Here is a 118,488-nt window from a genome sequence, read left to right as displayed (position 1 = left end):
TCTGGGCACGTGGTTGCCTGCACAAGCTGTAGTTATTGCCCTACACATGGTCCAGCTTTTGGGTTGGAATATCCAGGGCTTGTCAGAAAGGTCCTCCTCCAGAAGTAGTTTAGACTTGTCTGCCTCAATTACTGCTGCCAGCAGCCATAATTTTTGGGTTTGGAACCCTTTTCCTCCACCTCTTTGCCTCTTTCCTCCAACAACTTGAGGGTGAGACAAAATAGCTGTATGCAAACCGCAATTAAAGAGCTTTTTCCCCCTCATAATTTGGGATTCTTACTGCCCAAGATGTGCTTGTGCTGTCAGCCAGTTAGTTCTGTGGTTAGTTGTTACAGGTTCTGCACAGCTTAGAGAATTGCTGGGGGGAGCAGTTGGCTAGCATGGAGGCTGGCAGGGTCTAAGGATCACTGCAGCTCCCCAGTGCAGGTGTCCCAAAGGAGCTTCTCTGAGTGCTGAGAGCAGGACAGCACTGCTGAGCATGGCACTTCTCCATGGATGCCAGGGGCAGACACACAGGTCTTGCTGGCAGATGGCAAGCAGTGTTTCATAGTTCAGACTTGAGAAACCAGGGGTGTAAAATTTTTAGGTTAAACTTTGGGTCTATTTCTATGCCTTTTACTGCAAACATTGTACTTTCCCATTTCTTGAAGAGGGATATTGTAATACTGAAAGTCGAGCAACTAACTTGCTCCAGTATCTTGCTTGCAGCATTGTGGTATCCAGTGTTTGAGAAGACTATCCAGAATGGGATGTCTTACTCTCCCATTACAGATTCACACAGATTTGTGAAGGAAAAGGATGTACCCTCAACAATGTTTGCATGCCGTGCCACTCATGGAAATGTTGGACCCTTCTCCAGATCAATTTAAGATCCTGTTTTTCTTTCAAGTATCCTGCAGCAGTAAGCTGTCAGGGTTTAATTAGAAATTTTGCTAAAAAAAGTCCCTAGGCTTTGCTGCTTCTTCTGAAATTCTTCAAGAACAGGTTTTGCCAATCTGCCTTTGCAGCTTTGTTTGTCCAGTGGATGCTCCTCTTTTGTCACCCTGATCCATTTCCTCTCAGAGATGAACAATGCCCAACGTGTCCATCTCTTGACAGTGAAGATTGCTCCTCATCCTGGGGTACTTAATATTCTCTTGTTGTGTAACCTCATTTCTGATGGAGAAGCACAGGTTTTTGTGTCTCAGCTTCCCCAAGATCCCTGGGCTTAGACTTTCCTGCTGTTTGGCTTTGGGCCTCAGGAGCTCTGGCACACATAAAATACAGGGTGTGGGGTCTGGGGATGCACCCATGCACCTGCAGAATGGGAGACATTTCTGACCCTCGGGCTTGGGGCACTGCCTGCTTTTGCCTCTGTGTCTGCCCAGAAGGGGGACTTGCAGTAGCAGTTCCTAGCATGAGAGGAGAGGGAGGATGGAGCAGATGGAGGATGCAGGCCACTTGCTCCCTCTCCAGCCTTCTGCATTCTCCACATATTTGTAAAACAACTTTTGTTTTAAATTGAATTGATTTCTAAGAGAGCCATTAAAATACAGAAATGCTTCTCACTGACCTAGTACTCTGCATTCATGTTGGTAAAATTTTGGATGTGTTTCTATAGTCCTCCCGCCAGTTCTTTGTCAGGGTGAAGGGTTTAGTTGGCTCTGTTAATCTACTCTCTAGCTGAAATTGTTCATTTAAATAGTTATAAAAATCCACTCTTTTCCAATGCGAATCCTATATTCCCAGATTTGAGTACTGCTGCCAGAGCAAAGACTTCAAATTCTCTGAGTGCAACCACACTATGTCAGTCCAAAGCCAAATTGCAAACACTTATCCACAATTCCCCTTACTCAGCTTTAAGCTAATTTTTCCAGCAGGCAACAATAGCCATAAAAGCATAGGGGAAGATTATTACAAGAGCTTAAGAAATGGTTAACTCATTTCTTCACAAGCTGTGGGATAATTCTACCACATTCTCTTATTGCAAGAAGTTACTTAATGTATTTTCAGCACAGAGTTCTTCAGTGTCACAGTAATAAAGAGCAATCACAGCCACTGAAAAATGAAGCATGGAACAAAAGATCAAGTGAGTGTTTAAGCTGAAGTCAATGAAACCAGGAAAAGTAAGCTCACCAACATGAAGAAAAAACCTTTGAGTGCTCTGGTTTTTTACAATTAGCAAAGGCAAACACACTTGTGTAACTTTTTCTACATGCAGTGATGGATAATGTTGAGGTCACAAGAGGCTGTGTTGGGTGGGGAGGTTTGTTCCTGCAGGATTCTTAAGAGCATCACTCATGTCAGGTCTTTCCTGTAGTCGAGGTATGATGTGCCCAGCAACACTTCCCTGCTAATCAAGGTTCACACGCTTTAAACAGGTAACAGAGTTCCTCAGGGGGCAGGGGGAGCAAAGCTGGTTGGAAACACAGGCAGAGGACCAGTCTCCTCCAGTTGCAGTTGATGTCTCCCAAAAAGTAACATTTCAGAGGCCAGTGGAGAGAGGAGCAATTACTGTCCAGCAAAATTACAATCTGAATGGGCTGCCATTTCCAGTGCTTCACTAGGATGACTGTGATTGCTATAGAAACTTCTGAAAGTGAGACAGAGAGGTTTTCCAGCACTGGAAACTGCGAATGGAGAAGGTTAGACTGGGTGCAAAGCCCATTCAGTCAGGCAGCTGCCAATCCAGCCTCTTTTCCAAGTAGATTGTAGGAAATGCTGATTAAAATGTCCACGGAATGCACCAGGCAAATTAAATTTCAGTCACAGCCGCCTGGGCAGTTTCGGTGGGCAGACAGCTCCAGCCTGTGGTGCACCTGGGCTTGCTCTCCCACTGTGGCCTCTCCCACGGCCACCAGTCCCTTGCACACGGGTACTGCAGTGATGCTGCAGCCATGGCAGCCTAAGGAATACAAGTGAGATGAGGCTTGTGGGGAAGGTGGTAATGACTGGTCTGGTAAAGGATGTCTGGGGGGGGAAAAAAGCCAGTCATCATTCCAGGTAAGGGAGCAGTGTCCCTCCCCACTCCAGCTTTGACATTTCTCCCAGGGCACAAGCCCAGGAGATGAGGCCTGTTGCCATGTTCACCGCCCTGTGACTGGCTGGCACCCCCTGCCTGTCTCGCCTACCCTACTCCCTGTGTTGGCATTTAAACAGGACTGCTGTCTTTGAAAATTGCCTGCCAATCTCTTCCCCTCCAAACAGCCTGCAGTGGACAGCTGAAACTCTCCCTTTGGGGCAGAACAGCTGGCAGTACAGCCACAAGCCTGCCACAAGCCAGGAGACAAGCCTAAGTCTGAGGGAAGTGTTGGTGCTTGGAACTTCCCCTTTTCCACCTTTTCAGCTGCATGGACAAGCCCCTGAAATCCCCTCCCACAGCCCATCGTCCCCATCTTTGGTGGGACACCCAGGTGCAGCTGCAAGTCCAGTAATGTTTCTTCTTGAGAAGCTGCTCTGATCTCCTTTCCATACCCCCAGTCTCCAGCCCTTTCATCTGTGCTGGGGGAGGGTTTAATATATTTTTGTGTTCATTGTCACCCTTCTGGCAGCAGGCTGGCAGTAGTTATTCCAGTGCCTCGCTCCCCATCGATCCCCTAAAGGAATGCTGGTATTAGGAGGCTTTATCACCACCATAGTTTCATTTCCTTCTCTTTGCTGTCTCTCCTCAGCCTCCTTTGGTTTAACTCCAGGCAGCCAGCCAGAAGAGTGTGAGGCAGGTAAGTGCAGACACAGGTAACGCTGTGGTGCAGTCACACAGCCATTCCCTCCTCCTCCAGGAGCTGGGTGCAGCCGCTGTGCCAGGCTCAGGCAGCCTCAGCACTGTGCCCCCCTGTGTCCCTTCACAACAGCTCCACTCAGGACAGCTGCTTTTTTGCTCTTGGCTTTGAGGCAAAACAATAAAACTACTTTGTGAAGCAAAGGCATTTCTCACCTACCTGTATTGCAGTTTCCAAAGGTTCTTCATAGGCTGTACTTGGAAAAAAGTGTTTGCATTTAGGTACACAAAATTATATGGCCTGCATAAATAAAAGCAATGAGATTTGTCTTGCCACATAAGGGTGAACAATGTAAAAAGTCACACTTATCAAATCCATTAAATGTTTGCTGTATGGATTGTTTTCTCCCCAGGAAAAAAAAAGAAAAATGCCCTTCTTGTAGTGAGTATAATGGATATTTTGGTTTAGTTGATTCTGCTAATTTACAATTCCTCAATACACAGTTCTTTAAAAGTCAGAGTGACTTCATCCTGTGCTCTCAGAGCACCTGAGGACAAACACTGAGACATCTGCTCAAGCCAGTGCCTGTCACTGCCTGCCCAGCCTTTTTACATACCTTGGTTATTTGTTTTACTAACACCAAGCTGCTGCAGTACTGTCTGTGTGTATACATTACATGTGCTCAAGGAGTTACAAATGGGTTCTGCAGTCCTTGTGGCCTGTAACTGCTCCCACAGCCATGAGTTAAGACTTCGTTAATGGATGCTAATCTGTCAATTCTTGAACAATTCAGGAAATTAGTTATTGACATAATGGAGAAATTATCTGAGTGTATCACAGCAGCCCATACTTGAGGACACCTCTGTCTGCTAGGGTTGACCTTAATAATTAACAGCTTTACCCACTGCCCCAGAGGTGCTTTATAAGGCAAGAGGCTGAAGGTTAAATAGCTTCTGTGCATCAGATGTCCTCATTACACCAGTTTGTCTATAATGGCTTTTCTGAAGCCACAGCAGCTTGTTAATTGATTGTTCTCATTTCACGATCTTTCCAGGGGTCCCCTGTACCACTACAAAGCCGTGCCCTTGTCCTTGCCAGATTCCCTTTTCCTGTTCAGACTAACCAGTGTTCCCTCTCTGAACAGGGACTGCCTTCCATCCCTTTGCTTGCCCTTGGTGGGCTGTATGGTGTATGGTGCTGCTTGGGCACCCTCTATCCCACTCCTCCACCTCAGCTCCTCCTGCCACACTCACAGGCTTGACTGCCAGCTGCCTGCAATTCAACGACCCACCTCCACAGCACAGCATCCAGGCAGCCCTGCAGTTCTCCTGGTTTGTCCAGCATTTATTTCAGTTTTCCAAAATGAGGCAGCAAGGATGAATCAGAAGCGAAGTGTCATAAGTGACTTGGTGTGGAAGAGGAACAAGGTTTGCAAGGAAACTACGACTGAGCAGGAAACCACCATTCATCGGTCACAGCCAGCATGGCTTCCTGAGGGCAAGGTCCTTCTTGTCAAACTTCATTTTACAACAAGGGAACCCACCTAGCTGACCAAGGGAAGCCAGTTGATGTAATCTTTTTGAATTTCAGTAAAGCTTTCAGTACTTTCTCACAGTATCCTGCTGGACAAAATGTCCAGCACAGAGCTGAATAAACACATCATGCCATGAGTGAACAACTGGCTCACCACTCAGGCATAAGGGAATGGGGTGACATTGGACTGCTGGCCTGACGACTGTGGTTCCACAGGGCTCCATCTTAGGCCCTGTGCTCCTCAACATCTCCATAAATGACTTGGATGCAGAATCTGAAGGGATCCTGGATAAGTTTGCTGATGATACTAAATTGGGAGGAGCTGCTGAAGCCCTCAAGGGCAGGGAGGCCCAGCAGAGAGACCTTGACAAATCAGAGGACTAGGCAATCACCAACTATATGAATTTCAATGAGGGAAAGTATTGGATTTTGCACCTGGGATGGGGCAACCCTGGATGCATGGACAGACTGGAGAACAAGAGGCTGGAAAGCACTGCTGTGAAAAGGGGAAGAGGAGGGGTAGACACTGCTTCTCTGATCAACTACTACAGCTGGAAATAGAAAAACTTTCTGGGCTGAGAACATCTTTGCCAGCTCATTTGGAGCTGAAGCCACTGAGCTGTTAATGCCACAAGCTCCTGCCTATGTCCCAAATAAGAAATGAGCTTCACAAGTCTCAGCCTTTGGGCAAAAATGCTCCAATGTATTTAGGTACTTGACTAGGGTGGAAGATGGGTCCCTACAAAAGACAAGCTGGATTTTAGTACCTCCTGTCTTTCAAACAGAAAGATGATTGAATTTTTTTTTGCATATTAACAGGGTAAACAGACAGCAAAAGCAGGGCAAACTGAGTTTTAGCAGAGCTTCCCATTTCTTGGCTTAAAACAGACACAAGCTCCCATCTTCCTATTCTCTTCACAGCTCTCCCATGGAAGGGGAGATCCCCCCCTTGCATGGAGGGGAGTGTACAAAGCCCTGTTGTGCTACAGGTTCTGGGGAGATTTTATTGTTTCACGTTGCCTGAGATGCTCCTGTTGAAAGGAAATGTTAGGGAAGCTGTCAGGATTTGTGGATCCCTCTCCTCTGACTTTGGTGCATCTACCATCAGTGACAACAGACAAGTTCAATGCTGTATTTTAAGTGAACTGAGGCACCACTGTTCCATTATCCAGGCAAAACAGAGGGTCTGGGCTAAGGCAGGATAAACAGTAAATTATCATGAAAGACTGACAGAGAAGGGAAAGCTAGCCCCTAGTTCTGTAGGAATACTTTTGTACTTGGGCACATCACACGCCATCATCTGGCACCACTCTGTGTTGGGATCTCTTCTCTTGCCTCAAGGAAGGCAAAATTTTGTTCCTTGCCCTTTCCTAGAGGAGTGTGCATGCACTTGCATCACTCCCTCTTCAGCAGGCTGTTGTAGTAGTGCCAAGCAGGCAATTTCTCATCAACCACGCTCATTTGCTTCTGCGATTCAGTGGCACTTCCAGTCAAAATGCATTCCCTGTTCTTTGCTCCTCTTCTCCAGAATCTGCACACGCTGGCCTCTCTGATGGTAAAAAATTAGCAGGCTGGGGCTATTCAATCCTAGACTGGCAAAGATTTGTGGGGATATCTGTCTTTAGGATAACAGGAGTCATCCACATAGCCCAGGTTCCCCACAAGACTAGCTCCTGCCGGGGCTCTGGAAACACATCCACTCACTCTACAATCAGCCACTTCGAGTGATAAAAGGGAATGCCTGTCTTAGGACACTGCTTTCATCTTTCTCCTACCCTTGCAAAAATCACAGAATCAGAATCGTAGAATAGCTTGGGATAGAAGGGACCTTAAAGTTCGCACGCTCCCTCCATTAGACCAGGTTGTTTAAAGCCCCTACCCAACCTGGCCTTGAACACTTCCAGGGATGAGGCATTCGCAACTTCTCTGAGCAATCCGTTCCAGTCCCAGTTATCTTCCATATTTTAAATCTGCTCGGGAAATCTCCCGTCGAAGCCCCGAGCGCCGCCGGGGCTGGGCTGAGGGCGGCCTGCAAGGCGGGCAGGGCCCACAAGATGGCGGGCGCGCTCCGCGGCCGGGCGGCGGCGGCGGCGCTGGGCGGGGGGCGGCCTGGCAAGGAGAGGGTAAAAATACACCCAAGAGTGTCACCGCCAGGCTGAGAACAACGTCAGGCAAATACACCGTACTAGCCTGGGATCACATCCCTTCCAGAAAGTCCCGTTTGGAGTAGAGAAGACTGAGAGGGGATCCCATTAATGCATAGGTATCTGTCTCAAAAGCAAGAGGATGGTGCCGGACTACTGTCGGTGCTGCCCCGTGACAGGATGAGGAGCAATGGACGTGAACTAAAACACAGTAAGTTCCACCACAACATGAGGTAGAACTTCTTTATGTTACTGGAATAGGCTGCCCGTCGACTTTGTGGAGAGTCCTTCTCAGGAGAGACTCCGAATCCACCTGGACACAGTCCTGCGTCCCCTGCTCTAGGTGACCCTGCTCTGGCAGAGTTGGCAGAGAGTTCAGACTGGACGACTTCCAGAGGCCCCCTCCAACCCAAAAATGTCTGTGAAGTACTAAAAAAAAAAAAAGGCGGGGGGGAGATATCAAACACCCACACACCCAGTATGGAATACAGCCCTGTGTCCCACGTCAGGCACGCTGGACACAAAAATGGGGGCAGAGGAGTCGTGAGGGGCTGCAGGGTGGCTGCTGGACAGGGAAGTGTGGGGCAGGTGGGCAGCAGAGCCTTCCACAGGACAGGGATGACCCAACCTTCACCATGATATATGTTTTTAAACAGATGTGGTTTTAATATACAACCGGTCAATTATAATGATTTTGGGAAGAAGGGCTTCCATGAAATTGGGGCTGCCTTATATCACAGAATAATCTAAGTTGGAAGGGGCCCACAGGGATCATCGAGTCCAGCTCCTGGTCCTGCACAGGACCATCCCCAAGAGTCCCACCATGTGTCTGAGAGTACTGTCCAAACTTCCTGAACTCTCTTGGTGCTGTGACCCCTTTCATGTTGCTTGATCCTGTCCCAGCCTTCTCCCCATGGTGATGCTGCCTTGCAGTGGCTCAAGCTGAAGCCTCCCTGCCCCAGCACCAGCAGCATCCTTTGGTGCAGGGTACAGGGCATGTGTGCTCCTGAGCAAAGACACAGGCAGGCCCCCAAAAAACCTTTGGAAAGCTTCTGCATGGCTACCTTGTGATCCAGGTGGATCTCTGTCTCCAGCTCATCATTTTTAGCATATATTTGGCAGCGTGTTGCCTGGGTGATGGAAGGCTGTCTCCACCCTGGAGGGCAGAAGTTCTTGGGGGGGGTCATTGCTGCCCCTGCATGTGGGGACCTTTTGGCAAATTGAGCTGGGATTCTATTCTGGGATTGAAGCAATTCTGGGATGTTTGTTGCACATACAGGTGGTCTTATGAGAAATGGTGACTCGCACAACTTCAGGGGCAGCTGTGCTGATGAGTCGTATCTCTGCATTTCAGTGAAGAAATCTCTCTATTGTAGTTGTCTTCTGCTGGGATCCCGTTCTCAAAAAATCACAGTATCTGGAACAGACTTAGAGGAGTCTGGCTTTTGAACCTGCCTGAAACCCCAATGCTGTGAAACCTGGAGCACTTGTAGGATTTAGCTTATGACAGGCTCCTCAAAAATACTCCCAGGACCATGCCTTTGTAAAAAAAGACAGCCCTTGGGCTTACTATGGTTAAGAGCTTCAATAAGCTCCCTTAGTCCTATTCTTCCACCCCTTCATCAGCTGTGTCTCCACTTCTCCTCCTCCTCCTCCCACAGGGTTCAGCTTGCAGAAATCCTATCCACTGACAACATCCTAGGAGAATGTACAGACTGTATCCTCTCCAAAAACATGAGCAAGGAAACTAGAAGGTACTAGAGGGGATGGGTCAACCTCTGTTTAACATTTCATGGCTTTTTGTTTGGTTTGGGTTTTTAAAAATTATTTTGTTGTTTGTTTTTTATCATGAGAGCAGCTCTTGTCTGCTTGGTCTTCCCCATGTGATTTCCCCTTCCAGGCTCATACCTCTGTTGATTGGTGCAAGCGGCTCCTTGTGCGTTCAGGTTCCGTTCTTCTGAGGCACCAAACTTTCCCCTCATAAAGTGCAAGCACTCCATGTGGCACTCAGGGAGTCAGGCATTTCAATGCTCGGTGTTCCTGCATACTTAAGTACCTTTTAGGCTCTATTACTTAATCTCAAGTGTTAATAAAATGCTAAATGCAAGTGGAAAATATAGACGAACTTGTTAAACATTGGTCCCTCTGTGGCTTGCCTAAAGGAAGAAATTATATTGAGATTTTTTCAAGTCAAACTATTGCACAAACACATTGAAGGGAGGTACATACTTCTGGAACAGAAGTCTGATGATATGCAGAAAAATTACCTCAGTATTTCAAGATTATTGGTCCATGTAGACTGAAGGAGAAACAAGGAAAAAAATCAGCTCAAATCAAGCATGCTAGAGCATAACCCCCTCTGCAGATCTCTCCTCACAACAGTCCAAACCCATGAAAGGACTGGCATCAATAGCCAGTCCTGTCCTGAAGCCTACTGAAGGCCTTTAATGTAGCAAGTCAATGAACTTTGATGGAGCTGGCTTTTCTGGAAAGTCAGCTGGATTGCCAGGGTAACCACATCACAAAAGGATGCAGGATGGAAGGATGCAGACATTTGCTGAAAAGTTCTATGGGCTTGACAAAATTAAATGAAACTGGATGTCCTAGAAAACAGTTTCACATTCATCATGTCTCTTGGCTGGATTCCACAGCATTACAGAAACATTTCTTCAAGAATTGATTAATTTTCACATTCTGGGCCCTGGAGAGTTTCCCATGCTGTTCGGAATAGGTAGGTTTTTTTGAGTACAGGCCTAGAGGTGAGATCTAAGCCAGCTGGGCAGGGCCAACATCCTTCAGTTACACATTACCATGCATATGACTGAATCCTGCATCAACAAGCTGAAAGGACAGGGAGTAAAAGGACTACCTGCTAATTTTATCCACATTTAGCAGCAGGATATGCAGATAAAAGCAGATGAACTGTGGGGACAACAGTAAGCTAATCTGAGACAGAGAGCAAAGGCAAATCTTTTCTCTGAGACAAAGAATAACCTTCATCTGGGCAATGACTAAACAAATGGATCCAAGCTACAAGGGTAAGGTTAAAAGCAACATTCATCCAGAGTTTAAAGAAGTTTTAGACTCATGGGTTCAGTTCAGAGTAAAACATGGGTTCTTAAGTTCTAAAACTAATGTTTCCTAAAGTCTGGGTCAGCTCCTGCCTGGCTCTGTTTTGCAACTGCAGTCTTTGCAGAAAAGCCAACCAGTGGCTGCAGGACTTCATCACTTCCATCTCTCCAGCCAAATCCTTATTCTTACATCCTCTGTACTTTCCTGTGCTGGAGCTCTTTGCTCATGCAGATACTTCTGCTGCTTTCCAGAGGTATAAGGGATTCAGGAAAACTGGTTGAAAACTTCTTGGGTGTCCTCCAAAAACCCCAAATCTAAAACAAACACAACCACCCTTGCCCTCCAACATTTCTTATTCTTCAAAAGGTTTTTTTTCCCCACATATAAGTAAGTTCAGGACTCTCACTATCTGGAGATGTCACTTCAAAACCCTGCTCTGCCTCTAACTTCCGTGTTCTAGAGAGTCCATGAACCAGGTTAATGGTTTGTGGAAATTGACAACAATAGCATGACAACTGGATGACAACTCCACCCCTTCATTCATAGAATCATAGACTGGTTTGGGTTGGAAGAGACATTAAAGCTCAACTAGTTCGTACACCCCTGCCAGGGGCAGGGACACCTTCCACTAGATCAGGTTGCTTCAAGCTCCATCCAGCCTGACCTTGAACACTTCCAGAGATGGGGCATCCTCAGCTTCTCTGAGCAACTTGTTCCAGTGTCTAACCACCCTCACAGTAAAGAATTTCTCCCTAACATCTAATCTAGACCTATCCTCTTTAAACTTAAAACCGTTCCCCCTTGTCTTATCACTACAAGTAAAAAGCCTCTCTCCCTCTTTTTATAAGCCACTTTAAGTACGGGAAGTCTGTAATGAGGTCTTCCTGTAGCCTCCTCTTCTCCATCAAGAGAAGAGCAATCCCAGCTCACTCAGCCTGTCTGAGCAGGAGAGGTGCTCCATCCCTCTAATCATCTTCATGGCCTCCTCTGGACTCCCTCTAACAGGTTCACATCTTGTGCTGGGAACCTGAGCTGGATGCAACACTCCAGGTGGGGACTGAGAGCAGAGCAGAGCAGAGGGGCAGAATCACCTCCCTTGCTGACAACACTTCTTGATGCAGCCCAGGATGTGTTTGGCTTTCTGGGCTGCAAGTGTTCACTGTTGGCTCCTGTCCAGCTTTTCATCCACGAGAACCCAAAAGTCCTTCTCCAGAGGGCTGATCTCCATGAGTTCTTCTGCCAGTCTGTACTGTCTGGGATTGCCCTGACCCAGCTGCAGCACCTGGCCTTGTTGAACCTCAGGAGGTTCTCATGCTCCCACTTCTCCAGTTTGTCCAGGTTCCTCTAGGTGGCATCCCTTCCCTCTGTTGTGCCAACTGCACCGCTCAGCTTTATGGCATCTGCAAACTTGCTGAGGATGCGCTTGGTTCTTCTGTCATGAATAAAGATAGTAAAGAGACAGAGCCTCAAGGGACACCACTCAGCACCAGCCTGTACCTAGGCATAGAATCTTTGGCCACAACTCTCTGGCTGCATCCATCTAGTCAATGCCTTATCTATCAAACAGTCCACCTTTCAGATCCATGTCTCTCCAACTTGAAGATAGGGATGCTGTGTGGAAATCACTTGCCTTGTTTCAGCTCTGACTTTGTACCTTGCCCTTTGGAACCAGGAAAAGTGAGCAAACTTGTCTTAGGGCTTGAGAGTGTAAAATACTTGCATCATCCCTGGCAGATGGGCAATAAGCATGAAAGCACTGGGACCCCAGAAAAGGCAACAGGAGATAAGAAATTCCTGATTTCCACCACCAACTGGTTTTCTGGAAAAGGAGCCTTGTTTTTAAAATTAGATTAGGGCACTTCTTGAGATACAGACTGCAGGTATTTTGCAAAGATACCTTAGTGTGTTTCCATCAATAGCTACAGCAGATACAAACTTGTACTTCTGGATGAAAGGTACTTTATCAAAAAGTTCCTGACAAGCTCTTATCTACACAGCACATCACTGACATACCCATCCCGTGTGAAATCTGTGCAAGAAAGACAGCGTTTATTTTGTCAAATTATAGGTAGGAAGCACCCTCCAAGACATCCTGCACCACACATTATCAATGCAGGAAAATACACTGAGCCTGGTGGCAAAGGCAATACAAGGAAATGGATACTAGGGAAACTAGGAGGTGTGAAGAACAGGCAAAACCAAAGTTTATGAAGATGGAATTAAAAAAATAAAAAAAAAAAAAAGAAAAAGGAAACTACTTATCCTAGCTACCACTGAGCATCACAAATTTTTATTCATGCTCTCCTAAAATGAAGGGTGCTGATGCCAATCTGTACAGAGAGCTTGTGGACTGGAGAAAGGTTGTTCTTGTGTTGGCAGTAGAGCAAACATTAGTAAAGCCCCAAGCAGGTGAAAGACACAGTCCTTCCAGAAACAGAGGTCACAGGAGTGTGCCAGCAATGAGCCTGTCATTCTGATTCCTCCCTTCTACTTTCTGCTAAGTGCTGTTTTTCTCAGTCTCTGGGAGGTTATGGACAGATGGGAACCATTAGATCTTCACAGCTCCTTTGGGAGCTGTTAGTCAAACCTGTCACACATCACAGTCCTTCAAACCTCACCTGTTTACCTTGCCTGAGACTTGACTGCAGTGTCCCTTTTGCTTTTAACTGTGCTTAGTGCACGCCCTTCAGAAACAGGCCTGTCTTGGCTTGGGCACATCTGGAAAATGTTCCAACTACCCTGACAGCTTGTTATGGTGATTAACCACCTTCATTCCAATAAATTTGTGCCCAGTTTTTCATATGAATATATCTGATTTCAGCTTGCTGAAACACATTCCCATAATTTACTAGATTAAAGAGCCTTTCAGTACCTGGTATTTTTCTTCCAAGGAAGTTCCTTCACCATCATAATCAATTCTCTGCTCAGCCTTTTTTGATAAACTAAAGAGACAAAGTGCTTCATGTCTTCCATTGCGAAGCATTTTCTTCAGGCTCTGAATCATTTTGTGTGGCTCTAATGTTCCAGCACCCATTTTTCAACATCAATTTATAACATGTAGGCCATCCCAGGGCTGGTCTCACAAATACAGTACATGCTTATATCCATTTGCTTCTCCCTTAGGACTCTTAAAAAAAAAAAAAAAAAAATAAATCTATTCAGAGTCTGAGGCAGATGCAAGCCTGCTTCCTTCTGTCTGGCATTTGGAGCAACCAAAAAAGAGCCATCAGTCACTTCTGCTGCTGCTGCTGCCATCTCAGCAGGTAAAGGGGAAGCATGACAAGGCTGTCTTCCTTCTTCCCCATGACATAATTCAACACCAGAGAGCAAGGCTGCCCCTGTTCAGGGTTCTGCTCTGAGCACAGATCACCCCAGGCACACCCAGACCACATCCATAGGGATAAACGAGCCAGTGGGCTCAGATTAGCTGTGTACAGGCTGTTAAACCCTCTTACCCATCGAAGTGTAGTGACTGCAGACTTTTTATGCCCATACTTGGGAATTGTTTGGGAAAATGCTAACATCCTGAGGCCAACACTCTGCCAGGGACCAGTCTCTCTATGGACTCAGCTGAGCTCCACTATCTGGGAGTACTCCCCACCTCTGCCACCTCCTTTATCAAGAGAGGTAAATGCCATCTGAACACAGAACCAGTCTCCAAGGAGGGAGAAGGATGAAATGGCTCCCTCATCTTCTTCTCTGCCACCTCTTTCTTCCAAACAGGTCAGCAGCATTTTTAAGACCAGGGAGGCAGCAACAGGCTGGGGCATCTGGCAGTAGCATCAAACCTCTCAATGCAACCTCATGCCTCTCAACAAGGGAAAGGGCACAGGGTGAAAAGGCAAGAAGGAAAATCAGGCAGTGAAGGCACTTTTGCATAAGCTCAGAGAGGAGAGCTTGTGTCTAGGGCTTGCATCACCATGCAGCTGGGATCCAACCCAGGCTGGCAACCTCACCCAAGCTGATGCTTTAGCCCTGGGGGGACCCTGACCTGCCTGTCCTGCACCAAACATCCACTGGGCACCAGCACCCTGGAGCTTCCTCATCACAGGCCTGTCCTGCAGTTGCTTGTCAGAGCTGAAACAGCAGTCACCCCGGAATCCAATGCCAACAAAGCTGGAGGCACTTCACACAGATTATATATAGAAAAGGTGCCCAGGCTGTGCCTAAATAAAACTTTGTCTTCAGTTCCAGGGTTCTCAGATCAGGAGGCTGAGGGGAGAGTGATTTTGGGAAAATATAATCTCAAACCCAGCTCATCAGAAGGGAACAAAATACCTGATGGCTAATATTTTATTAGGTTTTGATTAGAACAATAGGGACTTTCTTTTTTTGCTACAGAATTTTCCCCTTTCTTGTATCTCTCAGTGGCAGAAAATGCTGAATCACAAACCTGGAGCTTTAAAAAAAAAGTATTTCATATGCAGAAGAAACATATCTTACATTATTTCATGCTTCCTGCTCTGCTCTCTGGTGCCACGTTCCTCATTTTCAGGCTGTTTTAAAGGTCAGCTTCACAGAACAAATCCTGACCTCAGACATGGGAAATATGCTGCCTCATCACTCCAGGATCTTTTCTCACATGATTAGTCCCAACATTCCTGCAAGTAGAACAGTCCCCATTGCCACTGCTGCAGACATTAAACAAACAAACAAACAAACCAAACAAACAAACAGAAAAGAAAAAGGCAGGATTTTTTTTTTCTCTTCATTCTCAAAGTTAATGCTCACCAGCATCACAGCCTTATTTTACAGGCTGGGGGCTACTTCAGCACTGTAATGCTATTGCCATCTACAGACAAGCAATAGTCTTAACAAACATACATACAAGTTAAAGTAGGAATATATGCCTAAACTGACAACTGTTTTTGAAAAAACAGCTTGAGAGGATGTAAAATAGGATTTTATTTAAGGTTTTTCAGTGGCTAAGATATAGTCTCTGAGCAAAAGTTAATTGCAGACAGCAATTAGTCCTCATGGTATTGGTTTTAATATTGATGATGTATTCATTCAACTGGCTCAATTTTTCTGAAGATTTTTATTTTGATACTATAATTTGAGCAGACAGGAGAGGTCACATTAAGGGGCTGATCCAGAAGACACATGTATACTCTGTTTATTTTGAACAAAAGATCTGAACTTATTTGAAATTACTAATATCAATTACCAAAGAATGATGGAAGGCACAGCCATGACGAACAAGCTCCAGTGCTACAGGAAAGCTGAATATTAATCTGCTTGCTTAATAAAGCTGAAAATATAAAATTTCAAAATTAGTAGAAAAAAACCAGTTAATTATTCTATTGGTTATAAATGACAAATATATACTGAAAAATATTTTGATTGAAGTATTAAAGTTACTGCAAACTCTTTTTAGTGTGCTTAGGCCTCTAAGAAGGAATATGGCTCTTATTCAGTAACCTGTTGGACTAGTTTTTGTCAGTATCTGTAAGAAATACAAAGTAAAACTGAAGCTCCCACTGACTGGGAGACTCTACAGATGACATTTAAAAGAAAGCATACCACCACAGCGAGATGAAAAATGGGGTTTCTGTTAAATTATAACTAACCAGACAGTTATACTGCTCTCAGGTTCGTGATAAAAGCAGAAAGGTTGCCTCCCGTGCCTGCAGAGTTCATTGCCAGGTGGCTCAAACCATGCATGGTTTACTTGTCAGACTTGGCCTCTTCTTGTTGATCCCCGCTGAACCAGTGAAAGGAAATGCCCAGGCCCTGAGAGCAAAAATTGCCCCACAGCTTGTCATTCTGGAGGAGGAAAGAAGGCAAAAAAAAAAAAGCAGTGAAGGCATCGGACCCATCTCAGTCCCTTGCCAGAGGAAAGACGTTGTAAGACTGAACCCTGAACAAGTCATATGAAAAGAACCAAAGCACAAAGTCCTCTAACGAAGCCAGAACAAAAACGTTTGGATAGGGTTTCTGGAAGAAGGAGCCAGAGGTGTTTGTGAATAAGCACAAGAATAGGCACTTCTAGTGACCACAGAACTAAAACAAAAGCACTTTTGTGCACTCCCGGATTACTTGCTCTTATTTTCTCTTACAGTCACATGCTTATGTAGGCCTGTACTGTTTGAAAACATGATTTATTAAGACGCCTTCAATTGCAACCAAGTATTGTACTGTTAACAGCGACTTTAACTTTCCTGTTCTTAATATAAATTTACATAATTTTAATCTCTTATGCAGCCAAATCCCCAGTGAATCCTTTAGAAGTTTTTCTTGATACGTGCACTATATTTCCAAAGTGTTTCAGATTTATGGGCCTCCCCCCGCCTTTCCCATCATTGTTTCATTGGTTCAGGGACAACTCCTTCTTTTCAGCAGATTGAAACATCCAGTAATGTGAAACAGATCTGGTGACCCTATAGCATTAAATCATGCTTTGTGGTGCTTTATTCCTGCTCCAAAAGACTTTATGCATTAGCGAGTACATAAAATTGCACCAGAGACTGAATACATATTGAAAAGCAATAAATGATTCCATATGATCTTAATTTTTCAAAGCAGTCCACCACTGTTTTAAAGAAATAGTGTTTAATTTTCCAATTAAAGGAAGTTTTTAAAATAGCCCTTCTAACCCACAGATATAGGAACACTCTCACTTTGGATATTCTCTCCAGCTGAGGGATTTGGGTACACCAACAATTTTCACAGTCAAATGGTGTCCTTGGTTAGCAAGCTAGCAAGGGTGCAATTAGCCACGGCAGTTAATTTCTTCCTTTTATTCAAAAAAGCTTGTGTCATCATTACTGCGAAGACACAGGTCACAAAGGCTCCGTGAGCAAACTGAATAGCACACGTTCCTCTTTAAGCTTCACATACTTGAACATCTGTCAGACCTCAGCCAGAGTTCCTCCCCCAGTTTTCCCTGTTTACTTCCAAGGAAAGATGTCCATTTTGGCTAAACAAGGTTTATAATACCTCTGCCTATATTTTAAACTAGACATGCCTATCATGAAGAGTAGCTACTGTGTTTAGAAGCAGCACACTCTTAGCAGATTGGCGTGTATTCAATTAGATGGGCTCAAAAAATACAATTACCCCCAAAAAATACATTTAAAAACCAACAAAATCAGGTCTCACTCTTGCTGTCATTGCCTCTCCATAGATAAACTGGCAGTGAATGACTTTAGTTGAAGTTTTGGTTTGCTAAACTGAAGGAAATGATTTTGCAAGGCAGGCAAGGGTGTGTGCAAATGGAAGAATTCAACTTTTCAGATTCCAGGAAGAGTTTGCAGGGCAGTTGCTATAACTGCATGCCCTGAGCTTGTTTGAGTCACGTTCACATGAGCTGCAAGGAATGTAAAGTCTTTAAGAGCAGAACAGTACCGGGGCAGAACCGAGGCATTAAAGTTCAGAACTGCCCTCCCAAAATCTCCGGCTCCCAATTAGATGCCTAATCCTGGAGGAAATAAAATCCTATTTTTAGGTTGTCAGCATCTCAAGATACAGGATATTCTGCCTCTCACACACACACAACCACCCCATGTTGGGCAGCTCTGTGTCTGTCTTCCCCCGGGCCCAGTGTTGGAATTCGTAGCTCGGACACGTTTCCATGCAAGACAAGACCCACGGCCCCGGCTGTGTAGCCTGCTCAGAGCACATCCAGCACATACCAACAGGCTCTGGCTTCTTAGAGTACGCTGCTGGGATCGCTTTTCCAGGACGGGACAGCAGGTAGGAGGTGCCCGGCGCTGTCCCATCGCTCTGCGCCTGTACAGGCGCTCGGGAAACACAAGCTCCTTCCCATTCCTCCGACTTGATGCAGCTCCTGAGTCAGCAGTTACCCAGTTCCTCCGAGGTAGGAGAGAGAGAACCAGCTGCAAATGCTCATAATCGACTTCTCCACCATGTGCTAAGCCGCTGACTGCTTTTGCTTAACACTTCAGGCAGCCCCTTTGAACCCTTCCTCAACTCCCCAAGGAACATTTCCTTCCCCCTGTGTGCCTTGCAGTGCCCCTCACACACACCAGGAGACACGAGGTCATTTTCTCCTTCTCTGCCCGCCGAGGTTCAGATGCCTGGCTCTGACCTTCCCGAGGAGTGTTTTACCAGGGAGGCAGGCCAGCCTGACACGCACTCCATTTCCAAGCAGCCTGTTGAACCCGTACTGCTGCTTGGGGGAGAGGGTGGGGCTTCGGGATTCACGGGAGCAATCAAGGAGAGGCCATGACCTAGCAATAATAACATCGCCATGGGGAAGGGAGGGGAGCAGCATTGGATTTCAGTCCCCTTTTGAAAGTGTGCTCTATGTACTTTACATCAAACATCTGTCCAAGAAAACACAACGTCCTGGGAAGAGGACCAGGAGCCACATCTTCAGCTCCTGAACAAGTGCTCTGATCACTGTAAATACAGGATGACAGCATGAGGGAGGTGCTTAGACTTTTTCCTCCAGGGGCCACGTACGGGAGAAAATAATTAATTCTTTGGAGGAAGCGAAATAGGCCGCATTGGGCACCTGCTGTCAAAAGGAGAGGCCAGGCTGCAAGCCTGAGAAAAGGTAAATCCTTTCCCGCAGCCCTCATTCTCGTCACCTGATCCCCGATTAAATCCCCTGCTGTACAAGCGCGCCTTCTGTTTGCAGGTAGAGGGAAGCAGGGCTGTGAGAGGTAATTTTAAGGCTGTGCTGTGTGAGCACCACCACAACGAAGCAAGGATCGAGGCTGCATCTCTGCACAGCACGTTGCGGACAGGACAGTCACCTCGGGGCCGTTTTTTGTCCCGCGAAGACATCCGACACTGACATTGTTTCAGAGGTGTGGCTTCCAGGTCTCCCTGTCGGTGCCCTACCTCCAGGCATTTGGCACACTGGAATGGCACACCTGGCTGCCAGACACGTACCCACCCAGTCCCTTCCCCTCCCACCGCACACAGCTCTCCAGTGCCTCCAACCCACATCTGGAGGGCACCTGCAGCCTGGCACAACTTAGCTTTGAGACAAGGGGATCGGGGAAAGCCGAGAGATGGCTTTGCTTGGTCCTCAGTGTAGCAGTACCTTCTGGCTGAAGGCAATTTCCGTGCGAGCGCCGCGGCACCTTCAGGAAAGGCTTTTCTGGCGGCAGGGCTGCAGGAAGGACCCGGAGCGAGGGGCAGATCGGGGGAAAGGGCGCAGAGCCCTCCCGGACCCCCGCCCCGCGCCGCATTTTACTCGATTGTTTATTATTTTCCGAGGGGCGGCGGCGGGGCGGAGGCGCCGGCCAATGGGAGGCGTCGCTGGCCTGACGGGCGACAGGCGGCGGCCAATGGGCGGCGAGGGCGGGCCCCGGCGGTCACGCGCGGCCCCGGAGCATGACATCATTCAGTTCGCGCGGCGCAGCCTAGCTTGATGAGGGCGGGGCCAGCTCGGGGGCGGGGCCGGGGCCGCGGCGGGGGGGGGCCGCGGCGGGGGCGGGGCCGCGGCGGGGGCGGGGCCGCGGCGGGGGCGGGGCCGCGGCGGGGGCGGGGCCAGCGCCGCCGCTCCCCCTCCCCGCGCTGTGTGGGAGCAGGAAGGTGTTAAGTTATAATGATGGAGCAATTAAGCGATAAGTGGGTCTAATTAACCCCACGTGGGGTAACCGAGACGGGCTTAAGGGGAAACGGCCGCGTTGCACAACGAGTCAGTGGCAGGGCAGAACGGCGTTTGGTCACTCGGAGCAGCCCAAGCTAAGGGAGAGAGCTGTCTATCTTCACAAGTCAAAATTCTTTCATATAATCCAAGATTAATAATAATAAAGTGGAATTTTTTGCTGTATCTCAGCAATTGGACTGCACCCTAACAGTATAAACTCAAGAACTGCACGTACCCCCAAGTATTTAAAAATTACGAAGCAAGCCCTTGAGCAATGTCAGCCTAAAGAGCAGGTTTTTAAAAGGGTTTAAAAGATGCAATTAGTTTTTGCTTTTCCCCCACCTCTTACCTTTGTTCCTGGCCCTCAAAGCATATTTGGGTCACATCCATGGCACATCAAGAACTTGGCTACTGGTTTAAAATAGAAGCTCTTAAAAGAGATGCTCCTTCAATGGGACATTAAGAAGAGGGATATCAGGGAAATACCAGTATTGCAGGCCTCATAAATAATGCTGAGTCCAACTTGAAGCTAACTTGAAGTGATCTTTAAATTGCTGTTCATCACTTCAGGGAAAATTTTATAGTTAGAAATCTGTGGCCATCTTTGGCAAACCATCAATTTCCATGGCACAATTTGGACCCTTGTTCTGTGTCTGCCAGACAGCCAATCTTTCCGTAACAACGCTGAAACCCATTAGCCAGTTTTAGCCGAACTGGGCCAAAAAGTTAAAGTCTCAGGGTATGAATTTGGCTGGTTTATAAATGACATTTCTTTCTAATCATCAGCATCCAGGTTTCTCTGAACCAGCCACAAAGCCTATTGCCTGATGCCCAGTCTGTATTTAAAGGACACAGTAGGGAACTGTGGGAAGAACAAAAACACATTAAGGGAGCCACTCTTTGATGGTGTGACTGGGAGGGGTACACAGGGTTATTGCCGGGGACAAACTGCTCAGAGACCAGGCTGCAGGTGCCTCACAGCACAACCCATGATATGCTTGTTTGTGTGAGGTCCACGCAGACAATGCAGCCGTTGTTCAACGTAAGTGCAATATAACGTTCATTTACTGAGCGGCAGTACACTTCACAGGAGATGTCCATAATGCTGTACTGACAAGAAATTCCGGGTCTCCCACCCCCCCCATGTGACTTTATCTCCAGCCCTGATTCTGCAGTTAAGATATTTGTGTGAGAGGTGAAGCCAGAAATGTCACCTGCACTTCTCTAGCTGCCATGTGACTGTGACCCTGCCAGATCCATATAATCCAGACACCGTGATAGGCACAGGTTCCCCACATCAGCTTGAGCGGCCATAGTACATAAATGGAGAGGGAGATGCAGCCCTGCCCTAAAACACTCGCAGTCTAAGTAGGCAAAGTAAGTGAGCTGGCTTTCAGATGGCCTGAGGGCTGGCCTAACTTTATTCCTGTTGAAGTCAGTGATAAAACTCCCATAAATGGAGCCTTTTGGAAAATCCCACCCTTGGGGCATGAAAGTACTTAAAGGAAGAGACTGAAAATTGTGCAAGCTTTAGATTCAATTTTGATCGGTTTTTATGTGTATTTCAGAGGGCCCAGCCATGGAATCACAATAAGCAGAGCTCCTGTGTCTTTCTGGTTTGCTCATGCACTTTTCATAAGCAAAATGTGTAGGAAAAATTATACTGTGGTTTTAACTACGCTCCTAAACTGCATTATCATGGACACACATGTGCTGCATGGAGCTGTGAAGAACTGGTACCATGACGTGTGATAAAGGTTGTGCAGCTGATATACCAGTGAATTCTGAAGAGGACAGATAATCTTGCTCAAGGCTGGCACTCCGGTGATCCAGTTTTATTTCTCAGTTCTGGCATGGGCTTCCTGTATGACCTCAGTACAGTCATGTAATTGTTCAGGGCCTCAGTCCATCATCTTTTTAATAGGGCTACTACTTACTTATTTCCTTTCTCCCGCCCTCTCCTGCCTCACTTAGACTGCAATTCTGCCAGGGAGTGGAGCATTTCTTACCACGTGCAGGGCCTTCATCCAGTACAGTGAGACCTAATAGCAGTGCCTGTAGAGTAATGCAATGCCAATTAAATAAATAAATGAAGATGATAATATCATTTAGGACTAGATTTGCTGCTTGCAACCCAGCCCAAGGTCAAAGTGTTATGCTTCCCTGGAACCTCAGAATGTGCTCCATGTGGAGGTTTCTGCAGTGGTCAAAATCACCCCCAAGCAGTAGCTAGTTTTGGGAAAGGGCTGAGCACCAGTCACGGTTCACAGGCGGCCTTCTATGGCTAACTGCTGAAAGCCACAAGGAAAGCCTCCTTGGAGATGTGGTGTTGGACCAAGCGTCTTCTCACCACGTCTTTTTGTCTGAACTTGGTTTCTGGCTCTTCAATACCACTGTGGTTTTCCTCCCTACCAACTGCTAAATCATATACATGAATGCCAGTGTCACAATTGCAGAGTGGCTAGTGTCTTTTTGAGCTGCCTTGCATTCCTGTAGGGGCCATGTTGCAATGAAAGCCATGGCAAGGCATTCAACATTGTGACCCAAAATGGAGTTGCAGTGAAAATTATTTCCATTACTCAAACCTGCATTCATTCTGATTAATTCAGCGTCTCCTGGTACATTAAGATAACCAGGGGTTAATTGTATGCATACTGAAATGCTGTCCCTTGCAATAAAATCACACTAAAGTATTCCTAACTTCAGTGGCGTTTGAATTCAAAACCTAACTAGACCCTTAGGCCCTACTTAGCAGCAGTGTAAGGCATGTAGGATCAGGGCCTTGATGTTTTCTAATAAAACAGAATGGTTTTCAAATCTCTCTACTTGTCTATAATGCAATACATCAGGAATAGTTTGATTTGTCTGCTAATTCTATCCAGCAAAGCTTCAGAAGCACACTGCTTCTCAGTCCATGCTATTGTCTGTGTCTTGTCTCAGAGACAATGCTACTGTTGGACTAAATCTAGTCCACAGTCTAGGTCAATATCAAGCCAGGTGAGAACTCATACATAGAAGTTGCCATGTGAAGTATTTATAACTACATCCGTGTTAATAGCTTTTATGTTCCTTGGTTTTGTGGGTCATCCCTTTATTCAACCCACAATTAACATCTTCAAGCGAGCTACCTTGGAGGGCTTTCTGCTAGGGCATGGACTCCAAGGAAGAGGTACAGTGGCACTGTATTCACGTGTGGACATGTCTGAACATGTTCCTGCCATCACCCACAGGCAGAGTGAAAGTTTTCAAAGAATAACTAAATTAGACTCTATATTTTGAAGTTTACCAGAATAGCTCGTGCACCAATAATTTATGACCAGTGAAAACATGTACAGAAAAGAAACAGCCCTAATACAACCCTTGGAAAGATCTACCGGGTACTTGGAGAGGCCTGAGCGCTTTCCCCTGGGCCGGCCGGACAGGGCTGTGCAGCCGCAGGCAGGCCGAGCGGAGAGGCGCTGCCCTCGCCGGGTGCCGGCAGCTTCTCCGGCCCGCCCAGCTCCGGCGGCTCCCCCCACCCCGGAGCTCCCGCCCCGTTGGGGCGGCTCCTGCGCGGCACCGCCCGCCCGTGGGCGGACCGTGCCGAGCCGTGCGGTTTGGTTGAGCCTCCCTGCGTGTGTCTATAACTTTGTGTTGCTGCCGGTGGTTGTTAGGAGGAGGGATGTGGAAGTCGGCGGCGAGCAGGGTGACAGGCTGCTCGGGCGGGCTGCGGCGGCGGACGGGCTGGGCGCGGGCGGATCGCTTGCCTCTCGCCGGCTGCTCGCAGGGGGAGCGGGCGCTCTGCCGTTTTCCCATCCTTCGCCTTTAAAGGGAAGGCTCTCTGGAGCTGAAGGCGCAGGAGCAGCAGGAACCATGCAGCAGCGCTGCTTCTTCCTCCCGTGAATTCGGATCTCGATTGCTGCCGGTTGTGGAGGTGGCTCTCGATTCAGCACCCCCCCCGCCGCCTCCCGCCCCTCCCGATGTGGCTTTCCCTGCCTCGTCTGCCTGCGCTTTTTAAATGACTTAAGTGAAGGGGGAAAAACTGTCAAGATGGCAGCAGCAGGAGCGAGAAGGTTATGAATGTGGTGTTGATGCTGGAACAAAACCTATTCTCTTTGGCAGCCCTAGGGAGGGCTTAAAGCTACTGGACCTGTTGGAAGACTGGCGATTTGATTTGTTCCCGTTGTGTTTGCTTTTTCACTGCAAGAAGGAGGATTTATTACTATTTTTTTTTAACAGACCAGCTCCCGGGGTGGCCTTCTCCTGCCCCCTGCTCCGCCGGCTGTGAGATTTTGGGGGGTTGCTTGTGCGTGGCTTGGGGGCACCGCAAAGTGACAGGTTTACGCTAGTGTGCAGTTGGACGTATGCTAAGACTTCGGCTCCCTTTAGGGCGTTTTGAAGAAGGAAAAAGTCTTCGGCGTAACCTGAAGGACCGCTCTCCTTGCCCTCCTGCCGACGGAGGGCGCGAAGGACCACCCCCCCAAAAGGCAAGATATCTGCGGAAGCGACGAGGAGCGAGCTCGGGGGCGTGAGGGGGTCCTCTCCCGGCTGGATACAGCGCGGTTCCCGCCGGAGCTACTTCTGCATCCGAATGGAGTGAAACATAAACAAACGCACACACGCACCGCGGGAGCGGCCGCCGCTCTGCCGGCGCGGAGGGCAGCGCCGCGGGCACCTCCGGCACCGCCCGGCCCGTGCTGCCGCCCTGCGCGGCCGCTCCGGCTCCTAATCTGATTTTTTTTTTTTTTCCCTCCCTCCCTCCCTCCCCTTCTCCCCCCGCCTCCCAGCTCCGGCGTGCGCATCGCCCGTGGGGAGCGGAGCTCGGGGCGCAGCGGAGAGCCGGCCAGCCCTTAGCGGAGCGCGGCATGCCCGCCCCGCAGCCCCCCGCCTGCTAGGCTCCCGTCGGCACCGAGGAGGCGGCGGAGGAGGAGCGGGGTCGGCGGCCGCCCGCCCGCCCCGTCGCAGCGCCCCGCAGCCGCCCGCGGGGGAGGCCAAGATGGCAGAGGCGTCGTCCCCTGCCCCGCTCTCGCCCCTGGACGTGGAGCTGGACCCCGAGTTCGAACCGCAGAGCCGCCCCCGCTCCTGCACCTGGCCCCTGCAGAGGCCCGAGCTGCAGGCCAGCCCAGCCAAGCCCGCCGGCGAGTCGACCGCCGACGCCGCCTCCATGATCCCCGAGGAGGAGGACGACGAAGAGGAGGGGGGCGGCTCGGCCATGACCGTCGGCAGCGCGGCCCCCGCGGCCGGAGAGGCGGCGGCGGCGACGACCACCGCCGTGCCGGAGGAGGCGGCGCGGCTGCTGGCCCCGCTGCCCGGCGGCGGCCCGGAGGGACCGAGCCTCTCGCCGGGGGAGCGGCGGCGACGGCAGGCGGCGGGGGGCTGAGCGGGGCCGGCGGCGGCGCCGAGGAAGTGCTCGTCGCGGCGCAACGCGTGGGGCAACCTCTCCTACGCCGACCTCATCACCCGCGCCATCGAGAGCTCCCCGGAGAAGCGCCTCACTCTCTCCCAGATCTACGACTGGATGGTCCGCTGCGTGCCCTACTTCAAGGACAAGGGCGACAGCAACAGCTCGGCCGGGTGGAAGGTGAGGCGAGATCCCGGGGCCGCGGCGCTCCCGCCGCGCCGCCCCGACGGACGGGCGGGCTGCCCGCGGAAGATGCGGCCACGGAGCGGGGTGCTGGCGGCTCGCCCCGGCAGCAGCCCGCCGGGCGCGGGTGCTGGTCGTGCTGATAGTGGTCGTCCTGTCGGCTTTGGTTTTTTTTAAGAGAGAGATTAAGGAAAGTTTTGTCTCTTTCCTGTTGCTGTGTACGGGCGGTGAGGGCTGTTGACTCTGGGGGCAGAGTACACGCTGGAGCGGAGTTGAGTTTGTGATGCACGAGCACATAAACAGGGAAAGAGAGAGGGAGAGAGAGAAAGAAAAATGAAAAATATTTATAAGGTGTGTGGGATTTGTTTTGCCTTTTTTTTTTTTAGTTATGGTAACACCAGAGGTAACTCATGCTGGAAACGAGCAGAATTGCTTTTATCTATGGTCAGTCTGCGTCTCAAAGCTCAAATACAGAACGACTTTATTCTTTTTGTCAAGGAAACCCGCAGTTTTTTGCCCATGTGTTCCTCAAAGGCAGTAGAGGGAAATTCGGGTTTTGACATTTCATCATAAAGTTAATCAAAGCATGGAGTTATTGGCTGTTCAGCCCCTGGAATGCTTGGTTTGCGATTCCTGCCTTGCCAGTGTATGAGAGCACCGTCTACTAATAGCCCAGCATTGTCTGTCCAGCACTGCGACAGTGAGCAGCTAAGAGTACTACTGTTTTAATAAGTGAGGGGGAAAAAAAAATCTGGTTTTGTGGCTTGTTTACTCAGTGCGTGCAAAAGCACGTTGCAGGCAGGCAGGGTTTTACCCTCAAGAAAGAGTCTTACAAGGCCTACCAGGAGCCAGAACTGCACGTAAAGCACATTTGAAGTGATTTCCAGAGCTGCTTTTTTTTTTCTTCTCGTTTTCCTGTTCATCTGTCAGCGTCTCTTGGATGCCAAAATGTCACGTACTTGCAGCTGTACAGAAATGCAGGTGCTGCTTGACGCCGGTACTGTTTGCAGAAGGAAATCCCGACAAGGTTCAGTTGCTGCTGAGGGCCGATACTAGTGGCATCTGACACTGAGTTTTTGTGTGGATGGCTGAAGGTGAATTTGCCAGCAAGTTCAATGCTTTTACAGAGAAATTAAATTTTGTCTTTGAATCTACCTAGATTGGATCAGGTGATAACTTTCAGTATACAAATTGGTCAGAAATACTGTACAGATGAAACATTTCTGGCAGTTTCTGTACTAGCAGCCCTGTCTTGTATTTTGGTGCCTGAGTAGGACTTGCTGCTAGGAATTGAAGTGTGGCTGCGTGATTTTTACCTTCCAAATGAAACACAGGAGAGGAAATATTTAGTTGACAGACTTGTCTCAGGCTGGGGAAAATACAAACACAAAGTTTATCTCTGGCATAGCTAGTTGAAGACAAGGCTTTTAAAACCACACATTCTATTTACAGCTTTCGTGTCTGTATTAGGTGTTGAATTTTGATCTGACTTTACAAGTGTGATGCAGAGTGTGATAAAGGGTTACATCTTCCAATGACAGCCTGTGCCTTCATAAGTTGTTTGGTTCCACACAGAAGCAGTGGCTTTAGATGTCAGCTGTGATGACAAATCCAGCATTTTTATCTGCTACTTTGAATTTTCAGTAAATTCTCAGTATCTGATTCAAACGAAGATTTACCTAACAGTGGGGCTGACACTGTTTTGAATTTGGTGGCAAAACTCCTTTTCACTTTCGCAGAAGTAGAATCTGGGCCATAATATGAAGTGCTTACATTGATTAGTATCCTTAATACCGTCACAATTTTTCTGACAATTTATACTGTTAATTTGATATTGATTCCTTTGCTAAGCAGCATTAACTGGTACTTGGAGCTAATTAAAATATTAAAAACTTGGATCCCTTGAGATTCTTCTGTTATAATTTAGTTCAGAAGTTTCTCACAAGCCTTTGGGATGACCTTTCTCAGGAGATGCAGGCACACTGGTAGCAGCAAATTCTGTCTCTGATGATTGTGAGCCGTCTCTGAAGTTAGAGTAAGGCATTCGGTCACGTTAACGGTGGGTGCAGTTGTGTGTGGGTGGTAGGGGCATACTGGAAGGGGCAAAGGGGAGATGAGGAGCTAATAATAATAATTTGCCAGACATCTAAAACTGGAAAATGTAATTCCTTAGCAAGGCTAGATTTCTTTTTCAAGTGCGTATATGTTCAGAAGAGGACTACTTCAGTTTCTTGGCTGGAGAGTAGCTTAATTTGCGCAGGGGCAACACTCTTATACGGGGACTCCATCTTAGTCTCCTGATGTTAAAACACATTATATCTTAATTATCATTTTTGTTTCCTTCACAGGTAATGAATACAACTCTTCAGGAACTAATGTCAGCTTTTCACATTAGACTTCTTCAGATCACTAGTTACACCGAGACTTTAAATGAACAGAAGATAGTTCCGTGCTAGTAGGCTTTCATCTTAATTTAGAATATTTTTATGCAGCTAAATTAATTGTTGAAGGCAGTAAGCCCATTTAACAATATTCTGCTCTGCCACTGAGTGGGAAAATTGTTATTTTAAACAAAGGGAAAAAGATAACTTGGTCTTATTACCTTATGTATTATTATATACGAAATATTAATACTGTTTCCAGTGAGATGTGCCGACCGCCATAATCCGTAAACATAGCCAGGATTATTTTCTTCAAACAATTATTTTAAGAGCTGTAAATTAAAGTTGCAACTATCACTTTTTTTTCTTTTTTTTTTTTTTCCCTGCCTAGGGCATTAAAGCAGAAGTGAATATTTCAGATGTGGTTAGGAAGGCATATATTACGTTTCCGGTAATTCGGATAAGGTTTGCCCAATACACTCCCCCCCCCCAACAATCTCCTTTGCTTCTCCCTCCCCCTGGCCCCAGAGGGACATTGGCTAAGCTGACAGTGCCTGAAGCTGACTGGGGCAGTAGAGTATGGTGCAGTGCTGCAGAGGTGCCGCACTCCAACACTCCTGTGTGCCACGGCTGCCCTGGTTGGTGCAATCCCATACACTTCCAAACCACTGGAGACGGTTTCCTTGTGTGTTCCGGTATTGGCTTCTGTCTTGAATACTTAGGGAAAGTCAGTGTTTATGTTCGTCATCACCAGAGGGGGGAACAGATCCGAGGGTGAGCTGGTTTCACCCTTGTGAAATTAACTGTGCCAGGTGACTGTTCCAGGTACTTCACAGAGCTCCTTGATGACTAGATCTTTCCTTGTTCAGGTATCTGTTACCCAATCGAAGTCCTGTAGTCACAAAACTAGTGTGCTGACTTAAAAACCAAGTTTTATCTTGCAGGTATTTAAGGTGAAGCACTCACATCCCTCAGTAATCTTGAAATAAGAAACTGGAAAACCTTTTGGTTCACGTACGTAGTAGAGATGCCCAGTTTCACTAGAGCTTAAGTAATTCCATACCTCTTCCCACAATGTTATTTTGTAATTTCTTGAGCACTATCTTGTGAAACAGTCTTTTCTACATGGAGAGTACACTAGGGGGACCATTTTCTTCTTTGTTAAGCGATATGGCAAGATTATGAATCGCATCCTTTGTACAGCAATACCCAAATTTAAATGTAGCTGATTTGCTTTGAATTGTTTTTCATATCAGAAGCCTATTCTGTTTTCCACCTGTTGTATTCATCTTCCCCATAGAAGATAAACACTAGCTGCTGGGGTATTTACTTTGAAGGGGAGGTTTTTGTAAACTTTGTACATTTCTTACCATGTTTTATTGGCCAGTATGTACCAAAGGGCTGCAGTCCCTTTGGTGTACCAAATACATGAGTCTCTTCTCTAATTACTGAGACTTGAAAAGGCTTGAGAAATTTGCCAGTGATGTAGACTGATGTCTAAATCTGTTAACCATATGCTGATATGCAAGATGTGTCGGACTCTTTTTATCATCTTCTTGCAAAGATGTGAGAAGGAAGAAACACCACTCTCTTTCTTCTTACTTCTCCTTCCTCGGACTGACACACAGTGTCTTCATCAGGAGGGGCAACATAAAACTGGAGTCTGTGTCAGTTTCTTTTTTTCCTCTATTGACTTCTGTACTTCTTTTTTATTTATTTAAACATTCTGTTTCCCAATTAACTGCTAGCAGGAATATTTTTTCGGCCTTCTATTATTTTTAATATATTTTTGTGTTGCCTTATTCATCTGTGCAGAAGGGTTTGAGTTACAAGCTGTAGCCTGATTATTTTAAGTTTTGACCTACCAAGAAGAGCATGGATTTAAGCACATGAATGGATCCTTGGGACTTCACTGGGATTACTTGTGTGCTTAAACTTGCTGCTTAAGCATCTGACCTGATCAAAGCCTTACTATGTTGTGCTTTAACAAAATACTTAGAAACATTTGTAAGTGACTTTTGTGCTGAGCAGTGTAAAGAGATGTGTGGTTCCAGCGGTTGAAACCACCAGATAACAAATGTCTTGCATCAAAGAGGAGTATACTGTAGTAGCACAGTAACAAATGACTTTTTAAACTTTCCAGTAGAAACCATATGTAGGTATTAGTACATGTTGTTATTTCATATCTGTACATCAGAGATCTCACTTTTCCCCAGCTCATGCAGGCAGGTGACAGCTATTAGAGCAGTGAGAGAGAGACCAAGTAAGTAGCTTTCCCAGAATCACTCACATTGTTTGGTCCACAGTGTGACAGTGAGGAGCACCTCTGCTGAAGGACTTGTAAAATGCAGACATCACCTTGGTGAATGTCTTCAGCTGGTAAGAATCATAGGCTCTGATAAACTCAACTTTTGATGTGAATGGGAAACTTCCAATCAATGATAATGTGGTATTGCTGGATAGTTATCACTGCCAGGTAGACCTACATGATAAATGCTGGAATTGATGTCCGTCCATTGTTCAGAGACAGAAGGTTACCTAAAACAATCATGCAGCAATTGATGTCTATAATAGATGTATTAGTGTCAATATTTGTACATATTTAAAATTTGAGCATATTTAAAATAGGAAGCTTGAGAGTCAGAGGTTGGCTTCTCCTCTTACCTGTGTGTTTGAAAGTACACAGTTGATGCCAGTAAAAATTAAATTACCTTAGTGGCAGCTATATCTGATATATTGTACTGGCTTGAACAAACTGTCCAAGACTGAGGCTGAGGAGGAGAAATGTCCTGGCACTCCTGCTCTGGGACATCCTGCCTCTGCTTGGTGTTGTCCTGGTGAAGCCAGCAGTGTCTTACTCTCGAGGCCATTTTGTATTCGGGTCATTTTGGTGGTGCTACACTACTTTGCTGTAATCCTGGGAGATTAGGGGAGGCTGGGCACGTGCTGGTGCATTTAGAAAGGCGAGTGATTAGGGTTAGCTGTGTGGTTTTGTGAAAGCTCTTTGTGCTGATGTGGACAAAGTAGCAGCCCAGAGTGGAAGGTAGGCAGCTCTGGGGCAGCCCCCCTGCACCCTCCTGCAGCGGCTGGGTGGGTTTCAGCCAGTTCGCCTGGGGTGCACGGGATGAACAAGTGTGAAACCACCCCAGAAAACTACAGTGGGTGTGCTGGCTTCAAAGGGAGGCCGAAGAGATTGCCTTGGAGATAGGGAAAACTGACGATAAGCAGCCAAAGCATTTCTCTAGGTGGCAGCCTCCTAAAGGTGCCCTGCTAGATTTTTGGCAGCCAGCTATTTTGCGTGGAAGTATGGAAAATCTTTTGTGAGGATTGTTTCTTATTTGCAATGCAATTAAAGTCGGTCTTGGTGTAGTGGCAAATTGCCAGAGGAGAAACTGAAAGTGTTTACTAATGCAAGTTGCTACTTAGACTAAAGTCTTTGCATGTTCTTGTTTCTCTCTCACTTTTTAAAAAAGCCTTACTTTACCGCTCTGTTACAGAAAATGTACCCAAGGGCAGAGTTACAAAATGACAATATTAGGTTGCTTTAGAGGCAAGGAGCCCTCCTCTTTTGGAGGTACTCTGTCTGGAGAAGGGCAAGCTCTGAGCATCCTCCCGTTGCTGATCCGTTCCCTTTGCCATGGAAAACTGCTGTTCTTCAATTGGCTCTGGAAAGGGGCACAGCTTGGCCAGGCCCTGGAACATAAAGTGCATCCAGGTCCTGCACACAGTGACGATCCTGATAAAGGCCTGGCCGATAGCAGCACTCAGGGAGTGCAGGGATTTTTTGATGTGGCTTTTCTTGGGACTGACAATATGTGCATAGCGCAGCGGTTCAGGAGCAAAATGAAGTGTTCGAGTAATGTGCATGGTCATGCAGTTTTCTGTACTGCTGGCTCAGCACACCATGAGTTAAGTGAAGATTATGCTTAACCTTTTATTTGCTCTTCTTTTTGTGCTTCTACAAACTTAGGCTGCTCTGTTACAATTTCCTGAGCATTGCCACACACCAAGCTTGGAAAATGAGGTGCATTTAGCCAATTTATGGCCTGACATATGTTAATTAACATTAATTACCTGCTTGAATAGTCCATTTAGCACTTATTATTAAAAAGTGGCTTGTCTACAGAAGGGGATTTTCCTTCAGAGTGAGATGTTTTGTTCTAACTTGCTTCAGATGAAGTCAGGTTGGGGTATCCCATGCTTCTCTGCATGACTGTGCCAGTTTCCTGATGTTCTAGTTGTGCGTGTGGGATACAGTTGTACCACTGATAGGCACCAACTCCTTACCCATGTGTATTTGGCATTTATTTGACAACAGCTTCGCTTCCCAAGCAAACTAGCATGTTTCCAAGCATATTCTGCTAGTGGTGAGTACAGCTCTTGCTCATCTGGTTGAGGCAGCACAGAAAAAGCCATGCTACTCAGCCTGCCAGGAACTGCAGGGGCATCTGGAGTCCTGTGGTGATGTGACCCCAGCATCTTTGGGGTGAAGGAGTAGGAAAAGCTCAGCTATGCAAGGCTGGAGAGGGTACGTAGGAGTTGCTGGGGCACACTCTGGTGCCTTGCAGGGAGGTCATCTTCTGCTCTGTGTGGAGGAGGATGATGGACCTTAGGGGCTCCTGCAGCCATTGAGAACCGGTTGCTGCTGTAGTGGAGCGTGATCTCCAACAACAGCAGGAGTCTTGCTGTATTCATCAACTACATTACCCAAGTTATCTCCTGGGCAGTGTGTTGAGTAAAGGTTGTCACAAATCATTGGTCTAAAACCTATGAGGTAGTAAGAACCAGAGAGGACATGTTAGATTTCCAAACACCAATATTAAAAAAAAATAATAATCTGTGCCTCAATTCCCCATATCCCAGTTTCTCATTCCTGTCTTGAGAGACCCCAGGGATGTTATGTTCTACTTCACCTTCTCCATCCTTCCCAGTTGTAACACCAGTGGGAGGGTTGCATGTTCCACTTCGATGGGAGGTAGAGGGCTGGCTCGTAGCTGGCAGCTTTGGTTGGGGAATACAGTGAGGAGATGATTAGTCCACAGGACTAATGGGAAGCAATGCCAGTACAGTGTGAGGAGTTGGAAACAAGTGAGTGATTGCATCCATGCTCTGCCTCATCCCTGGGGTGAAATAGCAAGGGAGCTGCCTTCTAGTAGGACTAGAGAAGAATATTGCTTTTTGCCAGAGTGCAAAAAGCAGAGTTCTCCTGGTGGTGTGCTTGGCTGTGAAGTCCAGGAGGAGCCCCTCTTGCCCTGCAAAGCCAGAGTCCTTTCTTTGGGCCACCCACCTTGCACATTTGCTCAAGGATTGATATGCTTATAATGCTGTTTTGCAGGGAATTTGAGGGAGGTTAGGAATTAGTAGCAATGATGTGTTCTTAATAACTCCGTATGTGTGTGTCCTACCTGGACTTTGCTTACAGGGGCAATGTTCTGTATCTGTATGCTGATACCTATTAAAAATAAAGGCTATTTAAATACTTTTTCAAATACCTTCTTAAGATTTCACAGACAGAGAAATGCCCTTCTGTGGATTTGTACTAGTAAAGAAATGCCTTGTGAAAATTAGCTCTTATAACAGATTTGTGCTAACAAATTAAATGGATTGCTTGCTCTATCACAACATGCTACATACTTTAGAGCTGAATTATGGAATACTGTGTTCTCACTTGAACATGTTTATTTGGCAGGGTATTATTTTGTTTTTCCTTATTATTTTTCCCTTGATGGTGAAGTTTCTACTTGCTGCATGTAAAGAGAAGTGTGAGGATGGTGCATGCTGGTACAGAAGGATAGAGGCAGCCCACGGACCATTGTTGGAGGAACTGGTGGAGGAAGGACCACTTGAAGCAAGGACAACACTGTGTGGCACTGACAGCTTGTTGTCAGGGCCCTTGCAGTGTGTGCCTCCAGTTTTGGGGGTCAGGAGGCCGTGGGTGCAGGGCTGTGCCTGTGCAGCCTGGGGCTGCTGTACACCTGAGTGCTGCCCTGGTCAGGTGCGTTTCCGTGGGGTGAGTCACTGGATCACGCCACTCCTGCGTCCCTTCACCCCCTGCCTGTGCCAGGGTGAAGGGTGGGTCCCTGCTGTCGTCTCCACGCCAAAACACAGTTGAGAGCTCTGGAATGAGGGCAGGAGGGAGGAGTGCTGCCAAAGAAGCCATTTTTCTCCTTTGACACCTACCTCTCAGGCTGCCTTCACACTCTATGTTGGGCTGTGGTCTGCCTGGGGCTCCTGGCAAACCAGCTCTCAGCCTTGCAGTGTCTTCAGGCCAGCCTGACTCCCCATCCCTGGCCTTCCAGTTCTTTGTCTCTCTCTAGGGAGCAGCGGAGGCCACGGCACTCCCGGGACTGTGATCAGTGGGTGGGACTCAGTGCTAGGAAAGAGTTTTCAGCAGGTTTGCTGGCTCCTGAGTCATGTGAGCAGAAAAGGGCAGGTCTGGCTGCTTGCCAGGACTTGAACAGGGAGGTAACATCTGCTTATCCCGGCCCTAGAGGAGTGGGAGACCACAGATAAGTCAGAAGACTGATGAGGACAGAGTGCTGTGGGAGGACAGATAGAAGAACACCCAAAAACATCAGGATGTGTCTGCTGGGGCTTCTCTCTGCGTCCTGGGTGCTGCGACTGCTCAGCTGGGAGTGGGAATGAAGAAGAGTTGGCATGGATGTGGGTTTATGACAGTGCAGCTTTCATGGGTAGATGAAGTAAAGAGGGCGGGTCTGAGTCTCATCCCTGCTAAAGGCCGTGTCAAGGCAGGAGCATGCATTTGCATTAGTACTAGACAGACTCAAGCCAGCAGTGCCAAAAATCATGGTTGCAGCTCAGCCTGGGCCCCGTGTGAGGACTGAATGTGACCAGGGAGCGTTTGTAACAGTGTCATGCTTAAGTTAACAAAGCCTTGTTTAAAAATGTATTAATTTCCTAGTAACATCTAATACAAGCTGCTTTCCTAGTCTAGACAGTCAGCACCTCTGACTCTGGAGACCATTTACCCTTATAACTTAGTGTTTTCTCATGCTGTATCATGTTAGTTTCTATGCTTTTTCCAAAATAGGTTGCAGAAGAATAAATGTATTATTCTAAAGAAATAATTTTAGGACATGGGCTGAACTCCAGACCATATTTGTTTTGTCTAGAATGTGGACTGAATTGTCTTGATATGTACTCACATAGCAGTTCTTTTAAATCCTGCTGTATCTGGGGTTTTTTCTCTCCACACTATCTCTTCAAACACCTATTGCAGCTCTCCAAAGACACGTTGTGACCAAGGTTAACCCCACTTTCTTACTTGAAATTTGCAGGGTAAACATACCTGTAAATGTGAGACTTAATCCAGATCAAAAGTTTCCAACTTTGTGTGAACCCCAATCTTGTGTAAATATATTTGCTAATACTTCATGGAGGATTTATCAGTTTCACGTATTAAGTTCTAGATATGCTTTAGTAAATAAAATTTGGCATCTGACAAGTGAGAACAGTGCTCAAGAAAGAATGTTTTATTGTGAGTGTTTCACAAGCTCTCATATTATCACCACTTTTGCTGACTGGTTTTGTGCAGACAGCAGTGATGTGGTTTCCTGAAAGCCTATAACTTACTGTTTGTTCTGCACAACTGCTCTGGACCTTGACTAATTTTCAGAGAATGTTTTTTGTCAGGAATTTGTACAAGAAGGTGACGCCAGTTCAAGTCGTGTCCTGAGATGCTTGTAAGCTGAGACATGTGGAGCTGCTGTCCCTGTTTTTGTGCAACATGATCTATTGTACCTGAGAGTTTCACTGTATGGGGGAACTCAAAACCGTTTGTGTGAGATGTCAGGTTTCAGAGTGAATGGTGCTTCTTTAAGTATGCATCAAGACCTACAATGGGAGGCTGCTGACCCTTCTATGCCTTTGTAGGACAAGAACATTGGCACTGATAATGATGCTGCCACTGAGGAGCTGTAAAAACTCTGAAGCATTTTTTGAATTCGAAGCCTCAGCCCAGTGTAAGTGGGCTTCATCTAAAATCTTCGATTTGCAAATGGAAGTCGTGTCAGAGCACTGCATGAATTGGGCCAGAGATTTCCAGCCTAGTTTGTGCAGCAGCCAAAAGCTCTGACCTAGTATTATGTTCATCATGATGTTGACAGTGTGATTTTCACTTCCCATGGCATGTTGAGATTTATTTCTTGCCCCAGTGCTCTTGCATCCTGATTCATGCACAGCAAAAATACTTCTGATTAAAATGTGCTAGAAGGTTTGCATGCTTGGGGTAGGAGAGAAATCTTTTATGAGGAACTGTACTATATAAAGCTATGGGGAGGGGAGCTGTGGTGCTTAGGAAGGGATTTGAAAATCAACAATGAGGCCATTTTCCATACAAAGAAGAGGGGAAGTGTGTAGTCCATAAGGTAGTGGCATACGGGACTGGGAGGAGGAAGGATTCTCTGAGCTAGCAGTAGGGTGTAAATCAACCTGATGTATGTTCATAGACATCTGATGTCTACTGGGCCTAGTGGGATAGCTCAAAGCAGGTGCAAGAAGCATATTGTTTACCTAATTAGAAACATAAATAAAATCTTTCCAACATTCTTCTAAATTAAAATGCATTTGAGGCATATGTCAGACTTCTCACATCCAGGAAAGATCTCTTAAAACCCCACTGTTCCTCACAGAGGCTGTTTCTAGCCCACTTTCTGCAGGGCTCTGCCAGGTAACAAGTGTTCTTGGTTGGAAGATGGAATGGGATGTGCATTAGCAGCTGGAGAATGCTGGGATTCTTCCTGAGTACACCTGTACTCCTTTTTAATCAGAGGGAAAAGGCCTATTGTTTGAGATGATAGACCAGGAAATTGGAATAACAAAAGAAAATTGTCATTGTTGAAATAATTGAAGACAGGATTTCACCTTTGTATTTATTGAGGAGTCAGTGATGGTGGGAAGCAGGGCCTGGGCTGCAGTACAGTCAGAGCAGCTTCATATCTCCAGTGTATTTTAGATACCAGGGAGACAAAGATGATACTAATTGCGAGAGAAACTACTTAACTGCTTTGTATTATGTGTGAAATGAAGGGGGAATAAAGCTGATTGAGTGACCTATTTTGACTTTCTCAGTATAAAATGTTTAATGTTTCAGTCTTTTTCCGGACAGTGAATTATAATTTTATCAAATCCTGCTGGAAATTAATATGTTGCTGGGCAAAGTTATTTTATCCTCACAGTTTTAACTGCAAAGTTATATCTTGCCACTTAAGTCGGTGGCAGGAGTTTTGTCTTTCAGCTGGGAAGGGCTTTTGCCGTGCAATACAGTGACAGTAGTACTTTTTGTTTTATACAAAATAGGGACCTGTCAGGAGGAATATAAAATAGGGCACTGAAGTAGTCTAATTTAGAAGGAGAAAGGGCATAAATCTCCACCTCTCTCTGATGACAGAAGGCCAAAGTACAGCAGAAATGTTTCCCTGCTTGTAAAATGCCAGATGCCAAATGTAAAATACCAGAGAGGTTGTGCTGTTAAAGGCACAGCTGTATCTAGCGTTCTTACTAGTTTTTCAGCCTTATTTTGAGTATGTAAGGGGGTTCTTAGACAATGAAGCAGCTCTGTTAGGGTCTTGTCAGCTTATTATGCAGTTACAGAAATTATTTGCTGTCTTGGACCAGTGTCAGGCAGAATAATACTGAATAAGTCCCAGATGAATGTGGGTGGTGAAAGGAGAAAAATAATTTCAAATAAAGAGGGGCATTATCAGCTGAGCAGCCAGTGTTGATCCTATGGTGCTGAAAAATGAAAGCAGGAAAAAGGCACTTTCTTATGAAGAATGGAAATCTTCGCTGAAAAGTCTGCTCTGACCAGAGTTTGGTATTCTACTTAAACTTGCAGCAAATTAGCATTGGTGCTGCAGTGCTGTGAAGCACTGAGAGGGAGAACAGAAGTAGGAACTCCAAAAGTAGAAGCCTCCAAAACTTGAGAGAATCTTCAGGTTCCCTGTCCATTTTGGACAACATGACCTGTAGTGTCACTTGCAGCTGCTGGGTCCAAGAGTATAAATAGTGAAAAGAACACTGATTTGACCGGGATAAAATGTTCATTTTGGGTTTTTCCAACAGCTGTGTCGGGACTTAACCCTGGCAAAAGCTTCTCACCTGTCATTTCTATTCAGGCTTGTACTAAGCATGTCGAATGACAATGTTCTCTAATTGAAAGTAAGAAAAGAGGAAAAAAGTAGTAAATTGAGAAGTAGTGTGTATTTGGTATCTTCTCAGCCTGAAGGAAGAACACTGCTTGAATTGTATGATAGCAGTTGTTTGAGAAATTGAGTATGGATTTCCTTCAATTGTAGTTGAATCATGACATCTTACTAAATTTATCCAGCTTTGAGTGCCTGCTTTCTGGTTTTACATTTTTGTTGGTGGCTGTTGGTTGTGTTTAGTTTAAAAACTAAAAAAAAAAAAAAAAAAACAACAACAACAAAACTTTTCATTGCCACAGAGGTGGTATTTTCCTTATTTTTTGCAGGAAATTGTATCAGGTATCAGACCACAAATTTTTCTAGGCGATTACAGACTTGTGGGGCTCAGCAGCTTTCTCCCTAGAAGTACCATGAGGCAGTGGGTGGGTTTGAGCAATGCCGGTGATGGGCTCTCCTCATTTTCTAGGAACTGCCCGGGAGATTTTGCATGGTTTGACTACAAACTGTAGATCACTGGAGTATCTCTGTGGATAGTTCTCACTGTTCAGTGAAGGGCCAAGCAGAAGTACCAAATAAGAGCATCCAAATCTGCATGGAAAAAAAGTAACAACATAAAAGTCAAGTGCTTGGGAAGTACAAAATGTCAGAATAAAGTTGCCTCTAACACTTGAAATTACTTCCTATGTCAGCTATGACGCTGTTATTAGTAAGGAGCTCACAGGCTCCATCCACCCCTGCTCTCCTTGGTGGGCTGGATCCTTCAAGGGGTGCTCAGGATTTCAGCTCATCCCCTGTGCTCTCTGTGTGGGCCCTGTGCCACGGCTGTTGCACTTGGCTCTGAGTAAAGAAATACGCCCTTCCGGGTGTGCTTGTCTGTGTCTTTTGCCTCCTCAGTGTCCATAGGCTTCCCTGATGAGCACTGTCCCAGCACCAGGTATTCTCCCCTCCCCAAGCTCCTTACTATGTTCTCTCATCCCAGTCTCTTTCTCTGTGATTCCCCGTCTTGCTCCATGCATCCCTCCTTCCTTTTCCTGTGACCTTCCCCACCTCTGCCCAATACCACTGGTTTTCATATCTGTTCTGCTTGTCCATCTTGTCTGTGTTTTTTTTTTCTCAGCTCCCCATTCCACATTTCCCCCCTGCCCCAGGACTGTGTATTTCCTGTGTCTTGCTTGCCTGTCCTGGACCACTTATCCTGTTTCTAATCCTAGTTTCAGTTCAGGTTTGCAAAGTTATTAATGCTGAGGAACAAACATGGTTTTGTAGTAGGAAGTGTTGGACAATACAAGGTGTAGGTGGGGCTCACAGCACCACCTATAATTTAGAACACTGTTTATATTTTTAACTGATCCACCCTTAGGTAAGCAGTCCTGGTGCTGTCAATGTGCAAATCCTTAGTCATTGGGATAATCCTGTTCCTTCCGCCAATACTGGGTACTGAGAGGTTGCTCATTTGTGTAAGAGACGGAGGGTCCTGTCTCAGAGAGACTTGGATGTCTTACTTCTCTGTGGCCTGACCTAGACCCCAAACAGCATGTGAGATTCTACCCATGGGGCTACTGAGCTGTCCCTGAAGTATTTAATGGTATAGGTAGTAAGTGCTCTTATTTCCATGGTGAGGGGCTGTTCCTTTTTCCTTCCTTATCTGTGAAAAGAGAGGAGACATTCAAGTACCTCACTAAAAATAGAAAAGATAGAAGGCATAGAAGTGCATGAAAGTGTACAGTCCATAGTCATAGCATATTCTGTGTCCTCCAGTAAGGACCCTCTGACTTGATGAATAGATTTAGACTTGAAAATATAATGATGCAGCTGACCTTTTCTGATATTGCTTCATGTTTCTTGTACCTTCTGCCTCTGATGCTAACTTCATGCCTGGTCTTTAATGGTTCTGGTAAAATGCCTTCTCATCTAGGGAAGCTGATGGCAATGGTTTTGTTATCAGAATTAGATTGAGAAACCCATTCTGAATTGTGGTGCTAGCTAGACCAAGTCATTTGTTGGTGTGAATAATCCTGTATTGACCTATTAAAGAGCTTGGGCATAGAGTGTGTCATCCATGAGACTCTTGTTCCTTCAAGATAAAAGTTCAAAACTTTAATCAGGTTAACAGGGTGTCCTGTCCTTTTTCCATTGCAATAAAGTGTATGCAAACACACATTGCAACAAATAGTGCAAAGGCAAATCTAGCACACCCTGCTTTTTCTCCTGCAGTTTGTTCTCTGCCACTGCTCTCCCAGCCACTCTGGCAGGGTAGTTGGCTGAGGGATTTACTTGCGGTGGCTGTTGCCTTTCAGGTGCAGTGCTTCAGTTTCTCAGGCTATTGATAATGGCTGTTTAGACACAGCTCTCTGGGTCACGATGTATGGGGATTTTCTGATGGTTGTGGTGACCTTGGGGGGAGAATTAGAGTGGATGTAATGTTCCCAAGAACTGGAGACGCCTGTGCCATTGCGCTGGTGCACATTGCTGAATCAATTACTAGCATTGGTAGGATTTTGCTTTAGGGGAACCTCACAGCTATATCACAGTCTTGTTATTAGTAGCATATTGTTAATTTGTTTTAATGCAGAGCCAGATATATGCAGGGAGAAGGAACCTCAGTAGCTGGTTTCTGTGAAGTATTTTCCCTAAATGCAGCACTGTTGCAGTGCATACTCCAGCATTCTTTCTCACTTTAGTTTTTTTGTAATTTTTATTAGCTCCTGTGTGGAAGTAAATTTGGTATAAGACCATCATCCTCAGGTGAGGAATTGCAGCATGGTGTCCCTACCTCTTCCAAAGCCATTGATGACAACTAAAACTCTCAGCATGAAGATTTTCTAACTTTTTTTGTAATGTGTGTTACTTTGGTGACTCAGTCTACTGAGGCATAGGCCCCTGGTGAGCTTTTGCAGAAAGCTTTCCCAACAAACCTGTGCAGCCCTTGAACTAAATCCATATCACCAGCCTCTCCTGCACTCATTGCTGTAAGTTTCCTGTGTTTGTAATTGATTGTCTAAGTGTTGCATTTAATTCAAGGGCTGGTAGCGTTTTCCTCGAAATGCCTGTGTAGTGTTAAGCCAGTTTGGAGTTACAAATGTAAATATGTTTACAGAGAAAAGAGTAATGCATGAAAGCTGGCATTGCCTAAACAGCCAAAAGCAGTGTGATTTTATGCTAGAGGGACACTGGATATGTAGGTTGGGGCAGTGTGCTTCCAGAAGTAAATCCCAACCAGAAGCACTTGCAGTCCCTGCCTTCAAATGCACTGCCCATGTGCTGGAGCTGCTGAGGTGACATGGGGGAGAGGGCTCAGGAGTCTGTGGGCATTCTTGAGGAGTTTTGTAGGGAAGCTTGAAATGCCAGAGGGAAGCATCGGCTGTGTCTGAAGGGCTCCTTGTTTGAGACTTTCCCAGGCAGGAGCAGTACAGCTGGTAGTGAAGTGACTCCTGATGCCGGTGTTTCATAACTGAAAGTTCAGCATTTTTCACAAGCTGTCTTCTTTGGGGTTGTGAGCGTGGGCACACGCACACCCCTCGCACACCCCCCACACGCCCCCCCAGCACATTGTTTACTTCCTCTCTAAGTTCTGGGACATTCAGTACTAAGGAGCATGATACGCTTGCATAAACACCCCAGCCAGATTTATCTCTCAAGCCTATCTTTCCTTTCCCGTCTTGGAAAGTGATTAATCTGCAGCACACATTTTGTTCTTTGATTGCAGGGCATTATTCTGTAATCATTTACAGTTTTGCAGAGCCGTAGCTCTGGCTTGATGGAGCATTTCTGTCATGTAGCCCCTGCTGTCGGCTGAAGCTTTAGCTGTGTAATGCAGGGGGAGCATTACCTTGGGTCTCTGTGTCATGTTAAAACTGTTTTCTATTTACATTGCCTGGTTTCTGCACATTCAGAAACATTCAAATGTACACATTTAAAGTGCAGATAAGTGTTTGCAGCAACACATGCTGAGGACTGGTTTGCAGGTTTAGGAACAGCGTCAGTACTGCAGCGTGCTGGCTGCCAGCTGAGGTTTTCCTTTGCGTTTATGGAGAGTGGAGGAGTTTAAGTAACTTTTGTTTTCCATGCTGCTGGTCATCTACTGAAGCCTGCACCAGTTAGAAGTGGGCAATTTATGTAGATACAAGAATTTTACATATTTCTTAGTGTCTGTGAAAAACAAGAAAGGGAAGAGATTGAAATTGAATCAGAAAATCTGTCCTGTCTTTACTGCACTGAGGCTTCTCCATGTGCCCTTTGTGTATTTTGTTTGTTTGCTAGTGTGCAAGGAAAGGAGATGGAAGAGGTAACAACCTTGAAGTAACATGTTGTGGTTTTGAGATAAGGCTGTTGAGCAGAGTTTTGTTTGATGCAACTCTCCATGCTCTAAACCTCTTGTTTCAGTAGAAAGATATGAAAAGTAGGTAGAAAAAATTCAAAGAAAACCATGTTACTTTGGGTTCTGACATTGTGGTAATTTTCTTTTTTGCAAAAGAAATGCGCACCTTTTTGGCCTACAAAGGCCCTGAAGTGGATGGGCCTGATCTAGTCACCTGTGCCAATGATCATCTTTTTCCAAAGTGTCTCAGAAATCTGGCCCACAGCACATCAGATAAAGCATTTTTCTGTCACCTTATGGCAAACCAAAGTCCTGTAATTACAAGACAGAGACCAGAACAGCGATGTATTGCATGCAGATACCAGGAAAAATGGAAGGCCTTGCAGGTGCAGCATATCTGTTAAATAAAATATCCAGAGGATCCCATTAAGATCCCAGGAAAGTTTTATGTATTTTGTTGCTGAGAAGTCAAGACAAAAAAAATCTTCCAACAGCCTTCCTTGTCAGTCTGATTTTGAGGGCAGGACAAAGAAGGGGGATTTTCTCTGACTGCAAATCCAGCAGTTGTTTTAAATGGGCAGGTGTCAAGAAGAGTACCCTCCTCTGCCTTGGGGATCTGACAGTGCTGGACCAGGGAGAGCAGCTGCTTCACTCCTCCAGCAGTGGGCTGTGGAGCAGGAAGAAGAGGCAGCGCAGACCAGTAGTAGTGTGGTATTTTAATTTAAGCTCCTGTCCCCTGATTTCTGATATATAACGGTGTCTTGAACGTCTGGTCACAAATGTACTTTTCCCATCCTAGAAATGTAAATTGCTGAATTCTGAATGAAAGGGAATTTAAAAGCAAGGAGAAGGAGGGCTAAGGATCTTTGGAAGCAGCAGCTGTTATGGGAAACTACCAAATTGTGTAAGGAAGGGACAGATTCAGAGTGTGTGCATGTATGAAGGTATCCAACTGCTTGGATTGTGCTAAAACCCGGGATTAAGGTCCAGTTGGTGCGGCCAGCTTTAGGCACTGGTAAGTGAGGGGAGGTGACTCCAAGCAGGAGGCAGGATGGAGTGCAGTGCTGCTGAAGTGCAGCCTGGCAGCACCAGTGCTGTGCCTGTCTGGCATGGCTTGCAGGACCACTGAGAGCTTCCTCTTACTGCACTTGGATACATGTCCCAGGGTCATGGAGTCAGGGTTCAGCTTTGCTCACCCAAATTCCCTTATCACCTCAAAATGATTTGTAACAGTTGTATTTGTTTGTCTTTAACAGCGGGAGACAAACCCCTTTAATCTCTGTTGTTTATGTTACTGTTTATACAGAGTACAGCTGCCCACAGAAAGATTTCTGGGACATACTGGGTTCAGTACAAAGGAGCTTCACACTGAAAACTTGAGGCCCCATTCCATAAGGCAGAAAGGAGCCTCTGCCTCAGTGTGGGTTAATTATTTAATAGTTGGCTGAGTAGGCAGGATGATCATGGACAAGGAATGAGGCTGATCAACTATGTCCAGCCTAATATTTCATGGAGTAGGAGGGGTTTTGCTTGGCCCTCCAGAAGCATCAGAGCTAATGTCATGCTGAAGTTACGAATCATATAAAAGCTTTGGGAGGTAAAGAAACTTTGGGCTTCAACACATTCAGTTATGGAAGAATACATGCACTGAAAGCAAGGTCCTCTTGAGTGGAACACATGCCTCTAAGGGAGGGTTTGGATAAGAGCCAGGTGCTGAGAACATCTGTTGGAACACCTCAACTACTTACAGAGCTTCTGCTTGGAGCTCAGTAAAACCTTAGTCTGCTCCTGCGTACAGCCTCCTCTGCACTGTAACTGTGGTGCTGATGCTTTACCTCCCCTCTTGCCTGGTGCAAGGGTGGGTGAAAACAAGCTGTGTTTGCTTTTCCAGTCCGTATGGGTGAGTTTAGGGGGTGATGCTCTGGGTTTCAATGCAGAGAGGCCATCTTCCAGATGCAGAGGAGCCACTGGCTCTTTTTTTTGCATCACATCATAGAGAACCCCTGAACCATGGACGTGTCCCATAAGGGTGGAAAAGTGTGCTAAATTGCATGCCACCATTTTATCTTATTTCAGTGCAACTGAAAAGCATGTGTGGTGTTCTTCACCCAAGAAGTTTGTTTCTAGACAGACTAAGATCCACCATTGCTAAGTGCTGTTGTTGTGCACCTGCACAATTTTTGACAGTGATGACTGCAGTTGGGGTAGATCTTTAGAGAGGACTTGGGCTGTGCAAGCCCTAATAACATATGTAACAAACCCAGCAGAGACTGGAATGGGCAGTGGTGGTACCTGAGGGACCAGCAGATGATAGGCAACTCCTCTTTACCACCACCCCCTAGCTAATTGCTGACTTTCAGTCCTTTCTTTTCCCTAAACTGTGAGACATCAGAGATAAGTCCTGCTTATAGGTCACCCACAAGGGAAACTGGACATTAAATTCTAAACTTCTAACCAGGCTAACATTTTACTTCTTCATTTCATGCTAGAGGCTAGTTCTGGTCTTGAAAGCACCTCCTGTGCAATGTAAAACAGGGTCCAGGGAAAGGAAATGAAATCAGAAATGGAGAAAAGTTATTTTAATCATAAATAGCTGTGGTAGGAAGGTAGATGTTTGTATGCGCAATAGTACAGTACCTACTGTGTGTATTTTAGGAGAACCTGAGAATAGCAGCTGTGCTGAAATACTTGGCAGGGAAGTCAAATATGGTTTAGGTTAAAAAAAAAAAAAGAGGCTGGGGAGGGTGGATTTGCAGGGTGAAGCCTGTCGGTGCTTTCTCTGCCGCATGGCACAGAACAGCCTGTGACTCTGGCACTTGTTTGTGGACGCGCAATTCCCGTAACAGGATCCGTCCCGCTCCTATCAGTGTGGTATTGTGCCTGGTGAATGCCCCCCACCTCCCAAACTTCCCCAAGAGCCACAGTGGGATGGATGACAGCTCTGTTTCTCCAAAGGCTGCCTTTTCTGAAGTGTTGCTGGTTTTGCAGCCAGTGGACCTGTTGAGCTTTAAATCTATAGAGCTCAGAAGAAGCAAAGCTGCAGGCACTAAATCTAGAGCTCTTGCTAATGTGCCAAGGTCAAAAGGATCAAAACCTAAATTAAACTTGTCCCTGAAATTTGACTGTGAATCACAAATTCAGGAAGTTGTACATGAAAATCGGTCTGGGCACTATTTCTTCCTTAAGAGTCCTTTAGCTAAAAATAATGTATTGCGCTATGGTTATAAATAATACGGGCTTTTTTTTTTCTTCCCCTGTCTAATTAAATTGTTACTCTTGCCACAACGAAAGGAAAGGGAAAAGATAATAACATGAATCTGGTTGAACAAGTACGTAGCTTGCAGGTTTCAGCTAGAGTGTTTGCAGCTGCAAACGATGCTGAACTCTATGCTCACGCGTTTAATTGTCAAAATGAAAAGAGGGCGCTCTGGAGGGATCAGCGGTGTTTTCTATGTGTCTGTCGTTTGGGAACCCTTTTGAAAGCTCACACAAAGTGGGTTTTTCCTGCACTGTCAAAATACTGAAAAAAGGAATTTTTATTTTATGGTGGTGGGGTGTTTTTTTGGTATTTTTAAATTTTTTTTTGCTGGTAACAGAGTGGATTTTGTAAAATTGTGGTTGAACTATATGGTAGGGTGTTTTGATGGACTATGGTGTCCTGCTTAAATGACAAGTAGTGGCTACAGACAGCTCCGCTATTACACAGTGTGACACTTGGGCAGGTTTGCTGTGGGTAAGTAGTGGATAAAGCTGGATAAATGAACTTTTCTGCATATTGGTTATGGCACTGAGGTGCTCTTTGAAAGCCATGCGGGCAACCTTGCCATGGCCTCCTGCCTGCTGAACAGTAGTGAAGGCCAGCAGCCTGGTGAGAGTACTTACCACACCTATTGCTGCTGCTGTGTTTACTCCAGGAAAGTTTTGTCTATCTTGCTGCTGAGATTTGTCAGTGACTTCTGGGGCCCTTTAGCAGTGTTCAGGTTTGTGGTGGATTGTAGATGTTATCGGAGAGACTAACTCACTTGCTTCAGGGAGGGCAATGAAAATGGCCAGTGAAAGCAGTAATCCCAGGAGCCTAAGGGACAACGACAGGCAATAATGTGACTGCCAAACTTTAAGCTTAATCATGACATCTTTCAGGTGGTGAGAATGTTATTTTCCTCAAATGAGGCCATGCTGAGGGAGAAAGAAGGATCCTACAAAGCAGAGAAGCTGGCCTGTGTGAGCAGTAGAGCTGGACACAGGCTCAGAGATTTATTGCACTGAAATTTGCTGTCACTTTAAAAAAAGGGGAAAAAAAAGCAGTGAGGCAGCTGCGTTATTTCACTAGCAGTGATGCAATGCCGGTGACACACCAGGACGGGAGAGACCAGCACGTTCTGTGACAGCACAGCATGTACATGGTGTCACCCGAGAGTGCCCCACCAGCCCACAGACCCAGCCAAGTGCCAGCATGTCAGCTAGGCCTTCATTTTCAAGCCAATATTTATACATAACAGCTGGAAGTATGTTTTTGGAAGTAACCCATCATGACTGCACGTGTACAATTTCCAAAACACCCCCTTTTGCCCCTCCAGTATTCTCTGCTTTAGGGGGTTTTAGACTTTTTTTCCTAAATTTATTTTATTGCAGTGCACTCAAGGCATTTACTAATTTTTTATTCACTTGTCACCTGCACTAAAAGACTGAAAATCTTACACGAAAACACCATGCTCTGATAAGGTTATAAACAGCAGAAATCTTGGTATTAATGTTTACTGCATTGCCCTGAAGATTTCTGCTGCCCCCAAATTTTGTGATGTCACAGTCAAAAAAGAATATTGTAATATTGAAAAGAAAGATCCAAAAAGAAGAAACTTAAGCATTTTTTGAACAAAAAATGCAAATGGGTAAGGAAGAAAGCTGCTGGTATATTAAGTGTGTGTGTTTGGTTAAGGAATTGAATGGGTAGCAAATACTTTTCCATGTGTGTGGAAAATATGAGCTGGCTTTTGCAATAGCATTTTATGGGAAGAAAGATCAAGGGTTCAGGAGCTGAAATACTTATTCATAAAATGTAGGGAGCAAAGACAAGCTACTTGTTGTGCTTCTGCCCGTTTGCTGTAAGTCCAATCTAGCTGAATCATTTCTAGGAATGGAGTGGGTAACTGGATTTCCAGCCTCCTCTCTGTCCTTGGCTCCTCTCCTGCATGGCTGCTCCTGATTAGTACTTGTTGTACTGAGCTTTATGTGAAGGGTATATTCCTGTCCACTGCATTGCTAAAGCTTTTACCACCTTGGGATCTACACACAGTCCACTTGAAACTGGATTAAAATAGCCAACTTGTTTCACAGAGGTTTTTTAACAGCTGTCAGACAGACGCTGACCCGGGTAGGATTTTGGTCTGATGCTGGGGAAACAAAAGGCCCTTCCCCATCGCTGGTTCATTGCTACACTTTCTGACAAAATCAAACCCAACCCAAGCATTTCCCCTGGTGTTTGAGGTCTTCCAAAAGGCTGAAGACGGATGATCTGCCACATGAAGCTAAGCTTGCTGCAGATGTAGCTTTTATTTGTTTGGTGAAAGTGATTTTTTATTTGTGTATCTGAAGAAATTTGGTGTTAAGCTGCAGAGACTGCTTGCCTGAAGGTGTTTGCTGTCTACTCCCTGCACAAAGCCCAGATGATCTGAGCCCCACTCAGCTGCCAGGGTGTGCAGATAGGTGTGTGCCAGGTCAGCACAGCAACCTGGGCTCGGCCCCTGGACAGTCCCGTGCTTGCCTTTGTTTAATCTGGCACCTTCCCAGCTCACCTGAGACATGGCTGTGTGCCTCAGGGTGCCGTGGCTCCGCAAGGCTGTGCTGCACAGGGTGGTGGTTTTCCCCTCTTTCCAGTAAGTGTAATGGGAGGGGGAATTCAAACAGCTGTTCACAACATTTTTAAGAACTTTTGAGAGTCTCTGTGTTTTCCATGGGTTTCAGGACAGGTTGATGCTGCATATGAAGGCTGAAGTTTGTCTGCCTGTCACGAGGCAAAGGGGCTGAGCTGGTGCCACACAGGGTGAATTTAGATTGCTTTGGTTAGGAAAAGCAGCTGTGGTTATCTTGGTGATGAATATAAACCCTTCTGGTTGTTAACTAGCGAGTTTTAGTATTCTATATTTTTAAACTTCAGTTCTGAAACAGGTACAATTTGGAGCTTCTGATCTTTTCATCCTGAAAGAAGGAAGTGTTTTTAGTGGTCGTCTTGATCCAAGGTGCAAATTGTTTTTAGCAGCAGTGAAGTAGCTTCCTAGACAAAAAAGGTTCTAGGTAAGACTGTCACCTCTGCATCCTGCAGTTGCTGTGCATTTAATGAATGTCTTGTGAGGGCTAAAAAAATTAAAAGCAGTTTGTTTACCTAAAGATAATCTGTGTGAAAATGCCATGTCTGGAGGAATTCAAAGCCCCCTGATGATTTCGTAGGAAGGAAGGAAAGTTTCTTTCATTTTTGTTGATGGTTTTAATCTTAAGCACGATTCCCTTTCACCCCTGGCTTTTCTAGCTGTGCACCCATTTGTGTGTGTGCACTTGTGTGGTTATCAGCACATGCGTGGTTCCAGGTCCCTCGGGGCAGCAGCCTTTCCCTGCCTAATGGCTCTGAAAGGGCTCTGCAGAGCCAGAAAGATCCTGAGGATTTGCAGTTACCACCCTGTTTTTAATACAAGGCTCTCACAGGCCCCGCTGCCGAGGCAGGGCTGTGCCAGGTGGGAGACTGCTCTGCTGCTTTGGAGCAGCTGTGGCAGCTTGGGAGTGACCCTGCTGCCCGAGGCTGGTGGGGAAGATGCTGCCAGGCCAGGCAGAGCAGCTTTAGTCAGGGGGCTGCCGACTTTCCATCTCCTCTGGTGGGGTCTCCCCACTTCAGCTAGGGAGAACCAAAAGAAAAGGATCTGTACTCCCCAGCATGCTGCTGCAAACACAAATAGGGGCACAGAGAGGGCCAGCTCGCTCCTCTATGTAGTGCTCCAATTTGGTGGTATATGAAATATCCACTTCCATTACCAGTTCCACAGGCACTTCCTTCCCTTGCTGGCTGCCTTCTGCCTAACCCTCTCATAGAGGTGTTTTGGCTGCCACAGGTTCAGCAAAGTTAGAGGAGCACTCACTCAGGCTGAGGGTCTGGCTGTCTCTTGCTACAGAGGGGGTTGAATTGTAAGGAGGAGATGATGGTCAGCCTTTAGGGTGTGAGGAGAGAGACATCTTGAGCTGGCACACTCCCCATGCAGTTCTTGTGAGGTTTCTTCTTTAAAGACAAGAAAATACTTCTAACTGCTCACCATGGTGAATTTGAGTCCTTCCCTGTTTAAAACATGCATTAATATTAAAATTGGCCAAATCAGTGGCAGAATGTTTAAGATGGCAAAACGATAATTGGTGTCTGCTCTTTCCTTTTCATGGGCAGAGATCCCCCACCCTGAGCTGCCGGGAGAGCCTGGTCTCACTGTGTGAAATATACCAGTGCTATGCTAGAGTTAGGGTGGTTTCTTAGGATACCATGACTTCTGTAGGCATTTGGGGGATCCATTGGTGGGGACTTGGCCATCTACCTCAGGACTCCCATTATCCTGTGAGGAGATGTCTGAGTCAGGAACTAGAGAGCCAGGAAAGGAAGAGTGTAAATGCATGTAATATTTCAATCTGATAGCATGTCTGTGTTTAAATACCTTTTGGCTGCAAGAACTTGTCTTTCATACCTCATGCTGTCATTTAAAGAAATAAATAGCAAGAGATGGGACTGAATTGTTTTTTAAGTATCTTAAAGCTAGCCAAGATATAGATGTTTCCAAGACCTCTGGCAAAAAGAAATGAAATAGTTTTAACCTAGTGTATTAAGAGGATCACAGGGAACCTGTCTTTAGGAACCTTCTGCCTCTTCTTCCCCAACCACCTGGGGAAAGCAAGCCTCTTTCTTTAGGAATAAATAGTTCTTTACAGTGCTGGGACACAGTTGTCCAGCCTTCCTATCTTTGCCGCCTCCAGTCAGTACTTTACTGAGGGAGTTGTGTTTATTCTTTTCAGCCCCAGTGTTCATTTCAAATTAGTGCTGTGTTTCCACATAGAGTCAACTCAGATCCTTTGTTATTATCTCTAATATGTGAAGCAATTAAGGTTGTTGAGTATTTTGCAAGATGAGCAAAATCCAGAGATGTTCCCCTCTCTTCCAGCCTCTTCCACATTGTGCAAGTGGTTTCGCTCAGAAGAGGCTGCGCGTTTCGGGAGCTTTTCTGTCTTCCTTGCAGGTTGGGCCACCAAAATTTTAATCCTAAAGGTTGTGAGGCAACTGCCTATGTTCTGCTGGAAGTGTTGCCAGATATGGGATGATCCTACCAGGCTGTTTGAAGGTGGAGGATGTTGACATGGTCTGGTGGGGTGTGATTTACAGCTGTCCTCCCTCAGGTGGGAAGTACCAGGGACGATCAAAGCCATGGGACTCAAAGGCTCTGTTCAGAGCAGAGTGCAGGCAGATAACTCAAAAACCTGAATGTTTCCTTTGCAAGATCTTAAAAATTTCATTCTGTTGCAGGCAGTTAGGTGTATTCAGAGCAAACAATCAACAGACTGAGTGTTTTCTGCATTGTTTTCCTGTAGCAAATATTAGAGGGTTACAGTTATCATGGGATCACTGTTTTTGTCAGGATACTTGTCAGCCGCTTCTCTGTACCAGGATGAAGATGTATTGATAATTATATTGGTGCATAATATGCTAGGTGAACTAATTCCTGCTCAACAGAAATAATTCAAAATTCATATTTAATGGAATGGTTTTGAGAACACTTTTGAAATCCTTTACTTATTTTAGGTACTTCTCAGTGGTCAGGTTTTTTACCTTCCAGTAGCCTCTCTCTTTTCTTTGTCTCCAGAGATTATTTTTCTGGGAGGTTGTTTCATTAGCCCAATGTGTGTGGTGGTCATAGTTGTCTACCCAGCAGCAGTTACTTGAATTCTCAGCAGGAAAAAAAGAAAATTAATTTGAAATTTCATAGTTGTCATTTTTATTTTATCTAAATACAGCTGGAGGATTATGCCAGAAGTCTTATATGAAGCTAATATTCCATATATTTTTGGTTTAGTGCAAGATGTACTTCTGTGTCTTCTGACTCAGAAAGGAGGGAATGAAAGTTGATTTAATGTCATAATGTGACATCAGTTTTGGGCTACATCTCTGTTTTTTCACAGAAGAGTGAAAAGTTCTTAAGGAACAGTATGAACAACTTTCCCAGGCAATAAAAGTACATACTGAGATTTTTCATTTACCGCATTTAGGCATCATTTTACAAACTCTTGCTTTAGATGATGATTGCTCCTTCAGAGTCAATGTGGCATGGGGAGTGATTTAGGCTGTGCTTTCAGGATGTTAAACACCTTCCCAAAAGCATCCTCTTCTTGAGACAGGAAGGGGCAAGATGAGAGGACATCACTGGGACATGGGGCAGTTTTGCACCTCAGACAGACACGTCTGCCTTTGGCCAGTGTTTGTGTTAAGGCAACACAAAAGCTGACTTACTTGGTGTCAAAAGGCTCTGCTGCCTGCCACTCAGTGTTGGGAGCCTCTGGGCTCAAAAAGAATGTCACTTGGGAGTTGGTCTTCTATTATTGTAGTTCTCAGTCTGGCTTGGCGGGCTGCTGAAAAGTGGCTCAGACCTTCAGTGAGTTATGACAAGCCGACTGAAATTAGTACCATATTTTACATTGTTTTAGAGAGTGACCTTTCCTCACTTGGGAAACATAAAGGAGCTCATCTTATTTCCCCAGCACTTCTTTCTGAGTCTGTGTTAATTTCCCCTTGGTTAGGCTGAATTTATAATGCTGGAAACAAAGACAAATGCAGAAGATTTAAAAGCGCTTGTTCTTGAACTTTAAAAGTTCCCTTGAATAGACTGGGCACTTCTAAATGTCTCCTTATTTGCAGTTGGTTTCTCTTTTCTTCTTCTTCTTCTTTTTTTTTTTTTCACTTTTGCTTTTTGGAATTCCTGACTCAGATGAAGGAGATTTCCAGTATTACTGTGCTAGAAAATGCTGGAAATTTATCTGTGCTTTCCACAATACTTTAAACAGAAAGGATCGCAAAAAAGCACCCTGTGTCAAAGCTGTATTTCTTTCCTATTGCATTGTCAATCTAGTTACTCAGGTGTAATCTTAAAACACCTGATAATCAGATAGAATACACAAACTCACTTTGTTGGATTTTTTAAATTGCATTGCATTTCTCAATCACTGGCACCTGAATGAGGACAAAAGGGCAGACACCAGAGCAGTCACCTTCTGTCTTCCTTTGCGTGAAGGATGGGTGGCAGCTTTAACCTTGTAGGCTGAATCTTCTGCTCTAGGGACTTGTTACGATAGATTTGCAAGGTGCTCTTTATTTTCTAAGGGTTTTTTTAGAAATTGCAAGCAGGGAAGTAGAACTGAGTCTAAGATCTCATATATTTTATCAGAGTTACTGATAAATTTAAATCTGTGAATTTAAATGTGTTAAACAGTGATGAAGGAGGTTCTTTTGTTCACCACTCAGTTGCCTCTCTCAGAGCTTTGATAAAAAGTTTTATGGAGCAAGTTAGTAGTTTTTTCTTAAGGAAAGCACGTATCCTTCACATGTAACCTGTTATCTTTTCTCATCAGCAGTTTTTCTCAGAATTTGTGGTGGATTGGACATTGCATTTGCTTCTCTAGCAACATTGACACAGTGGAGATGACAACTTGGAGGTTTTTTTCCCAGAGGAGTCCAAGCCTTTGGATGCAAATCATCTTGATATGGATGTACTTCCTGGGAATCAAAGAGTGCTGTGAGGCTTTCAGGATCCCTGACAGCTGCTGGAGACCTCAGCTGTCTTTGTGATGTACCTATGCAGTGTGTTGTGCCCATATTTGCAGGTTTGTAAGCACTGTGAGACCCAGCTCTGATGGACAGAAAGGTGAACTCTTGACTGATTGTGTAAGCCAGCTTTAGCTGTGTTCTTCAAGGGAAGTGTTCTGTGGAGGGTTGAGATCTCCATGTAGCTGGTCTAGCAGCTTTTTGAACATAGTCAACCTTTGCCTTTATTAGCAGGTTAGTAGTTATCTCCTTATTGGTACCTTTCACGTTGTGTTTTGTAATTCACTTTTGATAGAAGGACCTGTTAGGCACGACCCAGCTCTGTCATTGTCTCTCTGTACCCTTTGCATCTAGCTGGAGAGGATAGCCCCAGCCTGAACCACGTACTCCAAACCACATTCCTTCTAGCTCCAAGGTCTTCTCCAGGTACTTTGAATGACTGGACTTCTTACTGTTTTACTTTTTTCTGATGTTCTCAAGATTTCCTGGCTTCCAGGGCTTTTATTTTTTCCCCCATCTTTCATTAATCCATATTAGAGGTAAGAGAGCAGTGGTTGTTGTGGACTGTGGAGCCAGGCTCCTAGTCTCAAAAGATTCCTATTTGTCAAAGAAAACAAAAGCTGTGCTTTTCTTGCAGGACAGCAAATGGCTGAGCTGAGCAATTCTGCTCATTAGGTCTGTGACTTGCTTCATCTCCCTCCCATACAATTATTTGCAGAGAGAAAAACTCCCATTGCATATTTTTGTTCAAATCAGCCAAGCTTGAGGACTTGGTCTAGAAAGATTAAACTCGTGTTCTGTGTTTCCTGCCAAGATGCTGCAATCCACTGGAGATAAAATTAATTCCTTTTTGCTGAGTGAGAATCCAAAGCTATTTATTAATAAGGAAACGAAGTGCCAGATCTTTCTTCTTCTCATCTTGTATGTGTGGGCATGGGAAGGGTACTCATCCTGCTTTTGACCCTCCATTCCCCCTTTCCACAGGACATTTTGTGCAAATCAGCATCAGAATCATCAAGTTTCTGAAACCAGGTGTGACAGAAAAGACTTTAGTTTAAATGCATTTTAATTTAAAGTCATTCATGCTTTCCAGTTTTCAATTTGACGAATAATGAGGAGATTTTCAGGTGTACCAGGAGAATTAGTCTCTCAATTCCTGTTGGCTTTTACTGGTGGGATATGAAGAGAAAGCTGAGCTGTTGTCCTTGAAAGATCTCTTTGTGAATTGTCTAGCATTTTGTGATGAGTTGGTGTTTCTCTCCAGGAGTCTTTGAAGCTAGTATTTTCCTGGATCCTTCTTACCAGAATTACCAAGCAAAGCTTTATATTCAAATCTTTAAAAGATTGTAATTGCTTTAATTAAAAAAAAAACATGCACCTACTTGCATTTGATTTATATTACAAATACCTGTATTATCAGGTTGTATTTGCCAGAGTAAATACCTGAAAGGTTTTAAGAACCTCATTACATTGAAGCTCATGGACTGAGCTGGCCTGTTTCACAGGTTTCACAAGGTTTTGTCCTATCTCCCTGTGTGTGTGCATGTGTAGATGGGTGTATATATGTCCTTGTGTTTACCCTACCAAAAAGCTAGCAGCCTGAAGAGCCAAAGTCATCTGTGGTGAGGAGAAATACCCATTGCCAGGTTTTCTGAAACTCCTGAAAACACTGCCTTGCATTGCAGGAAAAGATCTGCTCTGCTCATATGGATACAATCTCAGTCTCTTCTGTGCAAACTAAAGCAAAGTGGAAAACTTCACTGCAAGCGAGAGCCAGGCTTGGAGTCACCATCCATTTCTGCCCAGGTGTCTGTGTTCCCCTGGTAGTGTCACAGCTGTCACCTGAGGATCACTGGCAGGACTGAGTGATGTGCACGTGGATCTTCTACCTTGAGATTTAATTTTATTTTTTTTCCCCTGTATAGGGTTATATTGGTTTCTGACACTCCCACTTAAAAATACTCGTTGGGAGAAAACACTAAGAAGGTCATAGCATTTTCTAACCTGTTCTGCAAGGGATTTTATGCACACTATTCTGTAGGAGTTGTAATGCACACTCGCACAATGTATTGTACCACATAAACACTTTGGCATTTATTTAGTGGTTCATCAAAATGCATCGTGCTGGGGGGAATTTCTGCTTGTGCTGCCAGGTGAGTTGGGGACCAGTGTGAGCCAAACTTATTTTAGGAGCCAAGGTCAAGGCAGGCACTTTTGAACTAAGCCTAACTTCAGAAAATCTCAGGAATTCAGAAGTTAAATTTCACTGAGAAGTAAGTTAAGTAAATTTAATAAAGGGCAAATACTTTTTTTCCCCAGAGCAATACAACAGTCCAGCTGTATATGCTTTAAATGTAAAAATAGTAGGGGAGGCTCCAAATAGGAAGGGTGACAGATAAAGCAGGCAGGAGAGGAAAGGGAGTGGGAAGGTGGGAGCCTGTTTCTCCTCACCTTTGTCCAAGGAATGGTGCAGTAGTAGAGGGTCTCACTGGATGTGTGATGGGGGGTTGAAGGTACATGTGTAAAATCTGGAAAGAGCCTTCGGCTTTGAGCTCAAAAAAGCCACCTTTGTTTGAAAGTGGTCTTGGGAAGAAGCAGAGCAAACAACACTATCATAATGCATCTTCTCTTGGCGTGCAGTTGTCACGAGAGATTTGTAACTCTTTTCTTGGTTCATTGTTCCCCAGCTACTGTGTATTCTCCATTCAGTAGTGCCAGAATTAAGATGAAGCCTGCCCGTTTCAATAAGGCGGCTTTGTTGTCCAAATGGCAGCACTTGTATAGAAATTGGATTGACTCCAGCAGAGCTTGCACGATACACTGCAAAACTGTTGTCATATGATCCTTTTTATTACTAAGAAAAAGCCTGTTCTCAAAAAAAATGGACTAGACATATTTTTTTTTCTGTTTTGTTAGGGAGGGGAAAAAATCACCATAAAGTTCTTTCCATTAATAATAAAATGCAAATTTGAAAGCTATGCCTAATGTTTGAGTGAAATAGATTGGATTAAGTAAAGTGGCATTAATGTAGAAATATGATAGAGCCCCATCTACTTCATTTAATATATCAGGAGCTGTGATTAATCTACTCACAGGTCTAAGTAAGAATGTACTGTTCAACCTTAGTAAGACGGGATGGGAGTTGATGGCACAGCAGGGAAGAGGGAGGTGTTGGAGTGATACAAAGTACAGCTGCAGTTTCCAAAAAGTACAGCTTTCTCACCTACCTTCTGCATTTCCTTGAGATGTGGGGAAAGGCAGCTTGCTCTAAACAAGCTGCTTGAAAGAGCAGACATTCCTTGGTACTCTGTGTTCAGGTAGCACCCAGCACTGTGAGTCTCTCATCCAGGCCAGCCACGAGGGAGGATGCAGCCTTATGAGAAAGACATTAACTGCTAATGTGTTCTAGTGCTAATAATGGAAATTACTGTTCCAACTAAAAGTATTTTTATTCTCTTAAGTTTTTTTTCTCCATTCTGGAATGAAGTGTCTGTAAAGAGAGCACTTCTTATCAACTAGGGTCCAGGTGTTGGATTTGAAAAGAGACTTTTCCTCCCCTTTAGCCTTGTTTTTGGGTGTTTTTTTTTCCAGTCAAGCAGCAGAAAATAGGTGAATGCATTTTGTTATGATTATTGATACTATTTGTTAACCATGAAATTTTACTAAAAAATTGTGTTTTAACAATGGGGTAGCATGAGGAGGAATTGGCATAGGTCTAGATGAGTTTTATAAAGCACCTTTTTTTAAAAAAAATTGATTTATTAACACAGTTTCGTCATGATAAGAAGCCTCATTTTGCAGTGCTTTGTGATTTATGAACTGTTTCTTCTTTAGCTTGTCTTTTGCAGCAATGTGATAATATTTGTGTAGGTTTTGATGGTTGCAAAATGTAATTGAGTTCCTAGCACATACAGAATAGAATTAAGAGATTTTAAAGCTGGAGGGACCAATTATGCTCATGATCTGATGTCTGTGTGACATACAGGACATCAAATTTCATCTAATACTTCCTGCATAAAGGATGTGAATTCTGGCTGAGCTTGAGGTTACTCTTAAGGCATCCAGTTCTGATTTGAAGACTTAAGATGATGAAGCTTTTGGAATTCTTTTTCCCAGTGGTTAATTACCTTAATTTTTTTTTCTTTTGTAATAAGAAGTTTGATACTTCTTTTCTTCTCTGAACTTGTCAAGCCACTGTTTGAGTTTTTTGGTATTCCATTTTTGTGTGCTAATAATCAGCTTATGTCTGATATCAGAGAACTTTGCACAGGGGAGGTACAATTGACCAGGTGTTCTCTTAGATAACCTGAATCCTTGGACTCCTCCTGTTCCTCCTGAAAGTTGTATCTTTTAGGGATTTACTCTGGTAGTCCGTTTCTTAATAAAATTTATGTAAGTATTGCTACTTCAGTGCATCCTGAAATGTGCTTGCAAACACACTTCATAGTATATGAGTCTCTTCACTTGCTCCACAGCATCTAGCTGGAGTCTCCATTAAAGTTCAGTTCTATTAGAAACTTTCTTCTACTAATAAATTTTTTAGTCAATATCAGGGTTTGTGGGGGTTTTGATTATTTTTTTCTTTTTTTAATTAAATTTAGTTTGTGGATTTTTGTTTGTTTAGCATTGTAATTGAATATATTTCTGATGCTAGCGTTCCAAAATCCACTTCCCTCCCTAGACCTCTGTGTTGGGAAAGATAGCTTTCTTTACCTACCCAAATAAGTTAAGTGTTTTGTTTTAAGCAGAAATGATGTGGGTCTTCCATTCTGTATTCTTGATCCATTTCCCTATTTTGTTCTGCATGTGATGAAGAATTTGGACTTTCATAGATGCAGGAGCTGCAGCTCTTCTGAAGCTGCTGGAGCTCCAATCTCCGTTTTCTTCTGCTTTTTGTTTGCCTCTTACCTTGCACAGCAGTTTGCAGGGAGAAGCAGCACTGAAGCTGCTACTTCTTGAAAGGAAGAAAGGAAACTGTGAGTTCCAGCATCTCAGAGCCACTTGCAGGAGGCTAAATGCCCTTTTACCACAGAGGTCAGCAGCATTTTGGGAAGCTTTTCTGCCTGCATGAGGGTGTATAAAAAGTGTCATGTGATTTTTTTTTAAATTTTTTTTTCAGACCTTAAAAGGGAGCTGATACATGGCTTCTGTTCCTTGAAAGTTAGCCATGGAGAGGGAGGTGCTTGTATCCACAAATGGTTACAAAAAAAAAAAGCACTGTCTCCATGCAGGGAAGGTCACAGATGTCTTCTCTCAAAGGCGGGCTGCTGGAAGCTCCATGACAATTTTGGTTTGCTTCTGTGTAAATCCAAATCCACAGCTTTCCAAGTACGTGGCACAGGGGAGGTTACTACGGGTCATTTAGCAGTTTCCAAGTTTGGTGAAGCTGCTGTGTAGTGCTTATTAAGGGGATGGGAATATAACAGGTAAGCCAAGTAAATGGATTAGCTGTAAGCAGTCCTATTGTTGGCACTGCCTGGAGATAGGTTGTGAACCAGGCAGGCATGTCTTGCAAGCGATATTCTTTCATCCCCCGATTACAGAAGAGCAACATAAATAGAGTGGCCTACATTGAAATGATTCCTGGAGGAAGGAGGCATTTAAAGCCAAGAATGGCTACAGTTACTCAGAGCAAACTGTTCAAACAGAATACCATTTCCAAGAAGGAGGGGAGGGGGGAAAGAGTATTAAGCCAAGTGTCTCTCTGTCCATCTCTGTCTGAATGCCTGAAATGTTAGGGGACAAATGTTTCCTTCGAGGCATGCAGCACTGCTGTTGTCTTTAGAACCTTCATGGAGCAGCTTTTACCTTTATTTTTAGTGGTTGGCTACTGTTGGCTTGAGGGGGAGTTAAAAGAGGAAGGTCGCTAAAGATGGTGCCTTTGTGTTTTATCAACAAGAATGGTAGGGAGGGGTAGAAGCATTGTCCACTTCCAATGGTGCACATCGACATGTTTAGAGAAAGCATTTGCTCCAGCACAGGGATTGCTGATAAAAGTCATGGCTTGTGCTTTTGTGCCTGTAGTCCCTGTCCAAGAAGGTATTTGACTTTTAAGTCTGCTTACCCCAAGCACAAGAGAGCATGGCTTTCCCATGCCTGCTGGGCAGGCAGGATGCCCACCCACACTGTGCAGTGGCAGCTGGGGGGTGCATGGAATGGGAATGCCAGCTGCTGTTTGTCCCCTGGCTGTGGAGGGCGTGCTCTCCTTTCCCCTGCTCTGTGGCTTCCTTTTCAGCAGAGCAGACAGCACTGATCAGTTCTCAGAGGCGTGCTATTCTTGGTGGTGCATTTTTGGTATCTCCCCCACCATCCTGGCAAGGTTTACAGCATTGCAAGTGCTTGACAGCATGGTTTGTTGAGATCAAAGGAGTTCAGGAGGCTTAAGGTTGTATATTTATGTGGTTTTTTATTACCTACTATTATCACTCATATTATCTAAGATTACTCAAACTGAAAAGCTCAGGCAAAACAGTTGCCTCCACAGTGTTTCTTACTGTGCCTGCCGCACTCCAGGCTTCTTTCAGGGTGAAGCAGTGTTACCTGGGGCTGCCTTGCCCCATCAGCTCCTGCAGGTGCTACTGCAGTGGCTGTGTGTGTGTCCAAGGTGCTCTCTGCAGGCAAGGAGAGCTCACAACACAGCTCACACCTGCTGTGTTGAATCGTTCTCTTTAGGAAACCTGCTCTACTCCCCATATTTCCATTATAGCACTTAGGTACCACAGCTGTCTACATTTGGTCTATTTAGGTCAGAAAAAGACACTTTCCCAATCCTAGCATCAGTCTAGGCTTTCTACCTAGGTATAAACAAGCCCTTCCAGGTGGGCTGAAGGGGACTTCAGATACAAAAGAGGTTCTGGGCAGTTCTGTCCTCTCCTTGTTCTCGCCAACCTCACACTTTTTTTCCCCCTCCTTTTCTCCTCCTTTTATTTTATGAAGTTAATTGGAGTTTGAGCTGATAGCAAGTTCTGATGAAGATAGAAGGGCATTTTCTATTGTGTGCATTAAAAGTCACCTGTAAGGTAAACGTCTTACATGCAGACTACATTGTTTAAAGTGTCCTGCTGTTTCTGCCAGGTGGAGTTGCAGGAATTAACAGTTTTATCACTTAGAAGCAATTTTTCACTATCTGCAGGCAGAAAAAATACACTGGGAGATAGAATGAAAAATCAGGTGATTTTTAGCTGGAGAATAGGGCTGTTGATTGAACATTCTTCTTCTGTACTTGGCACTGGTGAGGCCACACCTCAGATCCTGTGTTTGGTTCTGGATTCCTCAGTGCAAGAATGACATTGAGGGGCTGGAGTGAGTCCCGAGAAGGGCAATGAAGCTGGTGAAGGGTCTGGAGCACAAGTCCTGTGAGGAGCAGCTGAGGGAGCTGGGGGTGTTCAGCCTGGAGGAAAGGAGGCTCAGGGCTGACCTTATTGCTCTCTCTAACTGCCTGAAAGGAGGTTTCAGCCAGGTGGGGTTGGTCTCTTCTTCCAGGCAGCCAGTGACAGGATGAGAGGAAATGGCCTCAAGCTGTGCCAGGAGAGGATTAGTTTGGACACCAGGAGGAATTTCTTCACAGAAATGGTGGTTGGATATTGGAATGGGCTGCCCAAGGAGGTGATGGAGTCACCACTCCTGGAAGTGTTCAGGGAAAGACTGATGTGGCACTTAGTGCCATGGTCTGGTTAACAAGGGGTGGTGTCAGGTCATAGGTTGGCCTCAGTGATCTTAAAAGTCTTTTACAACCTAATAGATTTTGTGATTCTGTGTAACATGTTAAATATTAAAGGATTGCAGGGACAGCTTCCCTCTGGGACTTGTCATCTACCCGCTGTAAACCTGCTATATCAGATGTGTATGTGTTGGAAATACTGCAATTTTATAGAAAAAAAATGACTTTAAGCAATTGGTCTAAATAGGAATACTCATTTTCTGATGAAAATGCTGTTTGATTTTAAATCTTTGTATATCTCCACATGGATCATTTCCCCCTCAAAAGTAATGGGTTTTTTTCTATGTGAAGCAGTCTACAGTTATATGAAAGAGCATTAATATTTAGCATAGCATGGAAATCATGCAATTTGAGTGTGTCCAATTTTCACTTGTGTTGTTTATTTAAAGGATTTCTATTAATGCAGCTCTACAAATATCATGCAACACTGTCTGCAAATTGAGGCATGAAATCACTGTGATGCAGAGATCCCTGCAATTCTCCAGTGAGGCTGAAGAGCTTTCTCGGTGCCTTGCAGCAGGCCAGAGGAAACTACTTCAGCTGGATTCTTCCACTGCCATTTCTGTGATTGCTTCCACTGTAGACTGATAAAGTGATATTTCACATAACTTTGTTCTTTTGGCAATTTTTCACAGAGAACTTTGCAAAGCAGCAATGATCCATTTGAGCTCCACTCCAAGCACTGAGGGTGTCAGAGTGGGTACATGCCATCACTTTTGGCCTCACTTCATGTGAAGAATCAATGAGTTTCATTTCAGGAATGTTAATTGAGCCATTTGAGTTCAGGTATGAACGCTTTGCATAACTGCCTTCCATCGAGGGAGTGAATTCACGTGACTCTTGCCTGTCCCTCCTGCCTTGTGTTGTTTCATTTTTTCACCACAGCCCTGCACCAAGTGTATTCCATAATCTAGATTATGGCCAAGGGCAAGACCTACATAAGCATATGGTGCACATTGCACGTTGCATTATCTGAAGTCATGAGGGTGTGATTAATGGGCTTAGGGTTTTAATTTGGCCTATCTTACTCTCGTGTCTCTTCCCAGTGAGGTTGCAAAGCCTGACCAGTCACTGTGACTGTGGGGTGTGTGCACAAAGTGGTGAAGTGACATTTATTTCCTTGAAGTGCTGGGCAGCTGCTGGAGGTAAACCTCTGCTGCCAGGAGCGGCGGTGAGCCTGCTTCAAACTGGCTGACCTGGTTTGGATGGCACGGCTTTGCTAGATGCGAGTGTCTCGGGGCAGCTTGGGCTCAGCTGTCTGAGTGCTGCTGGGAAGAGTGGCTGATCTCATTCATGGCTCCCATCAGTGGTGATTCAGGTGTTACTTGGCCTTGTGCAGCAGCAGAGATGCCTCAGGTTTGTAGTGGGAAGCCGCTTCTGGTGCACTGTCTGTGATGGGGTTCAACAGATGTGCAGTCCTGTCAGAGAGGAGCTCATACAAGCTGGATCAGAACTCTGATCTGCCTTGTGAATTTCTGATATGGAGTGTGAAGGTTGTACCTTCATCCTCGCATTTAGAGCATAAAATGGTTTGTTAGTGCAATACTTGGCTGTCCACAAAAAATATGTTGGGTATCTGTCCTGCACACATGGCAAGAGGCACTGGCTGGCCTGTCAGCTCGCCATGCTAGACAGACAGGGGCTTTACCTGCTGTGTGGCACAGTGGGAGAGGATGAGTAGATCAAAGCAGCAGCAGGTACAGAGGCTCCTGTATCTACACTATATTCAGACTGAACATTGTATTCCAGACTAGATTTTGTCTGGTCCTTTGGACTACGTGTCCCCACTACATGTGTGGGTTGAATCTGCCCAAAGCACTACTTGTTTCATACACTTCAATCTTAATTCAAAGATGTGAAGGCATTTGGTATGTCCTGGAGCTGAAATTCCTTTTTCGTTTTTTCTGAAAAGAAGTTAATTTTGACCCAGCAGAGCCACCCTGTGAAGAAAGCCAGCTTGCAATGGGAGGGATGGCTAGGGGGGTTGCTTCAGAACTGCTTTGGACCACCCACGTGTGTGGACACAGCCAGGGTGATCCTAGCTGGAGGTTTAAGAAACCCAGATTTCCTTTGCATCTGTGGTAGCAAAGGGAGCCATGTTGCTTATGGGAAGCCACTGCACCTCAGGCTGCCCCATCTGCTTCAGGAAGGGTGATGTGAGCTCTCCAGGTGAAACCTGCTTCATCCCAGAGGAACAGACACATCCTGCCTGCTGGGGTTCTCATAAACGCTGCATGTGCCTTGTGCTGGGAGCTGGGGACCTTGCGCTGCATTCACCTTGCATGTTGTTGACTTTGCTACTTCTGCAATGAACCCCACACTTCATTCATAAAATAATCTTGAATGTGTAGCAATGGAGCGTGGTTGTCACCTTGATGATAATTCAAAGACTTGTATTTACTTGTAATAAGACATCTTGGAAGGAAAATGAGGCGAAGCTTCAGTTTACAGCCAGCTTGCTTAATGTAGTGAAATTAACTTAGAAATACAGAAATTGAAGTTGTATCTCTTTTATCCATGGTGTTGTGTTCAAACAAACTAAATTAGAAGCTTTGTTTGTGGACTGATAGTCAGAATTCTAAGTTTTTATTTATCTTGGAAAGATGTAATAGTTTGTTTTTAGTAATAACAGTTCTGCTAATTTTTATGTTAGACAGTCAAATGTTGTTGGCTTAGATATCCATATCCTTCAGAACTGCTGTTTTTAATTTTTGGATTTGGAACAAACCCAATATCCTAAGTTAAAAGCAAAAGTTTTCTCAGCAGGTTGAGACAAAAAATAAAGCGATTTTATCACAGAATATATGCACTTAACAGCCAAGGTTTTTGGTTCTATGGTTACAACAACAAAACAAAAAAGCCTCACACATATAGCCAGTTGGTGATTTTATTGTTCGAGTCAGGTGGCCTTTCTTTAAATTAATTTTAATGGACAAGAAAGAAAGAATGTATTCCTGTACTTGTGCAACTGAAGTTTATGAAATAGGATTGGAAAAATACACAGAATAATTGGGCACATCCTGTACTTAGTGAATCACCAAGCTAGTGCAATAAACATTGCTGCGTTTGGGAATTTAGATCTATACCCTGCTCTTGCCAAGAACAATGGGAATTGCTTGGGATCACAGGCTACCTGCACTATTTCTTGTGCAAAGTTGTTCTTTTCTTTGGGCATTCTGTGTTCTGAGGTAATTTCTGGTTTCATAAAATAGTTGTTAGTCCAGTTCTATGACACCTTAGGCTGACTCAGTGAAGCCTAGGAGACAAACTAGGAACTGTACATGGCAGGACCTCTGCAGACATTGGTATTGGTAAAGGAAAAAGATTCCTGAGCAGGAAACTATGCAGTCTAACCAACATCTTCCTTCAGAGAAACAGTCTTTTGTCTTCAAAAGCAAAAACAAAAGCTACAGACATTTGATAATTTCAATCTTGTTTGCCAGATAAGAGGGATAAACTTGTGAACATATTTAAGAAATTACTAAGTTTCCAGAAAACAGACTGTTACTTAAGGGGCATGAGAACCATCACGAAGCCAGAAACAAACACGACATCCAAATCTGCTCTTTAATACACACGTGGCTCTTGCAAATTATAAGAGCTGCACATGCACAGGCTTAATGGAATCCTGATGGAAACTGTCCAGGGCTGGAGTCTGGCTCCTGGTGAAATTAGGACTGCTGTCTGGCTAGGACTGAAGTTCGGGTCTCAGGCAAACTGATTGAGATGTTTTCTTCCCTCAAGGAAATGTGTGTTTAGTTGTCAGCCAGAAAGACAGGATGGCTTGTGTACAAGGTTTTTGTAGCATTGCTTAGTGTGAGCTCTGGACTTCTTCCATCCTATTTACTTACCCAAAACATGATCATCCTTCTAAGGAGAAACTTTACTGTTTTTCCCAGTAGCAGAGGCAGTGAACTGAGTGTGCGCTGAACACTGTGCTCCTGTTGTTTCACCCTGTGAGGGCAACAGCCATCCAGCATTTCTGATACCACTGAGCTGAATGGCAGAATTTATGTATTCAGCCAAACCAACCAGTAGTTTCTTCGAGTGTCTGCAAATATGCATTGATAAGTCCCCAAAGGGTCTTTTACAGCTCTGCTCCATGTGAGGAACAAGAGCCAAGAAAGTAGGAATAGGCTGGAAAAGTCTCATTAGCCCCAGAGTAGTATTTCTGAGTAGTATTTGAAGTAGTGGGACGGCAGAAATAAATGGTATTACTGAAATTTCTATGTTAGCACAATTTATGGATGTTAAACTTTAAAACATGTTTTCAACAAAACATGGCCTTTTTTGTTAAAGATGTAGCTTCTCTTGGGGGAAGAGAGAATTGGGTTCAACAAGCAGAAAGCATTCCCTGGTCTTCTCACCCTCCTGGATAAACTCCATTAAAGGTTCAGGACATTTCTAAGGAGCGGAAATCAATTTTCTGCACTCCTCAGTTCAATGCAGATGCAGCTGTGACCATAACAGTAAGTGACTCACTCTGTGGCCATCTTTTTAATGATGAAACTATTATGTGCTGCACTGCCCATTCAGGCATTTTGGTTTCTAATTCTCTACCCCTGGCTCCCAGAAATATAAATAATGATGCTTTTACCAGAGGTGTGGAAATGCTTCCTGAGACACAGCACCAGGGCAGGATGTGCTGTTGGCTGGTGCCATGGATGGTATTAGGGATACAGGAGCGTAATTGGCTTGAACTTCTGCTCACCCCTAGACTTAAATCCAAAGCTTTTTTATCAAGTTCAGATAAGGTCCCTACCTTTATATGACTCCCATTAGAGCTCTGCCATTCTGTGTAGTTCTGGTGGTGTCTCCTCCATTCTGTTTAGGGTTTCAGGTGGGAATGCCAGCATGTTGTGGATGCAATAGTTGAACCCTGGCCTACAAAACTCAGTCAGCTCAGATGATAAGGAAAGGCAGCTGATTACTCCAAGAGCTGCCTTTCCCACATCAGGTGCATCAGCTGCATCGGGCAACTGCATGAATCAGATGCTGATCTTTATTACCCTAAAATACAGCAAGGAAAATCCCATTTTCTGAAAGTCTTTCTACTGTACACAGACCCAGACGTATAGCACTGCTCTGTTCACAGCAAACAGGACTTGTATGTATTTTAATAATGTAAGTGTAATGTAATTATTCTCTTGTCCATCTGGCAGGTGGTGTTTTCATTAAGAAGTGAATAATCTAAGCTATAGGCTCTGTAGAGGGGGATGAGTATGGAGGAGATTCAGGTCATCTGCTGTGGGACCGTAAATAGAAGCTAACAAGGGAGCCCTTGCTGTCCTTGTCCGCTAAAACTGAAAATCTGTTGCTTTTATTTTTCCTTTAGCAGACTGCTTGTAGGCTGAGAAGCTGGTCTATTAGTGAAAACTTTTCACCATCATGTAGTTTAATTCCTTGTTTATGGCAGTGGCTGGAGGTACAGTGTGAAAAAATAGGTCTTATATAAGAGAAAAAAACCTAAGTCCTTATATAAACTACTATGCATAGGAACATAAGATTAAAATCACACTTGTGGAGGTGCCCGATATGTCTCTGGTGCTGATTGAAAAAGAAACTTAGATTACTTAGATTACTTTTTATTCATGTAGAAGGTTCTGATTAAAAAAAAGGCAAACCAAAACACACACAGAAGAACAACAAGCCTGAGCCATCCTCCAAAAAAAATAAAGTTTTGGGAGGAGTGTTGTGTATAGCTTTCTAAAGGAAGTCTGGTTGCTCTCTGACCATCTGTGTGGCATCTTCTGTTTTCCAGACAACGTTTTCTGATGTCCACATGGAAACGGGAGCAGTTTCCTCTTTCCTTGTCCTAGCAGGACTTTTCTTGGCACAGCACAAGGCCTAGTTTGAGTTTTGCCCTGGAAAGATATAAATATCCTGGCCCTGTCCCAGGAATGTTCAAGCAAGGATTAGGTTTTATTTTTTTATCTTGTAGCATTCAGAGAAACCTATCAAATTGACCAGGCTGGGAGGGGTTTTCATTCAGTAAAGCTTGTAAATAAAAAAAAACCCCAGCTTTAAAAAAAATTACTATATTTAATCTATAATTTTAAATTTAGGAGGGGATCCTGAAATGGTGCTGAGCATCATTCATTCATGTGTTTTGTAGGCATCACCAGGCAGAAGGTTAGAGATTGTCACTGCCCTTTTGTGAAGGTGCAGATTTCCATTCCGACGGGCTCTTTCTTTCACGGAGGATCCTGCTTATTTTGCTTCCCAGTAAAACTCAGGTTGGGTTGCTGTTCAGCTAGGGTGGAACACAGAGGTTGTCGTACCACCACTTTCAAGGAAACACTTCCTAGGGTGTTCATTAGCCTGGCTGCAGATAATGGGAAACTAAAAACAAACCTGAGCAACAGCCCCTTGAAAACAGCTTTAGAGGCTGGGTGCCAAACTGTTTAGTGCTGTCTGGAGGTGCTGGTGTGTCTCTTCTCATTAAGGGTGCTGCTGAGCCTCTTTCTTTTGTGTGGGCGCTGAGAATACTTGAAAGGAGATATTTAACTACTGCACAACTTACTCAGTACAAGGAGCAATGGGAGTAGGGACAGCAAATACATTATCCCAGGCAAATGGTGAGCTAAAGCCTTGCCAGGCTGTAATAGAGCATGGGTGAGCCTTTGTCAGACATGCTTTTCTCTCTCTATTTAAAGATGTTATTTATCCCCCTGACTTCATGAAGAGTTATCTGGAAAGGTTTGCTGTGTAGATCAATCTTTACCCTAAGTCTCCTTTGATACACTCTGCTTTAGAGAGGGTTCCTTGGGTTCTGTAGGAATCAGTGATCTCAATGTTTTGTGGTTTCAAGCGAGAATTCGTTTCTCTGAATGCATCAAGCCTCAGTTGTTTGTATATGTGTGTGAAGGTCAGTGGGCTTGTCAGATAACCAATTGTAAATCCTGTCACTAAATCAATTTCTTTTAATTAAAAAAATGTGCTGCTCTTCAGGAGAAGTGCACCCTTTCATCTGGACAAAATCCATTATATCCCAACACAAATATGATAGCCATAACCTCTCTGCTAGTCTCATGCTGGCTGCTTGTCTCAGCTGGTATGTTGGAGGTTTGGAAATATTGGTGGTCAGAGAGGGGCTGTGTTTTCCCTCCTTCTGAAGGAAATGACTGTTGTTACTATTCTGACATCACCTTACTTTGCAGCCTTTGAAGCAGAAAACATTAATATCACAAAACAAGTAGCCACACCAACAGGTGAGAGACGTTCGAATCCCGTTCTTGCTCCCTGTGGTGCCTGCACCAGAAGCAGGGAGAAGTCTGTCACAAGGGCTAAGAGCAGAACAGGATTTCACATTCATTTGGTAATTCCCTTGGGGTTATACTCTTAGATGACTTAATGACTTGGTGTATAGCCTGTCTGGAAGATAAGCAGGCATAATTCATTGCAGGCAGGTCGTTCATCCTTTGAGATAACCAGCAGCTACACGCCATAGGGAGCAGGGAGATAAAGACACTAAGCATCAGCAGCTGTAGTTCAAGGTTTCAACCCTTCCACCTCCTTCTGTGACCCAGCAGTCATTTACAGTTGATAATTCAGTCATTTGCTTTCTTTAGAGAGAAATACAGTGGCCATGGTTGGCTGAAGTGAGTGCATTTTCCGTTCTGCCCATGCCTTTCAGCACAGCCAGAGCGTAGCTCTACCTGGAAGTAGGCATTCCTGTGTCACTTAGAGACTTCAGGGCTGTGTTAAATGCTGGTTTTCAAAACTTACTGTAAATTGATTCTAGTTTTTCTGGTGTTATTTAAATGGTTACTGTTGTTCATGTACTGCTTGGCAGGCTTACACATTGTTAATTTTAAGTTTCAGTGCAAGTGAAGCTTTAAGGGGTCCAATTTATGTGTTAGGTCCAAACTGAGGCACAAAGAGAGAGAGTATATTACATAATGTATACATAATATATTGTATTTGTTGATTTTCTTGTGAAAAGACATTTACTTTGAGTATCAGCAGGTCTGTTTTAAAATTGAACAAGTCCCACACAACCATGCTGCTCCAAAGCCAACAAATATTAGGATCAAACATGTGACATGACTTCTCCCTAGTTAATATTCCCTCCTCCAAAAAACCTGTAGTCTGTAAACATCAATCTACATCCTGAGATCCCTTGCATGCGAAGATGAATGATTGCCTCAGTGGGCACTTTGTGATGACTAGCTCTCAGTAAAACATTTTTATCTTGTCTGCATGCACAGCAAAAGAAATAACAAATACAAGGCTTTTGATATGGTCATATGATGGCCACAATGTGATTCACAGTCTGTGATGTTGCTTTATTTGAGGAGGAAGGGAGGGACAGAAGGAAAAGTCTATTTTTGTTTGTTTGTTTTCTAATTACTTGGGCTGGTTTTTCTTTGACTCAGCAACTCTGAAGAGTACATACTGTACTACAGTAACCAGCAGTCAGGGCTGGGAAGTGGAGCGATGGTGATAATAGAAGTAAATATCCTGCATTCTCAGAGGGATTAGGAGGAGATGGAGGATTTAGTCTCGTTATGGTTTGGTGTGGTGTCACAATCCCTCTGCATCAGTGCTGTCTTGTATGTAATCTTTCAATCTGTATTTCTCAAGTGAAGTATGGAGACAACCAAGCAATCAGAATGGTTTTATTTTCACATTAGGTTCTTTTCATTTATGAAATGCACATGTTTAGGTGATGGAAGCATTCACCTTGCACAAGAAACCATGCAGCAAACAAAACAGGTGTCTTGTTTTCAGTTCTTCCCTTGACAAATATGGTGCTTATGGCCTGTCTGGAGTGTGTCCTAAGAGAGGAGAGTGATTTTGACTGCCATGAAATAATTTGATAATTGACATGAAAAAATTTGCGTGACATGGAATACCCCCTACCTTGTGATGCTTTCCCGTCAGTCTGCATAGCACACAGCAAGAGTTGTACTCATCATGGCACACCATGTCACTCAAAATTGTTTGAATCCCAACTTCCAAGATGAGCCCTTACTACTTTTAAAGGTGTTAAATTACATTTGTGATTTCAAATAATGAAGACACTCAAGGCTGTAATGGATTGCAGGTGATTCTGTCTGCAAGGGGAAGAAGCGCAGCCTGTGGACTGTTTTGTGCAGGAAGGGATCCTGACTAAAGCACTTGTCATCTTTGTGTCCTTTGTGTCTTTGTGACCTGCTCCGTTAAAGCAGGACATTCACAGGTCAGGGTATGTTAAATACAAGAATGTCTGGCTCCTTAGGGGAACAGCCTCACTTTAGTGAGACCTGTTCATTAGAGTTAGTTGGGAGCAAATTTTAAGCAGAATGTGAATTTTAAGCAGGATATCCAGGCAGAAGAGCTGGTGTTGATGGCAACTGGGGAGAAAATTCTGGAGACAGTCTTTGGGAATTGAAAACTACTTTTTTACTCTATCTCATGGGCTAAAAGCCCTGCAAAGTGCATTCTTCCCCTTTGCAACATGCTCCTCTGAGAAGTCACAAGTGATGACGAGGCTTTGTGGAAAGGCAGTGGGTTTCTTTCACAGGTAGCAGCTCCTATCTGGTTCCTTTCCAGAGACTGCTGTTACAGATTTTTTAATGCTTTATTCCATGTTCTTGCTTCTGATGTTTATCACAGTACTGAAAAACCTAAATATGCGTCCTTGCAACCTTTAATTATATGATAAAAACCGTGTCCAATTTAAAGTCTGTTCTTTTACCAGAGAGGGTGACCTGATGATGGCATTCTCTTGTGAAGAAACAGGACTTAACACTTGCTGTTGATGGCCTGCCCTCCTTCTCTGTTCTTTACTGTATTTTTTTCATTTCTCTGATGATTGTAATTGCACTAAATGCATTTGATAATGCAGAAGTGACCTATTTTGTGCTCAGTTCAGCTGATTCTGCAGTTGCCTGTAGGGTTTCCTAGCAATGTTCTTCAGCTGCTTCTTGGCTTACAAAAGCCTGGTAAGTTAGGCATGGCCAGTGCAACATACTTGAGGCAAGGAAAGTTCCGGGTAATGGAGGAGGATGAGCCATACAGGTGTGAATGCATTGGACCGAGTGTTAGTGAGGCAAGCTGGAGGAACAGATTGGGATGAGTAGAATAGATGTCATTGAACATATTAAACTGTTGGGGGCCCTTTGTACAAGTTTGTTAATATCCAGTGACATGGCCAAACACTGTGCCCCTGTAGGCTCAGCAGTTAATGTATGGTACCTCTGGCATCTGCAGTACCTACTGAACTATAAAAAAAATAGATGAGCTGGGACCCATTACCATAAACACTGTCTGCAGCACTAACCCTGGTAACAGATTGTTCTGTGCCTCATTAAAAAGGAGATGGCGCTGTCAGAGGAGTCAGGGCTTCATTTTGCCATGTTTGCTACATAATCAGTTAATTTTGCTTAATAGCGCATTGCATCGCAGATGTGCAAAAGGGCAGAGCCGCTTCCTTTTCTGCATAAAACCTCCACTCTGGTGCAGCTGCAATTTTAATGGAGTGTGTTACAGCCAGTGAGCTGACCTTAGTCACTGTCTCTGCCTTGACCTGTCCTGGGCTCTCCCAACAGTCCTCTGGACAAGTGGCGTGCTTGTACGAGTTCAAGGTACAAGTTCCTGAGAAGTTAGACACAGGTGTGTATGAGAGTGGTCATTCACTGTCTCCTGTGCTTGTGCCTTTTTTTTTTTAATCCTATACGACATACTGTCAAGGACTACTACACGTTTCAATGGAAAATACTTAGTGCCTGTCTTCCATCTAAGCATTACTTAGAACGTGAAAGTTAGCATTACTGATTTCCAACAAGATGAATCCAAATATGCCTATCTTAACATGGATCTTTACATTTTACTTTCCTTTGAGTGCTGCTTTTGGGCAGATAATTAACAAATCAAATACAGTAAGACAAAACATGCAGAGAAACCAAGTTTAGACCCTTGTTTAGGGACAGATTATTAAACATTACAATTCAAGGTTTTAGAAGATCAGTGTATTACACAGTAAAACAGCATATCCAACAATTAGTGCTAATCATATGCTGCCTAAATTTGTAGTGAAACTGGGTATGTGTAAATGGTTTTCTTCAGATGAAAATTAATGTATTCCAAGTAAGTATATTCTGTGCTCACATATCCCAGTCTGAGAATATTATAAGGATATAAATATAACTGAGTTTATAAACTCTGTAGTGTGGTGTGAACATCTTGATTAAAAAAAAACCCTGTAAAAAGTAATGCTAGATGTCCGAAGGGCCCTTGTTTAGAAGAATAGGTACACATGTAATTAAGTTCATCTGCCTTCAGAAAAGCAAGCAGGCAAGCACCTACTTAAATCTAAATGAGCTTAAGTTGTGTTTACTTCAAGAAATACTTAAGTATTGTAGTTAACCATCCACATAAAAGATTTTCCCCAATAAAGACTTGCACACATACAAAAGGAGAAAGGTATTTCAAAACCCAGGTATGATTATAGGTGTAAGCGCTGGGTTTGATTTTAGAAGAGCCTTGATTTAGAAGAACTAATTGAAATTCTGTGAGTCTGTCTTGGGTCCCTCTGAAACCCGTGGCCTCTTTTAAATGCTAACAAGGGAGGGAGGTGCTGGCCCTTACAAACTGATTTCACGTTAGCACACCCAACACCTTGCTGGATGTTTCTCCCCAGATGCTCAGTGTGAGGATGGAACCTTCTGCATATGATTTCTCCAGTATTGCTAAATGCACGTCACTTTGAATATTTTTGAACTGAAAATCCACATAAAAATGCCAGTGTGTTTACAAACTTCACTGTTTATCACCCAAGGAGATTTGCAGAAGATGAAGGGTGGGATGGGGGGGATGATGGTTAAATTGCTGTGCTGTGAAGTGACAAGCAGAAGAACATTTTGGAAGCTAGCAGGTCTGGGTGAGAACTTGAATTCATAGGTCCCTGACTTGGCTCCCCACCTCAGTCCAGGCATCCTTCATAGGAAGATGAGATCTAAATTTTGAGTTGTGTTCTTTCTCTGCTTTTGAAAGATGAACCAAAACTTTTAAAAAAAGTACTTGAATTTGCAGTGTTTGGTTGATTTCATCTGAAGCCATGGCTGTGAATTCCCAAGGTGGTCTTATGCTCACTGAGGCATGATGCAGAGCTCAGAGAGGAGTGAAGAGTAAAAAAGAAACAAGTGGACTCTGGGAGCCCTGTTTGGAGCAGTGCCACCCAATATGAGCCTTCACCACATCTTGGTGGTGAAGCTGTGAAGCTCCCTAGACAAAAGCAGCTGATAAGGGTGGAAAATGATACACTCATGCAACCACCTAATTATCTCCAGAAAATCCAGGGGGACAGTCTAGGGGCAGGCCTGGGCAGCAGGTCTGTTTCACAGCTGTAGCCATGGAATTGCCATGCTGCTCTAAACAGATTGGGACATGGAGGTAAATGCCTTTAAAGAAAAGGAGGAAGACTTGGGGTTGACTGGGGTTAGCTCTTAGGACCGTAGGCTGAAGTCTTGTGGGTGCTCTGTGCCTGGCAAGTCCAGTTCTGAGGGCTGAGCTGTGTGGCCCATGGGGTCCATAGCCATGGGCAGGCAGTGTGCCAGCATGTGCATGCTACTTCCAAATTGCAGGTTGCTTAAATCAATGGTCTTGCATAATGGGCTGTATAGAATCTCTGGGATTTTATTTTATTATTTTATTTTATTTTATTTTATCTTTTTATTTAAAATGACTGGCAGCAATATGCCCTTCTGAAGCTGGCGTACTTCTCCATTAGCCCTTCCACTTGCACGTAGACACATACAGTCAAACTTGTGCAGCAGCATGTCACATGCAATTTGTATTCTTTGTTTGAGAAGCAGCCTATAGACAAAACTCATTTGTTTCTCCCTTTTGTGGCATTAAGCTGTTACTGAGGGGATTTCAGAGGCGTGGATGGGTTAGGCACCTGATTTCTTCAGACTTGAATAGGAATCGAGGCATGTGCTACTGCCTCTGGTGACTAGAAATTTCCCCAAAGGTTTTGGCTCGCTGAAAGCTTCTTCATTTTGTTTAGAAAAGGATGAATAAGTCTTAAGGAGTGTGTGCTATTTTGCTCTTTGGAGGTGAAGGCCTTGTCTTGTTAAACCTCTTAGGACTGTACCTCTTTTTTTTTTTTAATTTTAACTTCTTTTAATAGCTGCTTGTTTTCTGAAGTGCAACTTTGTCTTTCCCCATGTTAACGAGGAGATTAATGGTCAGGATCCCAGTTGGTGCTGGGTTCTGCACCTGCTGCCTGGGGTGCTGGGCTGGGAACAGTAGATGCTGCCTGCTTTGCTCCTGCACACCTTCAAAGTTAATCTGCTTTTAGGCTTGTTTGCACTCCCTTCTTGAACAATGTATGCTGTGTGCATTGTTTGCTTTTCAGGCTTTTAGTCAAGCAGAAAGGCAACTTTTGCACTTACTTTGTGCCAAAAGCAATGGAAGTATTTTCCCCGTGTTCATATTTGGACTCAGTAATGAGCTTAACTGTTCAGTAGCTGCTGTAAAATAAGCTCAGGGAAAGAGTTTAAAAATGACTGTAGTTTAGGCATGCACTGAAATGTACTTCTGCCTTACTGGGATGTGGACAGGTATTTTGTCGAGAAGGGCAGGATGAAGGCTCTTTCACTGGGATTGCTAATGACAGGGTGCAGTAGCCTCGCTGCTCCCTTATTAGCTCGGTATTACAAACATGTTTCATGAAGTCCCCATCAATAGCACTGCCAGCTTTCAATATGTAGCAGGAGAAGCAAGGTCACCATTAAGGCCTTGACTCATGGAGTTGTGGGGCAAAGCTCACACCTTCTGCAGGCCATGCCGTGCCATGCCGTGCCAGGGAGGAGGCTCGCCCTGGAGCGCAGGCAGAGGCGGCACTGGTGCCACAGCCCTGAGGGCTGTGTCGGGGATAGACAGCTTTGTCTTGTGGATAAGGCAGGAGACACAGCCTGATCCTGTGGGTGGGGATTAGAGCCAGAGGCTGACAAAGGAGCATATTGAATGAGTTTGTATCTTGGCCGTGCACCTTGCTGAGCGGTGGCACCCTTTTGGGCGGTGCTGGTGAACCTCCCATGCCGACAGTCCTGGGCTACACTTGTGGGGTGCTGTCTGCCCCTTCCAGGCTGGCTTTTCATGCCCTCTTCACACAGGTGATGCTGCTGTACAGCCTGTCCTCTTTTGGAAGCACTGGCAGAGTCTTTCCCTTCCATCGTGCTAGACAGACAAGTTTCAGCATCCCCCTGGCCCTGCTGCAGCAGCCTGGGCAGTGAGCCCTTCGGGGGGCTGGGGTAGCACCAGGATGGTGGGTGCACAGTCTGAGCCCTGGCCCCTTGGGCAGCCCCCTGACGTGGTGTGAGCATGGTCAGGTGACTCTGTTGTGGCTTGAACACTTGCTCACATCCCCTTGGGTCTGGGCTCTAATCCTGGCTTGAAATTTTATATTGACAGAGTTAATTCCTGAGTGCTTCAGACTGCAGAAACTGGTCTCCGATAAGGCTGTGTTTAATAAGGATATTCGTGGTAAAGAGCTTTGTTGGCTAGACAGAGCTTTACCTTGCTGAGCTCTGCTCTGTCGGACGAGAAGGAGAAGGTCCCTCCCAGCACGCTCCCTTCTTGCAGCCTGGCAGTGTCGTGGAATAGGAGACACAAGGGAGGTGGGGGGTGGTACCTCTTTCTTCCTGACAAAAAAATAGCCACTAAATATCTTTACACAGATGGCTGGAAGCAGTACACAGAGCCAGAGTAAATGTACTCTCGCAGTAAGCCTAAACTCTAAAGTAAATGCCAAAAATAAAGCAGCCTGCCTTACTTTTTCCACCTTACATAGCAGTTTCCAACCACATCAAGTGAAAAGTCTAGGTGGGTGTATAGTGTTTATCATCACTGAGTAATACACATTGCATTAGCTGGGACATTTGTTTTGTACCTGACTACTGGTTTAAAAATAGTTCTAGTGAGGGCAGGAAAGATTATTTAAGTTTATATTGCCACCTAAGAGATAGGAGTGTGTTCCTGATTTGAGGAGGAAAGCTGGGAATGTAAAGAATACTTTTTTAATATTTTCTTTTCCTTCCCCCTTCCACTACAACTGTTAGTGGGTTGAAAGACTGTGGAAGTGCAGTATCCAGCAGTGCAGTCTCACGTTCTGTATGATCCTGTCAGAGTGGTTTCTATGCCTACATCCATCTGCAGCAACTGCATCCTCCAGTATTTGAAAGTTGTTTACATAGGTGGTAGCAAAATTTTATGTCCAGAGCAATGAAAAATTTTAAACAGTTTTACATCCAGAACTATACTGTCACTGATACATGGCCAGAGATGGATTGAGGAGGTCCATGACATTAGGGTGAGAGGCAAAGTTCAAGTCAGCCCTTTTTTTACAGCTGCTGAAAGTCAGAAATATACCAAGCACAGACCCAGAGGATATGTGAGAGTTAGCAGAAGGGGAATACTGGTGCATCTGGAAGTGCTGGACAAAGAAAACCTTGTTACCTTGCGTGCCTTAGCCCTTGATGCATTCATTTCAGTCACAGGATGTTCAGGTTTAGCCAGGAGTTGGCAGCCAGATGGACCGCGAGGCAGTTCCCAGAGTGACTCAGTCTAGGCCAGCGTGAAGACTCATTCACATAAAGGTAACCTATTACAGTATTTTCTTAGGATTTTTTTCCCTGGGTTTTCATGTTTTTGTGGTAGTGCTTGGGGTTTTGTTCATGGTAGTTTTCCAGTTGATCACTGCTTCCTGCCTTCTCTTCTACCTGGCCATGCCTCCACCTCAGTGGAATGGAGATAGAGGGCTTCTGTTGGCCTGGTCCAACGCCTGGCTGTTGTTGGTGGCCAGGTGGCCTTGCCTTTTCCAGGACCGGTCAGGCAAAAGTATGGTCAATGTAAAAACTGTGACAGCATCCCTGTATTTCCTCCCCACCTCCCCACTCCTTTGCTGTCCATGCTGGCATCATGGAGGATGGAGAAGCACCTGCGATGTGTGATTTAAGGCACTTGTCCTGCTGCTCATTGCTTGGTGCGATCCTGTTTCTGCAGTCAGGAAAGCTCTTTAGGAAGAACTGTTTCACTTGACCTTTCTTTCTAGAAAGCTGTGGTCTTGAGGCTGTATCACATGGTGGTGATGGTGGTTTTTTCCTAAATGAGGAAGGTAGGAAAGCACTGTATTTATTTATGCCAGCTTTTCTCAAGAGGGAGCTGAATAGGAAGGTTTCTCCTCTGAGTCAGGGTAGACAGATTTCTCCTTTGGACTGAGATTTATCAGTTTCTTATCTCATCATTTGATGCCTGCTAAATTGCTGTGGAAGCACCAGAGTGAGGAGCTAGTGATCTTTTTTAGAAGTAAAAGAAATTTTAAAAATGAAGGATTAAATAGTTTATTCTCTGAGGCTGAAATTACAGATATTAAGTGCATTGTCTGTTTTATTGTTAGACAAACCTTCATTGTTTGTTACAAGTCATTTATTTGAAAAGGGCAAGAAGAAAGTCTGTAGCACCTTTTTGTTGGTAGAGATGAATTATCATGTTGTTTCTATTACTAATTCCTTTTCCCATACCTTTCTGCCTGCCTGCCTTCCCCATCATTTGGGGCATAAGTGTTTGCCTCCAGTCACCTTAATAGAAACACCATGGTCTTGAGATAAATTTCTGCTTTTTCATATGCTATTATTATGATTTGGTTTTTTTTCTCTGGGTATGCAATGATGCGAACAGCTTGCCAAGACCTTGTAATCCCAGCAATGAAAAGGGAGAAACTCAAAGGAAAAAATATCTTCAAGAAGAGGGAAGAGGAAAAAATCACTATGGTCAAGCTTCAGATATCCTGTGCCTCACATGAGCAGCAGGGCTGTTCTGATCTTGGGGCCTTTGAAAGAAGCCTCAAGTGTCAGGATGCCTCACTAGCCTCAAGTCCCAGCTTGGACATCCAGGATGCCTAAAGGTGTGCCACAGGGCTTGTCCCTCTCATCCTTGCCCTCTATCCTCAGCATGGCATGCATCTCCAGCTGGGGATGGAGAGGGTGTATGCTCCAATACTGGGATGGCTGCTTCAGGGATGTGTGTATTGTTGGTTTGGTATCGAAGTAGTTTTAAGAAAAACCAGGCAGGCAAGACAGCAGCTGCTGGTAAAATAACTTTGGGAAGGTGCCTCTGGAGGGATTAAGATACAATGCCGAAGCTATTAACTGGGAATATGCTGCCTCCTCAGCGTCAGGTTTTTTGCCAGTGTTAAGGAAGAACAGATCAAAGGAACTGCCAAGAGTTAAAAAACTCTTCAGGCAGAAAGTACGCAGTTGTCCAAGAGCCACTCACTAGGATCAGACGCCTTGCTTGTATGTTTGCAGGAATCTCAGCTCCTCAGCAGCTCCTGGAACATGTATTGGCATGGGACCAAGCTAGGAGAGACAAATACCCTCTTTTGAGTCAGTTTTTGAAAGCATTACACTGCCTACCTTCTGTTACGAGTAAATCATATCTTGATTTGAAAAAGCTGTTTCGTGGGGTCACTGTCATCAACAGCCAACAGGACTCGAGGTCTCTGAGTGCCACTTCTCAGAGCTGTGGTCACAGAGCCTCAGTGGGCACTTTTGGACCGGGAGAAATGATGAAGCCACACTGGAGAGTGTGTCTGTTGCAGCTTGATGCTCTGTTGTACACTGACTCTTTTTGTTCATTGAAAGGTTGGTCAGGCTGTCCAGGAAATGATGGAATCACCACCCCTGGAAGTGTCTAAAAAATGTGTGGATGTAGCACTTAAGGACATGGTTTAGAGCTGAACATGCTGGGTTTAGGTTAGTGGTTGGACTTCATGATCTTGGGTCTTTTCCAGCCTTAAAGATTCTGTGATTCTATGACCTCTGCATACCCCAGGGGAAGCAGTAAATCCTTGCAGGCCCTTGAGATGGAGGATGCAATGGGACTTGGGCAGATAAGGTCAGGCACCTCCCAGCCCTCCAGCAGCAGTGCTGCATCTTTTGTTCGAGGCAGTTATGGTGACAGGTACCTGCACAGCCTTCAGCTTAAGGCATGTAGCTCCAGGAGGCCTGAGCTTTTGCAGTCTACTTTAAAGTCTCTCCTGCCTTCTCTGAGGGTTTTTAAAAATCTACTTTTCCAGTGGACAAGAGTCTCAGTCTTTGCCCTTGTGCTTCCTCTCGTATCACACTCCAGAAAAAGGAGTTGCTTGGCCTCACTGGCAGACAGTCTCTCATAAATCTCTATGGGCCAGATGGTTCATAATTTATTGCCTACTTTACCCCACCAAATATTTTCACATTACTCCTATTACTTGCTGGTCTGATTTACCTATCCATTTCCCCATTCTTACCCAAATATTTATCCAAGGCCTTTCGTACACACAAAAAATCCTCAATTTAGATGCATCAGTTTTGAAGAAGTCTGTATTCTCTGCTTTGGGTATAGTTTGTCCTTCTTGACTTCTCCCTAATAGAAATTGGTGTTGCAGAGAAATCTGTGGCTACTGGGTTGCCTGTTCCCTCTGCTCTCTTACTTGAAGCAAACGCCTCTGAATTTAGGAGGCTTAAACCGTGTCCTTTCCTGGATCTCTTCTGCCACATGTCATTTCTTGTATGTGAAGTTGTTTATTTGACTAAATTATGGCCATCTCTGGCTTTTGCTATCTCTGCAGACACATATGGTCCTGCTGATAGAGTGGTGTGTGTCTGCCTCAGATTTGTGGGCGACAGTGGCATGTGCAGAAAGCAGTGGGTGGAGTCGGCCACGCTGCACGGCATGCAAGGCCCTGCAAAGTCCCTATCTGTGGGAATTCCTCCTCAGCTCTTATCAGTCACGTCCCGATGCAGTGAGTTGTAGAAATCAAATTAGCAGGCAAGTCAATTGCTTACGTCAGTCAGAAGTTTTGCGGTGGGGATGATGTGATAGCCCAGGGCCCTTCACTGGGTAGCCTTCCTGGCTTTGATTGCAAGGGTTCTAACAGTGAAAACCTGACAGTGCAGTTTCACTTCTGTTCTGCTTTTTAGTTTTCCTTCCTTCTTGCTCGAAAGACTTTTTCTCGCTGTTGTTTGTGGCAAGCAGAGCAGAGACTGTGTCCTTGCCATAAAGTAGAGAAAGCTCTGCCCTGTTCTTTTACAAAGCAAGTTGTTGTGGCATTCTACATGGTTCCTCACATCACTCAGTAGTTTGTTAGTCTGTCACTGTACAAGCGTACTAAATGACAAGCTAAAAAACAGAAGACAGTACAACAGTCCATTAAAATTCATATAGGATATCAAATATTCAAAGTAAGGGATGTAAAAAGAAGCTGCTTGCTGTAAATACTAATACCTGTAGTTGCATAAACATAAAGAAGAAGTGCTGTGCACCCCAAAGCAGTGGACTGCTGACAGTTCCACAACTGCCTGGGAATCCCTGTAGTTATTTATTTCCAGAGAGCTGCTACCACTTCAGGGAAAGGTCTCCTTCAGAAGCTCCAGCCTGTCATGCGAGCCTCTTCTCCTAAACAAACACCTTGGCTAACTTGAAATTGGAGGCAAGATCAATTACTTTCAAGCTCTCAGTGTCATGGAGTAGCAAGAAATGATGTTATTCATTTCTTGTGTCCAGGGCAGAAGCAATGAACCTCAGGCTTAACATTTTGGAGAGCTTTTATTATTTTTTTTTTCCCTGTACTGCTTTCTCTGGAGAGTTAACTTCATATGTCATTGTATCTTCTAGTAATTCTTAACTTTCTTTGAAACAGCAAATGCCTGTATCAGCAAACTAGGACTTAACTTCCCAAGCACAGACAACAAGCAGACTTTTAGGTTTTTTAAGGGCGGGACTTCCGAGTAAAAGTATGAGAGCTCTCATCAGATCTTTCAACAACAAATCCCAAATTCAGTTTCAGCTTCATCCCACTTTTTGGAAGAATATTCAGCCTTAAATGCAAAAGCTTAAGGCAATGGAGAATCCACCCCATCTTCAAGTGTGTTTTTTAGAAGGTTAAGTACCTTTGCTGTTAATATGTACATGCTATTCCTGCTGTGGTTTTGGGTTCCAAATACTTGGGCCTTTTTAAGGCTTTGTCTGCTATTAATATAGTCCCCAGCCTCCTCTACCCAAATCTGTAATAAATTAGTTTTCAAGGCTTTTGTCTGTAGCGATTCTAAAAATAATTTCTTATTGGAATCCAATTGAATCTGAGGGAAGCGAGGTGATAATCAAATGATGTCACCCTCACGTCTTGCACTGCATCTCGCTGCCTGCCAAAACTAGCAACTGTTGCTATGTACCCAGGGGAAGGTGATACTCCCAGCCTTTTCTTGGTGCTGGAAAGCTCTCCTTTCCACTGCTTGTCAGGCCTCTGGGAGCTGCTGACGTCTGTTCCAGGCTTTTCATTTTACCCTTATGTGTTGGGACAGTCACGGAGAGGCGTGCATTGTGTCCTGTAGGGTGCTTGGGATTTTTCCTGTTCCCGAAGAAAAGCGTTTCTATCAATCACTGCAAATCTGGAGGACTGATGTGATTTAACCCGTTAGGTGCCTGTATTGCAGTGCTTGGGCTGTGGGGTGGAAACCTTGCTGCAGCATGTGTGGCAATGTCCAAAAATCTATCTGACAGGACAATGGCATGACACCATGACATTTCCCAGACATTTTTCTTCTTTTTCTCAGTAGCTGTCCTGAAAACTTGGCTCATGGGACTCATCCCCCAGCTTTTCGCTAGGTACTTTGTGAAGTTAAAAATACCTCACGAGCAGAGCTCATTGTCGTTTGACACATGGGGGTCCAGGAGATCTTTGATAACAAACCCAATTGTGTCCCCAGATGACTTCCATGCACGTGGGACTCGGGGTGGAAACCTGGGAGTAAAACAAGTCAAATGTTCGTAAGACTCCATCTGGTTAGTGCCAGTGCGTCTTGGCAGTCACTCCCTGCCCTGTCTGCATTTAAAAGGGATTGCTTACAGTTTTAGTCTTCATTTTGCTATAGTTGTTATCTAAATATGCAAACACTGTCTTTGTGGTTTTGGGCAGCAGAAGGGAGCTGGATCTCAGGCAGCCTGAGGTACAATCCTGGACTTCATGTTTTATTTCAAACATGCATGGCTGCAGATAGCATTGTGCTGAGTTCCAGCAATGTCCTAATTCCGTGGATGAAGTGGGGGACAGAGAGGGGCACGGCAGAAGAAAGCACTCTGTTGTTCACTGGTTGGTGTACCAGAATGATGGGGCAGGATTGAAGCAACAAGGCGTTTCATGGTGTCACAATTCCCAGGGACTGTTTCCCAAAGCATGTACACTGTCCCTGTATATAGCAGCAATTCAGAGCTAATTGACATGTAAGTGCCACGGGGGAGTAAAGTTATTTGAAGTTATTAAAGTTATTTTGTCTTTCACCAAGTGAAAAATCCAAAGTTATCCAGGTGGAAAAAAGGAGAGGAGGAAAAAACCAGCCCAAACTGTGACTTGTTCAGACTAGCTTGTGAAAGTATCTTGAGGTCATGTATCTTGAAAACCTTTGAAATTTGAAGACTGTGGACTCCTGTCTTTTGGCACTCTGCCGATTCCTCCTCCTCCTCCTAGCAGATTCTGCCTAACAGTTGACCTTTTTTTTTCCACTTTTAAATACCCTGAATCACAGAGCTTGCTCATTTTCTTCATTGAGGTCTAAGGCCTTAAGGACTGTGCTGAAGTAATGAAGAGGACAGCATGTACTGGATACTGGAGCCAAGGGAGAGGGGGTGTGGGCAGAGGGAAGAGATGACCCTGCTTCCAGGCTTTGGTCCTAATCCTGCAAACTTTTTCTCATGTGAAGAGTCCTGCAGAGGTCAGCCAGACATTCTGCATGAACAGCGACTTATTTGCTATTTGGCAGCATGCTCGAATTATGCTTAAAGTAGCCATAAAAACACGGTCAGAGTTTGTGATAAGGCGTGGATGGGGTGCTTTAAGCCAGCTCAACAGGGAGTCTGCTGGAGACATGCATGGGATTAATTAAGTAGAAATTTTGTGTGTTTGGAAAGCCTGGCTGGGTTTGGCTAAGCTCTAGGGCTCAGAGAAAGTACCTCCCTAAAAAGAATATATAAATGCAGTGTCCAATGTGCACTCCCTGGCATTGCCCTCAAGAAGGAAGGTTAGCATGTGATAAATCTTGCCAGGATTTATCTGCCCAGGTGGCCCAGTTCCCGGCATGCCAGTATCTTGTGCACTCCCGTCTTTGGCTATCAGATCAGGAGGCAGTGTTCCGAACCACCCCATGATCATGTTGCATTTGTGATTACATTGTTGGCTCTTGCAGTGGGAACCATTTGTTGGGGCCTGAAGGTGCAAAAGCAGCTCTGCTGGTGCAGCCCTGATCCAGGGCTATTGCTGGCAAACATGACCTTGGGTAAGCAAGCAAACATTTCATCCTGTTGTGCTCTAAAACCTTTTGACTGTATTTAGGGTCTCCTAACACAGAAGACCTTGTCACTTGATTTTGTGGAGAATTAGCTTCAGTCCTTACTTTTCTGCTGAACGGATATTTTCTAGAGTATGCATATATTTCTTAGCTACTTCACTAAAATGCAACTTACTAAAATGCAGCTTGAGACATGGAGTCCAAAGTGCCCAACACTTCTGTGGTGTTGGTAAAAAGATGCTCCTCTGTACACAGAGCCTTAAGGTTTCTTGCCATCCTGACTTTAATTGCTTTTGACACACTCATTTAAGGGCAGTGGGGCAGGGAGGGGACACAGCTCTTCCGTGTGAGTTAAACAAGAGGAGCCCAAGTGCTGCCTGCTCCAGCTCGTGCAGGCAGAGTGCCACGGGGGCAGCAGCTGATGGAGGTGGCAGCTGCTGCAGATGCAGGATGGGACCGGTACCCAGCTGCTCCCTCCTGCCGCCTTCCCCCCGCGCTGACAGCATCGCTGCTTGTCCTGCCGAGTCCTTGTGTCCTGAGTCTCCCCAGGACCAGAGTGTGGTGAAAGACCAGGCTGCTCCCAGCCTCTTCCTCCTTATTTATGTGTCACAGGAGGAAAAAAACCTAGATGGAGATAGGGTGTTCAGGGTCATCCTGTTGTAGTTACAATGATGGCAACAATTCACAGTTGAAGCATTTGATTTGTTAACCTTATAAAAATATGCCATTAAATACTGTATTTAGCTCCTCAGGGGAAGTAGCCTAGTTTCTTTTTCATTTTCCTTTTCTTATCCCTGTTTTAGCATTAGTGACTCAGCTGTCACTCTCCTGCGGAAGGGCTGCTGGTGTCATAGCTGTGATTGGATGGCACCAAAAACCCATTTCTGCTGAAAATAATTAATATGGTGCATTTTCATCTCAAGAAGAGCCTGTTACAAAACTACTAGAAGGTTTTCATTAACTTTTGCAAGCTTTGAAACTTGCCTGTGAACAAAATTGGCAATTTCTGTATGTCTCCTCGTGTTTATCCTTGTCAACAAGGCAGAGTCTGGCAAAGGCTGGTGCACATCTACCCTGTACATTGAGGGCATTCCTGTTGAAGCACACAAAGTAGTTCATATGCATTTAGGCACACAAAAAAGCCTTTGCAGGTGAGAATCTCACTTTGCAACAGGCGCATGAGCAGATCCTCATAAACAGAATTAATTTCCACTAGCTCTGGAAAAAGTCTAACTGGAGATGAGTGTGGACTCTTCCACCTCTTTATTTTTTTCATTCCCCTTTTTCTAACCTTAATCAGAAAGTGGGTGGTTCGTTTATTTTTTTCTCCTGTAAACTTCAATCATGGGGGGCAGGGGGAAGAAGAAGGAAATAAAAAGTACAAAGCTAGTGAGCCTATTTTATATTTTGCATATTGTCTCATATTGTAAAAGTATTAGCAGACCTGTCATAATGGATGTACATCTCAGGGTTCTTGGTGCAGTGGGTCCTTTCCCTTTCCAAAGGAGGGAAAATATCCCCATAAGTATTTGCCATTGCTCGCTTTTTTTGCCCTCATCTATTCAACTGAAACTTCAACTGAAACTGAAGGTGCTTGTTTCTTGTGTACTTTGCTAATGAAAATGATACCCTGGCATACTTAGGAGGCCTTGCATTCTTGAGCTATGAATGCTGTGAACAGTGTCATAAGAAAAAGATGATGTACAAAGGCATCATCATTCTTGGCATTGTCCTTTAAAATCTGTCCTGTGTCTTGGATGTGTAGGTGTTGAAAAAGAGCTTACTTCAAGCAGTGTAGTTCCACTAATAAAACTCATCAGTTTTCCCCTAAAAACCAGATGTGGCCTGTGTCCCCCCAACCCATGTGAGATCTGGGATAGTTTCTCTAAGAAGCGGAAAATTATCTGAGAGAGGAATTGTAGGGGCATCTCAGAGTCCATACATCTGCTGCAACCCCAAAATACATAGATTTTGATTCAGCAAGTCAAAACTTTGAATTTTCCAGAGTATAAGATGGTGTCTGTGAAGTTGGCTCAAGGCAGGGAAGACAAGGCTGGTTTGTGCTAGCAAATGAAAGCAAAACAAGTCTCCTGATTTTATTTTCTGTGGAATCTTTATGGAGTTAGTGCTTCTTTGTCTGCCTGTTGATGCTGTAAACTTTCAGATGCAAGTGTCTTTCATTGCTGCGGTCCTTCCCACACCTGGAGCTCAACCAGACTGCATCCTACAGGGAAGATAATTCTTGTCATATTACCTTGTGAGGACTCTTGCTATTGACACAGTCAAGGTCCTAAAACCCATTGCCCTGTGGCTCCTCAGCTGCCTCTGAAAAAGGCATGCAAAGTTTTATGGAGCAATACGAGGACCCCATCATGGCCCGCGTGTTGGCCTCAGGAGGGATTACTCATGTGTACAGGTTCAAATCCAGAACATGAAAAGGCTCCTCCACTCATCATTCTGCTATTCTGGCTCTGGTGTTGGGGTGGGGCTTGAACAAAGCATCGAGTGCTGAAGCATTTTGACACAGTCTAGCTTTAGGCTCAGCATTCAGCACTTGGGATTATGATTGTATCGATGATGGTGGTCTTATTTTCTCAAATTAGGTAAACAGCTTAAAAAAAAAAAAAGGTGATTTTCATACTTGTGCATTTACCTGGATTGTGAGGTTTCTGGGATGATGCTGCTGCCAGTTACATGTGAAACAGGAATGTCCTGCTTTCTGTAGCAAAGAGCTGATTCACTGGCATTGTAATAGGTGTCATATTCCCTTCTGTCAGCTCCTCAGGTATATTTTGCCCCTGCAGTAAACAGAAAATAAATTTTAAAAATCCAGTAGAACCAGTAACATGCAAGTCATCTGAGTGAGGTGAGGTTCAATGAAAACTAAAACAGTTCATAAGTAGGGTAGGTGAGGCTGGGATGAATGCAGAGATGTAGAGTTTGGTTTGAGTGCCGAGGGGCTCTCTGAAGCTGCCATGCCCTGGGAGGCACTGGGAGTCAGCATCCCAAAACCTGTGTGCCAGAGGATGAGATCTGTCTACCCCCACCAGCAGAGAGGGTCAGGCGCTCTCAGATGAGAACAGGAAGACAGGCTGGTGGGCATGTTGTGTGGAGGTGCCCCTTTCTCCCCAGGACTCCCCAGGGTGGCTGGTGTCACTAGCTCCAGGTCTGACCTGGAGCTGCCCAGGTTTTAAGTCTGCAGAAAAGCTTTTTCCATAGGGAGGGGGAAAAGAATCTAGTGCTGTCTACTTGGAGATTACACCCAGGGCATCACAGCATGGAAACTAACACCACATGCCTTGGTGATGAGTTTCTGGGCAGACCTGGTTTTGGGACTGAGTGCTCCGATGCAACGTATCAGTGGAAGTCAGATCAAAAAATGGGCTGGGGAAAGACTGCTGGAGTAAACCCACCTTGCTACTGTTCTTGTAAAAACGGTGGGGAGATGGACATTTTTGTCCACCCATGTCATCTTGACACAGCATGAGCTGTGTTTATGTACACAGAAAGCAAATCTCTAGGATTCTTCAAATATACTCTTAAGTGCAGTGTTTAAAATATGTTCCCCAATGCCAGTGAGGGAAAAGACAGGAATCTGTGTAAGCAAGAGGCTGGAGAGGACCCATGTGTTATTCTCAGGACGAAAGCAGAATGCACATCAGAATACATCAGAAGGAAAACCGATCACATTCTACTTTCAAAAGGCATTAATATTTTACAGCTGCCATTATGTTTTGAAGAGTGCTCAGGTTTTTACTGGTAGCTATCCAGTCTGGAGTCATGAAGGAGATACCTGTTTTTCAAGTTGTTCTGTTCACTTATCCCTTGTCTCCTAATTCACACCCTGTCCGCAGCAGTGCTGCAGTAACTCAGTGGATATCTGGAGTCACAGCTGTGTGTTCCCACACCAGCTGCCCTTTGGGAGGCTCCCAAGGGTTTTTTGCCTGTAAAAGTCAGTGGGTCAGACCCACTGAGAGCCATGCTTAGGTGCATCCCCAGCTTTCCCTAGAGCTCAGGTCTATGGAGCAGGACCATTCCTTTTGCCACTTCAGCTGCCAACTGAAGCACATCGTATTTTAAAACATTGCTGTTTTTTAAAAAAATCAGATAGTATCTTCTGGTTCAATAATAAAGTAATTATGTGCTTAAAATAGCACAGTAGAGGGGTCCTGTTTCAGATTAGCTGACAGAGCAGAAATGCTGGGGGCTGGTTTGGAGGTTGCTTGTGGGCTTTCTCGTGAGAAGGTCTCAGGTGCCTTTGCTGGCTTCTGAAGGGCTTGCTGAGGCCTGATCAAACTCAGTCAGGCGACAGTGCATCAGATCTATTCCTCTCATCAGTCACATGCTTGCTGTAACTGTCACCAGATTCACAATTTAGTGTGTGCAGCTCAACACTTCCAATTAATCCCGGCCGGGTGTTTAACAATCTATCATTTCAGAGCTAGCACTTCGCAGAGCCGCGTGCAGGGCAGCCTTGAGCTTGGCTTCCAGAACCCTGGAATGCTGTCTCCACACAGATTTTATTCTTCCCCTGCCACTGTGTGGTGGGAGTTGTTGCTGGTTTACTTGCATTTCATAGAAAGTGTTAAAAAATCAACCCATGACTGCAAAAGATTTCAAAAAATGAAGATTTATAATAGGTGATTCAGCAGTGAGAGGCTTTTGTGATCTTCCATGGGAAGCTACTATTTTTAGTGAATTATTATAGGCAGTAGCATCACTCACATTTATTTATAAAGGCATGAAAGAACGCCCATACATGTTTCTAAATAGTCAATGTATAGTAACAGCCATATGCTGAGAATGAGTAAAAATAGAATTGAGCACTCTGGCTTCCACAATGATGCGTGGATCTTTGCATCTAAGAAATGAAAAACAGAAGCGGTTTTTTTTCTCCCTAGATCTTCTTTCTAGCAATACAAACCCAAAGCCTTCATGAGAAAGTCTGCCTTGCAGTAAAATTGCATTGTTTTCATTAAGGTCTGACTGGGTGACCACTGAGGTTTGGGAGGGAGGACTCTTCCAGTAGCTTCAGCAGTGGTGGATTGGGGCTGTGCTGACAGGAGTAGCTGTTTTTCTGGGTGTTACTGTTATGTACAGTGTTCAGGTTGATTACTCCTGTGTGCTTGCACTTCTCTGGGGGCTCTGTGGTGTGGAGGAGAAATGCAGCGATGCTGTGCTGAAGGAGCTCCACAAATAAAGCATGGTGTTCTTTCCAAAGTTCCTGCAGTGGAAACACTTGAAATGCTAGGGCTTGCTATTGAGAAACAATAGGAGAAAAGAAAGATGTTACCTGCTGGTGATACCCCTCCTGAACAGAAATTACAACTGTTTTGCTCTGTCTCTGCAAAGACCTAGCCCTGTGTGTCCATTGCAGCCTTTTTGTATGCAGCTCCTTGGGTTTAAGTTCGATAAGGGCAACATCTCCCATTTTCTTGCTGACTCTGTTCATGTCCCAGTCAAGTTTGTGATGAGTTCCCTTGGGATTTCACCTTACAAGAGCAATGCCTCGCAGTAAATTCTTGCTCTTAATTAAGTTAAATCCTTTTATTTAAATCAACTGTGGTTTTGAGTTTTGGGCAGCCACAATATGAAGTGGGTGGAAGGGACTGAAAAAGGTGCTTCTTAACAAGGCGCCCTAGCAACCTCAGTGGCAGTACCTGCCTCCTGATTCCCAAATCCTATTCTAATGTGAAAAAGCATTGCCATAGCATGCAGAGGATAGCACTTTATTTTTTAGGGGACTTCCTCAGAAAAGGGTGCTGAGGTACCTGGCTCCTGACACTGGGGGGGTTGCTGGAGAGCTTGACCTTCCTGGTCCGCAGCTGCATTAAAGTATCAGCATTTTCCTTGCACTCTGCTTCCCATCTCCCAACACCCAGAGTAAATGACAACCAGCATGCTCTGCTCACAGCAAAACAAATGTTATTTATCAGAGTCCTCGTGTGGTCAGAGCATGTCTGACTGTCAAATAACTGGAGATTTTTCTGCTAACTGGAAGCGTGGTGCTCTGAGGCAATTTCCAGGCAGTGTATATTTTCAGCTAAGTTTTATTTACGTCAGCGTAGCAATTTGCAATATCACTGTTTGCAAAGAGTGAGGCAGTGGTTGTTTTAACTAGAACTAATTTTTTTTTACTTTTCTTACTTTTCTTTTTTTGGGGGGGGGGGAACTTTCAAGTCATGACTCAATTCCCATAGGTCCATGCTTTGAGATGCTTTCCTTTTGGAAGAGGAGGGCACAGGGCCCCTTGGTGGGCAGGTGGCTGGCTGGCTGCCCTCGTGGCCAGCGCAGCTGGGGGAGCCTGGTGTGCGTGTCAGGGAGGTTTGTTTTCCCTCTGCTAATCACTTTCTCCTGTTGGAATTTGGCACCCACAGCTCAGTGCCCCATGTGTGGGACACAGGAGGCAGATCCGTGTGCTGCTCTCCTGTCCCAGCACATTTCAGAGGATAAACTTTTTCCTGGCTTACTGGTCTCCCAAGGAGCTTAAATAATTCAAGGCTCTGCTCTTATGGGGTGGGGGACAATGGGCAGAGGTGCAGGCAGAGTTGATCACAGCGGAGGTCTTTTCTGGTGTTCTTCCCCTACCACCAAGGTCAGAAAACTCCTTTGAAGAGAGGATGAGGAGGGGAAACCACAGAGCCACCCTTCAGATGCAGAGCTGACTTTCTTAAATCTGTGGGATTTTTTTTTTCCATTTTCCTGAAGGAGGGTGTACTTGGGTAGGGCTGAGCCTGTGTCACCCCACATATGCAGGAGTGCGAGGATGGTGCCTTTGCCAGCTGGGTGTGAAGGGGTGTACCCTGCAGGACTCTGGTGTGCTCTGGCTGCCTGCTTCTGCAACAGCTGGTGGGATTTTTGGGAGCTGCCTTGGGAACATGCAGATGATACCAAACATCAGACATTGAAACCACTTTGGGTGTCAGAAAAGATTTCTTTTCCTGTGTGTAATTTTCTTAATTTTTTTTTTTTGTCCCTGCAGCTTCCATACTTTAGGGAAAATATAACAATCTGGAATACATAATACTTGTTTTAATATGGAAAAGAGGTATATCAGGACAACATGGCTGATAGATATTGTGGGAGAACTCTCTTTATATTTTAGTTCTTGATTTTTCTGTATCTTCAGAGCACCCTCACTACTTTATTAAATTATATACATTTTTCTGTTTTGCAAAAGCTCATGGGAAAGAGGAAGAAATTCTGAGGCCACTTTGGGACTTCAAAGTTCTTTGAGAAGTGTATTACTGCAGTCTTATGCAGCTAGGCAACAAGGGACTGTATGGAACCACTAGATTGGTACTTTCTAAAGATCAGCTTCCCTAGGCTGGCAAATCCCTTTCACCAGGAATTCCTATGTACATGCACACAATTGGCAACTTCAGCCACTGCATCTGTTTTCTTGTTTACTTGCAACTGAATCTCCTTGGGGACTTTAAAGCAAACAAAATGTAAAATATGTGAAATGTGAAATGTGATTGTCCCACTGTGCTCTGCGCTGATGCAGCATTGCCTCTAGTCCTGTGTACAGTTTTGGGCACCACAGTATAAAAAACACATTGAGCTATTAGAGAGTGTCCAGAGGAGGGCCACAAGGATGGGGAAGGGCCTTGAGGAGATGCCATATGAGGAGCACTGAGGTCACTTGGTCTGTTTAGCCTGGAGAAAAAAGAGACTGAGGGGAGAACTCCTTGCAGTCTGCAACATCCTTGTGAGAGGAGGAGCAGACACTGATCTCTTCCTTGTGGTGACCAGTGGCAAGACCCAAGAGAATGGCGTGAAGCTGTGCCAGGAGAGGGCTAGGTTAAATATCAGGAAAAGGTTTTTCATCTTGAGGGTGGTTGGGCTCCCCAGATAAGTGGTTACAGCATCACTTGTCTGAGTTCAAGTGTTCAGACAATGCTCTCAGGCGCATGATGTGACTCTTGGGGTGTCCTGTGCAGGGCTGGGTGTTGGACTTGATGATTCTGATGTGTCCCTTCCAACTCAGCATATTCTGTGATTCTATGATTCTATGAAAACTGGTAGTTGAAGCAAGTTTTGAGTTACTTCATGAGAAGGCACAGACACTGGTCTGGACAGGTGGGCAAAATGTGTTGAATTACTAACAGACTCTGGTTTCGTCAACCACTGAATGCAAAAAAAGTAGGGTTTTCTTAAAGAAAATAATTTTTTGGTGGAAGCTGTCTCTAGGGGTGTTCATCCCAAACGAGATCTCTATGACAACATTTTGAGCAAGATGACATAAGCTGAAAACTGAAATTCAAGTGAGCAAGCAGAACCATGGAGGAGCTGGACTCCCTCTGTTCAGCTGGAGGCTAATAAGCTGGAGTTATTTTCATGGCTTCTTTTCAGTGGTATTAGATCTGATGCCTTTCTCTGCTGCATGGCTACCAGACAACTTCATACGGTGAAATAAAAACATTATATATGTTAATACAGGATAAAATAAAGTGTAATTCTCCCAAGTGAGCATTAGGAGCATTTATCGGTCTGCAGATAGTGTTTGTTTTTCTCCCACCATGTCTTAATATCCTACTTGTTAAACTACTGCTTTTGATTTTTAGCCCTAACTTTACAGTTTAGGAACCCATATCTGAAATTTCAAATTTGCTACTCACTACAAAACACTGAAAGAAAAACAGACCAGTGTGTAGCTTGGACTCATCAGCCACCAGCTGCACGTCATCTTGCTAATCTTCAGGCTTAAAAAAAAAAAAAAAAGTCAGGGGCTGTTAAGAGTTAAGTTACACAACTCTCATTTTATTTTTAAAGTGAGTGGATTCCTTGTTGCGTTGTCGAGGATGATAAATTGATACCACATGTTGCTTCCAGACAAAAAAGACTCTGTGCTGCAGTGGGAGCACTTGCAGCTGGTGTCTGAGTTAGTGGACAGGCTCCACAAGGTAAACACTGCTTGGAAGAGGCTGAAATGGGAACAGGGAGGGGGAATTTTCTCAATTTTAAAAGCTCAAGCATTTGCTTCTGTTGTCTGACCGAGGCTGAGTGTTGAAATAGCACACAGTCCCAGCCTCCTTGGGAGATCATTCAGTTGTTTGTATCAGATTAGGGATAGGACACTTTGGAAATGTTTGAGTGGCCTCTCTGTCAGCTTGCCCATTTGCAGTCTTATCAAAATATTGAGAGAGACTCGTGTAATTAGGACATGCCAGCTGATCTCAGGGGATTGTCTTGTGAGCAAAATGTAGCTAGATCCTTCGAGGAGTATTCACCAAATAAAACACGGTGTAGTGGATCAACATTTGTTGAAATTTAGAGCACGTCCCTGAGTTTGGGGGAAGTGGTATAAGCCCTGGTGTTGCTGCCCTGGCTGTTCTGGCCCCCAGCTCAGCCCTTCTCCTGGTGCCATTAGCCTAAGCCAAGGGAGGACAGCAGCGCTGCTTGCCTGTGGCACTGCACCACCCTCTGCTCACACCAGCTCTGCCCTGAGTCTTCCTTGTCTCCAGGGACAGTCCCTCCTCTTCCAGGACCACTTTCAAAGGGGACTTCAACCCAGCTGGTCTGGCCTCAGGGCAGTCCATGATGCTCTAGATGTTATCTGCAGGAACCTCAGTCCTCTGGCTTTCAGTGGAGCTCACGACATTCTTCAAGTCCGGTATAAATAGCAACACTAATAAAGGGAGGAGCTCATCATATTTCTTTTTTGCTCTGCTCGAGTACAGCCCATATGTTGTACCCATCGGTGGTATCTGAGCTGTCTGCAGCCTGGCTAGCATCTCTCCTATCTACATATGGTCTCCAGGACAGATGATGGAAGTTCCTTTATGGATCTTTTAAAGTTTCTCATTGCATTTTGGCATGGAAAAATGTGTTAAGTTTCCATCATCGTGGCCTAATTCATCTCCCACATAAGTCAGAGACAAATACCCATTAATTTCATCAGCAGTGGGTTCAAATGATAAACTGTATTTTCTTTGCTTCCCCACCTCCTTTGTGGTTTGTTGCATGGTCATATATTAGTAATGCCAGTAGTTGTGAGCAGTGATTGTCCCCATATACTTTCCTGTCTTTTAAGCAGATAGGAATATTTTTTGACAGCTCAGAAAACAGGTAGAAAATACAGTTATTTCCATTCAGATTGCCACCTGGTAGCACAGTGCAACAGCCTTCACTGATGTGAGTTGTCAATCCTGGTGGCTTCTGTAGCAAAACTTGCATGAGAAAGGATAATAGGATCCAGCCCTGATTTGATTTGGCAGGGCACCCAACAGAAGGAGAAACCAAAAACTCAAATACTGTTGCTGAAGAGGTTAGTGAGGGAGGTTACGTGAAAGTAGTGGGTTTTAAGGCAGTGTTTGAACAGAGGGTGGAGATGGGGCACACAAAAATAAATTAGCCCACAATTATGCTTAAGAAAATCTTCCTGCAGAAGAAAAGCAAAGGAAAACAGAAGCAGGATTATAAGTGGCATAGTGCTTAATGTAAAGGAAAACAAACTGCTTGGATTTTTTATAACTACCAATTTTCAATGCAGAAGGATTATTACATTCTTTTATTATTTGTGTAAAACCGACGCTTTTGCTTATGAGCAAAAAGATATAATAAGAAAATTACACATGTGCATATACATATCCACACATGCAGGAGTCCTCATCCTGAAAGGTGCCTCAGTCTCACAATTTTACCATTTAGGATTTTTTGAGGTTTTAAGCCAAATACTTTCATGCTACGGATACCAGCAGCAGAAATAAGCCCTTTTATGAGAATACTATAGGCTGAAAACTGTTAGCTGCTGGCACTTTGGCTGAGTGTTTTTATATCTGAAACTCTGCATGGCACGCTGCATATACCACCTCAGGTGTTTCTCCTCTCTGAGATTTATTTTTCATTAGCAAGAGTCACGATGCCATGTATTCTTTTACCCAGCATTTTTAGGTGGGGAACAGCATAGTTCCTATGGCTTCTGAAGCCTGGTGTGGACTTTGCATGGAGAAATCCCTGTGCAGATGTTCTCACAAGTGGCTGTCCATGGAAGTTACAGGGACTGAGGGTGAGAGCAACCTGCAGAGTTGCAGTACCAGCTGGAATATCAAGAAAGGTTATTTTTAAAAAAACATCCGTTCTCCAGCCAGTTTTACATGGAGAAACCTGAGAAAGTAAGGAGTGGTACCTAGTTATTAGAAGTTAGACTGTTGCCAGACTCAAAATATTTTTAAAATGCCATCAGTTAAACAATAAAAAGCATTTCCCCTCCTTAGACTGAAAAATTATTATGATGCAACTCAATCCACCATATTTTGATGGCATGATAGTCCCTCAGAAATGGACATGTTTATAGCTGAGGCACTGACCCAAACTTCTCTTGAGCATGTCAGCAAAGTCCGATCGGTTGCTTTGTGTAAATTGTTTAAAACATAACAGTTGCTATTTTGAAGCGTGGTCCATATGATTTGTCTTTTCATTAAGTGATAATCACTGCCACGTCTGCTGTCTGCGTGCAAGAACTGTAGGCATGTTTTCCATTTCATAATCTGACAAAAACCACAAAACAGTGGGGAAAGAAAGGCATTTTATACTGAAAAGAATTGTTCTTAAAAAACAGCTGGGCTGTACTTCTTTATATGTATCTCCAGTTTATTTATGTCAAGCATCCATGTTTCCTAAGGATGCAAATATTGAGGTGAATGATTTGTCGATTGATTAATTCTTTGCCCATTTAAATCTGGAGTTTCTTCAGTGTTTTGTAAACGAAGGGCATTTGTTCTGAATGGTTTGATTGTGTTCTGGTCTTGATGACTATGTGTTTTTAAAAGATGTTGATAGGACAAATGTGATTTTATCCTTTTCATAGATACACCTGATAATTGCCAAAATTTAAGAAAAAGGAACTCTACACTCTTTAAGGTTAGAGGAATAGCACGAGGGGTTTCTCAAAGGAATGTGGGATAGCTCCAAAAATCTTTTGGATTTCCACGTGAGACAAAAATGTTGGTTTACCAAACCTGGAAGCATTCACACTAACAAATACTATTTGCTTTTCCTTTCTTTGATCCATATTTTAAGCACAAGATCAGCAGGATGAGGGGAGTGGGATTTTCATCTCAGTTATTTTGGTTTAAATCCGGTGCTGTTTCTCTGGGGGTACTGTGGGCTGGTTTTCTCAGGCTCTTTCTGATTCTGAGGTGGTTATCACCAGTTTGGGCCAACGTGGTGTTTGGGCAGTTTGATGGTGCTGACTAGTGCGAGCAGGTAGGATGCAAGAGCAGGCTGTGTGCAGACTCCCCTGAGAGCCCTGTATTCCGTAGCATCCCTTACAGCACGGAGTATCCGGCTGTGTACAGCAGCCTCATACAGCTCTGCATCCAGCAGCTTACGGGGACAGGGATATCGTTGCACACCGTGTCACATCATGTTTTGAAGACAGTGAGGATACTATAGCGAGGGGACAGCTGGCCAGCTACTGCCGTATGGGCATAATTCTGGTGCCTCTAATCAAGAGAGAAAGTACAGCTTAGTCATGCACAGAGTGCCTGTGGGAGAGGAGCAACAGCACTTGCAGTTTTCTCAGGAATTATTATAACAAATATACAGCACACGTGCCCATGAAGAATTAAAAAGACATTTGCAGAGGCTGCGATGGGTATGACTACCCCTCCAGCCAGATTTTTGTTGTGCCTTTGCGGTTTTTATTTCAAGGAACTGATGGCAAGATTACTGATAGTAGTATTTTGTCCTGAGTAAAAAGTAAGGGAGAAATATCTAGCTCCTTTCTAGCAGGAATGTCACTCTCTTAGGAATGTCACCTTTTCTTAGGATGAAGCTTTTAGGTGTGTGGAGATGGGCACAAGGAATGCACAGCTAGTGCAAGCTTGGAGCTTGCTTTACAGCAGGACGCTGCTATGCCACAGTCACACTCCAGCCCTCTCATATCCAGCACCTGGGAAATTCACGGAGATGTCCAGGAGGGTCCAATGATTTTATTCATGTTGCTGTTATCATGGGATGTTGGTTTAATGATTGAGATTCGGGTTGTAAAAGAAGTGGTGTGCTGGTCTTGACGCTTTGTTTTTTTCCTTTCCTGCAGAATTCGATCCGGCACAACTTGTCCCTTCACAGCCGATTCGTCAGGGTGCAGAATGAAGGCACCGGGAAAAGCTCTTGGTGGATGATCAATCCAGATGGTGGAAAAGGCGGCAAGGCGCCCCGGAGGCGCGCTGTGTCAATGGACAACAGCAACAAGTACACCAAGAGCAGAGGGCGGGCAGCAAAGAAAAAGGCAGCCCTGCAGACAGCCCAGGAGACGAGTGAGGACAGCCCTTCCCAGCTCTCCAAGTGGCCAGGGAGTCCCACCTCCCGCAGCAGCGACGAGCTGGATGCATGGACAGATTTTCGCTCCCGTACAAATTCAAACGCCAGTACGATCAGTGGCCGCTTGTCACCAATTTTGGCAAGCACCGAGCTCGATGATGTTCAAGATGATGATGCTCCACTCTCTCCCATGTTGTACAGTAGTCCATCGAGCTTGTCCCCATCGGTAAACAAACCGTGCACTGTGGAGTTGCCTAGGTTGACTGATATGGCTGGGACAATGAACTTGAACGATGGACTGACTGATAACCTCATGGATGATCTCTTGGACAATATAACACTCCCTCCCTCCCAGCAGTCACCCACAGGAGGGATAATGCAGAGAAGCTCCAGTTTTCCTTATGGTTCCAAAGGTTCAGGGCTGGGCTCCCCGTCAAGTAGTTTCAACAACGCTGTGTTTGGGCCGTCGTCCCTGAATTCCCTCCGCCAGTCGCCCATGCAGACGATTCAGGAGAACAAGCAGGCCACCTTCTCTTCCATTTCTCATTACAACAACCAGACGCTGCAGGATCTCCTCACCTCTGATGCGCTTAGTCACAGCGATGTAATGATGACACAGTCTGACCCACTCATGTCACAAGCCAGCACAGCTGTGTCCGCCCAGAATTCCCGCAGGAATATAATGCTCCGCAACGACCCCATGATGTCGTTTGCCGCGCAGTCCAGCCAGGGCGGTCTGGTCAATCAGAACCTGTCCCATCACCAGCACCAGTCCCACAACTCCTCTCTTAGTGGCAGCCGTGCCTTGTCCAATTCCATCAGTAACATAGGCTTGAGTGACTCCAGCAGCTTGGGATCCACCAAACATCAGCAGTCACCTGTCAATCAGTCTATGCAAACACTTTCTGACCCGCTGTCAGGCTCCTCTTTGTACTCCTCTAGCGTGAACCTCCCAGTCATGGGACATGAGAAGTTCCCCAGTGACTTGGACCTGGACATTTTCAATGGGAGCCTGGAGTGTGACATGGAGTCCATTATCCGCAGTGAACTCATGGATGCCGATGGGCTGGATTTTAATTTTGATTCCCTCATCTCAGCTCAGAACGTTGTCAGTCTGAATGTGGGGAACTTCACTGGTGCTAAACAGGCTTCATCACAGAGTTGGGTACCAGGCTGAAGGATCTTTGAGAACAGGGAAAACGGGCAAACAGGTCAGTGCCCCATAGATGTGGTAAAATAATTGGTTCCTTAGTTTTATTGGAGTTTGCACCGAACCCTTAAGCACACTAATAATAGTAATTTGGCTTGTGATGGCTTGCTGTGTGTTGGTATGCAACAGGCACAACCAAGAAATGTGGAAGTGTGGAAGGAAATGAGGCTAAGCTATAAAAGCTGCTCAACTGCAACACTGTCGGCACGCATCTGGTGTTCAGCGCCCTTCTTAATTTAGGCATGAGAAATGTTAATGACAAATCAGGCAAACCAAGGTGGAATATTTGTGGCTTTTAGGAATCACAGAGCTCTAACTCGTCTTCTTTGAAGTCGCAACAGATGGATTCCCTCTTGCAGCCGATGCCACGTGTAGCCAAGCTGTGTTACACAGGGATGGGGCAAGGGGCTCTGCAGTCAGTGGAGCAGTGTTGTGTGGGAGCAGGAAGAGTGTCTTTGCAAGATCAGAGCACTCACTTGGGATCAGGTGTGTGGGACAGATCTGGACAGAATCAGAGTTGCGCTACTGCTGTGGCTTAGCAACACTAGCAAAGTTGTTTGGGTTTGCTTTTTCATTAAATTGTATTTCTTGGCCCAAAAAAGGTATCAAATGGAGGAATTATATATTGGTGGGATCCTGGTCTCAGGAATGTCCTGGCCTACTTAATGTTTTAAGTACGCAATAACTGTTTTCCTCCTGCCCCTCCCTAAATGGGGTAGACATCTTTTTCTTTTGGACTCCTCCAAGAGAATATCTGTAGATTTGGGTTCTAACATAGGTGTTTTTCTAATGTTAGCTTCTTCAGATTAATTTTTTTTCAAGATTGATGTGTTTTTTTCCATTACTTATTTTCCACAGCTGGGGGCTTGTAATCATTGTTTCTGTCATTCTTTTGTGATTCTTCAGGATCCTGCCCATACCTCTGCCTGCTCACACATACATATTCCCTGACTCATAGGGTAGGTGCCGCACAAAGTGCCCTTTCTCCTTTGTTTATTTATTAGTATAAGGGAGTAAATTTCAAAATGTAGTAGGATAAAAGGTTAGCTATAAATTATTGAAAGTGTTCTATTAACTTCAGAGCAGTATGTAGAGCATCTCAGTGGTGAGGTTAAATGAGGCATTCATTCAGTTTACAGCTTACTTCCAGCTTTCTTATTTTCCAGGTGAAGGACAGAAAGGAGTCCGTGTCCTTTGACTTTATGGTGCATAATTTTCCCCTTTCATCTTTAATTGTGTTTTCATTCACTGTTTCACAGTTAGATGTTCAAGAGGAAGCTTTGTGGTAGGTGAGCAGCAGTGGTGAACCTGGAGAATGTTTTCCTGTTTCCTGTGTATACGGAGCACCTCAGGAGACGTGCTGTGATCTGCTCTCTGTGAGGGACAGCAAGGCTGCCCAGGCAGCCTCCTTTCAGTCCACCTGCAAAGCTGCCCTGCTCCGATGGAGTTGTTGGTGTGCACAGTCCTTTCTCTGTCAGTGCAAGAATTTCCTCTGGTTCTTGCACATCTTCTTACTCTTAGCAAGAGCTTTGCAATGCACAGCCAGGAGACAGGCTGTGGAGAAGGCCTGTAGAGGACACTGCGTCCCACGGACCCTGAGCAAGGCAGCAATGTGGCAATGCCAGGGCCACAGATGAATGTTGGGGTTTCTTCAGTTCTGGTAGTGGAGAATTTAGGAAAAGAAAGGAAGGAAAAAAAGAGGCTTGATTCAAAATCGAGGAAGCAGAAGTTTGCAGCAGATCATGCTTGCTGACCAGTTCTCTCTTCCTTCAGGTGCATGAGCTGCTTGGATTTAAAAACCTTCATTGCACGATATAAAAAAAAAGGCTGTAGGGACTTTATTGCTGTGCAACATCCAGCAGTACAATCTGTCAAATGGGGCCTGAAAAATAGACGTTATTGACAGTTTTGCTTGACACAAGCAAGTAGGGCAGCCTCTTGCTTCCATAGCTTCATATGCTGAGCCTAGGTAGCAGCCACCAAGGGGGACTTGTGTGGGCAGCGTGGAGGAGACACAACACCTCACCTCCTCACTGATGCTCCCTGCTGCCTCTTCACCCCGGCCTCTGGCATCCATGGAAAGCATAGCTGCCATGATCTTTTTCAGGCTGCTCCCTCTGAATAAAGGAGCTGACACATCTGTGTGAGCAGAGTCTCATTGCAGAGGGCAGATTTATTAATGAGACAGCTCTCCTCGGCGGATTACTGTCCAGTCATCTGTGGAAGCCTCTCTCCCTCTCCCTGACAAGTGGACCGGCTGCTGTGGGGTGCCTCTGGTATCAGGTGCAAGCACAGATGATTTCTGCTGAGCTGGTTCATCATGCACCCTTCCTCATCTGTTAAGCAGCACTCTTTGAGAGTTTGCCTCCCTGTGAGCATCTCGTGTTTTGATAGGGGCTTCTCGCATGACATCCCATGCAATTGTTCTGAATTGCTTTTCTTGGTTGCTTCTCCACTGCAGCAGTAGGGATCCCTAAATTAAAATCTTCTCTCAGCAATGTTCATGGCCCCAGTAATGAATCTTTGCAAGCCCAAAGACTGGGGAACGTTTTTGGCAGAACATCCTGGCAATTGCTTATGCTACATCCGTTTCACCGGGGTAGCCAGGTGTGTTTTGCAGGCAGGCAAAAGCAGTTACAATGGATTATTGGCATACCTAGGAATAGTGAGTGCTGTGTGTTCTGTTAAAAATAAGAGAAACATTGCAGTCAGTTTTCAGGAAGAAAAGAAAGAAGGCAAATACACAGGTATTTAATTTATACATACTTAGGTATAGAGGGAGGTTTACTTTGGAAGAAAATCAACTACAGTTTCTTCATAGGGAAATTAAAAAACCCTGCAGGAGATGCCACTGTTGCAGGTTTAGTGGCTGTGCACGTTTGCTGCACACAAGCATGGTTCCTGCAAAGAACCCTGGCCAATCCCACCCCACCAACCTGTGCCCATGAGGCTGCCCAGGCCCAGCCTTTCAGAGGGCCCTCATTGAGGCATATAAATGAATTTGGGTTCGGTTTGGGTTTTTTTCTCTTACAAGAAGGAATAGAGAGAATCAGGTTTTTTTTCTTGCTTTATTCACTCACTTATAATTTTTCCCTCTTATACTGCCTGGGGCCTGTGTTCCCCTCTCTCTACCTGCTTTCCAAAGGCACTGGATGATGCCCTCCACCCACTCAGATAATCATCACCTTGATATTTCAGAGGGTTTAGCAATAAATAGGCATCACTATTCCCTCACCTGTCTCTAGAATACCTTTTATTTTGAAATTAATGGGTCCTTCTCTTAGTCTGGGATTCCCACAACCCTGCACTTTGCTCCGGGGTCTGTCTCACCTGGCAAGTTCAAAGGGACTTGGCATTTGCCAAAGAGTAATCCCAAAAGAGAGTATCAGGGAAGAATATTCAGGACTTGTGCTGCTGCTGCCTGGAAGGTCAGGAGCTGATGAGCAGTTGCTGCATGGGCAAACATTTTCTCCAGCACCAAAACCCATCCAAGAAGTTGCTTTTACCTGGATTGTTTCAGTGATCCAGTTGACAATGGCATCATGTAGGCAGCAATGCTGTCAGGGTTAGATATGGGGTGGAGAAAGGCTCAGCATGAGCAGGGCAGGAACTTCTTGAGTTGGTGTCATAGTCTGAAAAATTCATCTAAGCTGCATCTTTTGAAGGAAGTTTCAGTGTGTCATTTATCAGGGTGCCTCTGGGCTCTGTAACAGAGCTGTGCTGGACTCATGTTGATTTATTTGAAAATTACATGTAAAATACTTGACAGATGAGTTAAAGTCACTCATTTTCGACTAATATCATCCAGGTCCCACATCTTCTTATTGCAGAATACACAAGCTGCAAATAGGCACGTAATGTTCACACTTGATGATTAACATCTCTGGTGAAAAAAATCTTAGGAAACCTAGCAAAATGTCTGTTAGTCTTTCATTAGTCCATATCAGCTTGGACTACTTGCCAGTTTGTTAATTTGTGTTCAGGCTGCATACAATTCGTACCTAAGACAAATTTGTCTGAGGATTTCATGTTTACAACACCATCTTAAAAGTGAAAATAGGTACTTAAAGATCTCCATTTGGATGGAGTTTTGAATCAGAGAGTTGTGTGCAGTTTACCACAAAGAAAATTATTTTTGTTTTCTGCCAGAAAACTTCTGCCCATGAAAGCTGAATTACTGGACCTCTTGCCTGATGACATGTGACTGCTTCAGGACCATAGCTGCACTTCCTTCTCATTTTCAAAAATGAGGTCTTAGGGATAGGGCTGCCAGGTTTCTTACACAGAGCTAAGGTGGGGCTGTCTGCCTTCAAAAAATCTAAAGGAAATTCAAGAGGAGCACATTCTTCTGCTCAATTTCTAGTAGGCTAGTGGTTAAGGTGGTGGCACTTGTAACATTTAAATGTTGTTTCTGCCAGCCCAAGTTTTGAAAGGTGGTTTTGCGAGTAGCTGAACTCCACACATGCCAAGTTTAGTCTTTGAACAAAAATATCTATGTCGAAAATGTATTTTGTGGGGAACAGGGATCCCTTCAATTCCAAGGAGGGCCTGCCCTGAGCAGGCTCCTCAGTGGCTGGGGAACACATCAGTGGCCCAGGAACAGACTCTGTGCTCATGGCTGCTGGGGAGGAGGAGAGGGGAAATCGGGGCAAACCCCATTGCCCCCCATGAAGTCCCACTGAAGCTCATCAGAGCCCCTTGCATCCAGAGGCCAGTCCTGGGCTTGCAGGGATGCTGTCACTTTTGCTGTGTGAAGACAGCAGGAGCTGACACACAAATGAATTGCTCACTCCTTCTGGGAGTAGGGCTTTTTTGTTCTGGTATATTTTTAATCTGGGTTTATTGTTTGGGGTTTTATTAACCCAGGGAAGAGATATGTAAAAACCAGGATTGGCTCCACAGGCTTGTGTTGTGAGTGTAAAGCAGCTGAAGCCAGGACAGCGGTCTTAGCCTGTGGTTTGGGTGTTCTTCTGTTGGTGTTTTATATAGATGTATTTTTTAGAACCTCATGCTTTGTCATGTGATTCAGCAGCAATAATTAGGCAGAAACTTGCTGTCCCTGCAGATGCTAAGATTACAGGATGACATACTCTCACCAGATGACAGCACAAACTGATATTTTTAGCACAGCCCGCATCAACTGGTGTCCCCAGTGCTTTCCTCCTTGGATCAGCAGTGCACAGGTTTTGCTACAGAATGAGTCTTTGCAAATCGTCTGTCTCATGTGAATGAGCCATAATGACTGTTTAGAGCTGCAGATCAGTGTTGGTCCCTCGGTATGTGGTTTGCCTGATAACTGGGCTGGTTACAGGTGGCTTTTCTTTGTTCATTCCTTCCTTTGAGCCAGACTTTTAAATAGCCCCCATGAAAGCATGTTTTCTTGAAGAAGTGCGTAATAAGAGCTCCTTTTTAGAAACATAGCGTCATGCAGCTGAGGAAAGGTCAGGATCTTTTTTTCATATCAATTGGGCGCTCAGCCCAGGTGATGAACTGACAGCTGGAGAGGTTTGAGTCTTGTGTTGATGCCAGCCAAAAAGCCCAGGTACAGTGTGGCAGTGGGAGTGCCTGTTTGAGTAGTACTGATAGCCAGCCTTTCTGTCCTGGCCTGGGGAAAGGGGATGAAGGAAGGAGCCATGCTGGGCTCCTGGTGCCAATGTTGAAGGAGCTCCAGCAGGATGTTCCCATCAGCACAGTCCTCGATCAAGTCGCGAGCGGTGTGTGGGGACGCTGACCCCGTTAAATCAGGTACCTGTGGCTGGGTGGTGGGAATGCCTGCTCTGGTCCAGTCTGCTGGGGATGTTTAATCAGCTTTTCCACTCAGATTGCTGCACAGGGTGGCAGTTATTGGAGTCTGGCAGAGGGACATCTGCTGAGCAGGAATCGGACAGGGCCACAGCTCGGCTAGCGGAAGCCGCTGTGCAGCCACGGCTGTCTGCCATTGCTCCAGGAAAAAGGCCACTTTTCCCAGATGATGCTGTGGAGAATGGCTTGTGCTTATGCACTTCTACAGCTGAGCTGAATGTCTTGCCCATTGTTTATCCCTTGCACTGCCTGCATATCCTGGCTTTTATCTACATACAAATGTAGATAAAATCTGGGTTTGAGGTAGGACCTTTCCTCTCTTGCCTTTTCTGCCACTTGTAAGTTATGATAGAAGATGTCCTGCCTTTTATCGACATGGTATTGGCCTCTCATTTTCAATTTACCATAGAGGAAAACAAGAAGATTCCATAGCAGGGAAGATGTTTTTAAAATAGACTTGGTACCTGGCAAAGAAAAAGAAGCTGTGTATGAGCACATTCAGAATAATGGGTACACAGCATGTTTCCATAGCACTATAAAACCATAATTCAGGATGCCTCTAGCCGTGGAAGTACCTCTCACTCAAAAATGTGACTCTTCTTCTTCAGATTCGAAAATGCAAGCAAAATCCTTTTGTGGTCTTGCACAGGTGCAGTGGTTACACATCTTTTTGTGATCCACAGTAGACATCTCCTTCCCAGTGCTCCTGAATGCCTAAAGAAAGCACAGGTGTTCTAGCTGTAGGGCTTTACCCCTAAAGAAAGATGTATTTTGTATTTTTGGCCTTCTTCATCTAGTCCAGCAGCATCCTGCCTTAAGAGGGCTGTGTTGAACACCCAGGCTGATAGCTCTCAGTCATTGGCAGTGTCACCCAAAACTGGCAGGATTTCCATCCCATTCTTTGGGCTCCTGAGTAAAATAGAAGGTATAAAATTGACCAAAAGTTGTCAAGTAAGAAACCTGATGACCTTATGGAGAGAAGTTGTCCTGTATCTAAGCTCTCTTGTGTTAGCCAGGGCAGAGGATTAAACCCAGCCTGATGTGATGGTTCTCAACAGCAATTGTCCATCAACAGTGCTTGGGGCTCAGAGTTTCCTTTTCAACTGTAAAATGGGTAGATGGGACTTTACCTGCCTTTGTGGGTAAGATGAACTGCCCAGAGGAGCAGTGGATTCTCCTGTGCTGGAAATACTCCATACATGACAGGATCCTGAATAATCTTACTTAAGGCCCTACCTTGAACATAAAGTTGGACTAGATGATGCTGATCTCTTCCAGCCTGGACTTCTATATGGTGCTGTAGAGCAATGGGATATTAGAATAACCTGCTTATAAATAGTTGTGGCACCTCACTACAGTTCTGGCCTTTCCCAGGGTGCTGGTACAGGATGAGAGAATGATCTGCTGTCTTAAATTACATTTACTTCTAAAATACTTGGTTGTCTCCTATGGTTTGCAGTGTTCCTTGGAAGAAGAGCAGCAACAGAAGGAAATAGACACTTGCGTGCCTTACGTGCTTATGCAGCTACAAGCACTGCAACATTTTAGCTCCCATAAGTCTTGGTTCTGTGCTGGCATTCTTCCTCTTTCTATCCTTCAACCCTTATTCTCTGCCCCCAGTTCTGAGCTGGGAAAGATCTATTTTTATGAGCAGAATTTAAAGAGAAAAGGCGAAGTTGCAGCATGCCTGAAAGTTCAGGAAATAAAGCCACATTAAGCTGCCAACTCTTTTTTTTTGTCCTTGGGCTTTGTCCCCTGACCTCAGTGCTGTCCCTCAGCACTGGGCCATCCTGTGACACGCCAGTAGGGTGTCACTGTGGCATACCTGCTGTGGGTATTGGGATTTCCAATTTTTATTGTGCTTGAAATACAAATCGCGTGCTGTAATTTTGTCATTACAGAAAGACTGGCTATAGTAGCTATCTTCTTTACTTGTTTTAAGCAAATTCTGTGTATTTTTCAGTCTTCAGCTCTGGAACCTCAGGCAGAATATTAACTTGTAACCACACAAAATCAAGTCTTGCTTTTTGAGCCTACCCCAGCTTTGGAGTAGAAGCTCAGTTGCTAGAAGCAATGACAAATCGAAGGGCAGAGGCACCAGAACGAATGAACATCTGTCACTAAAGGACACAAGTTTCCTTGAAAATGTCTACATCCCAAGTGTCTAGACAGTAAAAGTAGTTACTGGGATTTCCTGTCCCTGGAGAGTTGTTGCACAGTGGTACCCAGGGAGAGCACTTGTTTTACAGACCTCTAAAGGGTAATATTTTCCAAGATGAGATCCACTGAACAAGCCTTCCAGCCAAATCAGGAGATCCATGTTAGGCTGCCATACAGAGGAGCTGTGTGTTGGCAGTGCAGATTCTCATACCATAATTGTATGACGGAGCACACAGCTTTTCTTCCAACAGAAAACTTCATGTGCTGGTGGCTGTGTTGGCTCACTGATAAACCAGGGCATGTTATCTATGCCCTGCTCTGGAGAGCATCACCACGTCACCTTTCTGTTCTGAAGAAATTTCCAGTGCTTCATAATTGGCACCGCTGGGAATCAAAGGGAGAAAGCAACAGGTGGCAGATGATTCTTCAGAGCTGCTCTGGTGGTGCACAAGCTGGCATGGGGCTTAGGAGTCCAGCTAGGTGGTGGAATGATGTGAGACAGAGGCGAAGAAATGTTGTTGCTGTGGGGAAATTAGAACTGGTCAGCTTGGCCACAGAGTAAAATGAGAGTAGCATTTGTAACTGGTCAGTAGCAACGTAGAGGATGGGAGGGCAGAGAACAATACAGAAGAAAGGGGCATCTCATCTCCTGCATGACTGTTTGCAAAGCTTTTAGCAGGGCCTGTTGCAACAGGACAAGGGTAATGGTTTTAAACCAGAAGAGGGTATATTAGAACAAATAAGAGGAGAGCATTTTTTACAATGAGGGTGGTAAAACACCACAACAGATTGCCCAGTGAGGTGGTGGATGTCCCATCCCTGAAACTGCTCCAGGCCAGGTTGGATGGGGCTCTGAGCAACCTGATCTATTTGAAGATGTTCTTGCTCACTTCAGGGGGATTGGATTAGACAATCTATAAGGTCCCTGCCAGCCCAAACCATTCTATGATTCTGTAATAAATGAAGAAATAACTGGAGCACTTGTTTCCCTGCCTTGATACAGTTTTCATCGCTGTGGGGTAGCCAGCTGCTAGCTCAGGGTAAATAGGCTTTTTGTGGTGAGACAGAAAGCAAGACTGTGTGAGTCTGTTACAGATGTTAACAGGGTAATTTGAAGGCAGGCAGGTTAAGACTTTGATCTAGCTCTTTTCATTTTTAATGCATTCGCAAAGTCCATGTAAGCAGAGGTGTGAAAATGGAACATAGTTTTGTTCTGCCATGTGATTCACACCTCAGCTGTGCATCTGTGTCCAAAATGTTGGCACTGTCTGAAGTATAGGTCCCCCAAGAAAAAATATTTTGCAATGCCACTTCCACAAAAGATGCTCAACTTAACGCATCCTCCAGTTTTTTTCTCATCACTTGGTTTCATAGTATAATGCTTCACATAGATTTTTAATTTAAACATTAAGCAGAACTCTGGTGCTTTATTGGGAGTTTCAGTACTCTTTTACTTTTAATCAATAGCTTTATTTAAAGTCAGCAAGACTTCTCATACGTGCCACAGTTAAGCCCATGCTCAACATAACTGGCAGCTGCCTGAGAGGGAGCTGACTTGCTGGGCTGTGGCATTTGGGACATGAGCCTTGCCTTCAGAGGGTGTTGTGCTTTGGGAAGTCACTCATTTCCAGCCCCCTCTGGTGCTCAGGCTTTAAGAAGTAGAGAAATGGGCTTGCACTTGCCTGAGCAGCTTACAAGCCACTGGCCAGGTTTTACTGGGGGCTGCCAGGCCTGTCTGGGTATCTCCTGCTGACCTTGTTACGGCCATCGGGGCACACCAAATGGAGTCATTGGCAGGCAGTCACATTAACGACGGCCAGCCTTAATTTGCCCTTTGAAAATGAAGAAATCAATATGTTGATCCAGTCAGAAATCCCTTTATTCACAAAACAGTCTACCCCAAACCCCTCCACATAATTAAGGCTAAAGCCAAATTTTGTTTGGGTGAAATGCACAATCTGTCTGCTCCCTAAGCTGTGCTGAATGAAGTTCTCCTCTAATGGCACAGGGAGCAGCTGTCACACTGTTGCTTTAATAACCATGAGACAAAATGATTAAATTTCCATCAATCATTTAGCATTATCAGAATAGGTCATTTTAATAAATTGTTATCATAGGATCAGTGCCTGGCACCTTAGACAGGAGACAGTTTGAGTGATCCTCCTTGCAGGAGATGCCTGTCCTGGTTAAAGCAGCAGTTCCACTAAATCCACCATTTTTCATGAGGGTGCCTGCTATCAGGGTCTTTTGAAAGTAAAGACATTCCTGTCATCAACTCAATGGCTTTTTGGTCTCAGCCAGTGTCCCCTTGTTCTTGCATTGTATAAAAAATCATCAATCTTTCATCTTGGGGAAAATCCTCAAAAGGTAGTAAGAGGGAGGCGTGAGTGGACTAAACCCTGTTTTCAGAAGCCATTTCAGAGCCAGAAGCTACATGCCCAGCAATACTGATGTCTACCAAGTGAACTTTCTGAAAATGTGAGAGGATTTCATGGGAATGTTTAAATGTACATACTTTCCAAAACCCTGTGTGGTGTTTGCCTGTATCTCTAAGCCACTGAGAGTACGTTTAAAACTCTTTCCCCTTGGCCCTCTTAGTTGAAATGTTCATTTGTTTTCAGTGTTTTACCTACTTACCATGTTTCTTCATAGTAATCTCCATGCTGTATCCAAGGTGTCTTCCCCACGCTTCTCCCTCCTCAGAGAAGTTTCTTGGCTAAAGAATGAGGTAGACCCTAACCCAGTTTTTAAAGCCAGCTGGACCCTGTCTGTTGCTGGCGTGTTGTGTGAGCAGGAAAATGGAAAACCCCAAAGTCCTGAAATATGTGGCTCGTTACTGTTTGTCTTAAGCATCCTCTTCATCTGTCCTTCAAGGGTGGTGGTGGATGTCAAACACTTACAGAAGATTTATTCAGCTTTTTGGTGATGCTGAGAAAAGGTGATAGTGAAAAATGGAGAAAAGCTGGAAGATCCTTCATTGCTTCTACCTGGAAATATGTTTAACAAATAGACAGTGCACTGAGTTTCTCTAAATCAGACTTGACCATCATTTTTCATCAAAGAGAGGGTTTTTTCTGTCCTGTTTGGGAGCAGCTAAGCCATCAAAGAAACACATGAACCTTGGCAAGAGAAAAGTATTTTCAGGCAGGGTCATCTTATTCCTTGCTCTGTGTTTGAAGCTCCTGGGTGCGAACATACCTGAAATGTTCCTTGGTGTAAGCTGTTGTTTTGTTTGGATGTTTACTTGGTTGCCTTTTTTGTTGTGGGTTTTCTTCTGTTTGTTTGTTTGGTTGGTTGGTTTGGTTTTGGGGGTTTTTTTCTACATGCAGTAATCTCACTGTCTTTTTTTCTTTTTCTTCTCCAGGCCCTCAAACTGACACGAGATGTAGAGAGAGAACCCTTTGCCAAATCTGCTGTCAGCAAGTGGACAGTGATACTGTTTACAGCTTACGACCTTTGTGAACCCTGCATTATTTTCCTAATGAAGCAGACTGTTAATAGGCCCCTTACTGGAGTGAAGAACCTACTTTTTTTTTCTCCTTCTTTTTCTTTTTTTTTCTTTTTTTGTTGAAAACTGAACTCATTCTGAAGTATGCAAAATCTTCCTTTTCTGGGATGGCCAAGCACCTGCTGTGGAGACAATGTTCAGCACCATCCTGTTGAGAACACACTGTGTAGCCTTTACACTAGTTACTTGTCAATGAGTATGTGGTGTTTCAATATATTAATGGTTTATGGGATGTTTTTAAGTTGGCTTTTCTTTTTGGAGGTTTTCCCTGTCTGCCCACCCTCCCCTCTACAGCCTCCAGTTTGATTTCTGTAGATTTTGAACCATTTTTGCTTTCTCTCCCTGGGGAATCTGAGGCACTGTGCACGTTCATGGAAATGGCTGTATCCCAACACTGCTCAGGTGTCAGGGTTTTCTGAAGGTACAGCGTTTGTTAGTCCTGTCAGCCAGCTGGATTCCAGAGAGGGGATGTGCGTGCCCTGCTTGTTTGTTGGGTTGGTGGGTTTGTTTCTTTCTTATTCTTTCCTTAAGTTTAATGGTACACCCCTGTTTTCCGTAAGGGTCAGCCCAGAGCTGGTTGCAAAGCAGGGGAAGCTGGCCAGTGCCCCTCGACTCACGAGGACAGACTGACAGAGGGTGCCATTGCCCTCACATGCACCCAGGCAGGAGCCCCTCTCCTGCCCGCTGGAGCAGGCTCCCCTCCTGCCTTAGGTTGGCAAAGCTGCCCTCACTGAGAGCTGGTGAGGAGTTACAGGCTGAGCTGCCCCACGAGGTGTACGTAGTCACCTGTAGAGATGTGTTTGGAAGCACAGGAATTAAAGGAAACTGAGCGGCTGGGTGTCGGCAGGTGACTTGCAGTGACAATGCCAGGAGCTGAGGCACAGATCACTGCAGGGTGTGTTATGGCATTAGTGATCCTGTTTATTTTTGTTGTTGTTTTGTTGTTTTGGACATATCCTTGATTATTTTTTTCCTTCTCATTATGTATAACCCATTGTGGCAGAAGAAGCAGGAGTGGGAATGGCACAGTATCATGCAAATGGCTTTTCATATGAGCGTAGATTGTAGCAGGATAAATGACACTGAAAGACAAGGCAGTTTTATATATTTTGCTTCTAAGATTTTCTTTTGTAAAATGGATAATAATTAATAATAATAATGAATAAAAGGTATGGTGCTGTATAGATCCTCTCTATAATCTGGAAAGTTTGATTACTTTTTATTAGTATCTGGGGGGGAGGGATACAAAAAAAGAGGGGAAAACACCAGTGGTACATAGGAATTTGGTATGAAAAGGTTCTGAATAGGACAGTGTATACATAATTCTCCAAAGCGATATATGAAGTTTTTTTTCCTTTGCATAAAAGCATTATGCATATAAATATATAAATATATTTTATTATGTACAGAAATGGATCATTATGCATGGATGTTAGGAAAACAAAACTAGCATTTTAACCCAAGGTCTCAGTGCATGAGTTCCCACTGACCCGTGTCCCATGCAATGTGGAGTGACTCCCTCTCGCCACTGCCACCGCACATGCACAGTCATGCACCAACACTCACACGCATTCGTGGGCCCTTCCTCACTCCTTACTTTCCAGGTCCCTGAGGTGATTTTGGTGAAACAATGGCTCGTAGTGTGATGGAATTTTGGTTTTGTACCATAGCCCCCATGCTGTTCTCTCATAAAGATGCACCTCTTGGTTTCTCCCCCAGTTATGACTGTGTAGGCTCTGTGCAGTTGTGGGTAGCATAGCCCTGTAGCATATCAACTCTTTCAAGCAGCCAAGGGTTTATCATTTGCCTTTTAAAAAAACTTCTCTTTTCTTTTTACACTGAGGGGTTCTATTTGTTAGCACGTGGCCTAGTTTATTGCATTCATTGGAGTTGGCTGGTGCACATTTCCCATGTCTATCAGCAGCCTGCTTCCCAGGATGCTTGTGTGGCACAGCTGGGCACCCTGCTTACCTGAGTCCAGTTGCGGGCACATTTTACTCAAATTGGTCAAGAGTTCATCACTGGCCTCCCCTGAGTGTGTGCCATTAGCCCTTAGCTTCCTGGTACACCCCAAAATGTGAGTGTATGCTGAAGGACTTCACTCGGGTGTTTCTTTTGCTGAGGCTTCTCTGCAGCTGCTGCCCTGAGGCTGGACTTGTGCCCCAGCCCCATGTTTTGGCTGTCAGCAGAGCTCACTCAGTGGCTCCCTGTGCTGAGGTGCAGCTTTTGATCCCTACACAGATGAGCCTCCAGTGAGACCCGTGGTGCTGCCCAAAGACCCACTGTCACTAACAGATCAGTAAAGCCTCACTCGATGGTATGGCCAAAGTCACCAAACCCCATAATTTATTTTTTTTCCTTGGGACAGATTCAGTTCATGTCAAAGGCAAGGGAAGGCCTGGTGAAAACTTAAATGAAAAGGCTGCAAATTCTGCTCTGTTCCAGCAACTTAGCCTGCTTGGGTTCAGAGGAACTGCTTTCCACTGGCAGAAATGAGAGACGAAATGATGGCTTGCTCTGTTCAGAAAATGGAGAAAAAACACTTGGTTTAGAGACAGCCCATCAATGGCAGAGAAGTTTTTTGTAAAAGAAATAATAGAAGCATTAGTGGCTGAAAGGCTTAACCTGCCTCCCAGCAATGTCAAGGGGAGCATTTCCATTGGTGTGGCTGGGACAGCTTGGGCCCCTGCTTTCGAGTACATCCCAGCACTCACTGAAGAGGGATGCACCTGGCAAGCCTCTTCAGTTTGGTTTGGTTTCTATTGCTCAGTTTTGGGGCCAGAGTTTTCAAGCAGAAGTGCCTGGTATCAGGCACCAAACGCTGGGGACTCCAGCGTGGTCCCAGGGGACGAGCTGCTCTGCTCTCATGGCTTCTTGAAGGATGAGGAGGGGACAGGTCCCCCCAGGCCCAGGGGAAGGTCATCACCCTCTTCACCTGCTGAGGTGCTCAGCAAAGGCCCTTTACTCCAGAGGTGCTAGATTAATCTCCCTGAATTCAAAGGGCCAGTTATTAAGGTGTCAAAATTAAGCCTTGAATAGTTAGTTTGAGGCACTTACATTTTGAAAATTTGGCCTTTGTGTCTTTGAGCATGTTTATGCCTAGGAGTTGTCCTTGTGAAATCATGTAAAACAGATGAAGATCAAGGTCACAATTACATGGTTGTCTTTTCAACACTTGGTCTAAACAAAAGGTCTAAAAAGGTCTAAAAAGGTGTTATTTATGCAGTTTCTAGTCACAGGTTGGGGCTTGATTTAAGGATTTTGTAAAAGAAATTTTCTCTTAAGAATAATCGGATAGTTAAACACTGCTTAACTCCAGAAATTTTTGTGCCACTGCTTAAAAAAGTTACCTTTTAGGTCGTGTATTTCTCCAAAATTATATCATTGCTTGGCAATTGGTGTTCTGTAAGTGTTTCAAGTACACAGTATACCTTTGGAATTGCCAACAGATGCGAAGGGGGACCAGATACATTTCGTAAGTATGGGTTGGAAAAAATGGATTGTACATTTGGCTTCACATGTTTAACTTTTTTTTTAAAAAGTTGCATGATTGGAAAAAATATGTATACAGTATCTGTAAAACTGTTTTATCTGTTTCTGTTTCAAGCCATGTAAATTGGAAGAATATTAAATCCACAGCCTTATCGCGCATGGCCGTCTTTACATACTGAAGAGCTGAACAGTTTATACTTTTCATTTGGGCTATCTTGTACTTTCATTTGAAAGCAGACACTCTCACGTTGCAGTCTTACTGAGGATTTTATATTTAAAAAGAAAAAAAATTGAAAAAAAAAGGAAAACAAATGAAAAAGATGCTGCCCTGGAGGAATATATTACCTTACTACTCAGAGATTGGAAGGAAGTTTGTTTTGGAGCAAAACCTGCCCCTTTCCAAATGAAGTAGAGACGCAGTGCTTACTCCACTTGGTGTTAGTAGATATTGCCTTGTGTATTCCATTTTAAATTGTAATCTAGTTTGTAAAAGAGATGGTGACGCATGTAAATAAAGCATAATGGATCTCTACATTGCACATTTGCCTTTGCTCTGTTTTATTGTGTCACAGACAGACGTGTGTTTACACAGGACCTGGAGAAGGGGTGACTTTCAAGCAGCAAGTAAAAATGGCTGGTGGGGCGCTTGGGGCTGGGCAGGGGTCCCCAGCCTGCATCCCCTAATATCTGTCAGTGCATATTGACATGGGCCTTGGCCCTTCAATCCTTCAACCAAGCCAGTGTAGTTTTGGTGGTTAAATAACCCTCAGGAGGATCATTTACTGCTGCTGAAAAATCACAAAGTTCTCTTGAATCTGAGGACAGAGGGGGGTTGTCCCCAGGGGTGGCAGCGGCACTCTGCAGCTGCAGACCAGCTCGCCTGACCTGGGAGAGAACCAGTCCGACCACAGACCTGTCCAGGGAAAGGTTACACCCCCAACCAGGGGCTTGGCTGGGTTTCAGACTGTCTTTGAAAAATGCCTGGAGTACTTGAAACCACCCGTTTGGGATTTGGGATAATAAAACCAGCAGCCTGACTCAGCAGAAAGTTATACTGAGGGCTCTGGCTGAGGCCACGGAGAACGTGCTCAGAAATGAGAGGCATGTCAACAAAAAAACTCTTCTCCCACCCTGATGGGAAGCCAGAGATGTATATGGTCTTTTTGAGTTGTTTTTCAGGAGGAAATGATATTTTCAAGAAAGAGGAGCCTTTCCTCACAGGAGGTAGGGGGTTTTCATTAGTCTAGGGGGACAAACGTGATGTTGTCCATGCAGAGCCCACAGGAATGTTACACTGAAGTACTGCAGCAATAAAGAGCAGCTTGGGGATATCCCTTGTTAAACACAGCAAGAGCTGTTCAGGTTTTGCTCTAACTAGAGACAGCCTGGAACATGACAAGTCCCAGACAGAGAATAAATAGCCTTTGACCAGGAGAAAGTGTGCATTAAACTTGCCAGAGTGAGAGTGCACTTGTCCAGCAGCAACTACAGCTTCCCCTCACTAACAGGGCTGTTTTGCTCTTTTTCACAAGGCTTCTCCAACAAGGCTCTGCCAGGACCCAGGTCCTCTGCCTTGGCACGGACCCACTGATATTTGGGACACTGATACTGTGATTGTTTGGCCTAGTGAGGTGCCAAGTCAAAGGGATTCAGCTTTAACCTGAATTTAGGCAGGGGTGGCCACAGCAAGGAAGATGAGCTGATCAGCTCCTGAGCAAGTTTTGTGCTGAACCTACTTGGGTCTATTGTGCAATGCCTCAGCTGTGACCTCCAGTTCACACGGCCTTGGAATAGATCATTCTTATCTTTCACAGTACTTTCAAAATAAGTCCAAACATTTTAAAACTTCTCCAAGTTGTCCCAGAAGGCAAAAGACTTTTCAAGTTGCTGCTGAGGCTGGTGAGGCAACAGAGAGCTATTTTAGGAGCTCTCCACCACATTTGCTGAGTCGTGAGTTCAGCCAGACCAGGGAAAACAGTATTTTACAGCTCTTGTTTGGTTACTGCTGCCAAGGAAGTTTGGGGTGCTTTCAAGAGGGCTGAGATAAGTAAATCTGGGAGGCTACCTCTTCTACTGGTTGGAGCCATCATGGCTGGAATCTCCCCCTTCAAAAGGAAGTCTTCCTGGATGAAGTAGAGCCCAAGCCAGATGGAGTAGATACTGCTCTTGCTGGTACATTCATCCCACTGCCAGCAGCTTCTGGGCTGTTTCATGGCATCTCTCTTTGCCCAACCCAGCCCACAGAGCTTTTTTTCCCACTGGGTCTGCCTGTGGAATTTTTGAAAATGAAAATGTATTTATCACATAAGTTAAAAGCATAGGCAACAAAAAAAACCAAGTAAGCTTTTTTTTTTTTTTTACTGTGGTTTAAATCTTTGAGAAACTTTGGAATTGTCTGACAAAATTCAGAATCTCCAGATTGGAATTTTTATTTTTGCACCTGGATTTTCTTTGCATACTCATGACATGAGCAATTTTGCATATGTCAAAACATTTACTTGCTAGAACAAAGCGTCTCCTGCTTTTATTTTTTGATGGTTTGATTACATACCAAGGACCTGATTTAATCTAGAAAATGAGATAAAATGTCCCAATTCAGCAGGAGCAGCTGGCATAAATGAGGTTAACTGTTGTAACATTCTTTTAATGTTACATTATGCCATGCATGTTTAAAGATGCCTTTGTCCTATGAGTGACATGGTGAAATGGGGGGAAAACTGTAAAAATACATGACATCTCATAAAAATATTTCCAACTTCCGAGACAAATATAATGCTGATCAGGAGTCTTTTCCCTCATTTTTCACTCTTTTTGAGGCAATACCCTAAGACTGTTTTTGCTGAAATTTAAAGCACAGAGCAATTCCCACATGTTGCCTTTCCCTGGGCATCAGCCTTCCAGCAGTGCTCTCTGCAGTGGGCATTGAGGCTGCTGCTGGCACCTGTGCACTCTGGCACCACAGGATGTCAGACTTTGGCTCTATTTCATGCTCTGAGGGCCACTGTAAACCCTGAATTATCCCATGGCTGGTGCAGCAAGGTCCAGTGCAGGAGGATGGGAAGGACATCAGTGGGAGCAAACACAGCAGGTGCGAGCACCTTGCTCTGGTGTGTGATAACCTCTCTGAAGATTCACCTGCTGCACGGACAATGGTTCCTTCTGCTGTTCCTAACCACCTTGGGAAAGGATGGCATTGGTTAGAAAGTGCTCTTAAGAAATACAGGTATACTCTACCTCTGACCTCCAAAGCAAAAGATGGAGAAAAGGTGTGCATTGGCAGAGTCACCTCAGAGGTGACCCTGGAGAGCAGCAGAGGAAGCTGCTCCTGACACCTTCCCCTCCAGGAGGGAGATGTCCAGCCATTCCAGGCCTCTGCTGTGAATGACTGGCCTAGTGTTCGTCTTGCATTTGTTGTTTCAGAGGAAAATTCATACTTCACCAGCAATTTATCTTAAATCTCTCTTAGGCTTCTCTTACTTAAGGTTAACCAGGCTTGTACACCATTAACTAATTCATGGATGAGTGTCCCGGAGAGAAGTTACTGCTTAGCAAGCAATAAAGCAATTCATAAAAGACATACAATAAAAAAACAAAGTCCTTTTACTCATTAAATTAAACCCATTGTCATTCACACTTCTCTGGAGAGTCATATTTGCAATATCAAATTGTGTTATCAACCTCAGTGTGCATCTGTTAGTCAGAATTTATGGCGAGGCTGTCTCATTTATACAGAAGTCTTTGCCATGCACTGTCACTCAGCCTAGCAGACTCCCATGGAAAAGCCACAACTGAAGTTAAAATTCTACTCTGCCTGAGCAGTTATAAAATTATAGTGGCTTTCAGAGCTGGATCCAAGTCTCTTCCTGAGGAAGGCAGCTACCTTTGTGTGTCTCCTCTGAAGCTTCTGCCTCTGGAGAAGGTAGCAGAGGGGAGGTCAGGCATGGATGTGGATGTGGAGGGGATGTGCAGTGGAGCTGTGTTTGCTCTGCAGTCTGGCTACGGTGGCTGTCACCACAGGGCCAGCACCAACCAAGTTACACAGACAGGAGCAGTCACATGGGCAGTTCCCCTGGAGTAACACAAATGCAAAGCCTCTCTTCCCTTCTCCTGGCCCATCACTTCAGGGTGAGCCCATTTCACTTGGTTTTTCACCAGAGGACGTCAGGGTGAGAAGTTGCCTGCAGAAATTGCCCTGAATTGCTGGGTCCTGGGGGACGTGGCTGCATTTCCAGCCTCTTAAATCTCCTTCCAGAACATCTTTGCTTTTCCACAATGTCTTCACCTTCCCTTGCCAGAGGTTGTTCCCTTATTAAGGAAGGGCCTCTGGGATGACAAGATGATGTTTTTCTTAGCAGGAGACTCTCAAGGTTTGGTTTTCCCCCACAAAGGGATGTGTAAGGAGCAGGGTGTGGGCAGCTCTCACCTTACAGATCTCATGGACCATGAATCCAAAGGGGCTTCTCCTTGGCTGCAGAGGAAATGTCAAGAGATGTGAGCACAAGGGAGTGAAAAACAAAGTGGCAAGTGGAAAGGATTTCATAAAATGCTACTCTTTAAATGATACAATGCTATGGGGGCATCTGAGCCACTTTTTCATTCCTTTTAGTCATTCTTCAATCCATATCTAAAGTTACCAGTGACTTTCGTTGCTGTCAGCAATGGTCTTCCTATCTTTTAATCCTCGTTAATCTTTTTTGGAAATAATTTTTTTTTTCTCCTCTTCATTCTATGACTTTTTAACATTTTCTGTTTTTCTAAGGCCAGTTATTATAATGTTTGTGGGGTCCATTATGTAAATTGTGGACATGATTTTTTTGTTTTTTTGAAGCTTTGATTTAAGGAAGAAGCCCAGGTAACACAGTTACCTAGTAAGAACTCATTGCCAGCACAAGTTACACCATTCCAGCTACAGTAGGAAGAAACACTCCTTGTTTTGCTGCTTCAAGCTACACCTGAGTCTGAAGACAGAGTTTGCTGCTCTATGGCATTAGCCGCCCCTTCCTAACACAGACTAAACCCTGAAAATTTCTTCACTTGGAATAGTAAAGTTTGCAGCCAGTGTGGTCTGGTGGCTGTATTCACAGGTCTGCTAAGGTAAGGAGAGGTAGAGCTGAGAGTACAAATGGTTTGTGGGCCTCTTACCAGGAGTGGCAGCTCAAAGGGACACCAGCCCACCACTTCAGAGCAAACTCTTGCAGACAAATAAATGGCAAACGAATGAATGCCTTGTTCTTTTAGGAAGTGTCTCTCTTTGTTCATGCTCTGCCAAGTTTTTCTATGAGAAATGAATATTGTGAAGTAACTTTGTATAGTTCAGGTGCAGCCCAGAACAACCAGCTCCAGAGCTGACAGTGGTGTCTGCTCTCTGGGCCATAATCTGCAAAATAAGATTGAAAAACTTCGATTCTCTCTATTTCAGTGAGTCAAGACTCTGCAAACTTTTCCAGGTGAAGGTTATCAGAATTTGATGCTGATTACCTCATCCATAAGCTAACAAAAGGCTTATCTGTTTCTTTTGCACAATGACTGACAGCCCTCTCTAGGCACATGTTCAGCGCTTCAAGACTAACTTAAAGGTCAAATTTACCATATGGGGAGATCAGGTGAGCTCATGGTTGAGGAAAGACCATCTAAAGGTGACTTGTCTAACATCTGCACACATACACACACACACACACACACACACACACACACACACATTTCTTTTTGGTCTAGCCTTGTCTCAGACATGACCCATGTGCCA

General features: G+C 44.7%; 1 protein-coding gene across 1 annotated transcript; it reads left to right on the top strand.

Annotated features, from left to right (window-relative positions):
* Positions 1-23,647: 23,647 nt before the first annotated feature.
* Positions 23,648-113,372, top strand: FOXO3 (forkhead box O3). Its single transcript, XM_030944513.1, is given in 3 exon segments — positions 23,648-25,575; positions 96,350-97,784; positions 109,110-113,372. Coding segments are annotated over 2 exon segments (1,986 nt in total). The 5' UTR covers positions 23,648-24,990; the 3' UTR covers positions 97,751-97,784; positions 109,110-113,372.
* Positions 113,373-118,488: the final 5,116 nt, after the last annotated feature.

The sequence above is a fragment of the Camarhynchus parvulus genome, chromosome 3 (assembly GCF_901933205.1).
Source record: "Camarhynchus parvulus chromosome 3, STF_HiC, whole genome shotgun sequence".
Classification (NCBI taxonomy): domain Eukaryota; kingdom Metazoa; phylum Chordata; class Aves; order Passeriformes; family Thraupidae; genus Camarhynchus; species Camarhynchus parvulus.
Note: the sequence above shows the minus strand (reverse complement) of the source record. Positions and strands in the feature narration are given on the sequence as shown.